The sequence below is a fragment of the Myodes glareolus genome, chromosome 22 (genome assembly GCF_982192425.1).
Source record: "Myodes glareolus chromosome 22, mMyoGla1.1, whole genome shotgun sequence".
Classification (NCBI taxonomy): domain Eukaryota; kingdom Metazoa; phylum Chordata; class Mammalia; order Rodentia; family Cricetidae; genus Myodes; species Myodes glareolus.
The window spans coordinates 41,377,814-41,481,361 of record NC_142047.1 but is presented as its reverse complement, the minus strand read 5'-3'; the positions used below and the strand labels follow the sequence as shown (position 1 = coordinate 41,481,361).

Genomic DNA, 103,548 nt, shown 5'->3' with positions numbered 1-103,548 from the left:
AAAAATAAATCTTTTTAAAAGACAATTTAAGAACTATCTACTGGAACAACTAGTTGGTTCAGCAGATAGTGATGCTTCAATTTCTGGGACCTGCAAGGTGAAAGATAAGTTGTCCTTTGACCTCCACATATGCACCATGGTACTCCTGCACATACACACACACAGTAAATGTATTTTTTTAATTTTTAAAGAATTAGGCCAGGTGGGGATAGCTCATGCCTTTAATCCCAGTACTCAGGAGGCAGAAGCTGGTGAATATCTGAGTTCAAAGCCAGCCTGGTCTACTGAGTGAGTTCAAGTGATGGGTGGAGATGTATGTTGTGAATATGTTTTATTGCCATTGGTTAATAAAGAACCTGCTTTCAGCCAATAATGTAACAGAGTAAAGTCAGGCTGTAAGAGATATAGAGAGAAAGTAGGTGGAGTCAGAGAGAAGCCATGTGGCCACCTGCAGAAGACAGACGCACTGGAACCTTGCTGATAAACCACAGCCACATGGCGATACACAGATTTATAGAAATTGGTTAATTTAAGTTATAAGAGTTAGCCAGAAATATGCTTAAGCTATTGGCCAAACAGTATTGCAATTATTACAGATTTCTGTTTGACGATTTCGGGAGTCTGGGCTGCCGGGAAACAAACAAGCAACCTCCACCAACATCCAAGTGCTGTAGGAGAATGCTTTTGTACACTGTAAAGATTTGTCTCTCATATTAGTTTAATAAAATGCTGATTGGACAGTAACAAGGCAGGAAGTGTAGGCAGGACAATCAGACTAAGAGAATTCTGGGAAGAGGAAAGGAAGAGTCAGTCACCAGCCAGATGTGGAGGATGCAAGATGAGATTTCCTCACTGATAAAAGGTGCCAAGTCACGTGGCTAACATAAACAAGAATTATGAGTTAACTTAAGTTTTGTAAGAGCTAGTTAATAATAAGCCTGAGTTAATAGGCCAAACAGTATATAATTAATATAAGCCTCTGTGTGTTTCTTTGGGACTGAACAGCTGTAGGATGGGGTGGGAGAGAAACTTCCATCTACATTCAAGGACAGCTGAGGCTATACAGAGAAACCCTGTCTCAAAAAACAAAACAAAAAAATATATTCTAAGCCAGATGTGGTGGCATATGATTGAAATGGCAGCACTCAAAAGACTGAGGCAGGAGGATTGGCATGAGTTCAATGCCAGCACAAAGTATATAACAAGATCCCATACCAAAAGAAAGAAAGAAAGAAAGAAAGAAAGAAAGAAAGAAAGAAAGAAAGAAAGAAAGAAAGACAGACAGACAGACAGACGGGGGAGGAGGAAGGGAGGGAAGGAAGGAGGGAAAGGAGGAAGGAAGGAAGGGAGGGAAGGAGGGAGGGAGGAAAAGAGATGGAGGAAAGAAAGAAGGGAAGGGAGGGAGGGAGACTAGGGAGATGGTACAGTGGGTGTGCTTTCTGCACAAGTGTGAAGACCTGTGTTCAGATCCCTGCACCCACAGTAAACACAAGGCATAACCATGCAGGTCTGTGACCACAGCACTGAAGAGCAGAAGCCGGAGAATCCAGGGAGCTCACTGGCCAGCTAAGCTAGCTCAAACGATCAGCTCCAGCTTCAGTGAGGGATCCTATCTCAAAAAATTAGAGTGCAAGAGAAGAATACACCCAACATGCACCTCTGACCTTCACACCTGCCTTCATGGAAAAGCACATGCCTACACCACATACAAATAAATTAAAAGAAAAGTGAGTTATCCAGGTAAACAAAGTATAGAAACAAATACCCAGGCAACAGTACAAAATGCTCCAAGCATACAAATGTTGCTCTCTAAAAGAAGAAACCATCCATTTTTGTTTTGTTCTTTGAGACAGGATCTCATCTAGACCAGGTTAGCCTCAAGCTTGCACTTGCTGTCTACCAAAGAATGACATTGAGCTCCTGATCCTCCGGCCTCCCCTCCCACATGTAAGGACTACAAGGCCTGAATCACTGTCAGCATAAACAGCAATGCTTTTATTTAAAAAGTAAAAACTTCCGGAAAATGGCTAATTATAAGACCTAGGACATGGAATACATAAAAACTAGATGAAGCAGAAAGATGTCTATCTCTCCCAGGACACTATCACAAGGACAAAGGGACAACTTGAGGAGGCTCCAAACTGGCCAAGGCATTAATAAGACTAATAACTTCAAAGAATGCACACACATCAATCATATTTTTTGAAACCTGCATTTTAAATGTCACGGAAACAGAAAAATAATACCTTCATTAGCCACCAGTAAAGTGGCTCGGGGATCCATGAACTTTTATGGAAACTAGAAGATAACTAATAAAATCAACTATTAATTTCCACACAATAACTATACCCAAGGTGATCAAATATTTGATGAAGAAAAGATTCTTTTCAGGGGGAGGGGTTGAATAGTAACATTTTGCCAAATCCCAAGGAAGGTGGGCAACGGTTATAAATGGCTCCTAACGTTCCAGAAGAGGCAGTCAGAAACCTTGCAGTCATGACGAAAATGCCCAACACCACTTATGGGTTGTCAAGAAAACTGAATCTCAGTCAAATCACGCTTCTGAATATAATTATCAATATTCTAGGAATAGAGTTGGCAGAGGTACGAATTGCATGACATCAATGAGGCAACCAGCAAAAACCAAAGCGTGGGAACTTGTGGAGGGCAATTAGCCTGCTTTTTCTGGGAGTGGCTGCACCCACTCTTCGGGTGTGTGGTCCCTTCTGGAGTCAATTCCAAGGCATGTGCTTTGTCCAACTTTTCAGAGCTTCCTTAGAGGATGGTGTCCCAGTAGTCTGAGTGGCAGCTGGCCTGGAAAGTCCTTTGGTTTCACAGCCTGTCTCTTCCCTTATCCTACATGGTTCCCCTACTTCCCCTTCATTGTTCCCATGGCTTGCCAACTCCCTGTCTCAGGGTCTGCTTTGGGAAGAATCCAAACTAAATATACATCAAATGAATGATAAGTGAGCTTTCACTAAACTAAATTCACTTTAAAATGTTGTTATGGGGACAGAAAAATGGCTCAGCAGGTAAAGATGTTTGCTGCCAAGACTGAGGATGAGTTTGACTCCTGTGACCCACATGGCAGTAGCAATAAATTCTTAAAAGTTGTCATCAGACAAGCCAGGCATGGTGTGCACACCTTTAATCCCAGCACTTAGGGGGCAGAGGCAGGTGGGTCTCTGAATTCAAGAACAACCTGAACTACAGAATGTGTTCCAGAATAACCAGGGCTACACAGAGAAACCCTGTCTCAGGAAAAGAAAAAGAAAAAAAAAAACATTGAAAAAGAAATTCAAGGTCGAGCCGGTGGTGGTGGCGCGGGCCTCTAATCCCAGCACCTGGGGGGCAGAGGGCAGAGGCAGGTGGATCTCTGTGAGTTCAAGACCAGCCTGGTCTACAAGAGCTAGTGCTAGGACAGGTTCCAAAGCTACAGAGAAACCCTGTCTCAAAAAACCAAAAGAAAAAAAGAAAGAAAGAAATTATTCTAGTTCATCCTCCATTACACAGCAAGTACAAGGCTAGCCTGGGCCACATGCTACCTTGTATCAAAAACATCAAAATTTTTATTAGTAGTAGTAGCAGTATAAAGAAAAGCATAAATTAACAACTTGACTAAGATCACACAGCCAGTCAATAATGAAAATGATATCACATTTTTTAATGATGTTGATGCTGTTACATTCAGGGAGAGTTTGTGCACAGCGCATACTTGCTGTAATTTCTTCACTTGGAAAAATAATAAGGCTCATGAGCCCTCATTTTAAAAAAATATATATGCATGACTCAAAAACCCTGTTTTGCTATACTTTCTGAGAAGAAATAGGAAGAGATGAAGAAACCCATCTTTTTATCCCATCCCTTCTCCAATAACAGAGGTGATCTCTTTTTTTTTCTCTCTCTCTCTCCTTTCAGGAAAAGAAATATTTTGAGGATAGAATTGAGAGGAAATGTGCTCCGGCAGGATAATTGCGTCACTCCAGTCTTCCTACCCACAGAGAAGAAAGCCTTCCTGAAGTTTAAGATGTCACTTCTCACAGAGCACCTCGGCAGCTCAAGATCAGAAAACGCACATAGTCAGTTCACCAGATGAGCCAAGCAGCAACATGCAGCCGGCTTTGAGATCTGCAAGAGGCAGTTCCCATCAAAGCAGGTCTTTGTTAAAATAGAAACATCAAGGACATAAACACGAACAATCCTTGGGACAATTCTTTTGTAGCGTGTACCAGAAGAGGTAAATGCTGTTCGAGATGCTTCCTGGCCCTCGGACATTTCGATGCTGGACATCACTGAACTGAAATGCCTCATTCTTGGGAGCAGCTGTCCTCTAGTTTAAGAACATCCCAAAAAACATGCAAGTGAGCAGGGTTTTCTATTTTTAAAACTTATCAGACCACTTATGCTGATGCTTATCAAAATGCAAGTTATGTTTCCATTCAAATTTGGAATGTCAATTCAACCACTGACACAAATACATAAACAAACATGTATCCATAAGATTTTTTATTCGCTCAATACTCTTGTTTGCTTGTTTGTTTGATTGTTTGTTTGTTTTATTTAGGAGAGGCTCTTGTAGCCCAGTCTGGCCTGGAAGTCAGTAAACAGCCAAGGATGACCTTGAATTCCTCACCCTCCTGCCTCCACTTCCCAGAGAACTGAGATTACAAGCATGAACTACCACACACAATTACACAGTTTCAATCAAAATACTCAACAGCAAGACAAGAGAGAGAACCAAATAAACGAGGTCTAATAAAATGATGTAACATAGGACAAGCATTTACCCTCACAAATTCTTAGATCCCTGTTTTGTTGGTGTTGCAAAAGATCTAACAGAAGCAACATAAGGAGGGGAGGGCTTCTTTGGGCTCCTATTTTGAGGGTGTAATCTGTCAAGGAAGAGAACTCATGGCATCAGGAATGTGAGCCAGCTGGTCACACTGATCCAACACCAGGGAGCAGAGAGACAGGAACACTGCTCTCAGATCACAGTCTGCTTTTCAGACAATTCAGGACCCCAGCTCACGGAGTATGTCAGGACCCCAGTCCATAGAAGGGTGCTGCCCACAGTCAAAGTAGACCTTCCCAGCTCAACTCAATCTAGAAGCCCTCTTTCCATCACTCCCACAGGCTTGTCTCCTAGGTAACCTGAGGTTGTGTCAAATTGGCAATATTAACCACCACAAATGAAAAGCCCAATTCCAAACCATATGGTTAATAAAAACCAGTTCATTTGGCCCCTTTATTTTAGACATGAGCAAAGGAGGCAGACCTGGGAACACATGCCAGTAATTGCAGCAGCCAAAAGGCTGAGGTTGGTGGGGAAGGGGGACTGGAGAGATGGTGTCTTAGTGGATAAGGACATCAACTTAAGACCATCTTCCAGCTTGGTCCCAATGCCCACATGGTTGCTCACAACTGTCTGTAACTCTAGTCCTGGGAGAGAGCCAATGACCTCTACTGGCCTCTGTGGACACTAGACACATGGTATGTCCTTACATACATACAGAAATACATATAGACAACTACGCAAACACATAAAATAAATAGTAATGATAATTTTTTAAAAACTGAGGCAAGGAGGCTGGAGAAATGGCTCAGTGGTTAAGAGCATTGCCTGCTCTTCCAAAGGTCCCGAGTTCAATTCCCGACAACTACATGGTGGCTCACAACCATCTGTAATGAGGTCTGGTGCCCTCTTCTGGCCTGCAGACATACACACAGATGGAATATTGTATACATAATAAATAAAAAAAAACTGAGGCAAGAGGACTTCAGATTTGAGGCCAGTCAAAGCTATATAGCGAGACACTGTCTCAAAAGAGAAAGAGTGGTATAAAGTAGATATTTCTCAAAAGAAGACATTCAAAGGGTATATGGGAAAAAATGTTCAGCATCATAAGTCATCAGGGAAATGAAAATTGGAACCACAAATGAGGTACTACCTCACATGTGTTGAAATATTGTTAAAAAGATAAAGTTACATATTCACGGGGATATTTTTTTAAAGTGGAGGAACGTAGGAACTCTGTTGGTAAGAATATGAATAAGTATGGTCATTATAGAATATAGCATGGAGGTCCCCCCCAAAAAATTAAAACAGAATAACCATGGGGTTGGAAAGAGGGCTCAGCAGTTAAGAGTGCTTATGGGTCTTGCAAAGGACCCAGATGGGGTTTCCAGCATCCTGACTGGGTACTGACAGTCACCTGTAACCTCACCCTGGAGATCCAATGCCTCTTCTGACTTCCTTAGGCACACACACAAGTGGTGCACAGAATCTCACAAAGGCACAAGCACACATGTGTAACATGAGGGCCGGCTTGTTGAGGTTTCTGTCCCACCCGGTACCCCACAGCTGGCAACTCCCAAGGAAAATCACACACAAGGCTCCATAAGATTATAAATTGATTGGCCCATTAGGTCAGGCTACTTATTAGCTCTTATAACTTATGTTACCCCATTAGCCTTATCTACATTAGCCACACGGCTCAGTACCTTTCTCAGCTGGACAGCTTACATCTTTCCTCTCTGGTGGTCTGCGCAGGAATGGCAGAGGGACCTTCCTGCTTCCCAGAATATTCCTTTTCTCATTGCATCACCTCTACTTCCTGTCTGGTTTTCCCACCTATACTTCCTGCCTGGCCAATCAGCGTTTTATTAAAATATATGATTGACAGAATACAGATAATTCTCCCACACCACACATGTAAATAAAAATAAATGGCTTTTTAATAGAGGGCTGGAGAGATGGCTCAACAGTTAAGAGTGTTAGCTATTATTTCAGAGGACACTGGTTTGATTCCCAGAACCCACATGGCTAACAACAGTCTATAATTCCAGTTCTAGGGGATCCAACACCTTCTTCTGGACTTCTAGGACACTGTACATGCATCATGCACATACATATGTGCAGGGGAATCAACCACACACATAAAATAAAAATAAATTTTTAAAATAATACATAAATAAAGTAAAACTCAAAAAATTAATATTTATTTCATGTGTATGGTTGTTTTGCTTGAACGAATTTCTTCTGTGCACTATGTGTTTGCAGTGCCCACAGATGTCAGAAGAGGGTATCAGGTCCTCCAGAACTGCAGTTATAGATGGCTGTGAACCATTATGTAGATGCTTGGAATCAAACCTGGGTGCTTGGAAGAGCAGCCAGCCCTCTTAACTACTGAGCTATCTCTCCAGTCCCCCACCCCCAAAAAAATTTTAAATAGAATGACCATATGATCCAGAAATCAAATTACTGAGTGAGATTTCAAAGAACAGAAACACAGTACATCAAATAGATGCATGCACTCCTTTCTTTGCTGCAGAAATACTCACAAATCACCAAGATGTAGAATTTTGGTGGTTTGAAAGAAAATGGCCCCCACTTGGACTTCCCACAGGGCAGGATTCCCTGCCCTCTCTCAAGCAGGGATTGGGAGGGAGGAGGGAAGGAAGTGTAAATTTTTGAATGGAAAAATAAAAAAATAATAATAATAAAAGGAAAAAAGAAAGAAAATGGCCCCCAAAGGGAGAAGCACTAATGGGAGGTGTGGTCTTTTTGGAGTAGGTGTGGCCTTGTTGGAGTAGGAGTAGCCATGTTGGAAGAAGTGTGTCATTGTGAAAGTGGGCTTTGAGGTTTCCTATGCTCAAGCTTCACTTAGTGTGACACTCAGACCACTTCCAGTTGCCTGTGTAAGATGTAGAATTTTCAGTTACCTCTCCAGCACCATGTCTGCCTACACACCACCATGCCCCACCATGATGATAATGGACTAAACCTCTGAAACTGTAAGCCACCACATGAATTATATACTTGGGCTTATAAGTGTTGCCATGGGGGCCAGGCTGCTGGCACCTGAAGAAGCAATCAAATGAGCCACAACTCCCAACTATACCAACTTGAGGAAAAGGGACCCCCCCCGAAACACAGACTCTACTTGTTTTGATTCAAGGAAGAGATGGGTAGACAACAGGGTAAGAATATACTCAACAACATAAAGAGCAACATGACACTACCAGAAACTAATAGTTCTACAACAACAAGACCTTAACATCCCAATGCAGATTGTAAGCAGAAGAAAATAATCCTAAAAATAACTTTATGAAAATTATTGAGGTCCTTAAAGAGGAAATGAAAAAATTCCCTTAAAGAAATGGAGAAAAAGACAACCAAAAAAATTGGAAGAAATCAACAAATTCCTTAAAGAAAACGAAGGAAAAGCAATCAAACAGGTAAAAGCAATGGTTCAAGACTTGAAAACTAAAACAAAGGCAATAAAAAAACACAAACCAAAGGAAATCTATAAATAGAAAATATGGATAAATGATCAGGAACTATTGATGCAAGCATAAACAACAGAATACAAGAGATAGGAAAGAGAATCCCAGGCATTGAAGATACAGTAGAGGAAATAGATTCACTGGTAAAGAAAATGCTAAATCCAACAAATTCTTGACAGAAAATATCGAGGTAACATGGGCCATCATGAAAAGGCCAAACCTAAGAATAATTGGAATTGAAAAAGAAGTCCAGCCCAAAGTCACAGGAAACATACTCAACAAAATCATAGAAGAAAACTTCCCCAACCTAAAGAAAGACATGCCTATGAAAATCCAAGAAACTTACAGAACACAAAATAGACTGGACCAAAAAAGAAAGTCCACTCACCACATAATAATCAAAACACTAAACATATAGAATAAAGAAAAAATATTAAGAGCTGGAAAGGAAAAAGGCCAGGTAACATATAAAGGCAAACCTATCAGAATTACACCTGACTTCTCAATAGAAACAATCAAAGTCAGAAGGTCCTGGTCAGGTGTTAGACAGACACTAAGATGCCAGCCCAGACTACTATATTCAGCAAAACTTTCAATCAACATAGATGAACATAGAACAAGCTATTCCATGACAAAATCAGATTTAATAAGTACATATTCGTGAATTCAGTCCTACAGAAAGTACAAGAAAGAAAACTCCAACACAAGGAAGTTAGCTATACCCACTAAAACACAGACAATAGATGATCCCACACCAGCAAATCCCAAAGAAAAGAAAAACACATACAACATCAACAACAACACAGAAACAAAAATAACAGGAACTAGCAATCACTGGTCATTAATATCCCTTGTTATCAATGGATTCAATTTGCCTATAAAAAGACACAGGCTAACAAATTAGATACAAAAGCAGAATCCATTCTTCTGCTGCATACAAGAAGCACACCTCAATTACAAAGACAGACATTACCCTCTGAGTAAAGGGTTGGGAAAAGGTCTTTCCAACTAAATAGATCAAAGAAACAAGCAAATGTAGCTATCCTAATATTTAACAAAATAGACTGCAAACTAAAATTAGTCAAAAGAGATGAAGAAGGTCATTTCATATTCATCACAGGAAAAATCCCCCAAGTCTCAATTCTGAACATTTATGCCCCAAATACAAGGGCACCCTCATTTGTAAAAGAAACAATACTAAAGCTTAAATCACACATCAAGCCCCATACACTAATAGTGGGAGATTTCAGCACCCCAGTCTCACTACTAGCCAGGTCTGCCAGACAGAAACTTAACAGAGAAATAAAGGAACTAACAAATGTTATGACTCAAATAGACTTAACAGACATCTATAGAACATTTCACTCAAACACAAATGAATATACCTTCTCAGCACCTCATGGAATCTTCTCCATAACTGATCACATACTCGGCAACAAAATGAATCTCAACAGATAAAAAAAATGGAATAACCCCTGTGTCTTATCAGACCATTATGGTTTAAAGTTAGAATTGAACAACAACACTATTTGTAGAAATCCCACAAACTAACGGAAACTGAATAATGCTAAACTCAATAACCACTGTGTCAAGGAAGAAATAGAAAAATTAAGAACTTCCTAAAATTCAGCGAAAATGACTGCACAGCATAGCCAAACTTATACTTATGGGGCACAATGAAAGCAATGCTAAGAAGAAAGTTTATAACACTAAATACCTACATAAAGAAACTGGAAAAATTCCACACTAGCAAAATAACAGAACACCTGAAAGCCTTACAACAAAAAGAAGCAACTTCACTCAAAAGGACTAGACTACAGGAAATAATCAAACTGAGAGCTGAAATCCATAAAATAGAAACAAGGAAAACAATACAAATAATCAATGAGACAAAGAGTTGGTTCTTTAAGAAAAATCAACAAAATACATAAATTTTTATCCTAACAAACCAAAAGGCAGAGAGAGAATATCCAAATTAACAAAATCAGAACTGAAAAGGGGGAAAAAACAACAGATACTGAGGAAATCCAGAGAATCATCAGGTCATACTTCAAAAACCTGTACTCCACAAAAATTGGAAAACTTAAAGGAAATGAACAATATTCTGGATAATTATCACAACCAAAATTAAATTAAATAGACCTAACCGAAACTACTAAGAAAATAGAAAGTCATCAAAAGTCTCCCCGACACACACAAAAAAAGGACCAAATGGTTTCAGCGCCGAATTCTTTCAGATTTTCAAATAACTAATACCAATACTTCTCAAATTGTTCCAAACAATAGAAACAGAAAAAACATTGCCAAACTCTCTTTATGAGGCTACAGTTATCTGATACCCAAACCATACAAAGACACAACTAAGAGAGAGAATTACAGTGTCCCTCATGAACATTGATGCAAAAATATTCAATAAAATACTGGCAAACCAAATCCAAGAACACATCAGAAAAAAACATCCACCATGACCAAGTAGGCTTCATCCCAGAGATGCAGGGATGATTCAACATACAAAAATTCATGAGTGTAATCCACCATATAAATAAACTGAAAGGAAAAAAAAGCTCATGATCATCTCATTAGATACTGAAAAAACCTTAGACAAAGTTCAACACCCCTTCATGATAAAGGTCTTGGAAAGAGTAAGGATGTGAGGGACATACCTAAACATAATAAAGGCAATATACAGCAAATCACAGCCAACATCAAACTAAATGGAGAGAAATTCAAAGTGATCTCACTGAAACCAGGAACGAGGCAAGGTTGTCCACTCTCTCCATATCTATTCAATATACTACTTGAAGTTCTAGCTAAAGCAGCAATAAAAAATTAAAATAAATTTAAAATAACAATGAAGGAGATGGGGGATACATATTAGAAAAGAAGTCAAACTATTTGCTGATGATATGGTAGTATACATAAGTGACCCCAAAAATTTTACCAGGGAACTCCTCCAACTGATGAACACCTTCAGTAATATAGCAGGATACGAGATTGACTCAAAAAAATCAATAGCCCTCCTATATACAGATGACAAGCAGGCTGAAAAAGAAACCAAAGAAACATCACCCTTTACAATAGCCACAAATAACAAAATATCTTGGAGTAACTCTAACCAAATAAGTGAAAGACAGATTCAATACAATACCCAGCAAAATTCTTCACAGACCTGAAAAGAACAATACTCAAATTCATATGGAAAAAACAAAAAGCTCAGGATAGCCAAAACAACACTGTACAGTAAAGAAATTTCTGAAGGTATCACCATTCCTGACTTCAAATGCTACAGTAATGAAAATAGCTTTGTATTGGCATAAAAATAGACAGGAGGACCAATGGAATTAAATTGAAGATCCAGATATCAACCCACACACCTATGAACACCTGATTTTTTAAAAAGAAGCTAAAATTATAAAATGATAAAGAGAAAGCATCTTCAACAAATGATGCTGACATAACTGGATATCAACATGTAGAAGAATGAAAATCGATCTCTATCTATTGCTAGGCACAAAACTAAAGTCCAAATGGATCAAAGACCTCAATCACATTGAACCTCATAGAAGAGTAAGGTGGGAAGCAGCCTTGAACTCATTGGCACAGGTAACTCCAGTAGCACATACACTGAGAGCAACAATTATTAAATAGGACCTCCTGAAACTGAGAAGCTTCTGTAAAGTAAAGGACACGGTCAGTAAGACAAAACAGCAGCCTACAGAACGGGAAAATATCTTCACCAATCCCACATTTGGAGGGCTGATCTCCAAAATGTATAAAGAACTCAAGAAACTAGGCATTGAAAGAACAAATAATCCAATAAAACATGGGGTCCAGACCTAAACAGAGAACTCACAAGAGAGGAATCTCAAATGGCTGAAAGACACTTAAAGAAATGCTCAACATCCTTAGCCACCAGAAAAATGCAACTCAAAGCAACTCTGAGATACCATCTTATATCTGTCAGAAAGGCCAAGACCAAAAGCACTGATAATAACTTGTGCTGGAGAGGATGTGGAGTAAGGAAAACATTTCCCCGTTACTGGTGGGAGTGCAAACTTGTACAGCTGCTTTGAACATCAGTATGGTGATTTCTCAGAAAATTCTACATCAACCTACCTCAAGAATCAGCAATGCCATTCTTGGACATATCCCCAAAGGATGTTCAATCATACTACAAAGACATTTTCTCAACTGTGTTCATAGCAGCTTTATTCGTAATAGCCAGAACCTGGAAACAACCTAGATGCACCTCAACCGAAGAGTGGATAAAGAAAATGTGGTACATTTACACAATGGAGTACTGCTCAATGGTAAAAAGATAACGACACCTTGAAAATTGCAGACAAATTGATGGAACTAGAAAAAATATAATATGTACTCACTGATAAGTGACTATTAGACATTAAGCAAAGAATAACCAGCCTATAGTCCACAACCCCAGAGGACCTAGACAACAAAGAGGACCCTAAAAGAGACATATGTGTATCTGCCTAGGAAGTAGAAAAAGACAAGATCTCCTGAGTAAATTGGGAGCGTATGGAGCAGAGGGGAGAGGGGAGAAACGAAAGGAAGTGGAGAAAATGTATAGCTCAATTAAAAACAATATATTATAAAAAATAAAATTTAGAAAAAGAGTTGATACGGTCATGGTGTCTCTTCACAGCAATAGAAACCCTAACTAAGATAGAAATCAATATCAGAGTCTATCTAAAGACCATTGGAGGGCTGACAAAATGGCTCAGAGGGCAAAGGAGTCTGTTACTAAGGCCTATGATCTGAGTTCAATCCCCAGAACCCACACAGTGGAAGAAGAGCTCTGAATCCCACAAGTTATCCTCTGATCTCCACATGTATACTGTCACACACACACACACACACACACACACACACACACACACGTTCACACATTTCTCAGAGACCAGATGCTAAATGTTCTGCTGTGAGGTGATACGTGTTAAATCTCTTGACTCAGCCTTCAACAATGCATAAATGTACTAAAGCATCATATCATAAACCATAAGTGAACACAATTTGTACTTGTCATTCAAATAAAGTTAACAGGGCGAAGTAGTACACAGGTGTAATTAATGTCAGTATTTGGCAGGTAGAGGTAGGAGATTAGGAGTTCAGAGTCATCCTCAGCTACATAAGGAGTTTGAGACCTAAATAAAGCCCTGTCTTGAAAAGAAAGAAAGAAAGAAAGAAAGAAAGAAAGAAAGAAAGAAAGAAAGAAAGAAAGAAAGAAAGAAAGAAAGGAAGGAAGGAAGGAAGGAAGGAAGGAAGGAAGGAAGGAAGGAAGGAAAGAAGGAAGGAAAGAAGGAAAGAAGGAAGGAAAGACAGACACAGAAAAAGAAAGTTACATGGACTTCCCACAGGGCAGGAGACCCTGACTTCCCTAGGGGACAAAGAGGGAGGAGGAGAGGGAGGGGGGGGAGTGGGAGGGCGTTGGGAGGAGGGGCGTAAATGGAAACTTTTTATAATTTAATAAAATTACAAAAAAAAGAAAAAAGAAAAAGAAAGTTACAGAAACTGCTGACAGTTTTATCACTTCAGTCGGAATAAGTTCACTTTGGACTTTTGTCTATTTGGTCATTTATTTAGTAAGTGTACATATTCCTTTTACAATCAACAAAATGCCAAGAAAAATAAAAAGGCAACATATGCAAGACAAAACTTAGAGTAGTTATGATATTATTGTAATAGAGATGCTTGCCATGGCAAAACTACTCACCAAGATTTTACAAGAAGCCAGACATGGTGGTGTGTGCTTGTAACCCCAACATTTGGGGGTATTGAGATAGGAAGATCTGAATCTTTAAACAAGCCTGGGTGACACCTAAGACATGGATTTCAAACTCTATAGAATCCTAGAACCACAGAAAGACCCAATACAAAAGCTGATGTCACAATTCACAGTCATCCCGGGATACATAAGTGAGACCAGACCATGTCTGAAAAGATAGGTTGCAGGTCATGGTGGCACACGCCTTTAATCCCAGCACTCACAAGACAAAGGCGAGCAAACTTTTGTGAGTTCAAGGCCAGCCTGACAAGCGTTGGGGAGGGAATTCTGTGGCCACCATGGCCAGGAGAATAAGGAACAATCTGCAAGAAAGCAATTCAGTTAAACATGACTAAAGAGCCAGTGTTGGTTCAAACTTCAGGATTCTGATTCTGACCCTGAGTAGCTTATTTTAGGCATGTTTAAGCACAGCACAATTTGGTGAAAATTTTTCCTGGCAATAATTCACTCAATCCCATGTGCACAACAAAATTTAAAACGTGACCTCATCAAAACTCTTTGTAAAATACATGGGGCATCTTCCATAAAGATGAGTTGAATAGACGAGTAAGAAAAGTTAGCTCACAATAAGGGTCTGAGGAAGGATCCAGTGTGGTCTTAGTCACACAGATAGTGCAAAGATCCCAGGTTCTTAGCCACACGCAGTCACAGCCTTCTGGGTGGTTGACAGTGTGTGCATCCCTTCATTTAAAGGAAAAACCCTGCACATTTAATATTCCAGGTCCCCCTAGAGCTCATCTGTGAGTACAAGAACATCTGTGCCTCCTACCAGGAAGGAGTGGTAACAAATCACTGGAGGGTTAGAGAGAGGGCTCAACGGTGAAGAGTACTTGCTGCTCTCGCAGAGGACCTGGGCTCAATTTCCAGAACCCACACTGGGCTGCCAACCTATAACTCTAGTCAAAGAAACCCAGCACCATCTCCTGGTCTACATAGAGAGTTCCAGAACAGCTGGAGTACAAAGTGAGACCCTATCTCAATAGATAGAGAGATAGAGAGATAGAGGGATGGATGGATGGATGGATGGATAAGATGGATGATAGATAGATAGATAGATAGATAGATAGATAGATAGATGGATGGATGGATGGATGGATGGATGGATGGATGGATGGATGGATGGATGGATGGGATAGATAGATAGATAGATAGATAGATAGATAGATAGATAGATAGATAGATAGATAGACAGACAGACAGATAGATAGGGATTGCTGTCAATAGGTAACCTAAGAATATATCAAATTTCTAATGTATTGCTGAAAATGTTTCAGTTTTTTAAAGTAGGGCATTTGCAGCTAGAGTGATGGTTCAGTAGTTAAGAGAACTTGCTGTTCCCGCAGAAAGCCAGGGTAATTACCAGCACCTGCATGGTTGCTCACAACCAGGCTGAGCTCCCATCCTAGGGGCTCCAACTCCCTTTTTGAACTCATGCACATAAAATTAAATAAAGGTAACTCTTTTAATAAATAAAAGCTAGGAAGCTGGAATTTGAGTTATGAGTTTTCCTCTTTAAGCCCAATAGAACAAGCCATGTCTCTAGTTGTTTTAAAGAAAAGCTAAGTGTATTTATTTGACTCTCTCTTTCCTCTTCTCTCCATCCCTCCCTCTCTCAACGAGTGTCCTAGTTTGCCTTCTGCTGCAGTGATAAACACCATGACCAAAAGCAACCTGGGGAAGAAAAGAGTTCATTTGACTTACATGTCTGAATCACAGTCCATCACTGAGGGTGCCAGAACAGGAATTGAAAACATGAACCCGAGAGCTGAAGCAGAGACCATGGAGGAGTGCTGCATACTGGCTTGCTCCACTTGGCTTGCTCAGTCTGTTCCCTTATATTATCCAGGACCATTTTCCCAAGGGCAACCCTCCCACGCCAATCATGAATCAAGACAATGCCCCTATAGGCTTGCCTACTGCCTAACATAATGGAGCCAGTTCTTTATCTGAAGTTCCTCCTCTAACAACCCTAATGAGTGTCAAGCTAACTAAAATGAACCAGTATAAAAGGATTTCTTTTCTTCCTTTTAATTTTTTTTTAATTTTTATTTGAGTGTGTTATTTTTTTAATTTTTACTTACATGTGTGTCTGTGTGCAGCTGCTGGTAGAGGCCAGATGAGAGCATAAGATGTCCTGGAGTTAGACATATAGGCAACTGTAATCTACCTAACATTGGTGCTAGAAACTATAGGATTCTCTTAATCACTGCGCCATCTCCCCAGCCTCTTAGGAGTCTCTTTAGAGCCAGGATCACCACTAATACCAACACTGGTATTGACAGGGTAAATTATACTGTTACACTTCCTAACAAAACCAAAGAACAAGGACTGAGCCAGGTTTGGTGTCCTGCATTGGTAATCCCCACACTTGACAGTTGAACACAGAAGGACCAAGAGTTCTAGGCCAGTCTCAGCTCCATAGTGAGTTCAAGGTCACCCTCAGCTATAAAGACTGACTCAAAAATATAAAATAAATAAGTAGAGCAAAGAACTTACTCTTCTGCACTCTAAAGAAAGCAGAAGCCATAGGAAAGAGGCCCACATGTCCTATGTGTTCTTAAACTAGGATCCTCCCCATTATTTCCAACTTATTGTTTAATTTCTTTTTGCACGAACAAGGAAGATGTCTTTGTAAGTCTTTGGCACCCTCTTTTGGACAACCTGGTTATTTCAAAATTAAAAGGTTTCATTTCGATGTGTGCTGCCAGCAAATTAAAATTGGGAACCTGGAGACAGGTATAGATAAAGATGACATAGTTATAGATGATATAGGTTTAGGGGGGTTGTTAAACTTATTTTTACAAGAGTTTTAGATTTGTAGAAAGATTAAACAGTACACAGCTCATATATAGCCCTCCCTCCTGTAATTTCCCCTATTATTAACACCTCACATTGGGCTTACATGTGTTAAGTTAACGAACCAATACTAACCCATTATTGTTGACTGACGTTAATAGTACACATAGTATAAAGTTGTGTGTTTCCACAAGTAAAGAATTTCATATATCCACCATGACAATATCACAGGAAATATTTCCACTGTCTTATAAAACCACCTCTTTTAAGCTGGAGAGATAGCTCAAACTGTAAGGGCACTTGCCATGAAAGTCTGGGGTCCCCAGAACCAACAAAGGTGAAAGAGGAGAACAGACCTATGAAGTTGTACTCTGAAAGTTATGTGTGTATCGTGGCACATGTGTACCACCCATGCACATATGTGCAATTTTACACACAATAATAATAAAGTTTTTTAAAAAAATTAGTCACCTATTTCATCTCTTCACTCTCTCCTGTTTCTCCAGAGCAGAGTCTGACAATCGCCACTTTTTTACTCTCTTTTTAATGTTGCCTTTTAAACTTTCATGTTGTGTAATAACAAAATATATCCATATGAAATTCATTCTGTTGAACACTTCCATTTCAGAGTCCTTCACGGGAAGACACCCAGGGCCTGCCCATCACCTCACAGCACATGTGAGCAAGTGTGTGACAGGAAGAAGGGAGAGAGGGAGAGAAGTGGAGTGGTGTGTGCACGGTGGAGCAAGGCAGAACTGGAGATGCAACAGCAATGAGGAGCCGGCTGATGTGAGTGGCCTCCACTGTCGTCTGAGCCCATGGTGATATCCAGATCCCTGCTGTTGCTGAGGGTCAAGTATGGAGCCTAGGTCCTGCTGCAGCCGGGTCTGTGTTGACGTCTTTGGACCATGTTACTAATGAAGCTCATGTGGATTACTGTGAACTGGGTTGCCTCCTGAAGCTATATTGATAACTGAGGACCATGCTGTCACCTTGAACTACGATGATCTGAGTGATTGCACTGCCATCTGAGGCCAAGGTGACTTCTGGGCCCATACTGCTACCAAGGGCTATGTCTGCTTCCATGGTTCTACCACAGCCAAGATCTATGTTGTTATCTATAGCCCACATTACTGCTGAAGGCCATATGGATGTCTGTGGTCTGGGCTACTGTCTAAAGCCATGTCAATGTCCATGGACAGTACTGTCCCCAGGAACCATATTGATATGAGGAGCAAGTGCTGTCAACTAGGGCAAGGTTGTTGTCTGTGGTCCAGCCTGCCTCCAAGGGCATAGTCTGAGTAAATGGTCCTACTGCAGCCAGAGGATGTGGTTTTGGTCTCTGCTATCACCAGAATACATGTGGAAGCCCATGAACCTGCTCCTGCTGACTGTAAAGAGAAAGGAAGATACTTTTTCAGTATATGGTGATTGCAGATGCACAGTCAAGGATAGAAGAAAGGAGTTATTGTTGTGAAATAATCCTTTTCTACACTACAAACATGTGCTACTCTCATTGGTTAATAAAAAGCTGACAGATTGGTAACTGAGCAGGAAGTTAGGTGAGAAAGCCAAACTGAGAATGATGGAAAGAAGGAGGGCAGACTCAAGAGAGACACCAACCAGCTGCCCAGGAATCAAAACATGCTAGAAGACAGGTAAATCCACAAGTCACGTAGCAATACATAGATCAATAGAAATAAGTTCATTTAAATGTAAGAGTTAATTAGTAACAAGTCTGAGCTATTGACTGAGCATTCATAAGTAATATTAAGCCTCTGAGTGGTTATTTGGTACTAGGCAGGTGGGACAGGAAACATCCCCTTACATATGGTGGTCCAACGTGGGGAAAGAATTTCCACATAATACCTAAAAAAGTTTGGAAAAGGATTCTTGATGTGGGATTCCCCTCTGTATGCTATAAATATGCTTTATTATCATTAATTAATAAAAAAAGTTGCTTTAGCCTATGGTAGGGTAAAATAGAGGTAAGCAGGAAAACTAAACTGAAGGCAGGGAGAAAGAAGACAGAGTCAGGCAGATGCCATGTAGCTGCCAAAAGAGACAGATGCTGGAACATTACCATCAGGCCATAACCTCATGGTGTTGCACAGATTAATAGAAATGAGTTAATCCAAGATGTAAGAACTAGCTAGAAATATGCCTGAGTCATTGCTAAGCAGTGTTGTAATTAATAGAGTTTCTGTGTGATTATTCGGGTCTTGGGCAGTCTCTGTTTACAGATTCTAAACACACAAAAATAGAGTCAAGCACAGTAGTTTCTTAGTAAGCATCTTTTCTCCGGTAGGCTCTGTTTGCTGGCGGTGAGCAGAGATGCAGCTCCATTAAGAGAGGCTTTCTTACCTGGTGCTAGTGGCAAAAAATGAGCAGCTTTTTCAAGATATCCTGCTACCAAACACTTGTATGGTATTCATGAGCAGCCAGCAGCATACTATTCAGTGGCAGCATGGACCTAGAAACTTGCCAGAGTGGCAGTAACATGCCTCCCAGAGCTGGCAGTAACCATACCTCTGCCACCGTAAGACTAGACTCTCAGGGAATGGGGGGGAAGGAGCAAGCACAGTCATGCCATAATCTAAGTTACACAGCAGATACTTTGCTTGTGCAGACAGAAAAAGTTGCAGTTGCTCACATAGTAAGAATAGACTCACATGGAAAAAGCCTCTAAACAGGTTATGGAGAGAGAGAGGGAGAGAGAGAGAGAGAGAGAGAGAGAGAGAGAGAGAGAGAGAGAGAGAGAATACAGCCTTAGATTAAAAATATAGATTTAACTGGATGGTGGTGGTGCACACCTTTAATTTCAGCACTCAGGAGGCAGAGGCAAGTGGATCTTTGTGAGCTTGAGGCCAGCCTGGTCTACAGAGCTAGTTCCAGTACATACTCCAAAGCCACAGTGAAACCCTGACTCAAAAAATACCAAATAAATAAATAAAAATATAGATTGGAAATAGTAAAATAAAATGCTAAAAAGAGGAGTAAAGTAATATAAAAGAAATAAACCATGTAAAGATGGAAAATACAGAAAGTCTTAACCATGTATATTATTATGTTGCCTTCAAAATTTTTGGCTGCTAAGAGACCTTGGATTACAGAAACTGCTAGATTAAACCAACCTATATTTTTAAAATTATCTTGATTTCAAAATTTAAGTCAAAGTTTTATTACTTTGGGAGAGAGGTTGTGCTTTTGATTCCACGGGAAATGAGAGGCTATAGATTCATTCTGGGTTAAAGAAAATCATGTTTGATCAAGGAAGACCCCCTGAAATCTAGACTACAAATACAGGAAAATAAACCTAAAAATAAAGAACTCCAAGACACATGAAGTATATTTTACCTGCTCAAACACATAACAAATAATCATCTTTAACTGACTTGTATACAATGCACAATCTATACTTGTATTAATACAGATATATACATTACCTTTAAAAGTTTATGTTTTCAGAGCAAGGGGACCAGACACCAATGAGAATGATGGCCCAGATGATCCAGTATCTAGAACCATTTCCAGGCTGCTGACTGAGATGATCCAGCTTCACAAAATATTCCAGTCAGAACTTAACCATCATTATAAAATTTCTCAGGGTTCCCCAAAGATTATCATCACTCCCAACCAGCAGGAAGTAATCTAGAGTACTATACCCATATTCCCAAAAAGAAATAGTGGAGATGCATCATAGTTTAGGGGGTTGGTTACAAGTTGCTATGGATAATGGTTGGGAAAAAATGCTAAACAAAGGAGATTAGATTCAGGGATTTTTTTTTCTAAAAAGAAAAAGGGGGATATAGAAATGATCAGATAAAAGGGTAGATTATTGAATCTGCTTAATCCGAAAAAACAACTATTAACCCTATGTATTTTATACTGGTATAGATTTTGGTTTATTGATACTAATTTAAAGTTAATTTTCTCATACTGTATGCTTATTTCTACTCTTGCTTAGGATATTATGCTTATGCAGATCATTTAAAATGCAATATACAATTAAGAAATGCAGATTAATAGTTATCTATAATAGCAAACTTATAATAATGTTCATTAGGTTTCCACAGTCATACAGAGATATATCTCAGATAGACAGGCAATCTTCAAACACTTCAAAGACCTACAGAATATGGCATTTAAAATGTTTTAAGAACTTAGACTTTTCTTCGCAATGATACACATCTGTTCCTGGCAGTACCAATTACTTCAAAGAGGATGACGGGCATCAAAGTAACTCCATCCATAGGAAATTTGCTTTCTTTATGGTAAAAGCTAGCCTTTTGGGCAAAGAAAGTGCTCTTGCCTCAATTGCTGACAGTTACTGTCCAAACTGAACCAGCAGGATACAAAAGAAAGCGACTACCAAACTTTGACAAGACACACAAGGACGATCCTTCAAAATTCCCTGCTTCATGGGAAAGTCTGTCGGATATGCTAGACCTGTAGGCCAGAGTTGGATACCTAAACATTGCAAAGAAATTGGATTACTGTTCAGGCAGCTGGATGTCCCTGTCCTTTGGTAACATTTCATCCTTCTGGGGTCTTGGACAGAGTTGAAGATTAGATAGTTGTAGTTTTCCTTAGTTGTGATGAAGTAAATTAGGTATAAAACTTTAGACTCACCAAGATAAGATAGATAATTTTGTATCATTACTGTAATTCTAACTTAATAATTGTTTTATTGTATAGGGTTTTATTATATTAAGGCTAAAACCTTTCTTTTTAATCAGACAAAAGGGGGAAATACTGTGGAACAATCCTTTTCTACACTATGAGTATGCATTACTCTCATTGGGTAATAAAAAGCTGACAGACCAGTAGTTGAATAGGAAGTAAGGTGGGAAAGTCAAATTGAGAATGATTAGAAGAAGAAGGGCAGAGTCAGAGAGACATCAATCAGTCACCCAGGAATCAAGATATACTAAAAGACAGGTAAAACCCTGAGCCACGTGGCAATACATAGATTAGTAGAAATGGGTTAATTTAAATGTAAGAGCTAGTTAGTAAGCTTGAGCTATTGGCTGAGCATTTATAAGTAATATTAAGCCTTTGAGTAGTTATTTGAGTTTATTTAGTCAGGATAGGAAATGTTCATTTACAGGTTATAGACTCTCCCCGGTCAACTAAGAAATGCTGCTAAGGCCAGACATGTGTCAGGGATATCCCTCAATGGAGGCCTAGAGAGGCCATTGTGTGAAGCTGTCAAGTTGAAGCCTGGATTGCCTTGGAGACCCCAAAATGTTGGAGATGCCAGAGCCATAGGATACCTGCTGAGGAGAGCTGCTAATGGGAACCAGAATAAGAGAAAGAAGTGTGTTACAGTCAACGCTGAAAGGAGTTGAAAATCTGAAGAGTGTTTTGACATCAGACATGGACATGAAGAATTTGAAGTTTGTTGAAAGTATGTGATCTATTTTTGGTTGGTTGGTTTAAAAAAAAATAGGAAATTATAGTTAAGAGACTGCATGAATCTCAGAAGAGACCGTGACCTTAGACTCTTAAATATTGTTGAGACTGTAATAGACTATGGGGACTTTTGAAGTTGGACTAAATTAATTTTGCATTGTGTTATAGCTGTAAGCCTATGGGGGCAAGAAGTGGAATGTGGTGGATTGACTAGGTTTGGCCCCCATAGACTCAAGTGTTTGACTGCTTGGCCCATACACTGTTGGGAACTGTGGACCCCCAGACTCTGAATTTCCTGTAAACAACTTGCTTGTAGCTGCCCTAAGAAAAAAACAACTTGTTTTCCTGTATTTGCAGCTGCTCTGAGCATGAAACCCTCAGGAGTTCCTGGTGGCAGGGGAGTGGTTTCTGGTGGTTTTGGCTGGAACAAGGCTATCGGTTAAGGATCCCTATATAAGCTTCCCTGGAACACAATAAAGGGGGCATTCTCGTTCGAAGGATGACCCATGTCTCTGTCTGTGTGCGTAGGCGCCTCACTACGGGTGTAGTACCATAGTACACGTAGTACAGGTGAATGGTATAATAAATGTCCCACTATTAGAAGGTGTGGGCTTGTTGGAGTAGGTATGATCTTGTTGAAGGAAGTGTGTCATTGTGTCAGGGTAGGCTTTGAGGTCTCATATGCTCAAGCTATGCCCAGTGTGACACACAGTTGCTTCTGTTGCCTGTGGATCAAGGTGTAGAACCCTCAGCTTCTCCAGTATCATATCTGCCTGCATAGTGCCATGTCTCACCGTGATGATGATGGACTAAACCTCTGAACTATAAGCCATCCATTATGTTTTCCTCTATAAACATTGCCACGGGGACCTTAGTTCTCTTTCCCATCTTGAAAGATGGCAGCTGAAGCCTGGCACAGAAGAAACCTGCAGCCAAGAAGCCTGGCAAGATGCCCCTGCCACTGGTGCAGCCAAAATAGATGACCCTACCATTTAAAAGCCCAAGAAGGGAAAACCCCCTTGAAGCCAAAACCCTGCCTTTGTTAGAAGAATTGGCAGGTACTCCTGATCTGATATGTATTTCCAAAAGATCTTGTACCAAAGAAAATACTCAGCTGTGTAAAGCAAGGTTGAAAAGAAGAAAAAAGAGGTCCTTGCTACTGTCATAACTGGTTGGTGGTGATAAGAATGGTGATTCCCCCAGTGGTTAAGCTTCAAAATATGCCCGGATACTATCCTACCGAATACGTGCCTAGGAAGCTGCTGAGCCATAGCAAAAAGCCCTTAAGTCAGTATGTGAGAAGGCTGCATGCCAGCATCACTCCTGGGACCGTCCTGATCATTCCCTCTGGGCGCCTCAGGAGCAAGAGAGTGGTTTTCCTGAAGCAGCTGGGCAGTGGCTTGCTGCTTGTGACAGGACCCCTTGCCCTCAACAGAGTTCTTCTGCAAAGAACACCTGAGAAGTTTGTCATCGCCACCTCTAAAATACTTGCAATCAGCAAGGTTAAAATCCCCAAACACCTGACTGAACTTCAAGAGGAAGCAGCTGCACAAGCCCAGGCACCAGGAGGCAGAGATCTTTGACACAGAGGGAGAAATACGAAATCACAGAGCAGCGCAAGGCTGATCAGAAAACTGTGGACTCACAGATTTTGCCAAAGATCAGAGCTGTTCCTCAACTCCAGGGCTCCCTGAGATCTCAGTTCTCTCTGACCAATGGGATGTAGCCTCACAAACTGGTTTTCTAAATTGGTAACAACCTGATGAAACAGCTTCATGCTTTTAAAAAATATTGCCGTGGTCTTTACAGCAATAGAAACCCGAAGGCAACTCAGCTCTACTTAAGGGGCAGGCCACTGTCAGTTTGACCATGCCACAGTGAGTACATAGATAACACAAGTTGGGTTTGTTTATTATTTTTTTACTTTCATTTTTTGGGGGGCAGGGAGGAGGTCACAAGGAGGGAGGGCATACATAGAAAGACTGGGAAATGAATGTGATCAGGATACCTGATGTGAAACTCCCAAAGAATCAAGGTGTGTGTGTGCATCCATGCGTGTATGCGTGCGTGTATGTGTGCATGTAAACTTTTAAAAAGAGCTTTTCATATCTTAGTATAACTAGCCAATGAACATGTAAGGGAGAAGTTCACTCTAATAAATTGAGTGTGGTGGCACACACCTTTAATCCCAGAACTCAGAAGGCAGATAGGTCTCTGAGCTGGAGGCCATCCTGTTCTATAGCGCAAGTTCCAGGACAGCCAGGGCTACACAGAGAATCCCTGGAAGGAAGAAGGAAGGGAGAGAGAAAGGGAGGGAGGGAAAGAGATTGACAGAAAGAAATAAAGAAAGAGAGAGGGGGGAGGGAGGGAAGGAGGGAGGGAAGGAGAGAGGGAGGAAGGACAGAAGGAAGGGAGGAAGGAAGGAAGGAAGGAAGGAAGTTTAACTCTAGCCTACAGAGAAATGCAAATTAAAACTCAGTCTCAGCTGGGCAGTGGTGGCTCATACCTTTAATCCCAGAACTCAGGAGGCAGAGGCAGATGGATCTCTATGAGTTCGAGGCCAACTTGGTCTACAAGAGCCAGTTCCAGGACAGGCTCCAAAGCTACAGGGAAACTCTATCTCCAAACAAAAAAAAAAAATCTACACTGAAACCCATTTCAACCCGATTAGGATGACTGACAAGTGTCAAGAAACAAATAACAAATGCTTATTAGAGTGTGGGCATGGACCAAAGAGAACACTCTTCACTGCTGGAAGCAAGTAAACTAGACTCAGATAACTAAAATTATATCTTCCATGTGATCCAGCGTTAGCACTTCTGAGAATTTACTCCAAGTCAGCAACAAGGACAGCTGCACCTTGCTACCATGTCTACCATGGCACTACCCACAACAGCTAAATTATGGAACCACCTGAGGTGTCTGTCAGCAGAGGGCATGGTGTATAAACACAATGAAATTTTACTCAGCCATTAAGAAGAATGAAATTATGTCATTTGCACTGTCTTAGCTAAGTTTTTATAACAATGAAAAATGCATTCTTAAAGTTCCCATAGCCTATCAAAGTCTCAACAATGCTTAAGTTCCAAGTTCAAAATCTCTTGGGAGTTTCATGCAATCTCTTAACTGTAATCCCCTATAAAGTCAAAACCAACAAACAGATCACATACTTCCAACATATAATGGCATAGGATATACATTGCTTTTCCAAAATGCAAAAAGGGAGCATAGTGAGGAAATACTGGACCAACACAAGATGGAAAATCAGCTGGACAAACTCCAAACTCTGCATCTCCAACTCCTGTAAGCCTTGTTGACTGCAACACACTTCTTCCTCTCTGGCTGGTTCTATGCCCTGTTAGCAGCTCTCTTTGGCATAGCTCTGGCATCTCCAACATTCTGGGGTCTCCAAGGCAATTCAGGTTTCAACCTCACAGCTGCACACAATGGCCTTTCTGGATCTCCTTTCAGGACACCCCTGACACATGCCTGGCCTTGGAGGCTTTCCTTAGTCTCAGAAAGATTCTGTAGCCCCTTTCTTCTATTCTTAACTCTAAAGCCAGAAGTACATGGCCAAAGCTGCCAAGTTCTGCTACTTTTTGGGGCTGGAACATAGCCACCCTCATTCAATTACATCTTTGCTAACTTTCTGTGTTTGTGGTTTTCTTCACTGCCTAATCTTGGCTGTCCTGAACTTGATCTGCAGACCAGGCTGGCCTCAAACTTAGAGATTCACTTTCCTCTGTCTCCTGAGAGCTAGGTTCAACACCTAGACCTAAACTGTCCCTTAATTCCTTTTTTCAGGTTGGAAACTTAGCAAGGTGGGATCTTTCCCTGAGCTCACCATTTCCTTTATTCCATTCTTAATCGGTTTATCTCCTTGAACACAGGGCTTAGATTCATTCCACTTCCTGGTGCCCCTTTTCCCCTTAATCTGTACATTTTGTATTTTTACTTGTTAAGCTTCCTCCTTTTTATTATAAATCTGTGTAAAAATGACCATTAATAATCACATGACAGAGTCAATACTAGGCTATTTTAAGATTTCCTTTGCCAATACAATTAATCCATATCTCTTCACTTTAGCCTCAGGCAGTTTTTTTGGACAAGGACAAAGAGCAGTAACATTCTTTACCAAAATATCACAAGAAAGATGGCTCAGAGGTTAAGAGCACTGACTGCTCTACCAGAGGTCCTGAGTTCAATTCCCAGCAACCACATAGACAACATACTAAAATTGTTCTCCTCTGAAACCTCTTGTGCCAGGACCCCCCAGTTCAAATCACCCTCAGCACCACTATTCTCCTACTAGGATGGCCCATTAAGCAGTGTTTAAAGCATTCATTCCACTGCTTTCCTAATCAAAACTCCCAAAAGTTCAAATTCCTCCAAACAAAAGTATGGTCACGCTATCACAACAATACCACAGTCCCTGGTACCAACTTCTGTCTTAGGGTTTCTATTACTGTGAAGAGACTCCATAACCATGACAACTCTTACAAAGGAAAACATTTCATTTGGGGCTGGCTTACAGTTTCAGGGGCTTAGTCCATTATCACCAGAGTGGGTGGCATATAGGCAGACATGGTGCTGGAGAAGGAGCTGAGAGTTCTACAGTTTGATTCGCAGGCCGCAGGAAGTGAACTGTGTACCACACTGGGTATAGCTTGAGCATATAAGACTTTGAAGCCTACCCCCACAGCTACACACTTACTCTAACAAGGCCACGCCTACTCAAAAAAGGCAACACCTCCTGATAATGCCACTCCCTATGGACTAAGCATTCAAACACATGAGTCTATGGGGGCCATACCTATTCAAACCCTCACATGCAGGAAAATGGGTGCAAATGGAGACCATCACATAGTTAAGTCAGTCTCAGAAATGCTGTAGGACAACAGTCTTGTACTTTGTAAAAATTTATCACTTGTATTTTAATCAAACACTGATTGGCCAGTAGCTAGGTAGGAAGTATAGATGGGTCCAACAGGCAGGAAGTAGAGGTGGGGCAATGAGAACAGGAGAGTTCTGGGAAGAGGAAAGGGTCAGTCTGCAGTTGTCATCCAGACACAGAGGAAGTAAGATGAAAATGCCTCACGGATAAAATGTACCAAGCCACATGGCTAACATAGACAAGAATAATGGGCTAGTGGAAGATGTAAAAATTAGTTAATAAGAATCCTGAGCTAATAGGTTAACCAGTTTATAATTATTAACGTAGCCCTCTGTGTGTTTCCTTGGGACTTAACAACTGTGGGATCCAGGTGGAACAGAAACCTTGGTCAAGACAGAAAGACAAAAATTGCATGTTTTCTCTTTTGGGGGGCTCCTTGGTTTTTTTTAAAGATATGTAAAATTGTGTGTGTGTGTGTGTGTGTGTGTGCACGCGCGCGTGTGTACGTGCATGCACATATATGAATGCTCTCACCCAAGGATGCGTATATGGAAAACACAGGTCAATATTGAGTATCTTCCTCTATTTACTCTTATTTTTTGAGATAGTGTCTCTCACTGAACCTGAAGTTCACAGAATTGACTAGACTGGCTGCCCAATGGACCCCAGGATTCGCCTGACTCTGCCCCCAGCACCACTATAGTTACAGTTGCTTGCTGCCATGCTCAACCTTTACAAGGGTGTTAGACATCTGAACTCAGGTCCTGGAGCTTATGCAACAAGTGTTTTATGCACTGAGTGATCTTCCCAGTCCTATCTCTGTTTCATTACTACTCCATTATGTGGACATACCAAAGTTTATAGATCTGTTCCCTGACGAAGAACCTCTTAGTTGCCTACAATATGGAGAAATTATGATTAATGCTGCTATGAACATTTATGTGATGGTTTTTTGTGGACATAAATTTTCAATTCATTTGGATAATCAAGCGTGTGGTTTCTCTGCCATATGAGAATACTATATTCATCCTCATGAGAAACTGCCTGTCCTAGCTTGATTTCTGTTACCACTAACCAAACCATCTTGGGTGAGAAAAGGTTTTATTTGTCTTACATTTCCACATCATAGCCCATCACTAAGGGCAATCACAATAGGAACTCAAGCAGGAGCCTGGAAGCAGAAACCGAAGCAGAGAGAGACCATGGGGAAATGTTGCTTAGTGACTTGTTTCCCTGGCCTTCCCCTACCTTTCCTGTGCAGCCCAGGACCACCTATCTAGGACTGGTGCCACTTAGAGTGGGCTGAGCCCTCCATCATCAATTAGCAACCAAGACATGCCCCACAGACATGTCCACCAGGCAACCTGATGGAGACATTTCCCCAGTTGTTGCTCCCTCTTCCTAGGTATGTCTAGTTGACAGCCAAGATCGACCATCACACAGCCAAACCAAAGGTGACCTCTGCCATTTTTTTGTTTTCATCTACAATGAATGAGAAACTCTGATCCATATATTTGCCAACATTTACTCTCCTGGGATTTTAGCCACTCTGAGAAGTGCACCCTGATATCTCTCTGTCTTAATTTTTAATTCCCCAATGCCATATGCTGTGTGTGCTCCTGGGCTCATCACCATCTGCACGTCTGTGCGGTGTCTTTCTGGGTCTTGGCCCATCCTTTTTAACTGAGTTGTTTACTTTCTTATATTTAAATTCTCTGCTTATTGGAAGCAAGTCCTTTCTTGGGTCTGTATGTCGCAAATATTTTCTCTCAGTTTGTGGCTTCTCTTAGTCTTTTTTTTTTTTACATTTATGTATTGGGGGAGTGGGCATGCACATGCCATGCCCATGGGGGCATGGAGTTCAGATGACAACTTCCATCAGTCAGTTCTCTCCTTCCACTGTGTGGGACCAGGGATCAAACTCAGGCTGTCAGGATTGGCAGCAAACACACTTACCCACTAAGGCATCTCATCAGCCCAGCAGCCTCTTTACATTCTCTTTGGAGTGTATTATATGAGAAAAGAATCAGAAAAAGGAAAAGAAAAGAAAAGAAAAGAAAATGTTTTTAACAAAAGAGAGAGTTTTAAGCAAGTTTAATTTTCTCTCAAGGTCTGTCCTTCTAGAGTTGTATTTAAACATTAGTGTCAAGCCCAAGGTCTCCTATGTACTCTTTTAAAATATTTATAGTTTTGAGTTTTAAATTTAGGTCTGTCGCCTGGTTTGATTTCTGTTACAATGGTCTATAGAGATGACTCAGCCATTATTGCTCTTCCAGATACCCAAGTTTGGTTCCAAGCACCTACATTGGATGGCTCACAATACCTATAACTTCAGATCTGACACCCTCTTCTAACCTCTAGACACACACACACACACACACTGCAGAGAGAAAAAACATATAGACATATAAGTTTGCACAAATACTTTGGGTTATTTTTCCTTTTTGTTTTTTGAGACAGGGTTTCTCTGTGCAACAGTTTTGGCTGTCCTGGAACTCACTCTGTAGACCAGGCTAGCCTTGAATTCATGGAGATCTGCCTTGATCTGCTTTCCAAGTACTGGGATTAAAGGTGTGCACCACCACCACCACCGCCCAGTTTACAAAGTTACTTTTTAAAAAAATAAAAGAAACCAAAGTCTTGCAGAATAAGACAGTATCTCTCTACATAGTCATGACTAGCCTGGAAATCACAACAATCCTCTTGCCTCTGCCTCTCGAGTGATAAGACTAGAAACATGTGCACTAGCACTGACTGATAATTGCAAAGCTATTTCAAATCTTCTATGCCTGTCTGTATGTCTGTGTGTATATCTGTCTGTCTGTATGTCTGTGTGTATATCTGTCTGTCTGTATGTCTGTGTGTATATCTGTCTGTCTGTATGTCTGTGTGTATATCTGTCTGTCTGTATGTCTGTGTGTATATCTGTCTGTCTGTATGTCTCTGTCTGTTTGTCTGTCTGTCTGTCTCTCTCTCTCTCTCTCTCTCTCTCTCTCTCACACACACACACACACACACACACACACACACACACATTTTAAACGCATGATCTCGTTCTCTGCACTCAGTTCTAGTCTCTCTCCTGCTGCTGCTGTTCCCTTCAAAGTGACTATTGGGAGCGTGTGTCTACACACCAAGAGTGACTTCATTCTTCATTAGGACTTCTCGATCTCCTGCTCTCCCACCACACAGATGAGCCACACTCCATCTTAGCTAGTCGCCCATTGATTGACACAGACATGGTCTCTGCTGGTGCAGTGTGCACACCTGTAATGTGAAAATCAGCAGCACCCTCCAGGATCACAGGCAGAACTTTGGCTCTATGTGTGGGTCTGACCCTGAAACCTACTCTGTTTCTTTAGAGTGATGTCATTTTGTTTGTTTTTCTTGCCTTCCAGCGTGGCTGATAGATTTTTGTTCAATGCAAGAAAGATGGAATGGAGATAACCAGGCTTTCAGCATGAGGTGTTATGTTGATCTGACCAGGAGTTGGGCTGTGGGTTGTGTTGACTGTAAGCACGCATGTTGGACTCGGGGTCTACGTCTCCTCTGGCTCCCCCGGCTCTGCTTTGTTTTTCTGTTCTGTTGTTCACGTCTCCCCTGTTGTCTTTGGATTGCCAACAACAACCTCTTTTTTGAGGGAGGAGGGGTAGGAGACAGGGTTTCTCTATGTATCTCTGACTGTCCTGGAACTCACTCTGTAGACCAGGCTGGCCTCAAACTCACTGAGATCCATCTGCCTCTACCTCCCTAACTGCTAGGATTAAAGGCATGTGCCGCTGCCACCAGGCAACCTCTTTTTAAATAGAGTGTATGCCTCATGGCTCTGGGTGTCCCTGTGCTTGGAGCCCTGGCAATGGTGGTGCAGGACTGAGGTGGGAAAGCCTCCGTCATCATATGCATGGGTTCTAAGAGCCCAATTCCCTGGACTGTCACCACCAGAAGCCTCGCTTCAGCCTTTTCTTTTCTCTTTATGTGTTGCAGGGTGGGTAGAGGCAGCCAGGGTCATTTAATGATCCTTCCAAGACAGGCAAGGCTCTGGTCTAGTAGTGTTCTTTGGAGGACAGGTCCTTGTACAGAATGTTCTAGATGTATTTCAACATGATCAGTTTCCTTTTCCCCGTACCAGGAGGCACCAGAAATTTTTCTCCAATTCTTATGCTGACACCCTTGCTGGACCCTTGGAGGTAAAGCTTAGTTAAGATTAATCATCATCAATGTTTTGTTACTTTTTGTTTGTTTAAGATATGATCTCTTGTCGCTCTGGTTGGCCTGGAACTTGCTATGTAGACCATGCTGGTCTCAAACTTACAGAGATCTATCTGCCTCTGCCCCTGCCCTGCCTCTCTCCTTTCCTGTCCCTCTGCCCCTGCCCCTGCCTCTTGAATGCTGGGCTTAAAAGCAGGTACCACCATGCCTGGCTACCATAACGTTTTTGACTCTCAAGCTAGTCCACATTCAGCCTCTAAGTAATTGGCTAATTATGCAAGCAGTCCTACTGGTGAGAAGCTCCCGCTGAACGAGATGTTGGCTGAGTTTCCTGCAATCACCTGTCTCTCTTGGTTGTGACTATGCCACGGAAGCAGCCGTGAACTTGGCTGTCACAGGTATGATCTGCGGCATGTCTGTGTAGACAGATGCTCCTGTACTTTTTAATTATTCATCTTCCTTTCCATTCCAACGCTGTTAAAAACTAAAATGCATCTCCCCAGAATTCGTGTTACAATCCTGACTTCTGGTGCTACACAAGCCCTTTTGGAGACAGGGCCTTTAAAGTCGCAATTAGGAGTCGAGCATGGTGGTAGAGGAGTGTGAGCCCAGCACTTGGGAGGGGGGAGCAAGATCATTGGTTGAGGGCCGTCTTCAGCTGCACAGGCTGAGGCCAGCCTAGGCGAAAGAAACCCTGCCTCAAAACAAACAGAAGAGGGATGTTTAGGTTAAAATGAGGCTATAAGGGTAAGTATAACCCAGCATAACTGATATCCTTATAGTAATAATAAATTGGAGTCTATAGTGGCAGCGACAGCACCCACCTTAATCCCAGCACTCTGGAGACAGAGACAGGTAGATCTCTGTGAGTTCAAGGCCAGCCTGGTCTATCAAGTGAGTGAGTTCTAGGACGCCAGCTACAAGACAAGGAGAAAGGCCTCAGGAGAAACTAATCTGATACTTGGATCTTGAGTTTTAACTTCAGAATTATAGAAAGATATGTTTTCGTTACTCAGGCAACCAGTACGCAGAATTTTGGTTTGGTTTCCTTCGGTTTGGTTTTGGGTGGGGTGCAGGGAGTTGAGACAAGCATTCGTGAAGTCTTGACTGTCCTGGAGCTTGCTCTGCAGACCTGACAGGCCTGACCTCTCTCTCAGTCCTTCTCCTGCCATTACCTCCTGGGTGCTAGAATGACAGGCTCGCCAGGTACTTCAGTATGTGGTGCTTTGTTGGGCAGCCCTCGAAGACTAAAGTAAGTTACGATCAGAAGATGTGTCTGAGGGCTTCCAAACAAGAGTTTCCAAAATGTTCACTTTTAACTCAGTTTCAGCACAAAACTTTGTGGGGTGTGTGTGTGTGTGTGTGTGTGTGTGTGTGTGTGTGCTTATTCTTGTGGTAAAGTGAACTTGTGCATTCTAGCTTATGCACTGGAATTAAAAGCACATTCCTCCATGTCCATATTTTCCTGTGGGTTCTGGGGATTAAATTCAGCTTTTGTGCTTGCATGGCAAACACTTTACCAGCTGAACTATCTCTTCAACCCCCAAGTCTTTATTTTTAAACTGATTTTATTTTTTTACCAGGGCTATGCAGAAACCACCCTTGAGGCCATCATCCCAGCCATGCCATGCTAACAAACAGGGAGTGTTAAACAGAAGTGTGCCTGCTGCCAGAGCACAAACTGCTGGCTGCTAGACAGTAATGGTCTGTCCTGTCCCTTTAAGAGACAAGCCCCGCCCCTCCCTCCTACTTCCCCACCACCACCACCAGCGGATCTTCCTTCTGCTTCCAACCTGAACTCCTTCCTTTTCGTGACTCCTCTCTTTCCCCCATTTTCTCTCCCTCTCTCTCTCCTCCCCCCCTCCTCTCTCTGTGCCGCTCTCTCTTCTTCCCCCCTTCTCCCCTTCCCTCTTTCCCTTTCTTCCCATAACCTACTGAATAAATATCCACTTTCTCTACATGGCGTGACTATCCCTCTCTGTCTCTCACCCACCAGGGTTCCTCATGGGACCAACTGACCCGCCTCGTGGCTCCCTGCCTGGGACTCGCTGCCCCTCGTGGCCCGCGGGTCCCTTGGAGAACCACAGCGTTTTATTTTTACCATTACAAGGACTCTTCTCACCTTGTCCATTAAATCTGCACCCATGCCCAGCCCTGGGGCTATGTGTGGGATCTACGATGTTTCCTTGCTTCCAAAGTGGGAGACTGGCCCACATGCCCTGACTTGAAGGGATGCAGTGAAGCTGGGTATGCAGCTCAGTGGTAGAGCACTTGCTACACAGGAGGCCTTTGACTTAATCCTCACGGTGCAAAAGGGGAAAGGCAATAGTGGGGAGAGGTAGTGTTCAGTGGGCTAGACGATGAGATTCTAGACTCTTGCTGAGAAGGATTTAGATGCGGGGATGGGGGACTGAAGAGATGGCTTAGTGGGTTAAGAACAGTTCTCAGCGCCCACGTGACCACTCACAACAGCCTGTAACTCCAGGACCAGGGGATCCAACGCTCTCTTCTGGTCTCTGCGACACCAGGCATGCACATGGTGCACATACGTTGTGCTGGATGATTTTATGTCAACTTGACACAAGTTAAAGTCGGCTGAGAGGAAGAAACCTCAGTGAAGAAAATGGCTCCAAAAGATCGGGCTTCAGGCAAGCCTATAGCGCATTTTCTTAGTTAGTGATTGATGCGGGAGGGCCCAGCCCATTGTGGGTGGTGCCATCCCTGGCCTAGTGGTCCTGGGTTCTATTAGAAAGCAAGCTGAGCAAGCCAGGAGGGAGCAAGCCAGTAAGCAACAACTCTTCATGGCCTCTGCATCTGCTCCTGAGTCTAGGCTCCTGCCCTGCTTGAGTTCCTGCCCTTGCTACTTCTACACAGGAGACATGTGCAAACTTCAAGACACACTCTGAAGTACACACCCAAGAGGAGTGAAAACATGTGTTCACACTAAAACTTGTCCACACATGTTCATAGCAGCATATTAGCCAAAAGACAGAAGTGAATCAAGCCGCCACCAAGTAACGAATGGGTAAATGAAGTGTGGTGCATTTGATAATGGAACGTTATTCAAACATGGGGGGACGAAGTACTGATACACGTACAACAGAGATAGATCTTGAAAGCATTGTGGTGAGTGAGTGTATCAGACACAAAGGCAAGCTCATAGCATACGACTTCATTTCTACAAAATGTCCTGAAAAGACAGATACACAGACACAAGCTCTGGGCTGAAGCAGCAGCTCAGAGGTCAAGAGTGCTTGCTGCTCTTACACTAGACCTAAGTTCAGTTCTCCACATTCATGTCACAACCACCTGTGACTCCAGCTCAAGGGGATCAAATGCCCTCTTCTGGCCTCCTTGGGAACTGCACACAATGTGGCATACATACACACAGATACATACCATACACATAAAGAAAAAAATAATAAAGTAATTTTTTAAGTACTGTCAGCCAAGCAGTGGTGGCACATGCCTTTAATCCCTGCACTCAGGAAGCTGAGGCAGGTGGATCTCTGTGAGTGTGAAGACAGCTTGATCTACAGAGTAAGCTCCAGGACAGACAGATCTACACAGAGAAACCCTGTCTCAAAAAAAGAAAGAAAGAAAGAAAGAAAGAAAGAAAGAAAGAAAGAAAGAAAGAAAGGAGAAGAAAAGAAAGAAGTACAGTTGTGGTTTCATCGTTTTGAGTACAGGAAAATTTTTTAAACTAAATAGTTGTGATAGTTACATAACCTTGTAAACAATATTCATAATCACTACATTGTATACTGTAACGTGGTGCATTTTAGAGCATGCGGCCTGTATCTCAATTTTGAAAATACTTACGATTTAATCAGATATTGCGACTGATTCCACAGCCCTGACCTGAAGAATGGGGCCTACATCAGTCAGAATGAGAAGTACCCACTCCCTTAATTTTAATGTGCATTCTCAGTTCTGTGAAAGTCCAGTGTTCCCATCAATGAAGCATTTTCCTGTTCAGCTCCATAATAAGAAGGGCCATGGCTGTCATCGTTTCTCAGCTGACATGTGATTTGCTTTTATTTCCACAACACAGTGAATTTTGATAGATCACAGTAATTTCAATCCAGACGGATCTTTTGACTGTAGGAGTGAATTAGAAAGATATTTTTATATCGCCTATTTGAGATAACAGGTCTTAGCACCACGCTCCAGGCAAAATACATCAAAAGAATGAACTGAAGGTTAACTTTCCTTTTAGATCTCGATTTTTATAACATCACAAAAATCCTTGCCTAAAAGCAGCCGAATTATTCAACGGTGAGACATTCTATATTCTCCACGTTCAGCCAGAGGTAAAGAACAAAGGCAGCGCTGAGACACCTGGAAGGTGAGGCACATCCGTCTCCTCATTGTGCCCTTCGAGGTCTCCGGTCCCAGAACCACACACCAGAACCACACACCTGTCCCAGCAAGCAACGCAAGGAAAGACTTTCTGCTCTTAGGCCGGGTGCGCAAAGGTAATTCCCACGTGAAAAGAAGTGATACAGATCCAAGTAATGAAACATAATTTGTGTCAAACAATCATTACCATTTTATCCTACCCAAATCAGTCAATTAAATATAGCTGTGTGTCTAAATTAGTTTTAGATAGCTTTTAATTCCAACGTGATTTTTTTTAAATTATCTTGCGCGTATACTTCTAGGCAGAAAGTTCTTCTCTTTTTAAGGCTGTTGGCTGCGCAGCAGTGTTCACGCGCAGTTTAAGGGGAGTCCGCGGGGATCTCTACCCACAAGGTGTCTGTTTACGGAACTACTCAGAGATCCTTGCCAAAAGATGACTTCAAAACATAAGGGAATTCACTGACGTATTACCCAGAAGCGACGCTGTCGGCAAATTTCTGTTTGATCGGTTCTTTCTTCGCTTGAACCTCTTCAGTCTGGGGCCTCATCCTGTACCACACAGGCAGAGCCCCCTGGGAGTGTGCTGCCACCTGGTGAAGGCTCCTGGACACTGATGTCCTAATGACAATAGACATACTATCAGAGTCTTCTGGAAATATGCATTTAATCACATGTGATTTTTCTATCTGGTTATTCAGTGTGTACAAGGCCTTCTCTGAACACTTGCGATACAATGATGAAGGAGAAAGATTAGGTCCCTGTGCTTGCTGCTAGAGTGCTTGCCTAGCATAGGTCATCTGTGCTGACATACAGAGAAGGAAGGAGAGAGGGAGAGGGAGGGAGGGAGAGAAGGAGGGAGGGAGGGAGAAAAGCAAGAAAGGGGGAGATAAAGAGTGGAAGAAAAGAGAGGGAAGGAGGAGGGAAGAAAATGGGGAGAGGGAGAGAGAAAGAAGGGAGAAAGGGAAGGACAAAAGGAGGAAGAAAGAAAAAGAGAGAACCCCTGGTCTCAGGCAGGCAAACATTTTGGCAAAAGGAAACTGTGCTGGCTAGTTTTATGTCAACTTGACACATTGCTAGAGTCAGCTGAGAGAAGGGAGCCTCGATTGAGAAAATGCCACTGTTTTATAGGCAAGCCTGTACTGTAGGGCATTTTCTTAATTAGTGATTGATGTGAGAGGGCCCAGATCATTATGGGTGGTACCATCTCTGGGCTGTGGGTGCTATAAGGAAGCAGGTTGAGCAAGCCAGTAAACAACACCCACCTGTGACCTCTGCATCAGCTTTTGCCTCCAGGTTTCCATCCAGCTTGCATTTCTGCTTTGGCTTCTGTCAATGAACTGTGTGGTTCAAGACTCGTGGCTCAGGCCTAGATATGAGAATTGAGTCAAATTAACCATTTCTTTCCACAAGGTGCTTGGAGGATGGCGTTATTTGGTTTACACCTTCACACCACATTCCATCACTATAAAAGAGTCAGGAAAGGAACTCAAGCAGGGCAGGAACCTGGAGGCTGGAGCTGATACAGAGACCTGGAGGGGTACTGCTTACTGACTTGCTTCCCAAGGCCCAACTTGCTTCCCGTCATGGTGTTTCATCACAGCAACAATGATGTTTCTATAAAGAGTCAGAAAGCGAATAACATGAGCAAATAAGATAATTTCAGAGACAGCCAAATGTTGTTAAAAAATACAGTTGCCTGGGTAGTGGTGAAATTTGGCAATAATCCCTGCACTAGGGAGGCAGAGGCAGGCAGAGCTCTGTGAACTCCAGGTCAACCTGGTCTACAAAGTGAATTCCAGGACAGCCAGAGCTACACAGTAAAACTCTGTCTTGAAAAACCAAAAAGGAGAAAACAATACAAGAAAATACAGTTAAATAGTGAAATATCGAGGTTGTTTCCAAATGTTCAACAAAGTATAAGAAGAGAGCAGACAGACAGTCAGGACAATCGTGTGCCTCCAAAACCTAGTGAGGCTACTGTACTGAGGCCCCTGAGAGAACATGAGCCTTTCCAGTCACTTCTCTGCACGTCTGCTAAAATAATAGATAGATAGATAGATAGATAGATAGATAGATAGATAGATAGATAGATAGATACATACATACATACATACATACATACATACATAGATACATACATAGATACATAGATAGATAGAAACATACATACATACATACATAGATGGATAGATACATAGATACATACATAGATACATACATAGATACATAGATACATATGGAAACAAGTGTCCCCCTTATACTTGACAGACATCCCTTCCAGCATACCCTAGATTCATCCTATTCTACCTGCCCCTGAATCCTGAATTCTGGGTGCTATTTATTACATACCTCATTCTTGTTGTTTTTACTCTTACCTTTTTGGCTCTTTTGGGGGTCCCACCACCCAGCTCCCAAACAAATCACACACGGAGACTTATTCTTAATTATGAATGTCTGACCTTAGCTTGGCTTGTTTCTTGCCAGCTTTTCCTAACTTAAATTATCCTATCTTTGGCCTCAGGGCTTTTAACAGTCTCTATTCCTGTATACCTTTCCTTTCCTTCTTACTCCACGTCTGGTTGTGTAGCTGGGTGGCTGGGTGGTTGGCCCCTGAAATCCTCCTCCTTCCTCTCTCGTTCCCAGATCCTTTTTGCCCAGATTTTGCCTCATATTTATCCTCTCTGCTTGCCAACCTGTTTCTCTCTCCTGCCTAGCTATTGGCCGTTCAGCTCTTTATTAAACCATTAGGCATTTTAGACAGGCACAGTAATACAGCTTCACAGAGTTAAACAATTGCAACATAAACAAAAGTAACACACCTTAAAATAATATTCCCCAGTGCCTCGTGGTTTCTAGAAAACTCCACAGTACATTTAGCTAGAATGAGAGTCAAAAAAAGCAACTCCAAGTCTAGTGTTGCTATTAAAATAGTATTTTAATTTAGTGGTACACACTTGTAATCCCAGAATTTGGATGGCAGAAGCAGGATGATCACAAGTTCAATGGCAGCCTGGTCTACATATTAGTCTCAGGCCAACCAAGACTCAGAGAGAGACCCTTTCTCAAAAATCCAAGATAAAAAAATTCCAGACAGGAGGATTAGGAAATCAAAACCAACCTGAGACCTTGTCTCAAAAAATAACAACAGGTACTGGAGAGATGGCTCAGCAATTAGAGCGCATATTGCTCTTGTTTGGTTCCCAGCACCTACATCTAAAGTCTTACAACCACCTATAATTTCAGCTTCAAGAGAAGCCAGCACCTCTGGCATCCACGGGCACCTGCACATGTATACCACACACAGACACACACACATATACATATATTTTTAATTTTATTTATTTAATTAATGCATGCATGTGAGTGTTTTGTCTGCATATATGTCCACGCACCATGCATATGCCTAGTGTCCTCAGAGACCATAAGAGATTCACCTGGGACTAAAGTTACAGACAGTTGTGAGCTCCATGTGGGTGATAGGAATCAAACCTGGGTCCTCTGGAAAAGCAGCCAGTACCTTAACCTCTGAGCCTTCTCTCCAGCTTATATATATATATATATATATATATATATATATATATATATATATATATGATATAAGAATAAGTAATTTTAAGACACTAAAAATAAATTTAAAAAATAAAGGAAAGTGGTTTACTTTGTTTTGTCTTGGTTTTTCGTTTTTCTTTCTTTCTTCTTTTTTATTGTTTTTTTCAAGGCAAGGTTTCTCTGTGTATCAGCCCTGGCTGTCCTGGGAACTCACTTTGTAGACCAGGCTAGCCTCAAACTCAAAGAGATCCTTCTTCCTCTCTTTTATTTTATTTTAATAACTAAAAGGAGGCTGAATTTATCTTAGTCCTAACTGAACTGGGTTTTTTTTTTAGACAAGGTTTCTCCTTCCTGTTTGCCCCATGAACTGTCTGTATTAACTGTGATGGATGGATAGTAGATAGATAGATAGATAGATAGATAGATAGATAGATAGATAGATAGATAGATAGATAATTGATTGACTTACGTTTTTAAGCGTGAGGGTCCTATACTACCCAGGCTGACCCTGAACTTCCGTGCTCAGACAGCCCTCCCCTGTGACTGGGCCAACAGGTGCATATAACCACACAGCATCAAGTCCCTGTCTCCCTCTGTGTGACACATGCGTCCTTAGGAGGGGACTGTCACTGCTTCTTTGTCTTTAGGCTAAGATCAAGTGTAGGAAAAGACTGTTATCTGCCTGTTTTCTCAAGTGGAAAATGTTTTCCAGACCTTGCCCTGTGGTTACCCGCGCTCAGCGGCTCCCACACTCCTCCAGGCAGCTGTGTTCATGTTGTCCTTAGAAACCCATTCACGACTCCCCATGAAGCCAGGAACCCACCTGGGACACGGGACACAATTTCTTTTTCAATTCCGTATGTGTGGATGCTGTGTGGAGTGGGTGTGTGCATGCCATGCCACAAATGTGGAGGTCGAGCAGACAGCTCTGTGGAGTCGGTTCTTTCCTTCTCTGCTGGAGAAGTTGGCACTCAGGTGTCGTCAGACTTGCTCAACAAGAGCTTTTGCGCACTGAGTCACCCGGCCAACCCAGGGACCGGACGCTTATCCCTTACCTTAACACTCTTCCTTGGTTCTGTCTTCCGCAACAGATCAGTGTCCTTGTAAATAGATTTCAATCTCTTTGGAGGTTGGAATTTTCCCCAGCAACTGTATCATTTCTGCTACTAAAAACCTAATGAAGAGTGAGTCATAAATCATTTCCATCTACGGTGTATATTATTTTAGGCAAAATATCTTAATAAATCTTACACTGACATTACAATTCCACAGACATCGCAATAAAATGGAGCTCAGCGAAACAGGCCTGGGTACCCAAACCGAGACCAAATCTATCATCTCTTCCCACAGTATGTATCTCTTAACCTAGAAACCGCTTTTGCCTCCTTCCTTTTCTGTATCTCAGCTGTACAACACTGCCACCTAGTGGTCGGTTTTCAAAGCACGGCATTGCCAACTAACTTTCCAGTTACAAAGATCAAGATCTGAAGTAAGTAACTTAGCTACTTAGCCTCTGTCCTGACAAAATGGCCCCCAAAGGAAGTGGCACTATTAGGAGATGTGGCTTTGCTGGAGTGGGAGTAACCTTGTTGGAGGAAGTGTGTCACTGCGAAGGCTGACTTTGAGGTCTCAGGTATGCTCAAACCACACCCAGGATCACAGATCACTTGCAAGTCAAGATGTAGGACACTTGACTATTTCTCCAGCCCTCCGCCTGCCTGCATGCCACCATGTCACTAAGCTGCCCCAATTAAATTTTGTTTTCCTTTAAGAACTGCCATGGTCATAGTGTCTCTTCACAACAATAGAAACCCTAAGACAGAGTTGGTACCAGGGACTGGGATATTTCTGTGAAAGGCTTGACCATGCTTTTGTTTGGAAGAATTTGAACTTTGGTACCTTGGTTTAGGAAAGGAGTGGAATGCTTTAAGCCCTGCTTAATGGGCCACACCAGAAGGAACCTGGAAGAGAGTGAGCGGTGGGTGTAGGGGGTGATTTGAACTGGGGGAGGGAGGCGCTGGCCTAAGAGGTTTCGAAGGAGAAGAATTTTAGTATGTTGCCTAGAGATTGTTCTTGTGATATTTCAGTGAAGACTGTGGCTGCTTTTTGCCCTTGTCCTAAGAGTCTGCCTGAGGCTAAAGTGAGGAGTTTTGGATTAATTCCCTTGGCAGGGGAAATCTCAAAACAGCCTAGGACAGTCGTGTGGTTATCAGTGGTCATACTTATACAGATTTACATTGAAAAGGAGCAAGCTGAGCAAATAAAGATCCAAAATGTACAGATTGAGAAGAGGGGCACCGTGAAGCGGAATGGAGCCAAGTCCCGTGTTTAGGGAGATGAACAGGTTAAGACCGGGAATAAAGGGAGTGGTGAGCGCAGGGCAAGATCCCACCCAGCTCAATTTCCAATTTGTGAAAAGGAATTAAAGAAAAGCTTGGAGCCAAGAGTGGTGGCGCATGTCTTTAATCCCAGCACTTGGCAGGCAGAGGCTGGCAGATCTCTGGGTCTGAGGCCAGCCTGGTCAGCAAGTTCCAGGACAGCCAAGCTTAGGCAGTGAAGGAAACTATTTAAAACAGAAAGCTGGTGCAGATGTAATTGAACGAGGGGGGCATGTTCCAGCCCCAATAAGCAGCAGAACTTGGCAGCTTTAGGCCACATGGCTCCGACTTTAGAGACAAGACTAGAAGACAGAAGCTATGAATTCTCCCTCTGAGACTAAGGAAAGCTGCTAAGACCCGCCATGTGTCGGGAAGGCCTGACACTTGTCTGAACAGGAGGCCCGGAGAGGCCATTGCATGAAGCTGTGAAGCCAAAGCCTGGATTGCCTTGAAGACCCCAACATGTTGGAGATGCCAAAGCCATGGGACACCTGCTGAGGAGAGCTGCTAACAGAATATAGAACCAGCCTGAGAAAAAGAAGTGTGTTGCGGCCAACAAAGCTGAAAGGTATTGGAGATCTGAGGAGTGTCTTGACATCAGACACAGAAATTCAGAGTTTGGAGTTTGCTCTGCTGGTTTTTGGTCTTGCTTTGGTTCAGTATTTCCTCACTGTGCTCCCTTCCCTGTGTTTTGGAATGGTAATGTATATCCTGTGCCATTATATGTTGGAAGTATGTGATGCACTTTTTTATTATTATTATTTTGAATTTACAGGTGATTACAGTTAAGAGATTGCATGAATCTCAGAAGAGACTTTGAACTTTTGACTTTTAAACATTGTTGAGACTGTGATAGACTATGTGGTCTTTTGAAGATAGGTTGAATGAATGTTTTCATTATGATACGGCTACAAGCCTTTGGGGGCCAGGGAGAGGAATGTGGTGGTTTGGGGAAAAAATGGTGCGGCAAAAGGAGTGGCAATATTAGGAGGTGTGGCTATGTTGGAGTGGGTGTGGCCTTGTTGAAGGAAGTGTGTCAACTGTGGAAGCAGGCTTTGAGGTCTCATGTATGCTCAAGCCACATCCAGAGTCTCAGACCACTTCCTGTTGCCTGTGAGTCAAGATCTAAGAATGTTCAACTCCCTCTCCAACACCAGGCCTGCCTGCAAACTGCCATACTCCCAGCCACCATGCCCTGCTCCCTGCCATGACAGTAATGGACTAAACCTCTGAACGGTAAGCAAGCCACCACAACTTAATGTTTTCCTTTGTAAGAGTTGCTGTGGTCATGGTGTCTCTTCACAGCAATAGACACCTATGACAGTAACTGTCATACCATATCATAACCAAAAGCAACTCAGGAAGGAAAGGGTGTATCTGGCTTATATATGATATGATACTTATGATACTTCCATATTACTGTTCATCACTGAAGGAAGCCAGGACAGGAACTCAAACAGGGCAGGAAGCTGGAGCCAACAGCTGATGCAGAAGCCGTGGTGAGTACTGCTTACTGGCTTGCACCTCCGCTTGGTTTCTTATATTTACCCAGGACCGCCTGCCCAGGGGCGACACCACTCAATCACCAAACAAGAAAACTCACCCACAGGCTAATCTGGTAGGAACATTTTCCCAAATGATTCTAGCATATGTCAAGTTGACATAAACTAGCCAGCCCAGAGTCAGAGTGCCACCAACCTGCCATCTGGCCAGGCTTCTTGAATCAACTGTACATCACTAGAGGCCTTTTATCTGTTTCTGGAGATCTAAAAAGTTGATTCTAACAATTTTAATCATTTAACCAATTTTTTTTCTCATTTCATTGATTCGTGGATAGGGAAAATTCACATTTTGAAAGCTCTTACTTTTCTGGTTTTGCTGATGCCATCCAAATTTTCCACAGGGGTGGGTCAGCAAAGTTTTTCAGAAAGGAACTGTGGCAGCAAGTTTATGTCAGCTTGACACAGGCTCGAGCCGTCGGAGAGGAGGGAGGCTCAACTGAGAATAGAAACACCGACTAAGACACCCTGATCCCAGCCCATTCTCCCTCAGAAACAGGCTTTACAAAACTACTCACCTGCAGGCTCATGAAAAGGCTCAGCGGGTAAGAGTACAGACTCATGAAAGTTGTTTTTTTAATCTCCACGCTCATGTGCCCAAACACACACACACACACACACACACACACACACACACACACACACACGAGAATAAATCATGCTTTTCAAAGGGGTTGGGTTCAAGATGGCGGCTGCAGCCAGCATCTCCTCGGTCGCGGGCAACTCCAGGGAATCTGAGAAACCCACTAAGGCTTTGAGGGAGCTGCTGCAGAGCAGGGTGAGCCAGCAGAGACCGCAGTATCTCCGGAACAACCAAACAAAACAACAACAACACAAAACAAAAGACAAAAAGGCAGGTCTGATGGGAAGGTGCTTTTAAACAGTGGTTTCGCAGAATTGGGAAAAAGGCGCACGTGGCAGAGAGAAGCAGAACTAGTGGCGTGTTGGCAACAGGCAGGGAAGTGTGGCTGCAGCAGACGAAGGAGCATGTCGCTAATGACTGGGGCCAGACCTTGGCCCCACATTGGCCCTGTCTCGCCACCCACTATGCCTGTGCCTCCTCTTGACCTGCAGTAGCGGAGTTGCTGCAGCGGCTGCTATTGCTGCCCTAACCACCTCCCACAAAGCTCACCCTGCTGCAGGGAGGAGAGCTCTCAGGTCACCAAGCTGTGCGTGATGGTCGTGCCCCTGGTGCCCGCAGGGTGACCAATGCCAAGGGCAGGGTGGTGTACAGCAGCCTGGAGCTCACCTAGGTCCTGCCCCCAACATACTGCCTAACTGACGGAACAAGATGTCTGAGGTGAAGTAGGGTTCATTTTGTGGATTAAGTCTCCTCAAAGACTTTTGTGGCCCGTGCTGCCCTCAGAGGCTGTGTTTATGTCTGTGATTCGTGTTACTGCCACATGCTATGCTGATGTCCATAGTCTTGGGGGCCAGGATCCCTGCTGCCAACTGAAAACCATATTAAAGCCCAAAATCCATGCTACTGCAGGCTGCTATGGCCAAGGAGGCTTCTTTTGCAATGGTATTGATGAGTGCAAACTCATAACTGAGAATGAGAGACATTGATGTGTAGGCAGAAGTTTCTGTCCCTCCTACCAGCACTCAAATAACCACCCAAAGACTTCTTATTAATTATAAATGCTCAGCTGATAGCTTAGGCCTATTACTAACTAGCTCTTACAACTTAAATCAACCCATATCTCTTATCCATGCTCTACCATGTGGCGATACCCTTTTTCAGCATGGCTTGTTCATCTCCTGCTTCCTCTGTGTCTGGCTGGCACATTCTTCTTCTTCCCAGCATTCTCTCGGTCTGGCTCTCCCACCTAGCCTTTTCCTGCCTAGCTAGTGACCAGTTAGCTCTTTATTAAACCAATGAGAGCAACACATCTTCACAGTGTACAAAAGGGTTATTCCATAGCATTAAAGGCTTCGGTGAGGACCTCTCCCCTACTCCAGAAAGAAAGAGTCAGACAGAAAGCTACTGAAGAGAGTCCTTTAAACTCAAGATAAAGATCCTGAAGTGTACCAGTTACATAGAATACAAATGCCCCTTCTAGCCTCCTGCTGCTGCAACTGTGTGTTCACAGTGCACTTACAGACAAGCAGGCTCACACACATCTAAATAAAATCAGTAATTTGTGGCTACAGTAAAGGGTCATGTTTCTCTGATTTCTTTCTCAGCCCATTTATCATCTGTGTAGAGGGACACTGATGTTTTTGGGGTTAATCTTGTATCCTGCTACATTACTGAAGTATTTATGAGTTGTAGAAGTTCCTTGGTAAAATTTTTGGAGTCACTTATGTTAACTATCATATCATCAGCAAATAGAGTTTGACTTTTTCTTTTCTGATTTGTATCCCAATTGATCTCCTTTTGTTGTCTTATTGCTCTAGCTAGGACCTCAAGAACTATACTGAATAGATATGGAGAGAGTGGACAACCTTGTCTTGTTCCTGATCTCAGTGGAATTTCAGTGCTGGGAGTTTCTCTCCATTTAGTTTGATGTTGGCTGTTGGCTTGCTGTATATTGCCTTTATTATGTTTAGGTATGTTTCTGTATCCCTGCTCTCTCCAAGACCTTTATCATGAAAGCATGTTGTATTTTGTCGAAAGCTTTTTAAGCATCTAATGAGATGATCATGTATTTTTATTTTTCAGTTTGTTTATATGGTGAATTACTTTGACACATTTTCGAATGTTGAACCATCCCTGCATCTGTGGGATGAAGTTGACTTGATCATGGTGGATGATGGCTCTGATGTGTTCTTGGATTCGATTTGCCAGTATTTTATTTAATATTTTTCTATCAATGTTCTTGAGTGAGATTGGTCTGTAATTCTCTTTCTTAATAATGGCTGAAAGACACTTAAGGAAATGCTCAACATCCTTAGCCATCGGAGAAATGCAAATCAAAACAACTCTGAGATTCCATCTTACACCTGTAAGAATGGCCAAGATAAAAAATAAGGGGGGGGGGGCAGGGAAGAGGTGGAAATTTTTTTAATAAATAAAAAAAAACTGATGACAACTTATGCTGGAGAGGTTGTGGGTTTTGGGGAAAAGGCTGCTCAGAGTGCAAGCTGGTTCAGCCTCTTTGGATATCAGTGTGACAATTTCTCAGAAAATTAGGAAACAACTTTTTCAACACCCAGGATACCACTTTTGGGTATATATCCAAAGGACACTCAATCGTGCCACAAGGACATGTGCTCAACTATGTTCATAGCAGCATTGCTTGTCATAGCCAGAACCTGGAAACAACCTAAATGCCCCCTCAACTGAATAATGGATGAGGAAAATGTGGTACATTTACACAATGGAGTACTACACAGCAGAAAAAATTAATAGCATCTCGAAATTTGCAGGCAAATGGATGGAGCTAGAAAACATCATTCTGAGTGAGGTAACCCAGACCCGGAAAGACACATAAGTGGTTTTTAAGCATAAAGCAAAGAAAACCAGCCTACAAATCACAATCCCAGAGAACTTAGACAACAATGAGGACCCTAAGAGAGATACAGATGGATCTAATCTACATGGGAAATAGATTTAGACAAGATCTCCTGAGTAAATTGGGAGCATGGGGACCATGGGAGAGGGTTGAAGAGGAGGGGAGAGGAAGGAGGGAAGCAGAGAAAAATGTAGAGCTCAATAAAAGCAATTTTTAAAAAGACTGCCTTAGAGTTTGCCAGGCAGTGGTGGCACATGTCTTTAATCCCAGAACTCGAGAGGCAGGGGCAGGTGGATCTCTGTGAATTTGAGGCCAGCCTGGTCTACAATAGCTAGTTCCAGGACAGGTTCTAAAGCTACAGAGAAACCCTATCTCAAAAAAAAAAAACAAAATAGAGCAGCCCTCGGAGATCCCGTGGATCTGTGTCATGCTTCAACAGTGTTTGGACGGAACAAACCCGGGGCCTCCCTTTGTTAGCTTCCACCACTCCTCATCTGTAGTCGCAGCCTCCGGGACAATCTCCTTGCTGCCTTCAGCTCCCAGGACCAGCCAGCACCATCTCTTTGCGGGTAGCTCCAGACTGCGTCTCAGCCATGACCTCCCAGGTTCGTCAGAATTATTCCACCGAAGTGGAGGCTGCCGTGAAAACCGCCTGGTCAACCTGCACCTGCGGGCCTCCTACACCTACCTCTTGCTGGGCTACTATTTTGATCGGGATGACGTGGCTCTGGAGGGTGTAGGCCACTTCTTCCGGGAATGGGCTGAGGAGAAGCGCGAGGGCGCCAAGCGTCTCCTCAAGTTGCAGAACGATCGCCGAGGCCGTGCACTCTTTCTCAAGATGAGTGGGTTAAAACCCAGGAGGCCATGGAAGCTGCCCTGGCCTTGGAGAAGAACTTGAACCAGGCCCTCTTGGATCTTCATTCCCTGGTCTCTGCTCGCACAGATCCTCATCTCTGTGACTTCCTTGAAAACCATTTCCTGGAGGAGGAGGTGAAGATCATCAAGAAGATGGGCAACCACCTGACCAACCTCCGTAGGTTGGCTTCTGGGCCCCAGGCATCTCTGAACGAGTACCTCTTTGAATGGCTCACTCTCAGGCATGACTAGGGGGCCTCTCCTTCCGAGGGGCTCCCACCCCTGCTCTGCACCAGCCAGCCTCAGGACCTTCACCCGGACCTCTCAAGAAACCACTAAGACAGCTTTGTAACGCCCTGGAGCCCCTCTCAAGTCTTGGACCAAGTAAAAATAAAGCCTTTTGAAACAGCAAATAAATAAATAAACAAACAAACAAACAAAAGTACCTTGGAGCTCCTTCAGTTCACAAGCCTACTTCAAAAGGATCTCTCTCTTTAAAAACAGTTATGGATCCGGGCAGTGGTGGCGCACGCCTTTAAACCCAGGACTCAGGAGGCAGAGGCAGGCGGATCTCTGTGAGTTCGAGGACAGCCTGGCCTATAGAGAGACCAAGTTCCAGGACAGCCAGGGCTATAGAGAGAAACCCTGTCTTGAAAAACAAACAAACAAACAAACAAACAAAGCAATTGAGAGCCAATGGTTTAACTCTGCAATTTCCTAAGGAGACGAAGAACTACACTGAACAAAAGACTAAATGAGAAACTGAAAACGAGAGGAGCATCTTGGCCGTAAGGCGTCAACTGTGACGTGTGACATTCTGGCAAGGTCCTTGCGCACCCTCATGGTGTGGCCTGCGGTCTCCTGACAGGACCTCTCTGTTCGTCTCTACTGTCAGTTCTGCTCCAAATAAAGTTACTTTGCTACTCGACAAAAGCAAACTTTTGACAAACACTTAGGACTCTAAATCACATGTCTACCAGGTAGCACCCAAGGTGTGGGAAGATCTAGAAAGGTCCTCAAGGTTGCATCTCTGGTTTGTATTAAGCAAGGACTTCAGCGAATTTGCAAGCTGCTGACTAGGTTATTTGGGGCTGGAGGTCCTTCATCAGGCTTATGGTTGATTGGTTGGTCAGTTCATTTGGGTTCTAGGTCAGTGAGCTTGTTTTCTTCAAAAAGGTCATTCATTAGATAGTCCAGGCTAGCCTCAAACTTGTGCTCCTCCTGCCTCCACCTCCAGAGTGACCAGATAACAGGCATGGCCACCTTGGTTTTGAAATACGGCTCAACATTCACGCACCGCCCTGAAGAAAAGATGTATTGGTTCCAGGCCTTTCAAGAAACTTGTTTAATAGTCAAGTGACAATTAAACATGTTACCGAGCAGAAACACCATGTGTACATGTGACAGAGAACAGTGGAGTCAGCAGGCTTTGTGGCTCACGCCTGTAATGCCAGCACTGAGGAAGCTGAGGCGGAAAGATCCCAAATTTAAAGCCAGCCTGGGCTACGTTGCGAGAGCCTGTCTCAATCAACACCAAAGACTTGATTGACACACTTTGGGTCCCTGGCGACTGTTTAGTTCACTCTCGCTTGTACACAATGTCTGGGTACAGATGGCATGACACCCTAAGGCATCCTACTGTGCCCTGCAGAAAGACCTGTACACAGCAGGGGCCTCTGGGACTCAGCCAGAGGTGCCATTAACATCTCACTGTAGCTGCCGTTTGATGACCAGACCCGTTCTCAAACGCCATGTTGGTTCTGAAAATTTCATTTTTGGTCAAGCCACTCCTTCCTCGTGTTCGAAACGGTCTCCTAGTTTCCCAGAAAATTCCACAATTGTAAACAAAGGTTTAGGTAAGATTTCCTTTCATCTTGTAAAAACCTCAGCTCCCTAGAAATTGGGGCTCTCAGCTACACAGCAGATGGTCCTCAGCCTACTCCACTGGGAGAGCATCCAACACCTTCTTCTGTCCAGGCCCCCCACGTGATGCGCATACATACACAGTCAAAAAAAGGCATATATGCAGTAAGTCAATAAATTTTTTAAAAGATAACATTTTGTCTTTGCCATCTTTGGAAAGGACCATGGTGTTGGTGCATTCTTAGGAGTTCTCAGGACAGTGCATGTGTGGAGTTTATTCGGTAGAATTGAGTTACAGAGACGAGTAATGGAACCACATTGTAACTGTCCTTTATCATTTGCATGAGACGTGTTATTTCCCTTTGCCCTTGCTCCTAATCTGATAATCTGCAAACTCTGTTTTCTTTTATTCTTTGTGGTGCAGGAGAAGATACTGTAATGTATTCAGATTCTAGCACATACTACAGTTACTAAACAAAATCGCCGGAAACGTGCAACCCCCCCCCCCAAGGAAAGACAAACCATGTTAGCAACTTGATGTTGGATTCTCCTATGTATGCTGTGAATACCATTGGTGAATAAAACAAGTGCTTTGAACCAATAGCAGGGCAGAGGTAGGCAGGGAAAACTAAACTGAACGTTGGGAAAAGGAAGGCGAAGTTAGGAGAGAAGCTATGAAGCTGCTGCAGAAACAGAAGTTCTGAAGCTTTGCTGGTAGGCCACGACCTCGTAGTGATGCACAGATTAATGGAGATGGGTTAAACTAAGATGTAAGAGTTAGCAAATAAGAGGCTAGAGCTAATGGGCCAAACAGTGATTTAAATAATATGGTTTCTGAGTGATTATTTTGGGTCTGAGATGCTGAGCAGCCAGGAACCAGCAAGCAGCCCTCCCCCAACAAGCAACCACTAAAGCTAGTCCATGTGTCCTCTGACATAAAACTGGAATGTAGGGCTATTTATTTCATGTTTCTGAGTCTAAATTATCAAATTTGGAAATAATATTACGTGAAAGGCTGATTTTGCAATTGTATGGCTCAATTTATAGAGAACCAGGAGACTGGAACTAAAAATATAATTGAGTTTCTTAATCCGAACATCATACCTCGCCAAGTCAAGTAGGAATGTGTGGCTTCACATGTCCAAGGAACATAAAATATAAACAAAAAAAAAATGTATACTTCCAACTCTTACTCAGAGACCACCAGCCAGTATTTGTTATGCTGTGCTCAGTCACTACAAGGAAAAAACTCCTCTTTGGCTCTGCTTCCAAGAGCATCTAAATTTCACAGGACCTGGCTGGCAATATGATTCAGCCGTTAAAGATGCTTGACGCCAAGGCTGACAACCTGAGTTCGGTCCCCAGGACCCTCATGGCAAAAGGAGAAAACTGACTCCCACAAGCTATCCTCTGACCTCCACACAAGCTGCGGTGTGCAAATAAATAAACAATTTCAAAGTTTAAATTACACGGGTTAGGTTGGGGGGAGCAGTTCCATAGGAAGGAGCACTTGCTGAGCAAGCACAAAGACCTGAATTTGGACCCCAGCACAGATACCTCTCAAGTAAAAAGTCAGCCATGGCCACGAGACCCCGTAACGCAAGCACAATGGGGGTCAGCTGCAGGAGCATTACTGGGGTGTGGTGGTGGTGGCCAACCTAGTCCCAGGGTCCGTGAGAAGCCTAGGCAGAGAGCGCTGGAGCAGGACACGCTACATCCTCCTCTGGGCACTGCACACATGGACAGGCCCAGGCACAGGAAACACATGTGCACATACAGCACATACACACTGCTCTCTCTCACACACACAAAGTATAGCAAATAAATTACGCATGCCAATTAAAGGACTGGATTGTATGTAACTTCTTTGAATAAAACGATGCCGGAAGTCAGTGGCAAGTCGACATTAGTACACACTGCACACACTACGCTGTGCTGCTAGTCCATTAACCACCAGGAAATCAGTTTTTAAAAGTTGTCAAGAGCAGGCATGATAATGAATGCCCGCAATCTCAGCACCCAGAAAGCTGAAGCAAGAGGACTACTGGGAGTTTGAGGCCATCCTGGGATACATAGTGAGCACTGGGTCAGCCTGGGCTACATAGCAATACCCTGTCTCAGATAAAAACGAATGTTAAAAGTAAAACATCTCATCAGTACCCCAGCAATGCATGAAGTTCTTACACTTTATGCATCAATTTAAAATAAAATAAAATTTTTTTTTCGGTTTTTTGCGAGACAAGGTTTATCTGTGTAACTTTGGAACCTGTCCTGGGACTCGCTTTGTAGACCAAGCTGGCCTAGAACTCACAGAGATCCTCCTGCCTCTGCCTCCCAAGTGCTAGAATTAAAGATGTGTGCCACCACTGCCCGGAAATTTAAAATAAATTTAATGAAAAAGAGGTAATTCATTTTTTCATGTTTCTTTTGTTTTTTGTTTTAACATCCTGGCCAAGTTTCACCCTCTCTTCAAGTCCCTCTCCGGTGAAAAAGCCAAATTTTTAAATGTCAGAACTCACTTTTGATGTTCCTCTGACTTCTCACTTTAGTCACACAAACGAAAACCTAAAATGACAAGATGGTTTTCCTGGTACAGGCACCGCTAGCAGCCCTGAAGACTAGAGTCCCACCTGAGTTCAATCCCCGAGACCAACACAGTGAAGGAGAACGCCAACTTTGAAAGCTACAGGCACCGCTAGCAGCCCTGAAGACTAGAGTCCCACCTGGGTTTAATCCCCGGGACTAACACAGTAAAGGAGAACGCCAACTTTGAAAGCTGTCCTTTGACCCTACTGCACTCACGTGCCCACACTGACGCAAGCACTCATTAGTAACAAAACACACACACACTGTGAAATCGTACTCTGTATTGCAGATGATTTTTAACTCTGTTAGTAGTAATACCATCTGCTCATTTCACTGAAAGAGATCAAGCTTCCACAAATCGTGCACTTGTGCGCGGAAATCCAAACTGTCAGTCAGAGAAGTGGAAGACTATTAAAAAGGGCAGGAGTAACAGCGAAGTCGAGCAAAATCATGTCTCATCTGTGACCACCAGGTGACGCTAATACACTGTGACTCCATCAAGGAAAAGCCCCCAGAGCGTGGAACCAGGCACAGAAAGAAATTCCAGCATCCCTACCAGCTGTGTGAAATTCTCCACCAACTGGACACGGTCTTGTGATCTTGGGTGGTATTCGAGGATATAACACGGAACCCCCAAAGACCACCACAGAGCCGGTATCCGATGCAAACGGGGTTTATTGATTACAAGTTAGCTAACTAGGACCTTAATCTGACACTCTAGCCGGAGCCTTCGGGGGTAAAAGATTTTTAAAGGGAAAAACCGCAAGGCAGTATTAAGCCTTGGCATTTCAGGATTGGTTAAAGGCATATAACCTTTGAATTCGTTGGTTGATGTATAGAGGAATTTCAAAACAGTAACTGTGAGCAGACTAGAATTTCATAACAGTGGTTAATCAGACACTCACAAGAACATTTGAAGCAAGCAAATTTGTTTGGAGAGAATTGTTTGGGAGTCACTTTGCCCAGAGCAAGCATAGTTTGTGGTTATCCTTGGAACTGTTTATGTCTTTGCTGGGGCTGTACTCACTCCCCCAGTTTGGCCCTGTTTCAAATAAAGTTCTTTTTCAAATTGGAGTTTGTCCTGCTCCTTCGGTTAACTGAAGAGAGGACTCCATCCCAGGCTCCATAGGGAGAATACTGTTGGTGATGTGGTGTTTTGGCATCATGCATATTCTGCAAGCAAACCCTTATCCATACTATATAAGTAAGCCTAACAAACTCATAAATAAACTTATTTACCCACAATAATTTTTTTTCCATTTTTCAAGACAGGGTTTCTCTGTAGCTTTAGAACATATCCTGGAACTCACGCTATAGACCAGGCTGGCCTCAAACTCACAGAGATTAGCCTACCTCTGCCTCCCAAGCGCCAGGATTGAAGGCATGTGCCACCACCACTTGGCATCCACTACCACCTTGCATATTTGATATTCTGATCTTGCTGCCCCTACCTTCTGAGAACAGGGATTATGGGCTTGGGCTACCACACCTGGTTTCTTTGTGTGAATACTCTGGCTGTGTGGTATTCACTCAGTAGACCAGGCTGGCCTGGAACTCTGGAGATCCGCCTGCCTCTGCCTCCTGAGTGCTGGATTCAAGGTGTGTGCCACCACTGCCCGGCTCCCACTCTATTGGAACTAACATCTCATGATAATAAACAAAAACCTCCTTGAAGCTATTAATTTAGCAGAACATTAGCTTTTACAAACCGAGAGCTCTAAGAATGTCATCAGTTCACCCCTTCAGACTATAAAACATCCCCCCATCTTGATATACCTCCACTCTGGTGTACCCACAAATGCATTGTAAAGTTGCCCTGACTTATGACTTTTTTGTTCTATAAAACTGCACGAACCCTGTGAAATGGCTTCCACATGGGAACAAGGAATTATGGGTAACCTAAATTTGTATTCCTGGGCCATGCTCACTCTAAATGACTCCAGAATAAACCATTGCTTATTTCCTTTAAACTGAGAGCTCTGGTTCTTATGTTGGCTCTTCTTTACACCTGAGAGACAACATGAGACATTGCTCTCAGCCACAAAATGTTTGGCAACACAGGAAAACCCAGTGTTCAACACTGTATTGTGGCGCATTCGTTATTTGCCTGCTGCTAAAACAACAGTGACTTGTTAGGTTAGCAGAGCTCTGTTGGAGGGTAGTGACTGTCCTGGCAAAGCAGCCATGGCAGTAGGAGCTGAAGGCGGCTGGTCACATTGAATCCACAGTCAGGAAGCAGAGAGCCTCTACAGACACAGCTCTAACCCCAGCTCCTATGTTTTCTTTTGAAACAAGGTCTCTTGTAGCTTCAGTGGCTTCACACTGTTTGCAGCTAAGCAGAGCTGGCACCTTCAATGGGAGTCTCTGTGTTACTGACAGGTGTCCTTTTATTCCAGATGAAGCTTTATGGCACAACCTGGACATGTTCAGGGATGTGCCCTCCCTAAAATACCATCCAGAGGAACAAGTGTTAGCTCTCTATAAATTCCCCCTTTTCTTTGGTTGAGAAGCACACTACTGGAGAGAGGATGCCCTAGTTCTCCTTCCTGCTTAAGCTGATCTATCTTTCTGCTCTCCCTACCATCTCAGCATTTTCATTTTGGCTTTGCACTGGCCAAAATGAGAATCCACTGAGATCCATCAGTCACTGGCCTGTCACCTCACAAAGAAGAATATACTCACCTATTTCTTCCATGTCAGAGTTTATTGAATAACAGTGAAGTTGTAAGACTGAACAGTTTTAATGATGGCAATTTGTGGAAGTTCGCCTACCTTGGTAGCATGGCCAAGTCACATGTTGTTTTGTTATTCCAGTCTTTCTTGTTTGTTTGTTGTTTAATTTTGACTTTCCAAGACAAGGTTTCTCTATGTAGTTCTGGCTGTCCTGGAACTCTTTCTGTGGACCGTGCTGGCCTTGAACTCACAATGATTCATCTGCCTTTGATACCCAAGTGCTGGGATTAAATTATACACCCCATCGCCTGGCTTTATTCCTATTTTAATTGCTCATATTAACTCACATCACACTGTGAGTGTAGCTACACATCTCTCCACATGCAGTCAGGTTAAGGAAAGGAAGCTGCTGCAGAGTGCAAGGGTTTCAACAGTGTGCTGGGGAAAAGGCTCCATAGCTAAGGAGCGAGGCCCATGTCTGGAAGGAGCAATGGTGGAACTGCTGCTGAAGTCAGGTTTGAGAATGAGGAATTCACATGTGAGAGGAAAAGGCTGAGCCGAGTGCAGAGCAAGAAATGGGTCAGAAGCAGGGAACAGCAGGGGTCAGGACCAGGTCCGGACAGGCAGGCAGGTGGATGGACAGGCAGGCAGGTGGATGGACAGGCAGGCAGGTGGATGGACAGGCAGGCCAGGAGGCTCTGTCAGCGCTGAGGGACAGGGCAGAAGAGGGGAGTCCTCGGTGGTTCTCACCACGCACACCACCATCAGATGATAGGCCGCTGTGCAGTCATGTCATCACAGGGTTGGTTTGTTTGTTTGTTTGTTTGTCTGTCTGTCTGTCTGTCTGTCTGTTTGTTTATGGCTTGCCTTTTCTGGACTACTCAGAATCGAACCCAAGGTCTCACACGTGCTAGGTGAGGGCTCTACCCCTCAGCTATGCCCCACCTCCTGCCATTGCAGTCTTAGGGGACACCACTTGAGTCCAGGTGAGAGAGTTATGCCCTTTTCTCTACCTAGAGTGCCTGGTAAGTCCTTGGGCCTGGATTCCCTGAGACGATTTTAATGCACCCATGTCGTGGGGTCTCTGCAAACACCACAGCCAGCAGAGTAGCAATCCGACGGTGGTTCAGACGTCAGGTCTGATGCCAAGCAGTTTAACTGAGGCATTTTTAAGCACAGCACAATTTGGTGAAGTTTCCTGGTGATAATTCACTCAATCTCATGTGCACAGCAAAGCTGAATACATGACCACATCAAGACTCTCTGTTAAGTACAAATGCCATCTTCCATAAAGATTAGTTCTATAGATTAACTGAGAAGGGAAGTTTGAGATAGGGTCTGGGGAGGAGCTGGTGTAGTCTTGGCTACAGAGATAGCCCAAGTTTCCAGGCTATTCAGCCATCTGTTCCCAGCTTTCTGGGCAGATAACAGGTTATCCATCTCTCCCTTTAGAGACAACAGTGTGTGCTTAGCATTCCTGGTTCCCCGAGTGCCTACCCGTGAGCACAAGGACCTCCTTGCCTGCTATCCCACGTGCCCCTCCCTGTTGTAAGTCTCTCCAGTAAAGCTAAGGAGGTGTCCTTTCTATTCTCAGGACTAACTCATTTCTAGTCTATGCTGGATGGATGGTGGGACAGATGAAATCGTTTCTAAGTAAAATGGATTCTATGAAGCAGGGCCCTGCCTGATGTACCACTGTTTTATGCACTATGGAGGGACTTAGAGTAGTGCACAGCCTGACCTCAACACTGGGGATGACTGCAACTCGAGATGCTGAATGAAAAATAGAAAAGGAGACGTGACTGCTCCTAGGTGTGGTGGAGAAGGAGGTTTATTGTCGATGAAAGGGAGAGCACAGCCAGAGGCAGAGACATCTGGGAGAGTCCAGAGTGAATAGTAACCTGAGCCTGGCCTTATAGGAGAACAAGGAGGGGAGAGCCAGGAAACCAGGGAGACCAAGAGGCCAGAGGGTAAAGGGTAAAGAGGACCGGTGTAGTCCAAATGTCTGGATTATATAGGGAAGAACTGCTTGCTTGGGGTAAAGGCAGGCAGCCCTGTGTTGATGCTTTCAGGGCAGGGGGCAGGGTATGCCAGCCATACCCTGTGACAGGTAAGGACTGAGGGATGCTGGGAGAACATGCCAAGTCTGCTTTAACTTGTTAAATAGGAACCTCAGTTAGACAGGAGGTCAAATCTCTTAGGTACAAGGTTTAAGACCCAACAAATCCTACCTCCCCGACTGAGGTCAGGTCAGATGAAGATGCTTGGTTCCCTGGAGCTGAGTTACAACTAGTTGTGCAGTCCCTATGAGATGCTGGGAACCAAAGGATGCTCTGAAAAAGCAGCCCCATGAGTTGCTGGGAACCATAGGGTCCTCTGGAAAAGCAGCCCGTTCACTAAACAGCAGCGTCATCTCTCGGGCCGCTTTACGTGACTTGTATAAAGTTTGTGGAGGCTCACTCTAGAGTCACGGTGACTTGTGCAAATCTGTGGGCCCTCAGTCTAGAGTCACGGTGACTTGTGCAAATCTGTGGGCCCTCAGTCTAGAGTCACGGTGACTTGTGCAAATCTGTGGGCCCTCAGTCTAGAGTCACGGTGACTTGTGTAAATCTGTGGGCGCTAAGTGTAGAGTCATAGTGACTTGGCAAAATCTGAGCCAGGATTTTACCAACCCCACCCTTCCCTTTGCTGACAAAGGCTACTTTTCAGGGTCGAGTAAAGATTAATCCATTAATCCATATAGGCGGGACATGCAGGCAGGGCCAACAAAGTTCCGGTAATTTCTGTCGGAAATTTACATTTTGTACCCAGGAAGTCTCCAGCAGAGGGCAGTTAAATTTATCCCATATGTTCCCACATCCTCAGATCCCCTTCTCACTCCCTGCATCCCAGGGAACCCTTTTGACTTCCATGTGCAGGCGTCCTATTACAGCCCTAAATGGCTTCTCCCATCCTGTAACTTGGTACCTCTGCCCAGTGCTTCTGAGTTGGGGAACCCAGCCCCGCCTTTGCTAGGTGCCCCACACTGTGGGCAGGGCTGCCTCCCAGGGTGGGTAGGGCTGCCCCACCCAGCAGGTAGGGCCCTTAGGCAAGACATAAATCCAACAAGTGCTCATCCCAGGCTGCAGTCCAAAGGATCTCTCAGGACTCTGCAGGGTCGTCCTGGCAACCAGCTGCTCGGCCAGTCAACATCTGGTACTGCATCCACCCTCAATATCTGGAGCCATGGCAGGTGAGTGCAGTGCCAATTCCAGCCTGATTCATCCAGGGGAGTATGCAGGAGCTTGCTATGAGTTTTGTTCCTTGCTCAAAGAGGAAAAAGGGAAGTGATTAGGGTCCTGGATGAGCCTTGGCTGGTTTCTGGAAGGGAAGCTTCTGTTCCCAGCCAGAGAGGCAGATTATTCTGCGGCTCATCCTCACCCAGGGCAACTCGAGCATTGCCCCTTCCATGTCCCTTCCCTAACAGAGCTGACCTATTTAGAGATAGGGCCACGTGTAGCCCAAGCCGGCCATAAAATTGCTGCATAGCAAAGACTGGCCTTGAACTTAGGGGCCTCTTGCCTCCACTGCCTGAGTGCCAGGATCGTATCTGTGCACTGCCATGCCTGGTTTATATGACAATGGGAGCCAAATTGAAACCAGACTTCGTGCATGCTAGGTGAGCTCTCTACCACCTCAGCTCTGTGCACATCCCCCAGCTTAGGCCAGAGAGTATTTCAGCATTTGGAAATAAGTGCTAACATTTAGCAATGCAGAGGCAATTTATAGGGACTCTTGCTGGGCTTGGCACACACCTCTAATTCTAGCACTCGAGAGGCAGAGGCACGCAGAACTCTTCAAGTTTGAGGCCAGCCTGCTCTACAAAGTGAGTGCCAGGAAAGCCAGAGTTACATAGTAGAGAAAGGCTCTGTCTTAAAAAAAAAAAAAAGAAAAGAAAAAGGGGGACTGTCAAGTTCTGGAAGAAAACAAGAAGAAGGGGAGATGGGGTTGGGCTGGAGCTGGGAAGCAGTGTAATAGAACTGGAACCCCACTCCAGCCTGCCTGGCCCTGGACAGTTTCTACTGCGACCCTGGAAGGGGAAATCTGATTTTCTCTTTGGCCTCTTTTTGTGACAGTCTCCCCACTGTGTCATCATCCCAGGGGGTAAGTATGGGAAGAGGTCCTTGGAGGTCACAACCACACTTGTCTAGAACCTAACTGGTATCTACTGCTACTTGAGCAACTAGCGGCCAGGACTAATGCTGCCCTACAGCGGCTGGCTCTGAGTCTGGGCAGCGTTAAAGTTTAGGCAGCATTTCCAGTTGGGGCAGAAGTCTACCTTTTTGTAGTAACTTCCCCTCTAAAACTACTGCAGCCCCCACAAACACACTCAGGATCTTCCCTTGCTAGAAGCAGTCAGGGGACGAGGTCGGCGCTGAGGTTGGCATGGTACCATTGTAGTTTCTAGGAAACTGGGAGTGTCCACTGAGCTCTACCAGGAACTGCTGGGAGAGCCAGCAGGGAAGAGTTTCCAGCAGCGGGTAAGGCTGTCCGCTAGTTTCTCTTTGTATGCTGCTCTCCACTTATGCACGAGGGGCAAATGTGTAAGACCCCTGTATTGGCACCGCAGACCATGCACATTACATTTCTCTTATACCCCTGGCTGCGATTCAGTTGAATGTTTGTTTATCCGTTCATCCACTCGTTCATTCTGACCAGACTGGATTCGAACTCAATTTGGTCTGGGCTGATCTTCCATTCCTGATCCTCCTGCCTCTCTTCCCAGCGCTGGGGTTACAGCTGTGTGCCACCATGCCTGACTAAACTTAGTTTGTAAATTAAAGGAGATTAACAAGGCTCAACGTGAAACAGTAAAATGACGACAGCGGCTAGAATTCAGGCGCCCTGGTTTGCTTCCTGTTGCTGTGCTCAAACATTGGCCAAAAGCAACTTGCGGAGGAAAGGGCGTGTTTCAGTTCACGGCACTGAGGGAAACTGAGGCAGGGACCTGGAGGTGGGACCTGAGGCAGAAGAACTGTTTCCTGGCTTGCTCTCCCGACTTTCTCACACTGCCCAGCCACACCTGCCCTAGGGTGACACCAAGGACAATGAACCGACACTCCCACATCAATATCTAATCAAGAAAATGACTCCCCTTGGCCACAGGCCAGTCTGGTGGAGGCAATTCCTATTGACCCTCTGTCCACTCGACAAACGGACATATCACTACTAAACCATTACCCTTTTCTTGTCCTCCAAGATCTTATACTAACGTCACAGTGTAAAACAGCTCACCTTTTAAAAGCCACACGCCTTATTTTCAATACCTTACGAGTTCAATGTTTCCTTAAGATATCCAAAGTCTCTTAACTGTATGTTCCTGTAACGATCAAGAAACAGTTAAATTCTTCCTATTCTGAGAGGAAAGCGTCAGGGCAGAGTTACAATCCGAGCAAAGCGAAAGCAACATCCAGCAGTGTAGATGGCTTTGTGTGGGAGATCTGGGACTCCAGAGAGTTCAGTAGTCCTGCCTCCCTGGTCGTATCACCTGCAGCTCACGCAGCTTGTCTCCTGGCTCAGGACAGCTCCACTCCACACCTGCTGCTTCCTCAATGGTCATCCCACAGTCCTCGTGTCTCCGACACCCTGGGGTCTCCACTGTGACCGAGGCTGCACCTTCACCAATGGCCTCCCCTGGTCTCTCCCAGTGCCAGGCTTCAGCTACTCTCCATGACCCCTTCAGCCTTCAAAACCAGTCCCACCTGGGTGATGCTAATGCATTAGCAAGTCCAGATGCCAGCTTGAGGCGCAGTCTTGTTCCCCTGTTCTAGGACCACAGCTTCTGAGGGCTGACCCCGAGATTTCGTTTCAATGCTGTTATCCTTTTAGCAACAGGTGATTTTTTTTTTTTTAGCTGCAGCTGACCAGCATCGGATGTCCCGGTAAAGGAAAGGGTTCATCCACTTCAGTGATGCTGGACCCTTGCCAACCACAGCCAGTTCTTCAGCTGACCAGAAGCCACCGAGTCTCAATATAAAACATCACAGAACAGCCCTTCTAGAGTCTTTGAGGGACTCTCAACCTTCCCTCACTAGCCAGGCCTCCATCTGCACTGAGCTGGGCATTCTTATCTTCCAAGCTCCCACTAGGGCTCCTCAAGCTCGGAGCGCGCAATAGCTCTTCCAGCCCAAAGCTCCAAAATCCTTCCACAGCCCTCAAAACAACGCTGTGAGGTCCATCAGGGCAACGAGCCCGCTCTGTGGCCGGTTTCAGTCCTAGTTTCTTTTTCTCTTGTGATGAGAAAGCCCGGATCCAAAGCACCTGGGGGAGGAGAGGATGTGTTTCCGCTCACAGTTCAGCTAACAGTCCATCACTGAGGGAGGGCAGGTCAGGAGCTTGCAGGTAGGAGCTGAAGCAGAGGCCTGAGGAATGCTGTTTATAGGATTGTTGGTAACCAAACCCTGCTTTCTAACAAACCCTGAACTGCTTCCAAAGGGAGGGACCTACTTTCTAACACAACCCTGGACTGCTCCCAAAGGGCTGGGGCCAGCCACAGTGGGCTGATTGCTCCTCAATCAATCATTAATGAAGAAACTGTCCCATAGACACAACCCAGGGCAGTCTGGTGGAGGAAGTTTTTCAACAGCTGAAGTTTTCTCCTCCCAGGTGATCTAGCTTGTGCCAAGTTGGCAAAACTAACAAGCACACAGGTTTTCGAAATACAAATTATCCAGGAAGCGGTGGTACAGGCCTTTAATCCCAGCACTCAGGAGGCAGAGGATCTCTGCGAGGTCTAGGCCAACCTGGTCTAATAAACCGTGTCTCAAAAAAAAAACCTTAATAAATAAATAATAACTTTTTATTTTCTATTTTCCAGTCCACAATCACCAGCATTTATGAGGGAGGGATAGGAAAATCTGAAATTCAGAGATGTCTTCAGTTATATGTTGAGCTAAAGGCGAGCCTGGGTTATGAGACTCATCTCAAAAATAAAAAAAAGCATACTATCTCACAGAACATTGTATATTTCTGTGTCCACACAGAAATGAGGATTATTGAGGAAGAAGCAGGAACACTCGAATATTGTTTTTGAAACAGGGTCTTGCACTGTAGCCCAGGCTTTCCTGGGACTTGTGGCAGTCCTCCTGCCTCGGCTTCCCAGACGCTGATGTTACAGAAATGACTGTTGGAACTAGTTTATGTACGCTCAGTAGGTCAGTCTTGACAGTGACTGGACCGTGCAGGACCGAACTCTGTAGGCGTCTAAACACCCTAGCGGTTACCATGCCAGTGGCTCAGTCAGTGAAGCGCTCGCCCTGCAAGCATGAGGACCTGAGCTCAGATCCCTAGACCCAGGGTTTTCAAAAGAAGGCGAGGTGAAGGAGCACGTGCTTATCATCTCAAGACTGGGAAACAGAGCCAAGAAAGTCCCTCAGGATCGCTGACAGCCAGCCTGGTCTACTTGGAAACTTCTGTGCTAGTGAGAGACCGTGTTTCAAACAGGATAAAGGTGCCTGGGGAATGATACCCAATGTCGTCCTCTAGTCTCCACATGTACACGCAGACACATGTGTGTCACACGTATGAATAAGCACACACATCAGACAATGGAATCTGATCACTATGGTGAGATATTGTAAGTAAGAACTAAATGGAGCATTAACGAGGTGATTGGGGGCAGACATGGAGGTCCCAGAATTTGGGAGGTAGAGGTAGGAGGACCAGAGGTTCAAGGCCATCCTGTACTATACAGTGCATTTGAAGCTAGCCTGGGCTACTTGAGGCCCTCTCTCCCAGGGGTGAGAGGTGTTTGGGTTACAGCAACTCTGTCCTCAGAAATGATCTAAGTCCTTCCTAGATCTGTAGACTAATGTGTGGAGAGATTGCTTTAGAGTGGGGAGTCTGCCTTGAATCTGTCCCTCTTGTTATGTTACCCAGTGATGTCCTAGGACTCTCCAGAGTTCCCACCAGCAGGAAGACCCTCTCCAGGCGCAGCCTCCTCCCTACCTCTAGTGTTGTTGTGAACCAAATAAACCTTTACATATATAAAGTTTTCTTTTTCAAGACGGGGTTTCTCTGTAGCTTTGGAACCTGTCCTGGAACTCGCTCTGGAGACCAGGTTGGTCTCAAACTTACAGAAATCAGCCTACCTCTGAATCCTGAGTGCTGGGATTGAAGGTGTGCACCAACACTTTCCAGCTCTGGACTTCACATTTTTAAAAATGAGTAAATTACATTTATTGGGAATATGTGTATGTGTGTGTGCACGCGCGTGCATATACAAACTCCATGTGGAAGTGAGAATAACCTCAGAGGCCGGTTCTCTCCTTCCACCATGTGGGTCCTGGGGATTGGTCTTAGGTCATCAGGTGTGACAGCAAGCACCACCACCTGCTGAAGCATCTCACCAGCCCACTGAACTTCAGATGTTCAGATTAGAGCTGTTTAATTGATAAACTTAGCCACTGTTCCCTAATCTAAGGAATCAAGGTGGAAACATGTCTAGTCTCAAGCATTTTAGATGAGAGACTCATTCAACCTGTTTGAATCTCTCTTCCGTGTCTCACTTTGTTGTATCTAAACAGTGAGGAGAGCCCTGATCATATTGGCCCATGAGGAGAAGACTTCATTCAACTATGCCATGAAGGAGGCTGCCGTAAGTGTTCTGAAGAAGAAAGGATGGGAGGTGACTGAATCTGACCTCTATGCTATGAACTTCAACCCCGTTGCTTCCAGAAAGGACGTCTCAGGTAAGAACTGTCTCTCTCCGCTGACCGTGGACCCTGTGGCCCAGCCTTAGCCTCTCTTTCCTCCCGACAGGTAAGCTGAAGGACCCCCAAAACTTTCAGTATGCTTTTGAGACGGCTCTAGCCCATAAAGAAGGCCGCCTGAGCCCAGATATCGTGACTGAACAGAAAAAGCTGGAAGCTGCAGACCTCTTGATATTTCAGGTATGGCTAGGGCAGAGATCATAAGAAAGCAATGTCTGGGGAGTTTGTCCTTAGTGCCCTGAACCTGTCACTGTATGCATTCTCTCTGAAAAAATGATGTCAGTCAGGGGCTGACACTGCATAGGTTCACAAATGGTACCCAGCTTAGCTTCCTGTGCTTTGCGTACTTATTTAATTGTGTGTGTGTGTGTGTGTGTGTGTGTGTGTGTGTGTGTGTGTGTGTATGCACACTTGCCCTTTGTGCCTGGAGGACTACTTTCAGGAGTTGGTTTTCTCCTTCCACAATGCAGTTCTGGGGATCAAATTCAAGTCATCAAGCTTGGTGGCTAGCGACTTTATCTGCTGACCAGTCCTCACTTTGGTTTTTGGAGACACAGTATCGCTATGACACCCTGGCTTGTTTGGAACTCACTATGGAGAGCAGGCTGGCTTCAAACTTTCAGTGATCCTCCTGCCTCTGCTTCCTGAGCTCTGGGAGTACAGATGTACCGACATTCCTAGCTCTGGCACACTCTTCTGAGTTTAGAACGACCCGGAACTCTGTCTCCTGAGCACTGGGGTTAATTACACTTTCATGTGGGAATACAGCCCCGAGGATAACACAGAAGTCCCCAGCTTTTCTCCGCAGTGTGCCTGGATAGTGGACTCTCCCTGTGGGCTCTCTTAAAGTTTGTACTTTTGCTCCTTTTGTATCCCGGACAGTTTGGGGGTGACAGTGACTGCTGCGCATGTGCAGCTTCCCTGCAGCATGGCTGACCCTGCTGGAGGTTTATTCTCCTTCAAGCCAAGGTACCACCAGCAGATGATGTGAGGATTATGTGTGCCCGCTGCCCCGCCCCCACCCCACCCCACTCTGTTTGGAGTTACAGGCATGTCGCATCCAGTTTATATAGTGCTAAGGATCAAATCCAGGGAAGGCTTCCTGCCTGCTATGCCCATACTCCATCACTGAGCCACACAGGACAGCTTCTCCATCTTATGGTAGTGCAGCCAAGGGGAGCAACAGGAGTGGCTTCCAGTTCTTGTCTCTGAGTCACCATGTTTAGACATAAAAGGCACTTGTGTGAGCCTCAGCTTTGTCTTCCACCAACGTGTGAGTCTCTTCACAGTCTGTACTCATGTGAAAGACTCGACAGCAAATCAGGCACTGCCGCTAGTGCATCGCAGGAAAATGTAAGCACCATGGACCCAGCTTCAGTCCTGTTTCTCACTCCAGTTAGGAAATTGACCTCCAAGCCGAGTATGGTAGCACACAGCAGTAATCCCAACACAGGAGAAGTGAATGCAGGTCAGCCTTAGCTACATACACAGCAAGTTCAGAGCTAGCCTGGTCTATGTGAGACTATGTCTTTTTGTTTGTGTGTTTGCTTATTGTTGTTGCTGTTGTTTTTGAGACAAGGTTTCCCTGTGTAGTCCTGGCTGCCCTGGAGTTCGCTCTGTACATCTGGCTGCCCTCAAACTCAAACATCCATCCGCCTCTACCTCCCGAGTGCTGGGATCTAATGTGTGTGTCACCATGCTCATCTTAAGAGACTATGTCTTTAAAAACAAATCACAGCCAGGGAGTGGTGGCGCACACCTTTAATCCCAGTACTTGGGAGGCAGAGGCTGATAGAGCTCTGTGAATTCGACGCCAGACTGGTCTACAAAGTGAGTTCCAGGGCAGCCAGTGCTGTTACATGGAGAAATCCTTTCTTGAAAAAAAAACAAATAATAATAATAATATAAACCAAAACAACAAAAACAAAAAAAGCATTCCTGAACTCTGACTTCTGCAGTCCTTTACTGTAAGTCAAGAACCCTTTGAATATTGAAGAAACCTATTTAGCTCTGAAAATTTTTTGGTTTTGATTTTTGTGTGTATAGGGGTGGGGTGTCTGGAGGTGTGTTGGCCAGAAGATGGAATAGCAGCCATTTCATTTGGGACAGGATCTTTCATTGGCCTGGAGCTCAGTTGCAGTGAGGCTGGCTGGCCGGAGAGCCACAGGGATCCACCTGTCTACAACTCCCCACTTCCTTGTTGCTGGAATTAGACGCATGGGAGGCCACACCAGCTTTTCACAGGGGTGCTCGGGAACCGAACTCAGGCACTCGTGCTTGTGAGACCAGCTCCTTACCGACTGAGCCGTGTCTCCAAGCCCTATAAATTTTCTCTATCCTGACTTTCTTCCTGGATGTGTTCATGAGTTTTGAACCATGTTTTGAGGAGAGTGAAGACTTGAGCAGAGTCTCCTCAGCTTTTACTGGGACCAGAAGGCAGACAAGATACAGTTTCGGGGTGTGGGGATGGATGAGAGGGCCTCAGACTTGTTTGCATGGCAAACGTGTGTGCTCTGTCATTGAACAGCACCCTACATAAGACTTTCTCATGGGGCCCCTGATACACCTTAGTCACAGTGACCAGTGGCCTACACTCTGAGTGACTATGTTTGTTCTAGATGATGGGATTGCAGGTCTGTGTGCACACGGGAGGCTCAACTGGGAAGGACGTCTGCTAACACAAGCTCTTGAGAAAATATTCAGTCATTGCTCGTGCAGAGGGAAACTCGCCAGCAGTCCTTGCTACTTGGCCTTTGCTACCAGTTGGATTCCACGGAAACGGATCTTATTTGCTTGTGACTTTGTTCACACCCAGCCAATGGTTGTAGCTTTTAGGAGGAAAAAAAGAGGGTCAAGATCCAGGACAGAATTTTCTCTTGAATTAGGCACTACCATATATTTTCCTTTAGTTTTTGTTTGTTTTGAGACAGGGTCTCTCTGTGTAGACCAGGCTGGCCTCAAACTCACAGAGATCAACCTGCCTCTGCCTCCTGAGTGATGGGACTATTTTTGAATACCACTATGTTACCTGGGCTGGCCTTGAACTCACATTCTTTCAGCCTCAGCCTTCTGAGTTGCTGGGGTTGTGTCTGTTTGCCACCATGCCCTGTTACATTTCTTCTCTTCTTGCTTTTATGAGATGGCCTAGGTATGTAGCCCATGCTGGCCCTAAAGCCTCAATATCTTGCCTTTGCCTCCTGAGGTTTAGGATAACAGATGCTCGCTAACACATCCTGCTTTACTGTGTGTGTCTGTGGGGGAGGTCTCTGTGTGTGTGTGTGTGTGTGTGTGTGTCTGTGTGTGTCTGTGTGTGTCTGTGTTATGCTACCCAAGTTGGCCTCAAACCTTTGGCATTCAACAATCCTGCAGCCCAGCCTCACCAAATAGTTTATACTAAGGGAGCAAGGCACTTTCCCTGGTTATCCCTGTCTTTGCTAAATGTGCTAACTTTCCCTGAGGGAACCACAGGGTGACCGTGCTCTATGGTGACTCTGTGGACAGTTGCTCAGCACCCGAACTCTTCCTGGCCGTGGGTGGAAGGGACCGCAGGGGAGTGCCCAGAGCTGACCTTAGGTGTCTTCTTTCCCACAGTTCCCTCTGTATTGGTTTGGAGTGCCCGCCATTATGAAAGGCTGGTTTGAGCGAGTGTTCGTGCGGGAATTCGCCTACACATATGCCACCATGTATGACCACGGTCCTTTCCGGGTAGGTGAACCATTGGGCATTTCCTGGGTAGACTCGGCCCTGAGAACACAGCTGGACTCTAAGACCAGGGAGCATTGGACAGCTCTTATAAGTCAAAAAATAACATGTTTTGGATTTGAATTTTATTTAGACTTACTTATTTATTATTTCATGTGTATAGGTGTTTTGCCTGCTTGTATGTCTGTGTACCACATATGTAGAGCACCCAGAGAGTCCAGAAAAGGGCATCAGGTCCCCTGTAACTGGAGTTACAAGGCAGTTGTGAGCCACCATGTGGGTGCTGGGAAATGAACCTGGGTTGACTGGAGAGCAGCAAGTGCTCTTATGCCCTAGACCATCTCTGGTCCTCTAGTTTGTTTGTTTATGTGGGAGGGACACACACATGCCCCAGTGTGTATATGGAGGTCAACGTGCAGACTGGGGTACAAGATCAGGTTGTCAGTCTTGGTGACAAGCTCCTTCCCCAGCTAAGCTACCCCACCAGCCCTTGGAATGTGTTTTAGAGTCTTCCAGAGAAAATGAAAAAGTGAGTGCGGACGGGATTGCTGAGTGGCGAAGGACAGAAGAACCAGACTTTTAGATGTCTGGTGGACACTTGCTGTGCCATTTTTCTCTTCATGTTTGAGATTTTTCATAGCAAAAATAAAATGAAAATTTTGCTGACATGGTGCCAGACACCTAAAATCCCATTTGGGAAGTAGAGGTGGGAAGATCAGGAGTTCAAGGTCATCCTCAGCTATCAACAGAGTTTTAGGGCAGCCTGGAATACTTGAGATCCTGCGTGGACAAAATTAAAACAACTAAAACAAAACAAAGCAACAACAAAAAAAATTGTTGTTTGGAGGCCAAACAGTGGCAAGAAAGATCTTGTGACTTTTTTTTCTTTTTAATTTAAATTAAAAAAAAAAACTGACGCAGGGTCTCACTTTGCAGATCAGGCTGGCTTGGAACTCACAGAGAGCCACGTGCCTCTGCCTCCTGAGATCTGGAATTAAAGACGTGTACCGTCAATATTTTTGTTATTTTGCTTTGTTTTTCTGTGTTGCCCTGGCTGTCCTGGAACTCACTCTGTAACAGGCTGACCTCAATCTCTCAGATCCTCCTGCCTGTGGCTCCTGAGTGCTGGGATTAAAGCCATGTGCCACCATGCTGGGCCATCTACCATGGCGAGTCATCTGCTAATGTTTGAAGTGATGTGTGATTTGTGCTGCAGCCATGGCTCTCCACAGCCACGTGCCGGTCACAGCCACAACTGGAACACGTGCAGAGTCAGGCCGAAGCTGCAGAGGAGCTGAAATGATAGCACCCATAGGATGGACTCAATCACCCCTCTCCCTGGGGCCCCGTTCATTAACTCACTGGGTCCCAGGAGAGGAGGGGGTGACACATTTTTCTCTTTCAGAATAAGAAGGCCTTGCTTTCCTTCACCACTGGGAGTAACGACTCCATGTACTCTGTTAACGGCATCCACGGGGACATAAACATCACCCTCTGGCCACTGCAGGTATCTTGTTGTGGGTGAACTTCCAGGGGAGTTAGATAGCTGAGGTTTCCTCAGAGTCTAAACCTCCAGGCAGTAACCGAAAATTGATCCGAGGTATGAAGAGGAAAGTCTGGCAATGGTGCAGCTGCACCCGGGCTTTCTTCAGGAGCTTGTGACCCAGGCGGTTGGGGTACATGGTCAAACCAAAGTGCACCCGGCCCTCAGCATGTGCAGCCAAAATCTTGGGCTCCCCTGTCTTCCTGGAATTATATCTGCAGCTCCAGAACATTTTGGTTTTCCTTAATGAAAAAGGGGGGGGGGGGTGTTTGTGTGTGTGCGTGTGTGTGTGTGTGTGTGTACCAAAGGACAACTTTGGGAAGACAGCCGGGTTCCCTTGTTTCTGTCGTGGTACTGTACAGTGGAGACTAGCAGACCAAGGAGCTTCTGAGCAGTTCTGGTGTCCCCGCCTCCCATCTTAATTTAGCATACAGATTCATGCCACTGCGTTCACTTTTTCACACGGGCTCTGGGTTCTGACTCACACCATCAGACTTGCAAGGCTTGTGCCTTTACTCAGTGAGTCATCTACTCAGTCCTCCCACCCCCGGTTTTTTTTTGTTTTAAAAGGGTGGTGGTGGTGCAGTGTGGTGTGCTGTGAGCTGGAAAGATGGCTCAGAAGTTAAAAGCAATGGTCGCTTGTTCAGAGGACCTGGGTTCAATTCTCAGTACCCACATGGCAGCTCTCAGCCCCAGACCAACAACAACTACTTTCTTCTTCTTCTTCTCCTTCTCCTTCTCCTTCTCCTTCTCCTTCTCCTTCTCCTTCTCCTTCTCCTTCTCCTTCTCCTTCTCCTTCTTCTTCTTCTTCTTCTTCTTTTATAATTTATTTTCTGTGCTCTGGTGTTCTGCCTGCATGCATGTCGGAATGAGGGTGTCAGATCTTGGGGGTACAAACAGTTGTGAGCTGTTATGTTGGTGCTGGGAATTGAACCCAGGTTTTCTGGAAAACAGGAAGCCCTGTTACCAACGGAGCCCCTCTCCAGCCCCCAGACCAACTTCTGATGCCTGGTTACAGTACAAACTGCCAGACTGCTCCTGCAACTTAACTCTGTGTCCTGTGTCTTGCAGAGTGGCATTCTGCATTTCTGTGGCTTCCAGGTCTTGGAACCACAGGTGGTGTACAGCATTGCCCATACCCCACCAGAGACCCGGAAGCAGATCCTGGAAGGGTGGAAGAAGCGCCTGGAGACTATCTGGGATGAGAAGCCACTCTACTTCACTCCAAGCAGCATGTTTGACCTCAACTTCCAGGCAGGATTTGTTCTGAAAAAAGAGGTTCAAGAGGAGCAGAAAAAGAACAAAATTGGCCTTTCTGTGGGCCATCACTTGGGCAAAGCCATTCCAGCTGATGACCAGACCAAAGCTAGAAAATAAGATTGTTTTTCTAACATGTAAGTTAAAACTAGTGACTTTTTTCCAACTTGCCTGACCTTTTGTTTTTCCCTTTATTCCACAAGGATAGGAAAACAAAGTAGGTTCACCTCATACGTTCTTGGATAGTTCTATCATTGAGTGTATGACTATACTGCACTATGACTGAAATCAGATGAGGTCGCTTGCCAGGACGGGTGGGGAGCAGCGGCTATGGAAGCTGGAAGATACTCCTCTAGGTCATCTATGCAATATAAACCCTTTCTTAGGGCTAGCCCTGGCTATAGGGCATCCAACTCTCCAGAGACTGGTTTCTTTTAACTACCTCTTTGTGATTTAGGGCAGAGGGGAATTGCTCAAAGAAAACAAAGGCTGAGGGACCTACTTGCTTGCAGTTAGTAAGCTAAAGTCTGTTTACAATGCATCCTGGTTTCAATCACTGTGAAGTGACTGACATGCCTCCCAGGGGGTTCTCTCCAGCTGTCTCTGTCTTGTACACAGAACACACAGGTCCTAGGAAAAGAATACTAAAACATGTCTCTATCTCATTTTTCCAACTCTTTTTCTTTTTCAGAAATAAATGAACACACAAGGACATGGTGGTGCTTGCCTTTAAGCTCTTCAATACTTAAAACAACAGCCCACTACTGAGCCGGAGAGATGGCTCTGCTGGCAGTTAAGAGCACTTGCTGCTCTTACTCAGGACCTGCGGTTCAGCTTCCATCCAGCTGACACCTACATAGAAGCTAAGAGCTGTTTCTATCTCCAGTTCCAAGGATCCAGTGCCCTCTCCTGGCTTCTGCAGGCACCAAATGTACACAGTGCACAGACATGCATGCAAATAAAACATCCAGACACGTAAAATAAGTCCTAAATGCCAAAACAAAACAAAAAATTATAGCCTTCCACCAAAAATAAAAGTTTGATCTATACAAATGTCTTAAGGGTTTTTCTATAATATTTTGAGATCAATGACATTCATATTTAAAGATCTGTTTTATTTTTATTTGTGTGTATTATGTGAGTGTGCCTGAGGGCTTGTGGACAATGAGCACAACTGTCCACAGAGGCCAGAAGAGGGCCTTCAATCACCCAGAGCTGGAGGTACAGGTGGTTGTGAGCCACGAAAAGTGGGTGCTGGAAACCAAACTCAGGTTCTCACGGGAGCAGAAAGTGCTCTTTAGCTACTAAAGGATCTCTCCAGCCCTAATGATCACACTCATTTGAAGAAAATATTTGGACCTCATGACTGTTGGGATACAATTGTAAGTCTTATTATTTATGGCGAATAATTTCAACACTCTGTGTGTGTGTGTGTGTGTGTGTGTGTGTGTGTGTGTGTGTGTGTGAATTGTAGGAGTAGCTAAATAATAGTCTCACGAATGTGAAGCAAGCATTCTCCCCTTGAACTACATTCTCCATTCCTCATTTTGGCAAAAAATTAATTTTCATTTAGGTGTATATGCACACAAGTGTGCATGCCTATGGAGACTAGAGGATGAAGTCACAACTCCTGGAGTCACAGGCATCTGGTTGTAAAATCCCTGATGTAGGTACTCACAATTGAACTCCATTTGGGCCCTCTGCTGATCCATCTCCCTAGTTCCACCCCATCCCCAATTTAAATTCTTGATGTGCATCAGAGCATGTTGATGGTGTTATGACTATCATCCCAATATTCTGGAGACTGAGGCTGAGGGTCAGAAATCTAAGGTCATCCTTAGCTACATATGAGTTTGAGGCCCTCTTGGGAAACAAAGGAATCTTTAGGTGCATGTCTTCCCACTGTGGGTGCAATTCAAGGAGATTTCAATAGTGCACCGTCTTGTGGCAAATGGCAGAAAAACATACAAAGCTAGGTGCCCAGAAAATCTGCAGCCCTAACTTAGTGCTGGATGCTTTGAATCAATTTTAACAGTAAACCCACTTCACTGGTACCAGTGGTACAGGCATCAGGTTGATATACTCAGGGCTCTCTGGAGGAACAGAACCTAAAAGATGAGTCTAGATAGATAAAGGGGATTTATTAGAATGGTTTACAGGCTGTGGTCCAACTAATCCAACAATGGCTGCCTAACAACAACAGGACCAAGAATCGAGTAGTTGTTCAGTCCACGAGACTGGATGTCTCAGCTGGTCTTCAGTGTATGCCAGATTTCTGAAGAAACCAGCTATAATGTCAGTGACAGAATGAATTTACTAGTTAGAGTGAAGGCAAGCAGGCAAAGAAAGCAAGCTTTCTGCTTCCATGTCCTTTATCTAGGCTGCCAGCAGAAGTGTGGCCAGATAAATGTGGTTCATCCCACCTCAAAGATCTAGTTAAAAGTGTATCTTTCCAGCCAGGAGGTGGTGGTGCAAACCTTTAATCCCAGCACTCAGGAAGCAGAAGCAGGTGGATCTCTGAGTTCCAGGTCTGCCTGGTCTACAGAGTAATTTCAGGAAGCCAGGGCTACACAGAGAAACCCTGTCTCAAAAAACAAAAACAAACAAAAAGCTGCATCTTCACATGTCAAATGATTTAGTTAAGAAAAGTTTCCCTCACAGGTACACCCAGCCACTTGAGTTTAATTCCAGCTGTAGTCAAGTTGACAACCAAGGATTGGCATCACACAGGCCAAAGGAGATTCTCCTGGGAGACCATCTGAAGAGATTCAGTAAAAAGTGGTGACCATGTGTAGGTAAGGTGACACAGCCTGAGCTGACCCTGAAGGGATGCTTCATATTAAATGACCATGGAATCATCTGTCCCTGATACTTACATGATGGAAGGAGAGAACTGATCTGGGATGGTAGGATCAACTCGGTTCCTCATCCTCTGGCTTGCTTTGAAATCACACAGATCTACCTGCTTTTGCCTGCTCTGTGCTGGTTAAAGGCATGTACCACCATGTCCTACTGAGGCAGTCTGAAGTTTTTCTTTATGTACTATATTCATGATATCCTTGTATCATCTATATTACTAATTTTCATTCCCACATGATCTGGTTAATGAACATAATATTTTTTGAGATGCTGAACTGAATCCAGGGAATTGTACATGTTGAGTGGGCACTCTTACCATAAGCTACGTGCTGAGTCCCTCACACGTGAACCCTTAGAACTATCTGCATATCTCATGGAGATCCCTGAGATCTACCAATAGCTAGCTGTACTTGGCACACTCTGATACAACACCAGTTCATAATATTTAAAGCAACTAGAAGAATAGAGATGGCCTCTGAGTGAAGGGCTGAGATGCTGGTTTTCACTGCCCACAATGTACCCATATTATGCATAAACAGGAGACTGTCGCACCCATCAATTATTTTAGCTAAGTAAATGTCACAACAGTTAAAGAAATTCAGACAATTGCACCTATATATTGAAATCAGTCAATGTAAACTTTATAGTCAGTGGTAGGAAAATGGTAAACCAAGTTAAATGAATTATCAGTATCTACACTGTATATACATAAAACACATGCATTTTCTTAGGCAGTACTAAAAATAAATTACCATTGCTGATAAATGATCACAGAATAACAGGTGAGGCTAAACATTCATAAAGAAGAAAGAACCTCACTTTTGCTAGGCTCTGAAGCTCAGGTGCATCAGACTCACCCGAGGGCTTGGGTCAGACAGATTGCTGGGCCCCATTTCAGATCTAACTCAGCAAGACTGGGCTATTGCCCAAGATGATGCGCCTCTAGCTGGCTTCCTGCTCACTGACTAGCTGCTGGAAGGAGGGCCATACTGGTCTACATACACCACACAGACATAAACTATACATTACAGCATTCTTATATAAAGGAATAAGATACACAGGAAGGGAAATGGTTCTACATAGTTCTCAATATACTCAACAGTTAGTCAAAGGTTTACTATGGTTTGTTAGAGTGGAGTCATTTCCCTGCACTACATGTCAAAGTCTTAAGCATCCTTTAGAAAACAGTCATTCCACACTTGCTCCAGGTTACTTTAAAAAGCCATCATCTAACACAGCAAGTCAACTATCTAAAATAAGAACGGATGCAGTGCTCTGAAGAGTTAAGATGTATTCTTGGCTTTCTTTGGGATGGTTAAAGTGCACAATGGGGTATTAAGAACATTGCATAAAAGTTTGCCATCTTCAGTCTTCAGGCCACCGACAATCACAAAAACACTTCCATGGGGAACACATTTCAAAGTTTAAGTTATGGCTGTCCTTAATTTGTGGCTGATGGCCCTTTCTTCAAGTGCCACCACTTGGTAAGGTGCTAGATCAGAAACAGAATGGACAAAAACCAGGACACTCAATCCAACTGTATCTGACACTGAAGAAATTACCTTAGCTCTCCCAGGACTCTTTGACTTCTTCATAACTTTTTTCTGACACTATGTTTTCCAAGGCCAATTAACTAGAGTTCTGATAGAAAAGAAGTATAATAAACTACTTTGCCACGTTTAATGAAAAAAAAAAGAGAAATCAACATTATCCCCAGGTCTTACAAAACCTGTTTTAATGACTGCTCTTCACCCAGCTAATTAGGACCAGAGACGATGCTATAAGTAGTGTGCCTTCGTAATATTTAATGCACACACTTGTGTGCACGGAACCTCTCTCTCTCTCTCTCTCTCTCTCTCTCTCTCTCTCTCTCTCTCTCACACACACACACACACACACACACACACACACAAATTTTTATTATTGTTCAGGTATGACCCAGCTACTAATTTGCTGGGATGAGAAAACTGGAAAATAAGCCAGAACAGCATTCACTCACTCTCCAAGCAATTCTGCCAAAGCACTTTGTTTGTTATTTTCAAGTCAAAGGAACTGACAAAGTTTTCTTCTGTCGCGATCAAGAAGTGGAGAGAAGAATGGCCAAATGGAAAAGGTACAGGTTGGGACCTGTTGAAATCAGTTATTCCTATTTTTTGGAAACAGTGGAAGGTGGGATTATAGGAAGGGTGCACTGGCATGGTAAAAAGGCACTTTTCCATAAACATTTAATCTATACATAAAATACAAATGTAAAAATTGTCTGAAAGAGCAATAAAAACAAGATTTCATTAACATACAAGGCTTAGGATGGCATGAAAACAGAGAGTTTAAAAGTAATTCGGGCGCTGGGACAATTGACCAACGATACTATAGAGAGTCAGTCTCCTGCATAGTGAATGCCACCGTCACAGCTAAGCACGAGTGACAAAGGTAGGCAGAGGGGAAAGCTCTCAGTATGTGATGGATGAGTGCTCATCCTCTCGCTAGTGTGTACACCCACGTTCTGCTTCTCTCCCTTTCGGTGGTGCTGGGCATCAAATTCAGGTCCTTGCACAAGGTATGCGGACTCTCTATCCCTAAGCCACACCCCCAGGTCTGAGCTACTTCTCTAACACAGCTGCTGAATCACAGTTTTTCTTTGTCATTGAGCCCCTCCACATAACCAAAAGCACGCAGATATAAAATGAACATCTCGCTTAGAAATGAAGCTACGCTCGTGATTCAGAGTAAAATGATGAGGCCTCCCCATAACTTTTAACTAATTTCAGCCAGTTGAAAATCAGGACACAGGGATAAAAGAAAATTTTACTAGAAAAATTCTCAGTCTAGCCCCTGAAAATATGTGCAACTATGCTGAATTTAAGAAGTAGTTGGTCATTTTATTGTGGTTCTTATTTGCTGACAGATTCCATTTTCCCCAAACAAACATTTACAACAGCTTAAAAAGACCAAAGGGGCCCAGGTAAGGTGTTTCATACCTCCAGGCCCAGAACTTGGGCAGCATAGTGCAACCTCATTGAAAAATCAAAAGCAAACATTCAAAAAGGTCAAAAGGAACTATTTCCATTCTGAAGGGACATATGTACAATTTATTCTGTTTTTTTTTTCTGGGTAGATTAGCCAAAATTCTGATGGACAATAAATCTACGATAATGAAATCCTAAACTATAACTCACAATATTATACGAAGGTTGGGGGCAAGGAAGGATGGGAAAGTGGGAGGGAGGGAGAGAGGCCTCTCATTAATACAGTTTCTATAATAAACACAACTCTTTAAACACTTGTTCTAAGGAGATGGGATAGACAGACCTACATTGGCTAAATAACAGATAATATGTTAGAATCAGAAAAGCCCACAGCAAATATTAGGAACTAATTATCTAAGTCAAGCAGTGGTAGTGCACACACACATTTAATCCCAACACTCAGAAGGCAGAGGCAGGCAGATCTCTGTGAGTTCAAGGTCAGTTTGATCTACAGAGTGAGTTCCAGGACAGCCAGGGCTGCACAGAGAAATGCTGCCTTGAAAAAAAAAAAAAATTCTGTGAGTTGCTGAAAGCAAGAGCTGAATGTAACAAAGGAATAAAATGTAGTTCACAGTTTATTTAGGTCCTTCTGCCAGATATAAATTTAATATACTCTGATTCTCAAGGTCTTTGCTGGCTCAGGTTAGTTATAAGTAACAGGAACTGAGAAGCTGCATTCTTAGCACGAGTATCAACCACTGAGACACATAATTTTTGTAACCAAATCATATATTCAGAACATTGTACTTAACACAGACCTTTAGGGGCAAGGAAAGTTTAACAATGTAAGAAAACAAATAAACCTCCATCATTATTGAACAGGACTATGGTAGCACAGCACAGCCCTTGTACAAATAACCACAGAAGTGATGAGACTAAAAATAGGGGTTTCTGCCTCCATCCACTCAGACCACTACAGTTCAGGCGATGTTCTGTTCTACACTCCGACAGCATAAGACAGAAACTGGTCCCAGTGACTCGGCATTGCCAATCAGAGTAAGTTTCTAGTACAGAACAAACAGAGGTCACCACACAAGCCAGACCTCTTGCTGCCACTTCATCCACGGTGCGGCCGCAACAAACATTCTGATTTCATCTTGCAATAAAGAGATTTCCTGAGTCTCCGACATGATCTCAAAAAGTAATCCAGAAAACTCAGAAGTCAATGTGGTTTTAAACTCTGACTTCCGTCTTTCCTAAGTAGCCTAGCAGGTCTGCTTCCTCTGGTGCTCCAGATAACACTGCGCGTTTTTTTGTTTTTTTGTTTGTTTTTTTTTTTTTTTTTTTAGAAGCACAGCTTTATTTTCTTCAGCAGCAAACATTAAAGCACCAGACTAAACAAGTGGCCTCTAAGGACCTGAAGACCAAGGCAGGCTAAAAATATTAGGCCCCGCATTTAAGTAGCAGTTACTATTTCTGGAATCTCTTGCTTGTACTGCTTAGGAGAGACCGGACATAAGGTCAAACCTGAGCGCCTTCTCTCAGCCAGGCTTAACGAGAAACTGGGGGCCCAAAGCGCTGTATGGTGTTCACCACTAGGGAAAGCTGGTCCAGAAAGTTCATGATGGAAATGCGGAGGAGGCGAGAGTCTTCCGAGATCCAGTGTGCTTCCAGCACGCAGCCGCTCACTTTAAGCTCTTTCCCCAACAGTCCTCGGTGCGGTTCAGCATCAGGAGCTAGGGACCCACAGGCGATTTCTGCCTCCAAAGAGGTCGGGAAAGGCACTGTAAGGGTGAATCTGTGATGTCGGATCCCCGGCCTTTGGGTTAAAGGCATGGTGTTTTTGCTCGAACCGAAGACTTCCGGTGCTCGTGCAACAGGGTGAGCTCCGCTGGGAATAACTGCCACTGTGCCTGCATCGCCGGGACAGCAGCGGCTAGTCAGTGAATCCGCGCCATGTTCAGTGTGGCTTAACCCTCTACGTGCTCCCTGCGTGTCTACCGCTGCTCCACTTTCCAGCCCATCCTCCACCACCGCTGCAACCCAGAGCCCGCCTTATCCTCCGGAAGCTCCGCCCTCGCTCCCCCATTGCGCGTTTTAAAGCTGTAGCACTGAATTGTGTGGCTGACCCTTCTCAGAACCTGAACCATGTTGGGTGATTTTTCCCTGTAGGGCATGGGGGAGAATCGAGAAAAATACTTTGGTTTAGAGAATCTATAAGGTAGTTCTGGCTATTAAAAGATGGGAAAACGTTATTAAAATTACAAACATGACATCTTTAGTATCTTTATAAATGAAAGGCATAGGATACAGAACGCCAATTAATAAGAACAACAATAATAAAATATTAAATATGTAGTGAACAGAGGCAGAGTGGCTCATTCTCGTCAAACACCATTTGACACACTGCCTCAGTAAGTTTCCCTGTTCTTTAGCACCTTGCTGAGTGAAGAAGCAGCAAACACGCTGTAGTTGCCTTTAGCTCACTAGTAACATCAAGGAACTGCCTGATGGAATGGCTACAGATAAGCAGGCCATTTATTTCAAAAGGTACTTAAATACTCAATAAACACATAACAAACCCAAAAACTATTGCTTTTTAAAATTCAATACATGCCCTTTTATGTGAAATTTCATGCAGGACTGGGTTGTGATCCCTCTGCTGGACCTGATTCTCTAGGATCACAGGGTTAAGGGTGGACTATATATAGTCAGGCACCATGGCTCACGCCTGTAATCCCGACATGCTGGAGGCTGAGACAGGAGATTGCCAGGAGTTCCAGGCCAGCCTGGTTAAAAAAGTGGAATCCTGTCTCAAAACAAACAGGACAGATTACAAACATACCTGATGTTCTTTAGTAATTAGAGTATTCATCTAACGAATGTGAGTTGATTAATCAATTAGTACTTCTTTTTCCCTTTTCTGTTTAATTGAGACAAGAGTTTCTCTGTGTAGTCCTGGCTGTCCCAGAACTCACCAGGCTGGCCTCAGACTCTGGACTGGCATTAAGGGCATATGCCACCACTGTCTGACAATGGCTCACAAAAATCTGAAGGACCCCAACTTCATTGGGGTCACAGTTAAAACTGTGGTTTTAACTTTAACCACAGTTATAATGCTCTGCAAAGGTTTTCAGATAGCAAGCTTCATTAAAGGCCGGGATGCTGAGCAAAGACACCTGAGCAAAGACAGCCTTATCTGGCTGTGAGACAGGAGATTTATGGATTGGTCATAGGAACAAAGAAAGAGAAGATTGCGAGGCCTGAGTCACGTAGAAAGCGAGGCTCGTCACGAGTTAGGGGCTGTGCGATCAGACATCTAGTCGCCAGCCAAGCTAGGAAGGAATGAGTCACTTGTCCTCTCCCCAAATCTACAGTTCGTGAGGTGGTCCACAGATATTGTTTCTGTCCAGTTGCTCCAATTACTATAGTCTTTCTATTCTTTAGCTTTCCCAATGGTTGTCATAGCACAGAGTGCTCAGCCCCTATGTTCATTAGAAAATCCATAAGGGTCCCCTCCATAGTCAGGGTTACCCTAGGCGCAGGGGAGGGTGTCTGAGCCCAGTCCCCTCCAATCATCTTCTTCTAGGGCCAGTACCTTAGAGTCCCTTCCTTTCTTCTTTGCAATAAGCACATCGTCCTTTGTCCAAGGGGTGCCTGTCCATGTTCATCTTTGATCTTCTGTTGCCCAGGTTCCCTATCTGTCTAGTTCCTATCTTTCCTTTCTCTCCTACCACTGCGGCCAAAATTCCCTTTTGTCTATGATCCCTCCAGTCCTCTTTCTTCTGCCTCCATCTCTCTCTCTCTTTCTCAGTTTTTCGCTTATGAAACATTTTCTCTGCCTCCTTAATTAAATCCTGTAACTCTTTTTAACCATAATATCTGATGCTGACTGTCCTATAAAGGCCATAGGTACCATTGACCTCCTTCTGCCAAGACAACCTCTGAGGGTCAATGGGGAGTATAATGCCTGTAAGCCTCCTTTAAATGCTCAAGAAACATAGATGGCAGAGCCCTGCGGTGATGGACTGTCAGCTGCTCCCCACCTGCTTTAAGTTATACATGGGGACCTAGATAAGGCCCATCTGTTTATATATTTTTTTTAACCAAAATTTTTCCTTGCTTTTAGACAACATAGCAAAAATTTCTCTTGCTTTTAGACAACATAAAAACTCTTACCAAAGTCTTTCTTGTGGTTTTTCTCAGTGGGGATATATGGCTATGTTTTAAACTAGAACAGCATACAAGAACAGCATATAAAATCCTATACCAGTGTGAAACATTTGAGATCAGCGATAGGCTCTTTTTTTAAAAAAAAATAAAACATTAACCAATGATAATTTTTAAACAAGAACAGCACATACCAGTACGAAACATTTGAGACCAGCAATATTTTTTTAACATTAACCGACAATAATTTGTAACCAGCCCCTATAAATGATGACAGATATTTATAATAGTTATAACCCATAGGATCTGAAAGAGCTCTTTAAGGCTGAGAGCCAAACTTGGGGTGAGGATACACATTTCAAGGCTGTCAAGGCCTGTGCCATAAAGACCTTGTCCCTCCTCATTTGAGCTGGCATATAGCACACCAATAAAAGACATACAGCACTTCCACCTAGACACAGCATGCCAAGAATATCTCTGTTCCCACCCATTCCTAAGGAAGGAAAAGGCAAAATAGAGTAAGAGATAAGAGGTTGAAGGTCATCTTTTTTTTTTTTATTTCTCTTGTCAGTCTTGCTGGCACCCAAATGTATGTCAGCATTCCTAGAAAAACATAAACAAAACTCTCCTCCCAAATTAATATTTAAGAGTATTAAAAATCTCAGGGTAAAAATTTAGCACAATCAGTACTGGAAGTAGGCTGGTTTTGAACTTAGAGACCTGCATGTCTCTGTTTCAAAGAGCAAATCTTGTTTGCCTGTGCCTTAGAATTAAACCATTTTAAATCTGGCACAGATGAGATTATTGCTCCAAAAATATGGGAAAACCGTTTTCCTGTTCCCAGCCTGGAATCCTAAGATGACACAGTCACTGGGAATCGAACTTACAACCTCTGGAAGAGAAGGCAGTGCTCTTAACCTCTGAGCCATTTCTTCAGCTCTGCTATTCAGATGAAAAAAAAAGCCTCTAAGTCTAGCATTGTTTATCTTATCTTATCCGTTGCCTGAGGATAAGTCCGCCTCTGTTACCTAGGATACGGGTAACCAGCAGCAGACGGCGGCGGCTTCGACAGCTCTGCCTCTGAGGCACGGCCCACTGTGGTGCGCTCAAACAAAGGCATGGCCCCGCCCGGGCCTTGCTCGTTTCCGCCGGCGATCTGTGCACCCTGAATGAGCCCGCCCATGTTGCTATGGAAACGCGGCTTTCCGCACAGCCCGTGCTCAGGTGCAGAAAAGGTCCTCCGAAAACCGCAACCCTGCCAGAAGGCCGGGACACATAGCCTCTGATGTCAGTCGCTTTAGCCCGCCCAAGCCGCCACAGCGACCTGGCTTTCTGTAGACGCCTCTGCGGACTCCAGCAAATTCCCGCCAGCATCTGGTTAGCATGGCCACGCCTCCCGGACGAGCCAGCACTCTCCGGTGCTGTTCTGCACCTCCCTCCCGAGCAGCCGGGACCATAGGCGTGCGCCACCGCGCCTGGCCCAACTCCGTGTCAGTTAGCCACTGCAACGGTTGCCCAGTATTTCAAACATACATATGAGAGCCAGGCATAGAGCTCTCCCATCAAAATTAGGCGAGAATCACCTCAAAAACTCTGTGGCTCTTTAAGAACAGGGAAGGCAGTTGTCAGAGGGGACGGAAGCCGCGGTTTCCCGTACCCCATCGTCCTCATAGTCCCGCCTTCAGTTACCTCATTTTTTTCTGCTGTTTTTTTCAAATTCCTCCTGCACTGAACTTAAGGGATTTTTCTTCCCCGTTGCTTTTTGTACCTTCTTCCAGATACCTTAACTCTGATGCTCTAAACAAACAGACAAACCATATGCTGCACAATAGAACAGACTGACAATCAAACACACTGCTCAAACGGAGGCTATTACAAAGAGGCTCCGGACACCTCGGCCCCCCAAACAAACCTCGTACCTCGGACAAAAGTCCGACTCTGGTCGTGGGTTCAGACAAACGAACCTCATACCTCGGACAAAAGTCCAACTCTGGTCGTGGGTTCAGACAAATGAGCCCGAAAATTCGAGCTCCCAAATTCCCGCGGAACGTCTCCCGGGGTGCGGGGGGGAAAGTCTGAGCTCATCAGCTCCTCTCCAAGGCCCGCCAAATACAAATCGACCCAGCTGAATCGTACAAATTCAAATTTGCAGCGCAACAATCAGACGCAAACGACGCAGGACATACAACATAGAACATAAAACATAGAACATAGAATTCTGGCCAGCTCACCTCACCTCCCGACAGTGATTCGGTGGTCTCTGGGATAGGGGCCTCAACTTCCCGGCCAATGCACCAAATGAAAGACTCCCCTGGGGCGTCTTCCCTCGGGAGAGGCCCCTGCGCCCCAAAGATCAGTCGAAAACACGCAGCCGGATGCAAACTGCAAGAGGTTTATTGGAGATACACAGGCACCTGTGGGCGGCAAAGTCTCTCGGAGGATTTGCGCGCCTGCAGGTTGGGGATGAGGGGTTTTTATAGGGGAGCAAAAGCACGGGTACAGAAGCAGAAAAGCTTTCATTTCATTGGTCAGTTCAAATAAGGCTAAGCTGAGTGGCACATTCCTGACCTTTTACCTAAATACCAAGGAGGGGGTTGTCCAGACCCACCTGGATACCAAAGAGGGGGTTGTCCTACCTGTTTTTCTTATCTCTTCCTGCCTTCCTAGCTTGGCTGGCGACTAGATGTCTGATCGCACAGCCCCTAACTCGTGACGAGCCTCGCTTTCTACGTGACTCAGGCCTCGCAATCTTCTCTTTCTTTGTTCCTATGACCAATCCATAAATCTCCTGTCTCACAGCCAGATAAGGCTGTCTTTGCTCAGGTGTCTTTGCTCAGCATCCCGGCCTTTAATGAAGCTTGCTATCTGAAAACCTTTGCAGAGCATTATAACTGTGGTTAAAGTTAAAACCACAGTTTTAACTGTGACCCCAATGAAGTTGGGGTCCTTCAAATCTATAGAACGAAGCTGAAACAAATTTTCAGTCAAGCTAAGTGAGGTGATACAAGTCACTTAATTTCTGAGTTCCAGCTTCACTTTCTTATGAAGAGCTCAGCATTGACTTCAAATAAATGCTCAATGAACACAAGTTACACAATCAGGCTTGTGGTTTTCTTTAGAGTCTGATAAACTTCCCAGTCTATTCCCAACTTCATAGTTTTCACTAATCTACTCTGGAGAAGAAGGTTTATGGTCACAATCACAATAGCAAGTAAGGAACGATTCTACACTGAGCACTCAGTTTTATTACTGAAAACTTTCATTGTAATTGGTAAAATGTCCCAAGTTCATTATGCTCTTTTATATAATTTAATCCACATGAATTTAAGGGCAGAAAATTGGGGGAAAATTACAAAACAATGCCATTATGTAATCTGTACCTCATAGGTGAAGGTATAAAAGCCTCCTCACAACATACTGTAAACTGTGAAAGAGTAATCTTCCCTACCACGGTGTAACAGACTTAAATCACTTTATATTTATGGTTTCCTTTGTAGTAGGGACTGTTGAGACAGTTTTACTATGCAGGCTAGACAGGCCTGGCACTGGCACTGTAGGCATCACACCTGTTTCTGTTGTTGTTTTAAATAGGTAGGGCAGGGCAGTGGTATAAATTGTTTGTAGATAAGACCGAGTGTTAGTGACTCTTTTTACAGAATGTTTATGTGTGTCTATCCCCAGCTCAGCCAGCAGGAGTTCCTGAGATCTTAAAAGTTTCCATCACTGTTCAGGGAAAGGAGAGGAAGAAGTGTTTTTAATTGGGAAGAACTTTCTGAAAGGAACTAAGGTTATTTTCCAGGAAGATGTTTCTGGTCAGTAGGGAGTATAATTGGTAGAGAGTGTTCCATGTTTCCCTTCTTCTAAGAATACAGTTAAAGCTGCAGAGTGGAAAAGTTCAAAATCTTTTAAGTCACTGTTTTTGTTTCCATCAGATGAACACTCTCGGAAACCAGAAGCTGGCATAGCCATGGAATTGTTCCAGCAGGTATAATTTAAACGTCTGAAGTAAGTCTATGTTTATTCTGAGCAGTTTCACTTTTGTTTGGGCAGCTTCATCAATTATGTATTTTATTTATTCTGTCACCTAATCAGGTGACCCCCCACTTTGCCATGAGCAGCAGGAACATCCTCTGGAGCACTATTGGCAGGAACAATTGGGGTCCTTGCAATACCAAGCTTGGAATAGATACAGTGGAAGGCTCGTCAGTTCATTTCCTTGTCCTGAAGGAAAAGGGAACTGTGATCTAAAATCCGCTCTTTCTCTTCTCTCCCATGCCCTTGCACACCCAGCATGGATTATCTACTCCACTGAAACAGCCGTTGTGCAGAACACCAAGGAGCGGTTTCCACGTGGCCAAGCTTAGCAGTCTTTTCAGAGGCCTCCTTTTACTTGGATTATCTACAGTATTTGACACACTCAATGACTCTCTCCATGGCACACTTTCTTCAGTGGGTACTCAGGATGGAACAGTCTGCTCTCCTGCTTCCCCGATGGGAAGGAGAAGTCCTGGAAGAAGCTGTGTCTGTCAAGGCTGTCTGGTTAAAACTTCAACGACTGTGGAAAGTTTGGGATGCTGCAGGTCCACAGCCTAGTTAGTTTCTCTTGGACTTTCTTCAGCTCCCGAAAGAGCTCTTCCTTACCCACCTCTGTGCCAAATCAAACCTCCTGATAGCAAACGTCTTGGTTTGCTTTCTATTGCTGGGATAAAGCACTACAGCTAAAAGCATCCTGGAGAGGAAGGACAGCCAGGACGGGAACTTAGAGCAGAACCCCAGGACCACCTGCCCATGGGGAATCACCCTCAGTGAGCTGGGCCCCCCCCATGCCAGTCATTAATTAAATGTCCCCCAGATTTCCCTACAGCCCAATCTGAAGGAGGGAATTCCTCAATTGAGTTCGTTCTTCCCAGATGACTCTCATTTGTCAAGTTGACAAATGAAACAAAAAACACCAATCAGCGCAGAGATTTTTAAAAACTCAAGTGGCTGGGTATACCTGTGAGGGAAGTTTTTCTTGACTAAATCATTTGACACATGAAGATGCACCTTTTTTTGTTTGCTTTTGTTTTTCGAGACAGGTTTCTCTGTGTAGCTCTGGCTTCCTGGAATTTACTCTGTAGACCAGGCTGACCTCGAACTCAGAGCTCCACCTGCCTCTGCCTCCTGAGTGCTTGGATTAAAGGTTTACACCACCACCTCCCGGCTGGGAAGATACACTTTTAATTGAGATCTTTGAGGTGGAAAGAACCACATTTATCTGGCCATCCTTCTGCTGGCAGCCTAGATAAAGGACATGGAAGAAGGAAGCTTGCTTCCCTCTTTGCCTGCTTGCTTTCTCTGGCTAGCAAGTCCATTCCTTCACTGGCCTTAGAGCCTATTTCTTTGGGATTCTGGAATACACTGAAGACCAGCTGAGACATCCAGCCTCGTGGGCTGAACAACTACTTGATCCTTGGTCCTGTTGTTGTTAGACAGCCATTGTTGGGTTAGTTGGACCACAGCCTGTAAACCATTCTAATAAATCACCTTTATCTATCTAGACTCATCTTTTAGGTTCTGTTCCTCCAAAGAACCCTGAGTATACCAACTTGATGCCTGTACCACTGGTACCAGTGAAGTGGGTTTATTGTTAAAATGGATTCAAAGCATCCAGCACTAAATTAGGCCTGTAGATTTTCTGGGCACCTAGCTTTCCATGTTTTCTTGCCATTTGCCACAAAAGGGTGCACTATTGAAATCTTCTTGAATTGCACCCACAGTGGAAAGAGATGCACCTAAGGATTCCTTGTTTCCCAAGAGGGCCTCAAACTCACTATGTAGCTCAGGATGACCTTAGATTTCTGACCCTCAGCCTCATGTTAGCCATAACACCATCAACATGCCTGCATTCATTTCAAGAATTTAAATTGGCTGTTGGGGTGGAGCTAGGGAGATGACTAAACATTTAAGAGCCCTTGCTTTTCTACCAGAGGACCCAAATGGAGTTCAATTGTGAGCACCTACATCAGGGGTTTTACAACCAGTGCCTGTGACTCCAGGAGTTGTGACTCCATCCTCTAGTCTCCATAGGCATGCACACTCGTGTGCATACACACCTAAATGAAAAGCAATTTTATGCCAAAATGAGGAACTGAGAATGTAGTTCAAGGGAAGAATGCTTACTTCACATTTGTGAGAAGACTATTCTTTAGTTACTACAACAATTCACGCACACACGCACACACACACACACACACACACACACACACACAGAGTGTTAAAATTAGTCATCATAAATAATAAGACTTTCAACCTTATCCCAACAGTCATGAGATCCAAAATTTTCTTCAAATGAGTGTGATCCAGGGCTGGAGAGATCCTTTAGTAGCTCAGGTTCTGCTCCCGTGAGAACCTGAGTTTGGTTTCCAGCACCCACTTCCCGTGGCTCACAAACACCTGTATCTCCAGCTCTGGGTGATTGAAGGCCCTCTTCTGGCCTCTGTGGACAGCTGTACTCATTGTCCACAAACCCTCAGGCACACTCACATAATACACACAAATAAAAATAAAACACCTTTAAATGTGAATGTCATCAATTTCTCAATATTATAGAAAAACCCTTAAGACATTTGTATAGATCAAACATTTATTTTGGTGGAAGGCTATAAGTTTTTGTTTTGTTTTGGCATTTAGGACTCATTTCACATGTATGGATGTTTTATTTGCATGCATATCTGTGCACTGTGTACATTTGGTGCCTGCAGAAGCCAGGAGAGGGCACTGGATCCTTGGAACTGGAGACTCTTAGCTTCTCTGTAGGTGTCAGCCGGATGGAAGCTGAACCCAAGTCCTGGGCAAGAGCAACAAGTGCTCTTAACTGCCAGCAGAGCCATCTCTCCGGCTCAGTAGTGGGCTGTTGTTTTAAGTATTGAAGAGCTTAAAGACAAGCACCACCATGTCCTTGTGTGTTCATTTATTTCTGAAAAAGAAAAAGAGTTGGAAAAATGAGACAGAGACATGTTTTAGTATTCCTTTCCTAGGACCTTGTGTGCTGTATACAAGACAGAGACAGCTGGAGAGAAATCCCCCTGGGAGGCATGTCAGTCACTGCACAGTGATTGAAACATGGATGCATTGTAAACAGACTTTAGCTTACTAACTACAAGCAAGTAGGTCCCTCAGCCTTTGTTTTCTTTGAGCAATTTCCCTCTGCCCTAAACCACAGAGAGGTAATTAAAAGAGACCAATCTCTGGAGAGTTGGATGCCCTATAGCCGGGGCTAGCCCTAAGATGGGTTTATATTGCATAGATGACCTAGAGGAGTATCTTCCAGCTTCCATAGCCCTCACCGCCCCCCCACCCCTCCTACCAAGTGACCTGTGACACCTCATCTGATTTCTGTCATAGTGCAGTATAGTCATACACTCAATGATAGAACTATCCAAGAACGTATGAGGTGAACCTACTTTGTTTTCCTATCCTTGTGGAATAAAGGGAAAAACAAAAGGTCAGGCAAGCTGGGGGGAAAAAATCACTAGTTTTAACTTACATGTTAGAAGAACAATCTTATTTTCTAGCTTTGGTCTGGTCATCAGCTGGAATGGCTTTGCCCAAGTGATGACCCACAGAAAGGCCAATTTTGTTCTTTTTCTGCTCCTCTTGAACCTCTTTTTTCAGAACGAATCCTGCCTGGAAGTTGAGGTCAAACATGCTGCTTGGAGTGAAGTAGAGTGGCTTCTCATCCCAGATAGTCTCCAGGCGCTTCTTCCACCCTTCCAGGATCTGCTTCCGGGTCTCTGGTGGGGTATGGGCAATGCTGTATACCACCTGTGGTTCCAAGACCTGGAAGCCACAGAAATGCAGAATGCCACTCTGCAAGACACAGGACACAGAGTTAAGTTGCAGGAGCAGTCTGGCAGTGTGTACTGTAAACAGGCATCAGAAGTTGGTCTGGGGACAGGAGAGATGGCTCCGTGGTTAACAGGGCTTCCTGTTCTTCCAGAGGGCCTGGGTTCAATTCCCAGCACCGACATAACAGTTCACAACTGGTGCAGGAGGTCCTTCTGTATTTGTATTGCTTTCATTGGTTAATCAATAAAGAAACTGCTTGGCCTGATAGGGCAAAACTTAGATAGGCAGAGAAGACAGAACTGTATGCTGGGAGAAAGAAAAGAGCAGATAGAGCTAAGCCGCCACGGAGTCGCCAGAGTCAGACATGCTGAATCTTTCCCGGTAAGCCATGACCTCATGGTTCTCCACAGATTATTAGAAATGGGTTGAATCAAGATGTAAGAATTAGCCAAGAAGAGGCTAGATATAATGGGCCAGGCGATAATTTAATTAATACAATTTACGTGTGGTTATTTCGGGGGTTAAGCAAGCCAGGTGGTGGGACGTGGCCCCCTCCTCTACTATAGCCGACCACTCTTCCTACAACACACAACTGTCTGTAACTCCAAGATCTGACACCTTTATTCAGACATACATGCAGGCAGAACACCAGTGCACATAAAATAAATTATTTTAAAAAAGAAGAAGAAGAAGTTGGTCTGGGACTGGCTGAGAGCTAACTCAACCATTAAGATTTCCACCTTCTCAGAGAACCCAGACTTGGTTCTCAGCACCCATGTGGAGTGACTCACAATCACCTGTCACTCCAGCTCTAAGGGACTGGTTGACCTTTTCTGATCTCTGTGAGCACCTACATAAATGTAGCATAGCACACACAGAGTAATAAAATAATAAGTAGGAAACTTCTCCGATCCCCTTCCCCAAAGTCCACCTCCAGAGCAAGCTGAATGAACTCAGTTCTCAACTTGTCCTAGGGAGCCAGATGTGCCGGTCCATGCCTTAAACCCAGCACCCAACACGCTGAGGCAGGAGAACTGCCACAAGTTGAAGTCACCTGGGCTTACATAATGAGACTCCCCTTTTTACGATAATTATTTTTATTTTATGTGTATTGGGGATTAGCCTGTATGCATGTCTGTGAGGGTATTGGGTCCCCTGGAAGTGGAGTTGCAGACAGTTGTGAGCTGCCATGTGGATACTGAGAATTGAACCCAGATCCTTTGAAAGAGCGACCATTGCTCTTAACCACTGAGACATCTCTCATACCCACAACACATCACACTGCACCACCATCATCCTTTTAAAAAAAAAAAAGGGGGGGGGCTGGGTAGATGGCTCAGTGAGTAAAGGCACCAGCCTTGCAAGCCCGCTGGTGCGAGTCAGAATCTAGAGCTCATTTAAAAAAATGAACGCATTGGCATGAATCCAGCATGCTCAGTCAAGATGGGAGGCAGGGACACGAGACCTGCTCAGAAGCTCCTTGGTCTGCTAGTCTCTACTGTACAGTACCACGACAGACACAGGGGAACCCAGCTGTCTTCCCAAAGTTGTCCTTTGGTACACAAACACACATGCGCGTGCGCACACACACACACACACACACACACACACGTTTCCTTCCTCCTTTTTTTATTTAGGAAAACCAAAATGTTCTGGAGCTGCAGATCTAATCCAGGAAGACAGGGGAGCCCAAGGTTTTGGCTGCACATGTTGAGGGCCGGGTGCACTTTGGTTAGGAGAGACTGTTTGACCATGTACCCCAGCCACCTGGGTCACAAGCGTCCGAAGGAAGCCCGGGTGCAGCTGCACCATTGCCAGGCTTTCCTCCTCACACTTCGGGTCAGTTTTCAGTAACTGCCCGGAGGTTTGGACTCCGAGGAACGCTCAACTAACTCCCTTGGAAGTTCACCCACAACAAGGTACCTGAAGAGGCCAGAGGGTGATGTTTATGTCCCCGTGGACGCCATTAACAGAGTACATGGAGTCGTTACTCCCAGTGGTGAAGGAAAGCAAGGCCTTCTTATTCTGAAAGAGAAAACAAGTGTCACCCCCTCCTCTCCTGGGACCCAGTGAGTTAATGAACGGGGCCCCAGGGAAAGAGGAGATTGAGTCCATCCTATGGGTGCTATCATTTCAGCTCCTCTGCAGCTTCAGCCTGACTCTGCACGTGTTCCAGTTGTGGCTGTGACCGGCACGTGGCTGTGGAGAGCCACGACTGCAGCACAAATCACACATCACTTCAAACATTAGCAGATGACCCGCCATGGTAGATGGCCCAGCATGGTGGTACATGGCTTTAATCCCAGCACTCAGGAGCCACAGGCAGGAGGATCTGAGAGATTGAGGTCAGCCTGTTACAGAGTGAGTTCCAGGACAGCCAGGGCAACACAGAAAAACAAAACAAAATAACAAAAATATTGACGGTACACGTCTTTAATTCCAGATCTCAGGAGGCAGAGGCATGTGGGTCTCTGTGAGTTCCAAGCCAGCCTGATCTGCTAAGTGAGACCCTGCGTCAGTTTTTTTAATTTAAATTAAAAAAAAAAGTCACAAGATCTTTCTTGCCACTGTTTGGCCTCCAAACAACAAATTTTTTTTGTTGTTGCTTTGTTTTGTTTTAGTTGTTTTAATTTTGTCCACGCAGGATCTCAAGTATCCCAGGCTGCCCTAAAACTCTGTTTGTAGCTAAGGATGACCTTGAACTTCTGATCTTCCTGCCTCTACTTCCCAAATGGGATTTTAGGTGTCTGGCACCAAGTCAGCAAAATTTTCACTTTATTTTTCAGTGGAAAAATCACAAACATGAAGAGAAAAATGGCACAGCAAGTGTCCACCAGACATCTTAAAGTCTAGTTCTTCTGTCCTTCGCCACTCAGTAATCCCCTCTGCACTCACTTTTTCATTTTCTCTGGAAGACTCTAAAACACAGTCCAAGGGCTGGTGGGGTAGCTTAGCTGGGGAAGGTGCTTGTCACCAAGACTGACAACCTGATCTTGTACCCCAGTCTGCACGTTGACCTCCATATACACACTGAGTCACATGTGTGTCCCTCCCACATAAACAAACTAGAGGACCAGAGAGATGGTCTAGGGGTTAAGAGCACTTGCTGCTCTCCAGTCGACCCAGGTTCATTTCCCAGCACCCACATGGTGGCTCACAACTGCCTTGTAACTCCAGTTACAGGGGACTTGATGCCCTTTTCTGGACTCTCTGGGTGCTCTACATATGTGGTACACAGACATACAAGCAGGCAAAACACCTATACACATGAAATAATAAATAAGTAAGTCTAAATAAAATTCAAATCCAAAACATGTTATTTTTGATTTATAAGAGCTGTCCAATGCTCCCTGGTCTTAGAGTCCAGCTGTGTTCTCAGGGCCGAGTCTACCCAGGAAATGCCCAATGGTTCACCTACCCGGAAAGGACCGTGGTCATACATGGTGGCATATGTGTAGGCGAATTCCCGCACAAACACTCGCTCAAACCAGCCTTTCATAATGGCGGGCACTCCAAACCAATACAGAGGGAACTGTGGGAAAGAAGACACCTAAGGTCAGCTCTGGGCACTCCCCTGCGGTCCCTTCCACCCATGGCCAGGAAGAGTTCGGGTACTGAGCAACTGTCCACAGAGCCTCCATAGAGCACCGTCACCCTGTGGTTCCCTCAGGGAAAGTTAGCACATTTAGCAAAGACAGGGATAACCAGGGAAAGTGCCTTGCTCCCTTAGTATAAACTATTTGGTGAGGCTGGGCTGCAGGATTGTTGAATGCCAAAGGTTTGAGGCCAACTTGGGTAGCATAACACAGACACACAGACACACACAGACACACACAGAGAGAGAGAGAGAGAGAGAGAGAGAGAGAGAGAGAGAGAGAGAGAGAGAGAGAGCTCCCCCACAGACACACACACTAAAGCAGGATGTGTTAGCGAGCATCTGTTATCCTAAAACTCAGGAGGCTAAGGCAAGATATTGAGGCTTTAGGGCCAGCATGGGCTACATACTTAGACCATCTCAAAAAAAGCAAGAAGAGAAGAAATGTAACAGGGCATGGTGGCAAACAGGCACAACCCCAGCAACTCAGGAGGCTGAGGCTGAAAGAATGTGAGTTCAAGGCCAGCCCAGGTAACATAGTGGTACTCAAAAATAGTCCCAGCACTCAGGAGGCAGAGGCAGGTTGATCTCTGTTAGTTTGATGCCAGCCTGGTCAATATATCGAGTTCTTAGTCAGCCATGACAGTATAGGGAGACCCAATCTCAGAAACAAGACAAACAAAAAACAAAAAATAAAATTCAAAAATTAAAACAACAACAACAACAACAACAAATCATGATAAAAGAAACACAGAGCTAGAGAGAAAGTTTACATATTAATAGCACATTCTTCGCCAGACAGTGGTGGCACACACTTTCAATCCCAGCACTCGGGAGGCAGAGACAAGTGGATCTCTGTGAGTTCGAAGGACAGCCTCGTCTACAGGGTCTACAGAGTGTATTCCAAGACAGCCAGCTGTATATAGAGAAACTCTGCTTTGGGGAAAAAAAAAAAGCACATGCTTCTCTTCCAGATGAGCCAGCCTCAATTCTAGCGACCACGTTGTTAAGTGGCTCAGAAGTCTAGCTCCAAGGGATCCAACACCCACTTCTGGTCTCCACAGGCACCTGCACCTACATATACATGCTCATTCATAGGTACACAGCCTACATGATTTAATATATATTATACATATTTAATATATATATTCTTGATATGGTGGACCACAACTTTGAAACCAGCTCTCTGTAAATTCCACAACGGCTTCTTCAACATAATGACTGGAAGCCAGGGCTACCAGAGAGACCCTGTCTCGAAACAAACAAAAACTAGAGAAAAATATATAGTAGTGCCTAACTCAATAGAAAAGAGAAAATTCTATCTTGGATCTTGACTCTCTTTTTTTCCTCCTAAAAGCTACAACCATTGGTTGGTTGTGAACAAAGTCACAAGCAAATAAGATCCATTTCCATGGTATCCAACTAGTAGCAAAGGCCAAATAACAAGGACTACTGGCGAGTTTGCCTCCGTGACTGAATATTTTCCCAGGAGCTTGTGTTAGCAGACGTCCTCCTAAGACGAGCCTCCCGTGTGCACACAGACCTCCAATCCCATCATCTAGAACAAACAAAGTCACTCAGAGTGTAGGCCACTGGTCACTGTGACTAAGGTGTATCAGGGGCCCCATGAGAAAGTCTTATGTAGGGTGCTGTTCAATGACAGAGCACACACATTTACCTCGCAAACAAGTCTGAGGCCCTCTCATCCATCCCCACACCCCAAAAGTGCATCTTGTCTGCCCTCTGGTCCAGGTAAAAGATGAGGAGACTCTGCTCAAGTATTCACTCTCCTCAAAACATGGTTCAAAACTCATGAACACATCCAGGAAGAAAGCCAGGACAGAGAAAGAATTTGTAGGGCTTGGAGACACGGCTCAGTTGATAAGGAGCTGGTCTCACAAGCACGAGTGCCTGAGTTCGGTTTCCGAGCACCTGTGAAAAGCTGGTGTGGCCTCCCATGCTTCTAATCGTAGCAACAGGGAAGTGGAGAGGTGTAGACAGGTGGATCCTTGGGGCTCTCTGGCCAGCCAGCCTCACTGCAGCTGAGCTCCAGGCCAATGAAAGATACTGTCCCAAAAGAGAAGGCTGCTATTCCATCTTCTGCCCTACACATATTCAGATACAACCTCCATACACAAAAATCAAAACCAAAAAAAAAATTAGAGGTAAATTTCTTTCTCTAATATTCAAAGGGTTCCTGACCTACAGAAAAGGACTGGAGGTCAGAGGTCAGGGAAGCTATTTGGTTTTTTGTTTGTTTGTTATTTTGTTTTAGTTATTATTATTTGATTTTTTTCAAGAAAGGGTTTATTTTAGTAACAGCACTGGCTGTTCTGGAACTCACTTTGTAGAGCAGTCTGGCCTCGAACTCACAGAGATCTGCCTGACTCAGCCTCCCAAGTGCTTGGATTAAAGGTGTACGCCACCACAGCCCAGCTATAATTTGTTTTTAAAGACATAGTCTCTTTAACTGAGCATGGTGACACACACATTAGATCCCAGCACACGGAAGGTGGAGGCAACTGGATCTTTGAGTTCGAGGGCAGCCTGGTGTACAGAGCAAATTCCAGGGCAGCCAGGACTACACAGGGAAACCTTGTTTCAAAAACAACAGCAACAACAACAATAAAAAAAAACAAACAAAGAAACAAAAAGACATAGTCTCAGATAGACCAGGTTATCTCTGAACTTGTTGTGTATGTAGCTAAGGCTGACCTGCGTTCACTTCTCCAGTGTTGGGATTACTGCTGTGTGCTACCATACTCGGCTTGGAGGTCAATTTCCTAACTGGAGTGAGAAACAGGACTGAAGCTGGGTTCATGGTGCTCACACTTTACTTTGATGCGCTGGCAGCAGCTCCAGACTTGCTGTCGAGTCTTTCACAAGAGTACAGACTGTGAAGAGACTCACACGTTGGTGGAAGACAAAGCTGAGGCTCACACAAGTGCCTTTCATGTCTAAACATGGTGACTCAGAGACAAGAACTGGAAGCCACTCCTGTTGCTCCCCTTGGCTGCACTACCATAAGATGGAGAAGCTGTCCTGTGTGGCTCAGTGCTGGAGTATGGGCCTAGCAAGCAGGAAGCCTTCCTTAGGTTTGATCCTTAGCACCCCCTAAACTGGATGCTACATGCCTGTAACTCCAAACGGAGTGGGGTGAGGTGGAGGCGGGGCAGCGGGCACACATAATCCTCACATCATCTGCGGGTGGTACCTTGGCTTTAAGGAGAATAAACCTCCAGCAGGGTCAGCCACGCTGCAGGGAAGCTGCACATGCGCAGCAGTCACTATCACCCCCAAACTGTCCGGAATACAAAAGGAGCAAAAGTACAAACTTTAAGAGAGCCCACAGGGAGAGTCCACTATCCAGGCACACTGCGGAGAAAAGCTGGGGACTTCTGTGTTATCCTCGGGGCTGTATTCCCACATGAAAGTACAATTAACCCCAGTGCTCAGGAGACAGACTTCCGGGTCGTTCTAAACTCAGAAGAGTGTGCCAGAGCTAGGCATGTCGGCACATCTATACTCCCAGAGCTCAGGAAGTAGAGGCAGGAGGATCACTGAAAGTTTGAAGCCAGCCTGCTCTCCATAGTGAGTTCCAAACAAGCCAGGGTGTCATAGCAATACTGTGTCTCCAAAAACCAAAGTGAGGACTGGTCAGCAGATAAAGTCGCTAGCCACCAAGCTTGATGACTTGAATTTGATCCCCAGAACTGCATTGTGGAAGGAGAGAACCAACTCCTGAAAGTAGTCCTCCAGGCACAAAGGGCAAGTGTGCATGCACACACCCACCCACACACACACACACACACAAACACACACACACACACGTGATTAAATAAGTACACAAAGCACAGGAAGCTAAGCTGGGTACCATTTGTGAACCTACGCAGTGTCAGCCCCTGACTGACATCATTCATTCAGAGACAACACAGAGAGTGACAGGTCCAGGGCACTAAGGACAAACTCCCCAGACATTGCTTCCTTGTGATCTCTGCCCTAGCCATACCTGAAATATCAAGAGGTCTGCAGCTTCCAGCTTTTTCTGTTCAGTCACGATATCTGGGCTCAGGCGTCCTTCTTTATGGGCTAGAGCCGTCTCAAAAGCATACTGAAAGTTTTGGGGGTCCTTCAGCTTACCTGTCGGGAGGAAAGAGAGGCTAAGGCTGGGCCACAGGGTCCACGGGCAGTGGAGAGAGACAGTTCTTACCTGAGACGTCCTTTCTGGAAGCAACAGGGTTGAAGTTCATCGCATAGAGGTCAGATTCAGTCACCTCCCATCCTTTCTTCTTCAGAACACTTACGGCAGCCTCCTTCATGGCATAGTTGAATGAAGTCTTCTCCTCATGGGCCAATATGATCAGGGCTCTTCTCACTGTTTAGATACAACAAAGTGAGACCAGACATGTTTCCACCTTGGCTTCTTAGATTAGGGAACAGTGGCTAAGTTTATCAATTAAACAGCTCTAATCTGAACATCTGAAGTTCAGCAGGCTGGTGAGATGGTTTAGCAGGTGGTGGTGCTTGCTGTCACACCTGATGACCTAAGACCAATCCCCAGGACCCACATGGTGGAAGGAGAGAACCGGCCTCTGAGGTTATTCTCATATGGAGTTTGGACAAACACATACACACACACACACACACACACACACACACACACACACACGCACGCATGCACGCATGCACGCAAGCACACATACTCCCAGTAAACGTAATTTACTCATTTTTAAAAATCTGAAGTCTAGAGCCAGAAAGCGTTGGTGCACACCTTTAACCCTAGCACTCAGGAGTCAAAGGTAGGCTGATTTCTGTAAGTCTGAGGCCAACCTGGACTACAGAGTGAGTTCCAGGACAGGCTCCAAAGCTACAGAGAAACCCTGTCTTGGGAAAAAAAATTTATAGCTATAGATATATATGAAGGTTTATTTGGTTCACAGCACTAGAAGTTTGGGGGAGGCTGCACCTGGAGAGGGTCTTCCTGCTGGTGGGAACTCTGGAGAGTCCTAGGACATCACTGGGTAACATAACAAGAGGGACAGATTCAAGACAGACTTCCCACTTTAAAGCAATCTCTCCACACACTAATGCACAGATCTAGGAAGGACTTAGATCATTTCTGAGGACAGAGTTGCTGTAACCCAAACACCTCTCACCCCTGGGAGAGAGGGCCTCAGGTAGCCCAGGCTAGCTTCAAATGCACTGTATAGTACAGGATGACCTTGAACCCCTGGTCCTCCTACCTCTACCTCCCAAATTCTGGGACCTCTATGTCTGCCCCCAATCACCTCGTTAATGCTCCATTTAGTTCCTATAATATCTCACCATCATGATCAGATTCCATTGTCTGATTTGTGTGTTTATTCATACGTGTGACACACAAGTGTCTGCGTGTATTTGTGGAGGCTAAAGGACCTTCTATCCTGTCTGAAACACGATCTCTCACTAGCATGGAAGTTTCCAAGTAGGCCAGGCTGGCTGCCAGCGATCCTGAGGGACTTTCTTGATTTTTCCAGCCCTGAGATGATAAGCACATACTCCTTCACCTCGCCTTCTTTTGAAAACCCTGGGTCGAGGGATCTGAACTCTGATTCTCATGCTTGCAGGGCGAGCGCTTCACTGACTGAGCCACTGAAATGGTAACCGCTAGGGTATTTAGAGGCCTAAATGTCCGTTTGTTTCTTTTGCAGCTGAGTTCACATCAGCAACTTCTGTTTTGCTTTGCGACTCACGCGAGCACACACCTCTCACTGCTCAGCATCTACTTTCTGTCAGGTCCTACGACTGAACCTCGGGCCTCACACCCTCTACGACTGAGCCAGCTTCGCAACCCCCCCGCCCCCCCCCCCGCACTGTTTTACCAATGCCGCTGGTTCCCGCCTCTGGTACACTACCAAGGAAGAGATGGGCTCACTGTTGTATGAACTCGAACCCCGGAGACTCTTGCCCCTCCCCCTGCACCTGTGTTTGATTTCCACTCTATTCACCCCCTGAAATGTCATCAGATACCAGCCTCTCAGCTGTGCCACATTGTTAGCTGCACATCTATGAGGGATTGCAGGGGCTATGGACTGGGGATACCTAAACCTTAGAAAAAGTAAATTTTAGCCAGGTGTGGTGAAAGCCTTTAATACCCAGCCCTTGGGAGAAATAAGCAGAACTCTGTGAGTTCGAGGCCAGCTTGGTTGATATAGTGAGTTCCAGGACAGACGGGGCTATATAGGGAGACCCTGTCTCAAGTGAATAAACAGCAAACAATTAAATAAATAGATTTAATTTAAAATCACATTTAATTTTTTAATTTATTGATTTTCTACGTATGGGTGTTTCATTTGCATGTATGCCTGTGCAGCACATACATGCTGGTGCCCTCAGAAGGACTGGGGTTGCAAACAGTTTTGAGCTCCCATGTGAGTGCTGGGGATCGAGCCCAGACCCTCTGAAAGAGCAGCTAGTGCGCTTAACCAATGAGCCTCCTCTCCAGACCCTTAGGTTTTGTTTGTTTGTCTTCTAGACAGGGTCCCTATCTTAAAATATAGTCTTGTCTGCCCTGGGGCTTGTTATATGCACCTCAGACTTGTAAAGATTCATCTGCCTCTACCTCCTAAATCAGGGAGAAGGAGGGAGGTAGAGAGAGAGAGACAGAGACGGAGACAGAGAGAGACAGAGAATATGTTGGGCAGAACTTGCAGGAGATGGTTCTTTTCCCATGGGAGTCTCAGAGATGAAACACAGGTCATCAAGCCCAGTGGCAGGTACCCTTATCCAATGAGCCATCTTGCCAACCCTGACTCTAAATGTTAGCCATTCTCATCATTTCACTGTTTCACGTTGAGCCTTGTTAATCTCCTTTAATTTACAAACTAAGTTTAGTCAGGCGTGGTGGCACACAGCTGTAACCCCAGCGCTGGGAAGAGTGGCAGGAGGATCAGGAATGGAAGATCAGCCCAGACCAAATTGAGTTCGAATCCAGTCTGGTCAGAATGAACGAGTGGATGAACGGATAAACAAACATTCAACTGAATCGCAGCCAGGGGGCATAAGAGAAATGTAATGTGCATGGTCACTGTCTGCGGTGCCAACGCAGGGGTCTTACACATTTGTCCCTCGTGCATAAGTGGAGAGCAGCGTACAAAGAGAAACTAGCGGACAGCCTTACCCGCTGCTGGAAACTCTTCCCTGCTAGCTCTCCCAGCAGTTCCTGGTAGGGCTTAGCGGACACTCCCAGTTTCCTAGAAACTACAATGGTACCATGCCAACCTCAGCGCCGACCTCTTTCCCTGCCTGCTTCTAGCAAGGGAAGATCCTGAGTGTGTTTGTGGGGGCTGCAGTAGTTTTAGGGGGGAAGTTACTACAAAAAGGTAGACTTCTGCCCCAACTGTGGAAATGCTGCCTAAACCTTAGCGCTGCCCAGACTCAGAGCCAACCGCTGTAGGGCAGCATTAGTCCTGGTCGCTAGTTGCTCAAGTAGCAGTAGATGCCAGTTAGGTTCTAGACAAGTGTGGTGGTGACCTCCAAGGACCTCTTCCCATACTTACCCCCTGGGATGATGACAAAGTGGGGAGACTGTCAGAAAAAGAGGCCAAAGAGCGAATCAGATTTCCCCTTCCAGGGTCGCAGTAGAAACTGTCCAGGGCCAGGCAGGCTGGAGTGGGGTTCCAGTTCTATTACACTGCTTCCCAGCTCCAGCCCAACCCCATCTCCCCATCTTCTTGTTTTCTTCCAGAACTTGACAGTCCCCCCCCCCTTTTTCTTTTGTTCACTTTTTGAGACAGAGTCTCTATCTACTATGGAATTCTGGCTTTCCTGGCACTCACTTTGTAGAGCAGGCTGGCCTCAAACTTGAAGAGATCTGCGTGCCTCTGCCTCTCGAGTGCTAGAATTAGAGGTGTGTGCCAAGCCCAGCAAGAGTCCCTATAAATTGCCTCTGCATTGCTAAATGTTAGCACTTATTTCCAAATGCTGAAATACTCTCTGGCCTAAGCTGGGGGATGTGCACAGAGCTGAGGTGGTAGAGAGCTCACCTAGCATGCACGAAGTCTGGTTTCAATTTGGCTCCCATTGTCATATAAACCAGGCATGGCAGTGCACAGATATGATCCTGGCACTCAGGCAGTGGAGGCAAGAGGCCCCTAAGTTCAAGGTCAGTCTTTGCTATGCAGCAGTTTTATGGTCAGCTTGGGCTACACGTGGCCCTATCTCTAAATAGGCCAGCTCTGTTAGGGAAGGGACATGGAAGGGGCAATGTTCGAGTTGCCCTGGGTGAGGATGAGCCGCAGAATAATCTGCCTCTCTGGCTGGGAACAGAAGCTTCGCTTCCAGAGACCAGCCAAGGCTCATCCAGGACCCTAATCACCTCCCTTTTCCTCTCTGAGCAAGGAACAAAACTCATAGCAAGCTCCTGCATACTCCCCTGGATGAATCAGGCTGGAGTTGGCACTGCACTCACCTGCCATGTTTCCAGATATTGAGGGGGGATGCAGTACCAGATGTTGACTGGCTGAGCAGCTGGTTGCCAGGAAGACTCTGCAGAGTCCTGAGAGATCCTGTGGGCTGCAGCCTGGGCTGAGCACTTGTTGGTTTTATGTCTTGCCTAATCAGCCCTGCCCACTCTGTGTGGAAGCCCTACCCACCATGTGGGGCGGCCCTACCCATCGTATGAGGTAACCCTGCCCACAGCGTTGGGCAGCCATCAAAGGCGGGGCTGGATTCCAAAGCCCAAAAGCACTGGGCGGAGGTACCAAGTTATAGGATAAGAGAAGGCTGTAATAGGACTCCTGCATATGGAAGTCAAAAGGGTTCCCTGGGATGCAGGGAGTGAGAGGGGATCTGAGGATGTGGGTACATATGGGATAAATTTAAGTGCCTGCTGCTGGAGACTTCCTGGGCACAAAATGTAAATTTCCGACAGAAATTACCCGAGCTTTGTTGGACCTGACTGCATGTCCCGCCTATATGGATTAAAGGATTAATCTTTACTCAGCCCTGAAAATTAGCCTTTGTCAGCAAAAGGAAGGGTGGGGTTGGTAAAATCCTGGCTCAGATTTTGCCAAGTCACTATGACTCTACACTTAGCGCCCACAGACTTTGCACAAGTCACCGTGACTCTAGACTGAGCACCCACAGATTTGCACAAGTCACCGTGACTCTAGACTGAGCGCCCACAGATTTGCACAAGCAAAGGGGCCAGAGAGATGACTCTGCTGTTTAGTGAACAGGCTGCTTTTCCAGAGGACCCTATGGTTCCCAGCATCTCATGGGGCTGCCCACAACCAGTTATCACTCAGCTCCAGGGAACCCAGACATCTTCATCTGACCTCAATCGGGGAGGTAGGATCTGTTAGGTCTCAAACCCTGTACATAACAGAATTGACCTCCTGTCTAACTGAGGTTCCTATTTAACAAATTAAAGCAGACCTGGCCAGCACATTCTCCCAACATCCCTCAGTCCTTACCTGTCACAGGGTATGGCTGGCATACCCTGCCCCCTGCCCTGAAAGCATCAACACAGGGCTGCCTGCCTTTACCCCAAGCAAGCAGTTCTTCCCTATATAATCCAGACATTTGGGCTACTCCGGTCCTCTTTACCCTTTACCCGCCTGGCCTCTTGGTCTCCATGGTTTCCCGGCTCTCCCCTCCTTGTTCTCCTATAAGGCCAGGCTCAGGTTACTATTCACTCTGGACTCTCCCAGATGTCTCTGCCTCTGGCTGTGCTCTCCCTTTCATCGACAATAAACCTCCTTCTCCACCACACCTAGGAGCAGTCACGTCTCCTTTTCTATTTTTCATTCAGCATCTCGAGTTGCAGTCATCCCCAGTGTTGAGGTCAGGCTATGCACTACTCTAAGTCCCTCCATAGTGCATAAAACAGTGGTACATCAGGCAGGGCCCTGCTTCATAGAATCCATTTTACTTAGAAACGATTACATCTGCCCCACCATCCATCCAGCACGGACTAGAAATGAGTTAGTCCTGAGAATAGAAAGGACACCTCCTTAGATTTACTGGGGAGACTTACAACAGGGAGGGGCACGTGGGATAGCAGGCAAGGAGGTCCTATGCTCACAGGTAGGCACTAGGAGAACCAGGAATGCTAAGCACACACTGTTGTCTTAAAGGGAGAGATGGATAACCTGTTATCTGCCCAGAAAGGTGGGAACAGATGGCTGAATAGCCCGGAAACTTGGACTATCTCTGTAGCCAAGACTACACCAGCTCCTCCCCAGACCCTATCTTGAACTTCTTTTCTCAGTTAATCTATAGAACCAATCTTTATGGAAGATGGCATTTGTGCTTAACACAGAGTCTTGATGTGGTCATGTCTTCAGCTTTGCTGTGCACATGAGATTGAGAGAATTATCACCAGGAAACTTTTCACCAAATTGTGCTGTGCTTAAAAATGCCTCAGTTAAACTGCTTGGCATCAGACCTGACATCTGAACCACCATCGGATTGTTACTCTGCTGGCTGTGGTGTTTGCAGAGACCCCACAACATGGGCGCATTAGAATCATATCAGGGAATCCAGGCCCAGGGACTTACCAGGCACTCTAGGTAGAGAAAAGAGCATAACTCTCTCACCTGGACTCAAGTGGTGTCCCCTAAGACTGCAATGGCAGGAGGTGGGGCATAGCTTAGCGGTAGAGCCCTCAACTAGCACATGTGAGACCTTGGGTTCGATTCTGAGTAGTCCAGAAAAGGCAAGCCATAAACAAACAAACAAACAAACCCTGCGATGACATGACTGCACAGCGGCCTATCATCTGATGGTGGTGTGTGTGGTGAGAACCACCGAGGACTCCCCTCTTCTGCCCTGTCCCTCAGCGCTGACAGAGCCTCCTTGCCTGCCTGTTCATCACCTGCCTGCCTGTCCATCCACCTGCCTGCCTGTCCGGACCTGGACCTGACCCCTGCTGTTCCCTGCTCCTGACCCATTTCTTGCTCTGCACTCGGCTCAGCCTTTTCCTCTCACATGTGAATTCCTCATTCTCAAACCTGACTTCAGCAGCAGTTCCACCATTGCTCCTTCCAGACATGGGCCTCGCTCCTTAGCTATGGAGCCTTTTCCCCAGCACACTGTTGAAACCCTTGCACTCTGCAGCAGCTTCCTTTCCTTAACCTGACTGCATGTGGAAAGATGTGTAGCTACACTCACAGTGTGATGTGAGTTAATATTAGCAATTAAAATAGAAATAAAGTCAGGTGGTGGGGTGTATAATTTAATCCCAGCAGTTGGGTGCCAAAGGCAGACGAATCATTGTGAGTTCAAGGCCAGCCTGGTCCATAGAACGAGTTCCAGGACAACCAGAACTACATAGAGAAACCCCGTCTTGAAAATTCAAAATTAAACAAATCATACAAACAAAAAGGACAAGAATAAAGAAACATTTCCCTTGGTCAAGCTACCAAGGTAGGCAGACTTCCACAAATTGCCATCATTAAAACTGTTCAGTCTTGCAACTTCACTGTTAGTCAATAAACTCTGACATGGAAGGAATAGGTGAGTGCATTCTTCTGTGTGAGGTGACAGGCCAGTGACTGATGGATCTCAGTGGATTCTCATCTTGGCCAGTGCAAAGCCTAAATGTAGACGCCAAGATGAAAGGGAGGGCAGAAAGATGGATCAGCTTAAGCAAGAAGAACCAGGGCATCCAGTGTTCTTTCCAAACAAAGAACACAGGGGAAATTTATAGGGAGCCCATACTTGTTCCTATGGAGAGGTGCTTTAAGGAGGGCACATCCCTGCACATGCCCAGTTTGTGCCATAAAGCTTCATCTGGAATAAAAGGTCACCTGTCAGTAACACAGAGACTCCCATTGAAGGTGCCGGCTCTGCTTAGCTACCAACAGTGTGAAGCCACTGAAGCTACAGGAGACCTCCTTTCAAAAGCAAAACATAAGAGCTGGGGATAGAGCTGCATCTGTAGAGGCTCTCGGCTTCCTGACTGTGAGCAGCCGCCTTCAGCTCCTACTGCCATGGCTGCTCTGCCCTGACAGTCACTACCCTCCAACAGAGCTCTGCTAACCTAACAAGTCACTGTTGTCTCAGAAACAGGAAAATAACCAACACACCACAGTACAGTGTTGAACACTGGGTTTTCCTGTGTTGCCAAACATTTTGTGGCTGAGAGCAACGTCTCATGTTGTCTCTCAGGTGTAAAGAAGTGCCAACATAAGAACCAGAGCTCTCA

General features: G+C 44.6%; 2 protein-coding genes, 2 long non-coding RNA genes and 2 pseudogenes across 5 annotated transcripts; 2 read left to right on the top strand and 4 right to left on the bottom strand.

Moving 5' to 3' along the window:
- The first annotated feature begins 23,359 nt into the window (after window positions 1-23,359).
- On the top strand, window positions 23,360-24,047 carry LOC125402303 (large ribosomal subunit protein eL6 pseudogene; annotated as a pseudogene).
- Window positions 24,048-35,074: 11,027 nt separating this feature from the next.
- On the bottom strand, window positions 35,075-61,132 carry LOC146890161 (uncharacterized). Its single transcript, XR_014999035.2, has 4 exons — window positions 59,961-61,132; window positions 40,370-40,488; window positions 37,028-37,379; window positions 35,075-36,383 (listed from the first exon to the last, which is right to left on the bottom strand). It is a non-coding gene; the product is annotated as an uncharacterized LOC146890161 (long non-coding RNA).
- Window positions 57,760-70,991, top strand: LOC148118530 (NAD(P)H dehydrogenase [quinone] 1-like). Of its 2 annotated transcripts, none has more exons than XM_087900406.1 (7): window positions 57,760-57,918; window positions 63,251-63,415; window positions 63,486-63,616; window positions 67,028-67,141; window positions 68,544-68,645; window positions 69,753-70,075; window positions 70,630-70,991. In XM_087900406.1, the coding sequence occupies exons 1-6, from the start codon at window positions 57,912-57,914 to the stop codon at window positions 70,056-70,058; spliced, it is 825 nt and encodes a 274-aa protein (XP_087756532.1). In that variant the 5' UTR covers window positions 57,760-57,911; the 3' UTR covers window positions 70,059-70,075; window positions 70,630-70,991. The 2 variants fall into 2 exon arrangements, with proteins under 2 accessions (XP_087756532.1, XP_087756531.1); XM_087900405.1 differs by lacking the exon at window positions 57,760-57,918 and adding an exon at window positions 61,522-62,301.
- Window positions 70,992-76,534: 5,543 nt separating this feature from the next.
- LOC146890160 (EKC/KEOPS complex subunit Lage3 pseudogene) lies at window positions 76,535-81,902 on the bottom strand (annotated as a pseudogene).
- Window positions 81,903-82,309: 407 nt separating this feature from the next.
- LOC148118529 (uncharacterized) lies at window positions 82,310-82,879 on the bottom strand. Its single transcript, XR_015735989.1, has 2 exons — window positions 82,542-82,879; window positions 82,310-82,508 (listed from the first exon to the last, which is right to left on the bottom strand). It is a non-coding gene; the product is annotated as an uncharacterized LOC148118529 (long non-coding RNA).
- A 4,582-nt stretch (window positions 82,880-87,461) lies between these two features.
- Window positions 87,462-99,967, bottom strand: LOC125402325 (NAD(P)H dehydrogenase [quinone] 1-like). Its single transcript, XM_087900396.1, has 6 exons — window positions 99,808-99,967; window positions 95,569-95,733; window positions 95,368-95,498; window positions 91,182-91,295; window positions 89,687-89,788; window positions 87,462-87,784 (listed from the first exon to the last, which is right to left on the bottom strand). The coding sequence occupies exons 1-6, from the start codon at window positions 99,812-99,814 to the stop codon at window positions 87,479-87,481; spliced, it is 825 nt and encodes a 274-aa protein (XP_087756522.1). The 5' UTR covers window positions 99,815-99,967; the 3' UTR covers window positions 87,462-87,478.
- Between the last annotated feature and the right edge of the window lie 3,581 nt (window positions 99,968-103,548).

What these genes read in the sequence shown, in the direction of transcription:
- LOC148118530 (XM_087900405.1), top strand. An exon ending in TTCCAGAAAGGACGTCTCAG is followed by an intron (nt 63,416 to 63,485) that starts GTAAGAACTGTC and finishes TCCTCCCGACAG; the next exon opens with GTAAGCTGAAGGACCCCCAA. An exon ending in CAGACCTCTTGATATTTCAG is followed by an intron (nt 63,617 to 67,027) that starts GTATGGCTAGGG and finishes TCTTTCCCACAG; the next exon opens with TTCCCTCTGTATTGGTTTGG.
- LOC125402325 (XM_087900396.1), bottom strand. An exon ending in ATGACCACGGTCCTTTCCGG is followed by an intron (nt 89,789 to 91,181) that starts GTAGGTGAACCA and finishes TTTCTCTTTCAG; the next exon opens with AATAAGAAGGCCTTGCTTTC. An exon ending in TCACCCTCTGGCCTCTTCAG is followed by an intron (nt 87,785 to 89,686) that starts GTACCTTGTTGT and finishes TGTGTCTTGCAG; the next exon opens with AGTGGCATTCTGCATTTCTG.